General features: G+C 38.3%; 1 protein-coding gene across 4 annotated transcripts; it reads right to left on the minus strand.

Moving 5' to 3' along the window:
• Window positions 1-8,846: 8,846 nt before the first annotated feature.
• Window positions 8,847-86,862, minus strand: CCSER2 (coiled-coil serine rich protein 2). 4 transcript variants are annotated; one of them, XM_082310998.1, is made up of 11 exons: window positions 86,777-86,862; window positions 71,266-72,739; window positions 70,115-70,317; window positions 48,750-48,840; window positions 45,325-45,487; window positions 44,491-44,686; window positions 35,032-35,115; window positions 33,118-33,204; window positions 31,436-31,534; window positions 22,530-22,614; window positions 13,841-14,058 (listed from the first exon to the last, which is right to left on the minus strand). In XM_082310998.1, exons 2-11 carry the CDS (start codon window positions 72,698-72,700, stop codon window positions 13,964-13,966), a joined length of 2,538 nt encoding a protein of 845 aa, XP_082167124.1. In that variant the 5' UTR covers window positions 72,701-72,739; window positions 86,777-86,862; the 3' UTR covers window positions 13,841-13,963. The 4 variants fall into 4 exon arrangements, with proteins under 4 accessions (XP_082167122.1, XP_082167121.1, XP_082167123.1 ...); XM_082310996.1 differs by lacking the exon at window positions 22,530-22,614 and having other exon boundaries at window positions 8,847-14,058; window positions 70,115-70,314; XM_082310995.1 differs by lacking the exon at window positions 22,530-22,614 and having other exon boundaries at window positions 8,847-14,058.
• Window positions 86,863-144,179: the final 57,317 nt, after the last annotated feature.

Genomic DNA, 144,179 nt, shown 5'->3' on the forward strand with positions numbered 1-144,179 from the left:
CGGATGGCGCACACCCAAAATGGCCACGGAGGTGGTGGCCATTCCCCACCTTTACGCTGCCATGGGGGCACGTGAGGGGCCCAGCCGGCTCCCCCGGTCCTGCCCCACCCTGTGGTGGAGCCTGGCTCTCCCAGCTGCCAGCCGCACGGCCTGGCCCGGCCCAGCACAAGCTGGGAAGGTAAAACCGAAGCACAAGCTTCATTTACCCCTGCCAGCCTCCCCACAGGCAGCCGGGAAGGTAAAACCGAAGCACAAGCTCCTTTTACCCCTGCCAGCCTCCCCACAGGCAGCCGGGAAGGTAAAACCCCTGGTTGGAGCACGTCTGGCTCCGTGCCAAGAGGGAGGTGGTTGGGGCCCAGCCTACCGATGACAATTCCCCTTCCAGAAATCTCCAGAGATGTGGAAATTTGCACCAGAACGGTGCTGCCTTGACCTCACTCTGATGAGCAGTTCCCTCTTCGTCTAACAAGGCCTAACGTGCTCCTAGGGATCACAGAAGTCTCAGGATTGCCTTAGGCAAAGCCACAGCCTCTGCAAAAGGCCCACAGACCACAACAAAGCATCACAGAAGCATAAAATTAAGAGAGGCCCCTGGGCTGTGGCAGTGAGTTTCCTTAATGCCTGGCACTGCTGGTCGCATTCAGCATCACAAGATTCATCAGGTGGATCGTGACAGGTGGTCATTGCAACCAACAGAACGCCAAAGCACGAGCGTGCATCCAACCTAAACGTAACAACTGCTGAACAGGCAAATAAGAAAGTCTGCAGGACATTCAACACCTGGGCAAACGGCCAGAGATTTCCATGTACCATTCGTCATGGTAGGAAGGCACCTTCACTTTGTGCAGAAAAAAAAAAAAAAAAAAACCAAACCCAAACAAAACAAGGAACCCCAAACCAATGAAACAAAACATGTCTGAATAAATGGTCCATTCTGGGAAATGGTCTGTTTGACCCATGGTCATTACCTTCCAAAAAAAGAAAAAAAAAAAAAAAAAAAAAGCCACAGCTCTGCACATAGCTTCAGCAGCTGGGCCAGCTGCTCTTGCCTTCAGGGCTGTGCGTTTCCAGCAGAGCTCGCTCAGGTTCCCCACCATGGCAGCAGGCTCAGCTGCAGCTAGTCAGAACACAGGCAGGTGCCAAAGGTGTGATGAGAGATCATGCATGTTTTAATGGAGCAAATTAAAGGAAGAAAACAGAGGCGGAATCCTTATCAAAGCTGCAGCTTTGAAGAAACTTATAAATAGCTGACTTAAAATGAATTCAGACAGTGTTTGTTTAATTTCTCCACAACACAACCCAAACCTGAGGAGAATTAATTATTCCCATACCTTTGATGGCACAGAGGCTGAAAATATGGCTTTAGACAGCAAGGAAACATCTCTGAGGAGCAGACTCAGGACTGAAAAGTGATTTCCTTGGTTCCACTAGTAAGAGGTTAATTCAATGTCAGTCTGCACTCTGCTGTTGAAAGGCTTGTGTCCTCTGTTACACGACGAAAAGACAAACTCAGTAATGCCCGAGGGTCATTATGGAAGAGAGGAACAAGGAAGTAGTTACCAATAATCAAATAAATATGTGCCAAGACCAAACATAATCTAGGACTGACAGAAAAAGCAGATAAAATGATGTGGAGATCAAAAGTTGGGCTAAGTAAATTGTCTGTAGACAGCTTTAAATAAGAGAGGAAGGGAAAAGATTCAGAGCGCTTTAAGTTACAGGGCTGGTACACATATATAATTACAAATAAAAGGGATCCACAAATGCAAACAGCTAGGGGGACTGTGCAGGCAAGAGTCTGTGTACATGTCTGAAAACATCCTAGGGGAAAAAAGACAAAGGATAAAACTGGTATGGTCATATCTGCAGCACTACAGAATCCCAGCTGTTTCACTCCTTTGTTATCCCAACTGGGACAGGGCAGATCAGGGCCGTAGTGGAACTGGACATGTCAAAGGAGAAGCGACAGCCTTCTGGAAAAGGGGTCAAAATACTTCAGTAGATAGAACTGAAACTTTTCTTCCAGACTCTGCACCAGCATGACTGAGTATGATACAGCTGGTAAGGCAGAAAATATTAAAATGAATCTTCCACCGGCCCATTTTCTTTTTTGTTAGAAAATACATACACATACATGCAGCGACATTCCAGCTTGGTTACGCACAGTCTGCATCCATGTGCTTCCTTTAGAAGTTCAGAAAGAATCACTCTTGCGAGCTCTGCCCTGTTGTCTGTGACTCGTTTTGCAAGGGCAGAAAAGGGAAAATAGAGAGAAACGTTTATTTGCAAGAGGCCCGTATATGCCAGAGCATGATATGGTTAGCAGGTGCCTAAATTACCACCAACCTGAGCTGATTTATTTTTTTAGCTACCATGCATTGTCATTTAGATGGGACAGGCATAGTTATTAACATAGTTGTTCTGCTTCTGGTCTTGAAGTTACTGCAGTCTCAGGCAAGTCTGCACCGTATTCTGCTGCACAGAAAACATGCTGATTGCATGGCCAGTCCTTCCTCCAAGAGATTTTACAAGATTTGATGTTACAGCTTTCTCATACAGCTTCAGTAATGCAGCTTCCTTCTGGTCTGCAACAGCTACTTGCAAACCTTTTATCATAGCATAAGTTGGCACTACCTTCCTGTTCTTCATGCTTAAGTGGTATGTACCAACAATAACTCATGTTATGTCATCTATGGACATAGGAGAAAAAGCCATTGTTACTTTTAAAAAAAGACCAAAAAACTTCCTCTGCTGGATTCAGTCTGCAAAAATGAATTATTCTTCATAATGGTGCAAAGCACTACTATCCTGAGAAGATATCATAGATTTAGCAATAGAAACCATGTTTGCGAATATCATGTTGTATTTCTACAGAGCTTACACCCAAGGCATAAAGCATACCGTTAAAATTAACACACATTCTCATTTAAGAGTGATTTGTTTGCTATCAGGCAAAATAAGAATACCAGTTTTTCAGAGAAGAGAGGCCAGAAAAAAATTCTGGATAACCACTAAAACGCAAAAGTTGTAGGAAAATGTGGTGACAGGCTAACATGAAAGTTTACTTGAGGGTTCAAAGAGGAATTTTCAAACAAGTTGCATTTTAGGAGTTAAGAATCTTTTCCTTGTGTACTGGAACATAACTGCTAGAAAAAAAAATAAAAATGGTTGAGTCCAAGGTTTCCCTGAGCTACAAATCAAACAAACAAGCAAGTCACAATGTAAAGTCCCAGGTCTAATACATCACTAATTTAATTCCCTGAAAAATTGCTTGCTTGTGTCAATCCTAATTCAGGGCAGTAACATGTAATTCATAAATTCTTCTAACCTTAATTCATACTTGCACTACTTGTAGAAATCTTTAAATTAATATGATCACAACAGGCCTCATGCTTCATAAAAATAAAATCCACATAATTAAGTTTCATCCACAAGTTTGTTCCACATTTAATATTCTCACGATTTCAGCGCATTCTCAGTGGTAAGCAAAGTAAACCAAGTTCTCAGACATGTTCGTACGTAAAAAACTCCTCTGCAGCATGGAAGCCTTACTGCAGCGGGGCTGTTCACTGCTATAACCCCCACATATCAAAGTGCAAATCCTAACAAATCAGCAGACAACTGAGACTGCTGGGAAATGAAACATGGTAGTATAAGCATGCAAGACAAGTGATAGCTTCCATTGCTGAACGTCTGATGAGGAAGCATTACCTACTGGATACTAAATTCAAGGAACCTTAGGAGTGAGTAATTTTTTTTTTTTTTTTTTTTAAGAAGTAACAAAAGTATGCTCAAGAAATCAGACTCATTTAAAGAGCACTGAAAACTGAGGACCCAATAGCAATAGTGATTTCTGATTATTTAATGTGCACTATATACACTAAAGTTTATGCACAATTAGGGAAGAAAACACATATCTGCTCTCCATGAGTAATTTTCCAAAAGTGACCACCAGCACAGCAGATTGAAGAGAATACCTCTTCTCAGGCAGGCAGGACTTTCTCTGCAGGCTGTGTTTGTACACTGAAAGAGCAGCTAAAGATTTCTACAGGGACTTGGAGTTGCAAACACATTTGCACGTTCCGTCTTTATCTCCCATATCCCTTGTGGATTTCCAACCTGAGCAGTCAGTGAGCCGAATGATAAATACAGCTGGCTGAAACAAGACAAGCCTGTCACAGAGACTGAGAAGGCAAAACAACTAAATTATTCCAACTCAAGTTATGCAGATGCTTCAGTTGAGGTTATCAATGTCTGTTGTGCTTCCTCCACCTCCAAACAGATGATTGCTCCTTTCAACTGAGCAATGTTGCTCCTGCTCACTGAAAATAATAAATCAGTATTGCTTAGTTTGGGGCTGGCCCATCAAAGCAAACGGGACAGGGTGAGGAGACGAATGGTCTGTAGGCTGGTCAAAAAGACATAGGAAGGTGTTTTGACACAGAGAGAAATTACATACACCGAAACGACACGGATATAAACGTGCCGTCTGTCGGCTGCTTACATTGCACTGCCCTCTGCTGTTTACAGGAGCAAAAGTCCAGCCTTCCGTCTGCACTACAACGGGGTGGAGGAAGGGCAAGAACAGTTTTTGCTATCGAAACAGATGAAAATACGAGTTCTCTTTTAAGCTGATCTGAAGAGGGAAAGGGGGTAGATGGAAGTATTTTTCCATGGGGTTTTTTCCCAGACAAAGCATGTCATCCTGCTTGCTCTTATCCACCTGCTTTCTATGCATTTACAATTGAAATAACGCTTAATTCTTGTCCTTTTCTGTCAGTAGAGCTCCAAGTGCTTTACCAAGAAAGCGCATACTATTCGACCTCGTTATTTACGCTGCAGACACTGACTAAACCACGTTTGCTAAGGCCTATGCAACTGGTACTCAGTTTAGAGCGGTTAGCACGACGTGGAGACCCATGCTCTTCCTTACAGTAACAGCTGAAACGTCCTTCTATAACATTTATCCTGTGACCATTATTACTGTATTTCTAGCACCCCTCCTCAAATTTCTTTGTTTAGTTTGTACCTACATGAGTTGCGTTCCAGGATAAGGCTCTAGAAAACATACAAAACACAGGTGATGCAGTATTCTATGTCAGCAGCGTAAGAGAGGTAGTACTGCAGTGTGAAAATAACCTCCATGGCCCTTTTTCTCCTTTAAAAGAAATGCATTGGTATGAAATCAGACAATATTACATAACAGAATAATAACTGTCAAAGATAATCCCTTGAGAAAATTAACACCCTCAAATCAGCTCAAAAATAAATGTCATTAGAAGCATATTTTAAAGGAAATACTTACTTTGCATGTATAAACACAAACTACAAATACACAGAATTTTTTTGGTACCCTGCATGTCCCAGAAATGCCACACACAGAGCTTTCGACAGTTGTCAATGTAATGCACACACGTAGACCTTAACTAACTCTTTTGAAGTAAGAAATTGAATGCTAGCAGAAAGTGCACGGGAGTATTACTAGCAGAGAGCTGGTGTATCATTAAGCTTCCCTACATGGTAATACCAAATCTGCAACAGCTTATAAGCATATGGTTTGAACATCATAGACTTTCTAGAAACATAAGTTCGGATCCTGGCAGGATCAACTCAGCTTGACAACCTTCTGCTGTGTATCTTGCAGCAATAACTGCTTCGCCACTACTGTTTGATACATCATTTCACACAAAGGGCTCTCACCTGTGATTGGGGGTTCGAGGTTGCTACCGTAGTACAAAAAAATAACAGAGAAACAACCCACAGAAATTACAGAGCAGAACTTGAGAGGGTTTATAAACCAGGACTGAACTCAGTGTTGCCTGGAGTAGTCTGAATAAGCTAGAAGCTGGTTGCTCAAATCACTTTGCCAAAGGTAAGTGGAATTAAAAAAAAAAAAAAAAAAAAAAGCCTACAAACTCACAACTTTTTGTATAAACATAACGTACATCTTTGGGATCCTCCAGGAAGATGGGAACACAGGTTCCTACTACCCCACGATGCTTCAGTGTACTGTTTGGGATACATATTCCCATGAGAACTTCCTTACAGGGCTTCAGAGAACTTGTCCCCTGCGCTGCAGGTAACTCACATAGAGAAACTATTCCCTCTCATTTATGCTTAAGGAATTCCTGCAAATAACTGCTGTGAAAACCTAATCAAATGGAAATTCATGGGATCTGGTAGTGATAAAATAGTTCCAATAAGGTCTACAAAACTTGCTTTGCAGGAATTATTTTAAGAATTTTTTTTCATTTATTTTGAAGCTGACATTTGTATATAGGTCAGGCTTTTGAAGACTCCTAACCAAGCAAATGCAGGGAGATTAATATAATGTTCAAGAAAATAAGGGAGGATTTGTTTCCTCATGGAATTTTTATTATGCTGTCAGAATCTTGCTAGTCTTGACTTTGCTAACACCGGTATTACTCTCATTTTATATATGAGGAAACTAAGGCACAGAGATTAAAGGTAGCATGGGATACTTAGTATGGTTTGTTAAACAGAATAGCAATTAAAATGGAGTAAAGAACTGTAGGAATCACTGGACTTTTATATTACTAAGCACTGAAATTATCAGACTAAGTGATCCAAGTCTTTTAATGCTCATAGGTGTTATACGCACACACTTCTGATACAGCTAAATTAGTGGTATCAACCATCCCTAGACTTACCACTGTTCGTGCACAAAAGCTATTCTATACTGATGGTCATAGGGAAATGAGGGAAGTTTACACAGGCTGATTTTTAAGGGTTCCTCTCTTTCTAACTGTAGCACCCAAAATAATGACGTATCGTGTCTCTTCAGAATAAAATCTAAAAAATTGTTTTGATTGGAGAGGTATTAAGAGAACCACATTCTGTCAGAATGTGAAGCTCCACTGAAAGCTAAATGTTTCTTCCAAATTGCTGCATTTCTATGGAATTTTCTGAGAAAAGAAAAAAAGCAAGTAAAATAACTGTTGGAGTGTCCCATCTCCACAACTGTTTTTAAATGCCTGCCAGTTTGGGCTATTTCAGAGGCTTGCATTCTAATAGGCTTTAAAAGCCAACCCCTGTCATGAAATGCTTTCAGAAATTGAAGTGATTTTTAGAGGCTGTGATGGAGGGAAGCATTTTATTTAAACATCTTTGAAGTTTTCAGATTTTGCTCTGCTTTGGAATAACCAAAGTCAAAATCATTCTTAAAACAGAGTTTCTGGTCTGTTATGTAAGGCAATTACTTCTGCCTTTAGCTTCATACTAAGACTCCCACTATATTCAGCGAGGACTTCGAGCAAGCACACCATGTATTGTACTAGACCTGGGGACTCTTACTGCCTGTGGTTTCACAGAAAACAACTAGAACTCCTAACAGAAAATCCCTCTCTTACCTTTCAGACTGACGGATTAGCATTAAATACTTGAATAACTCATTTTTAGAGCTCTGGCATTTACGTTCAATGCCCTCTGCTAAAAGCTAATTCTCACTTGAAACAGCAGCTAATATTCATAACCTAGGGAAAGCAGCAACCACATGAATCTAGTTGATGTTATGCGTGCTTCAGTATTAACTGGTCTAATTCAGCTGCATCCAGTTAAGGACATAAAAAATAAACCATTCCTGTACAAGGAAAGGTGCCAAGGCTGTCGATTCTGGGTTGCAAAAGAAGGGAAACGTCAGAAATTTCTCATCATCTAACACTTTCTCCTCATGCGATATTCTGCCCCGTGACAGTAAATCGCATCTCTTCCAGTGTCAGGAGACCATTGCTGTCAGTCCAGTAAGCAGAACATCACTCACCACTGCCACAAGGCCTTTGCCTCTGGATGGGAGAGGGCAGAAAAGACAGGGAAGGTGTGCATTACAGCTTTTAGGAACACTATTTACATGTCATTACATCAGCTGTTTAACATCTGACGATCACACCGACAGGATTAGACATGACTGTATCACAGTCTTGTCCACCAAGTAACAGAGCACACTTACCCAGCAGAACTACAAGGCAGGAGGATCCACGATATGTAACTACCTTTTTGGGCCGCAGTTGAGGAAGGTACCTAAAACATGTGTTTGAACTTGGAAACCCTACGCAGGAGTTCCCCCCACCCCCAAAACCTGTGAAAGTTTTCAAAGATCACCTTGAAGCTCAAAACAAAACCTTAGGTTAAGGATTACAAGCGTCTGCCTGCAGCATTTTTTAAAATGTTCTTTCTTCAAACTACAGGATTCCCCCTTTACAAATCCCCAAATTTTGATGGAAATTTCAAACTTGACCTTCCATCTACTGAAATAGGTCAGATGAAATTAGAGGAGCAGATTTCCTTTTCTCTCAAGAATAATAAAACATTTAAACCATGGGCAAAATACTGATGCACAATTAGGAGCTTGTTATGAATGTTTACATGTATGCATACATTGCATTGATTTGGACTCCTGTGGGGAAATAACTTTCTCAAAGTAATCTCTTATGATAATAATTTTGACTAGTTAATTACATAAGAAAACTCCATGAAATACTCTTCTCTCCTCAACTGTGCATTAGAGGTGAAATAACATACCTTTAAAAACTAGCCAGATCAGTCCTTGTTCATCTGGAAACAATACATTAAAATGTTTAACTTCTCTATGCGTCTTTTTTGTTTTTTCCTTTTTTTTTTCTTTAGTAAAAAAGTCTCATGCTAAAAGCCTGCAAGTCTGTTGGAGAAAGACATTTTCATGAGAAAACATTGTAAGCATAATCTCCCCCTCCCCCCAAATCTCCTGTCTAGAGTCCTATAATTCTACACAGTTAATGACTTAGAATAACCCATACATGAAGTGAACAGTCAGGAGAAATAGATACTTATTAGAATTATGACTTTTATTTTTATTCACTAGAGCAACATTGAGGAAAGAATTTTTACATAACAGGTCTTTAAATCAACTTTACAAGCAAATTCCAATATACAGTATTTACTCTGGCCTGGGTTAAAAAAAAACAAAAACAACAAAGCAGATAGTAAGGGTACCTCTTGTTTTAGCTAGTATTGAATTTAAGATTTCACTGACACTGGAATTATATTGTTTTTATTGTGGTGCTTTTACAATTAAGTAGGCAGTGAGCAGCTTTACCACAACAGTGACTGAATTTCCTTGATAGCATAGTTGTAAGATTACTATACTGAGTCCTACCACCAGGGTCATGTATTAAATCCACTCTGCTCAGGAAAAAGCCACTATAACGAGATAAGGAATAGCTACGGAAGCCCAATTCAAGAATGGATTTCCATTTGTATGGCAAGAAAAATGTCCACATTAAGAGGATCATGTCTTGTGCAAGAACAGAAATACTTCCCCCCCAACATGCAACCTACCCAAGTATGACACTTTAGAATGTGCATATGGTTGTGACATGCAAACAAAGTAAATCACGCAAATGGTATTCAGTTTTCTAGCATCGTTACAACAAATCAGCATTTAGATCAAGGATGAAATGAATTTTACTGACCTGTGATGCAGTCTAGTTGCTATGTCTAGTCTCACTGCTATGAGATATAAGTTGAGGAACCCACTTTTTTTGGAACTATATGAAGAATTCGGGGCCATTTTGGATTTTCAGGGCCTCCGATTATTTCAAGACAGCCTAAGAGATACTATTGCACTTCTTTTCTCAAAAACATACGCTGGGAACATTATTCTTCAAGGGCTATGCTAGTCCTAGGGAAGTTTTGCCATCGGCCTTGATTGGCAGTAGGTAGTGCCAGCTTCAGGGAAGGGGAAGGTAATAATCTGGCTGCATCATCAGAGTTAAAATTCCACAGTTAAATTAAAGTCATTGCACAACAAAAACTCAGTACACTATATGAATATTTTTAAACATGCTAGAGTGCATATCGATTCTGTGAAAGTGATGTGAAGATACCTTGGAAACGGCAACACTAGCAGGGAAATTAGTTTCAAACAAAAGCCACACACAGCAGGAGGCATCTAGATTATTTTAGGCACAACTCCAAGCAATAAAGCTCATTTAAAGTGCAATTCTGTTTTTGTCTTTTCTGTTTATTCACTTGTTAAAATGCGTAATTGCCTCTGTACACACATACTGAACAGTAGTTTAATACTTTTGTGAATATTGCACAAAAGAATGAGAAATCAGAAACAAAAAAATGGCAATAAACCAGTTTTAGAAACCTAAAAAAACCCTGAAGGTATCAAATCCTTTAATTTATGCATTTAGGATGATCTGCACCAGTACTGATCACATATCTGCACCTTCCATAAGGCAGATAACGTTACCTGAAAATACTTAATCCCATTTGACAAGCTCTACACAGCGCTTTCTTATCCGTCTCCCCCCAACCCCCGTCCTTCACTGAAGTGAAGCTTCAAACTTCACTTCACTACTTCTCTTTCAGTTGCCCATCTACTGACAGGCTTTGCTCGTACTCTGGACTTAACTATACATGCAACAGAGCCTTCCCTGGTAAAGTCTGAAGAGCCAAAATATGTAGTTTTCTTTAGAGGGATGCGAGGTTAGCAGCTGAATACAAATTCAGGCTAGCATCTGTCTCATCTGCGATCAAATCCTGCTGTCTCCAGCTCAATGTCTCACTAATCTGTCAGAACAAAATGAGGAAATGCTATAACAAAGAATATAATCTACTTATCCTCCTTTAACACAGAAAAAAATAACCCCACATAATAAATATATTTTTGTCCTTCCGGGGGAAAAAAAAATTAAGAACTATCTTTTTTTATGAAAACCCTGATCATCTCTTTGCTACGTTCCTTAATTTTCAGTAAAGGTGCAGATAGATAGATATCTATACTTTTAAATGTAAACACAAAAATTTTAACATCACTAAATCAGGTTGATGACACCTCCAGAATAAGAAGCAAAAGAACTCATGGTGAAATATCTCTGTCAATAGCGTTAAGTGAAAATCATCTTTTTATACAAAATCATATACAACTAAAAATAAAATCAGCTTCTCTTCAAGGAAAGTAAACTTAAAAAAACCCCACCTTCCATAGAAATCTATATGGACCGGAAAACGAACCAGGAATCTGATCATTCCCTCAGCAGTTTTTAAACTCCTGAGAAACACAGTTAGCTGCCAGGAGCTAGTTTTGGGGAATATAAAAATTCAGTTTTATTTTCTTAACAAAAGTAAATGCTTACACTGAAGGCCATCTAATTCAATACTTTTCAAGGAAAGAATGACTTTTTCCTGGAGAATAACTGTTACAGCAATCTTGAATTGTAGTTATTTTGATCCTATATCAAGTGTAACAATTAATGTTACTCTTGTTACTTCGTGCGTACATTGTCTTTGCCCCAGTTAACAGAAGTCCTGCAGGTCTCTAACTTCAGCCTGGTATAAGCAGTTCTGAAATAGAGCCACCCCCCTAGCCATTTTTCCCCCCTAGCTTTTCATTTTTCCACCTCATTGTCAGTTAAAAGAATTTACAGCGTGACAAATCCAAAAACTTTCTTGGATATTAATTATGTACTGAGAAATTCAGGTGAGATGATTATATTTTTTTCCTTCTCCCATCCAACTCAGGTATCCATCAGGATACTCCTAGTTAAATGGCTTATATTACAGAAGATGATTATTGAACTTATCTATGAAATGTTTATACCTATTCACTTTAATTCTCTCAAAGAAAATACTGTAATATGTCAATGTCCTATAGCCAAAGCCTAGAACAAACTATTACTACGTTTCATTTTACTGACACTATACGTTGTTCAGTGACAGATTTTGAGCAAAGCTATTCTAACAGCCTTCTGCTGATGATTTTAAAACCAATTCAAGAACAGAAAAAAAACCCCAATTGGTAACATCCAAGAGACAGTGATAGGAAAGAAGGGAAGAACTAGAGCTGTAACATAACACTGCATTTCTGGAAAGCTTCACTGGATATGCATATCTTCAACTCACAGCACATATGTCATGGTCCCATAGTAGCACCATGATGGGCATATATTTCTAGACCACTTTCAGAAAAAATACTTCTCCTAGAGAGCAGAAATTTTTTTTTTTTCTTTATTTCCCCAAAAAGCTCCTTCCCACTTACCATGCACTACTTTAGAAATTACAAAAAAAATTTACAGAAACCCCAAAAACAAAATACACATCTCTGAAAAACTCTTAAGAGTACCAGCTCTGGATTAGGACATAATAAGATTGCTCAAAGCAAGTAAGTGGGGTTAATTAATTATTTTTAAATAGTTGCTTTTTTTAATACAAGTTTTATTCTGTAAAATAGTTTCAAATCCTTACATATACGGTAAAGTTTGTGCAAAATTTCAAGTCAGGTACTTTAGAGTCTTTCAATATTAAACAGAAATCAATAAATACAAGTAGTACAATAAAAGTTAAAAAATATTAATTAAAATGGATGTTGTGCAACCTCGACATAGGTGTTATGGACCCCTTATTCCCAGAGGCTCCCTACTTACCAATTCATAAGAGCCTGTATTGGAAGGTTTTGCACAAGTATCCTTAGCACTGCGTTTCAAGAATCTACCCGGTAATGTGTCTATTCAACACAATAAAAACATACCACAATCTTTTAACAAATGATGATGTTTAAGAGAGAAGATTCGTTTCACCCTGTGAAATCTGCTTATTGTCTGTGAACAGTGAAAATGGGATAAATAAAGAACAGAGCAATTTCAGATTACAGCAAAACAAAACAACACAACCCACCCAACCCATCAGATTAAATAACATTAAATATGTCAGTCTTGAGATAACGATAAATACAAGGATTTTTGCATAGGCCTCTGGAATACAGAGTCAGAATTATGGCCAATAAAACATCTGCTACTAAGTCTGATTTTCCACCACTCTAACCCAATGAGTACTCAGAACCAAGAAGTTAAACTTAATAGTAATTTCATTGTCTAATAACTCAAATCAACAGAGGTAAGAAATTATTTTTGCCATCCTGAAACACATTGTGCAGCATTCTAGTATTTGTGGTCACCACAGACTTCAGTATTTGCTTAGTTACCAAGATCACCGGGCAATACAATCTTTAATACAGACCTACGATATAATAAAACACTCTCTCAAGAGAAGCTGCACAGCTCATAACATGAGCCTCAGAACATAACAGGATGGAGTATGCAAACACTAAAGAAAGATGCTATTTTTAATATCAACTCAGGATTTGCAGGCTGTAGATAAAGCAGCCTCAAAGGCAGTCAATACATAGGAAATAGTTTAATGTATGGCATCATTCAATGAGTTGTAGGTATGTTCTCAATGTGTCTTTGGTTTAGGGAGGCGGGAATGCCGATTAGCGGGCGAACTATCCCCAGCATGCAAACTGGTATTCTGTGTTTGCGCATTTTCCTTTCTCTGTACCGGTGGCTTTGGGATGTTAGTCTTCAAACAGGTGTTTTGAGGCTCTGCAGATACTGGTGTGGATTTCTGACTGCTCATTTGCTTAGATTTAACAAAGGACATAGTTGGTGGGCGAAGTTTAGACACTTTCTGACTCTGTTTACCCTTTAGGTTATCCTGACCAGATGTTGGCTGTAGCTGAGTCGAACTACTTGACGGTAGAAGCTCAGGTTCCCTGGAAGCAGCGGAATGGTTTGCAGATCGTGCGAGAACGGCCATTGAAGGAGGCACTAAAGCATTTGGGGGCTTTGCGATTCTTAAAGTCTTTGGCCGAGAAGCCTCGTTTGTGAATGAGGGTTGACCTTTCACAGCTAATTCAGTCTGCACCTCTCTAGCATCAGCTCGTGTAGAGGTCTGAAAACAGGAACGAGATGGTAATGCACCGTCTTTATTACTAGCAACCTCTCCAGGGTCTTCAGTATTTTTATTTTTCAAATTTTCCAAATATGATATATTCTCATCTTTTATGTTTAACTGTATGCTCATTAAAGTGTTTACATCTTTCAGGCTATTTGTGAGAGAGACATTTGCAGCATTTTGATTCTGATGATTGCTATTTTCATGCAGACCATGTTTAGGATATTCACTGTGGGCCTCGATATGTGGCATTTTTATTAGTTTTCCCTGGGCGAGGTCTGTGGAACTGGGAAGGCTGCTGGAAGGCTGTAGTACTTGAGGCTGTTAAAGAGAAAAGAATACAATAATATATTAGGCAAAGATAACACCAGATAACATTCTGAATCCAACGTGCGCTGACGGGATGCTTGATAAGGGCTGTATATCTGGGTTTTTTTTAAAATCAAAACTTTGACTGTGGCAAAACAGGATGGTTCATGGGACACGTACAAATGTGACTTGTAACTTAAGTAGAAAAAAATATACTAGCACTGAAATACCCAACAACATAAAGATAAAAAAAGAAACTGATTAGCTTAAAAAAGAAACATGAAAAAGGCATGGTTGATGGTTTTGCCTAAATCTGCAGGACCGCGTAAAAATGGCACACGAGTACTGATCAATTCTGATTCAAGTGCTTAATAAACAAATTCAATGGCTATCAGACTGTATCCATCTTAATTTCTGTTCACTGCATACTCAAGTTAACTATCCCAAACCTTTTATCAATGTTCCATACTGTACAGGCAGGAAAGGAGTTTAATGGACCACATGAACTTACAGTGCATTTTCCTTGCCTTACTGAGGTCAGAAAAATTTGATATGGTTATGTTGTAATTAGGCCACTGACTGGACCTAGGTAACTATTTTATCTTGAATGGATTTCAAATGGGCTGATAAAGAAACCATCAACAAAGGAGTACAGCAAAGTACCTGTGAAGCTAGAGATCATATACTACTACACTGATAACAAACAGATAAAGATAACTTCATTTTACATTTTATCAGAAGATACAATCTGATCAGACATGTATCAGACAAGGGAACTGCCGGTACCTCTTCTGGGTCATTTCTATTTTCTCTTTGCTCTTCCCTGTAAAAAGACTTTAAAGATTAATATGTACGCTAGCTTCACAAACACATCCTAGACCTGCAACTTTTATAAAGAAGTTGGAAGAATTATTAAAAATTCTGCAATTCATGGCAAAACCCAAAACCTATAGTTTTAGCAAGTTTCACGTTTGGATCATTTTCTCATTTTCTTTATAAAGGAGGGGAAGTGAACTACTACAAGCTAGTCTTATCCCTAAACTCCTTGAATTCTTACCAATTGACAGATTGCCTGTACATAGTAAACAGGCTTATAATATTTGTTTACTAGTGTAATATAGTCAGTAAAAAAGAAGCGGTGTTTGTCTTTAAGAGATTTGACTAAAAATGTCACTTCAGTCACTCTCTTGAATTCTTCGCAACTCCTAAATGAGAAAGCCAATTATTTGTCTGGTCTTATTAGCTCTTCTTAGAGTCAGCAGGAAGAATGTAATGATAGCTGTGCACACCAGTCTTGTTACATTTTTAGGACGATAGCACGTCTTGGGATTCTTCAAGCTTTTCATCTTTTCCCTGGCAGGATTACTACTGAAAACTGAATCCTCAAAATTCCTCATCAAGAAAAAAATTTAATGGTAATGAGAGAAACATCAAGGTTTCTCAATAGAATTTTGGTTTACTAGTAGTTTTTCCCCCTTTAGAATATACCGGTTCTACCTGTAAGCAAAGGCAACACCTAAGCTGGACCAGTGACACCAGCAAGTGATAGACAGGTAAGTGCAAATATGTTGAGCAGTCTGAATACAATTGTTTTGGAAAGAGGGAGGAGGAGAATAAGGAAAAAAGCACCTTCAAAATAGTGTCAAAATGAGTATCAAAACATTATTCCTAATGTGACCAAAACTAGCTTAACTTTGTGAATCCTTCTTAACCAAGCAATCCTACAGGAAAGAAGTACTAAACACAATTAATAATTCAATACATAAAAGAGAGTTACAGCTTAAAAAAAATTAATCCTCCAGATATTTTTGTCATTTTTCAGTGTTTATGTAATGGGTTACAGAAGTCATTATCCTTCCAGCTTACGAACTGACAGACAGATGTTAGCCAAAACAATTTATTGATTTGAGACCTCACCTGCAAAAACAAAACCGCTAAAAGTGAGTGCAGAAACCAAAGCACTATATACCTGATTCCCATACAAATACTTGAACAAGTAATTCAAATTTTCTAATCCTACGTGAAGTAAAAAATTAGTACATTTATAGCAAAGAGTATTGTGTCAAATTCTAATATGTAAAAATAATTGTCAGAAAACTTTTTCCTCTCACCTAGAAAGGGTTTCTAAATGCCAATTTTCAAAAATGCAGATAAATATCTAACGTGAGCATTACAAATCTAACTTTATATCAGATAATCCTAGTTATCAGCAAAATGAAAAATTTCTAAGTTACAGAAGAAACTAAATCTGTATGGAAAGTTGAGTTAAACACAAAACCATCTGAAATACAGCAAAGCAGCAAGCTTTTGATAATGCTATTTCAAGTTCTTTTGACAAAAACTAGGTATTATTTGGCTTTTCTATTGGCACAATTTTGCATTTTTAAATACAAAAATAGCCAAATAACTATTTTCCTCATTATGCTTCATAACCTAGAAAGGTCTAAGCAGCTTAATATCCAGAAAGTTAGCAATTCAAAGCTAGAAAACAGCTACATGCTCAGAATTACGAGGACACTAAAGCTATGGTATCGTCTTTGCTAAGTTGTTTTAAATACTGTACTGTTTTCTGATTTTGTGTTTCTACTTAGTCAAAGTCTGTCCAATTCCTCTTCAAAACCACTTCAAATTGCTACATGCATTAACATTCAAGATGATGCTGAAAGCAGAAAAACACCACTTCCAAAATATGCAAGTAACAGTTCACAAGGTATCTAACACTGAAAAGTGCATTATCTTCATCCACAGCTTACATCTTTGCCTTATACACAGGTTTTTCTTTTATTAGGGAAGTCTTAATAAATTATGACCATGTTATTAGTCAAAAAAACAGCCAGCAGAAGGACTAGTACTTGGTGAATTCAATCACAAGAAGGAGGGGGAATAGAAAGATAAAGAAGCATTCCACCTTCTAGGCATAGCATTTTATTTCATGGAAGTCTTAAAAAAAAGTTTGTCATCTGCATTGCTTTAAGTGCACTTTCAGTAATATTTCGGGGTGGGATAGACCATGACTTGGTGTAGACTATTATGCTAACCAGACTTCTGTTTTTGTGCCATGAAGAAAATACTCAGGTGGACAAACACCTGCATTCCTATGGGATGCTCCTAAAATGTAAAGTTGGACTCTAAAACATTTCAAGTACAACACAACTGAAGAAAATTAGTTCTCCCCAAATTGAGAGTACATTAGACAAAACATTTTGTGCACATGCTTTTTTTTTTGCACAACAAAGAATTAGAATTTTCTGTACCAGCAAAAACTTGAGACTTGTATGTATTGATGCACCAATCAAAATTACTACATTGCAGTCCCTACCACATTAACTTAAGAGATTTTTCTCTTATTTCTCTCAGGTAGAACTGGCTGTTACATCATCCAGAGAAAAATGACAATATATCCACAAAGAGGATTACCATTACTACACAGTTATTGAACCACTGAGATAGTACTGGCTTTGTGTTGGAAAACTGAGACAAGTATGTTATACTGATAAAGAAGTTAAATCAATGTGGTCATGACAGTGATATTCATTGCAATATCACTACTTTAAAATTCCCTTCAGTTTTGTTTTGGTTATTCTGTATCTCTAACCTCAATCCCCATCTCGATTCTCTATATAATACCTCTGTGGAATGAAATAAAGGCATTTTGTTCCTGCAGTATTTTGAGGAACGAGGGAAGTGAAGCAATGAGAAATTTGAGAACTGCATGCACATCTCCGATAGACATGCATCATGCATAGGGCAAAAAAACCAACAGTGAAAATGCGTGAGGAGGAGATGGGAAGAAATCTGAAGTTGTACTGTACCACGCTTTATCACAGAAGTAATGGACTAACTTCTCAACTCCTTGCCAATGGCATAATGGGAAAGCAGAGACAAGAAAAAGACAAGGACAATGATGTCAGAGGACCAAGACAAAACAATGAGCAATTGCCATGACAGAACTGCAACTTTTCACCATTTAAATTGCAATTACCATGTCCCCCATTGTTTTTTAATCCACCTTCCAGAAACAAAGGCAGCAATAGTGTTTAAGTAATGCAGTACAAACAATATTTATAGCAAGACCTGCACGGAATACCTTTGCTCTTATAACTTGAAATCTTTTAACACAGTTAATCTCTTACACTTCAAATATGTTTAGAGCTGTAACTAGAATTTGTGTGTATGATTACAACTGTATACATGAAAAATATTTGCATCCACGCACGTACATATTAGATATCTAACAATGAACAACAATGTTGTAAGATACACTGTATTACATATTTTGACCATGTTGCCCATACTGTTTAATAACCCATCTTCCTAGCAACTCACTCACGAGCTTGAAGAGACTCCAAACTACCAAGTTTTTTGGGGTTTTTTTTGGCTTGTTTTTGTTTGCTTGTTTGTTTGTTTTTGGGGGGGTGGCAAGGGGACACAAACTCAGCTGCATAAGTTTTTCATTTTCTGATCAGTTCTGACATCCCTTATCTCACTGCCTTGGCACAGGATAAGCTGTCACTTCACAGGCCTTCATTTGAAGACACAGCCTTACCAAAAGCCTACACTAGGAAACTCTCATCTTCTACCTCTGGAAAACATCAAGATTTCACACCTTAAATCTGTAGCATTTGTCAATACCTTCATTTTAGATTTTTTTTTTTTTTCTCCCTTTTAGCTAGCCATATTAAACCCATATTTCAACATTGTAAAATAAGATTCCACACTATGGAATATGACTTCAAATAATGATACAAAACAACCTTAATTTTTTTTTTTAAACCACCACTGATGGGGGGGTAGTAAAATAATTGGTAATATGGCATAGCGTTATTCTTTTTCTGGATAGCCCGTATAAAAACCCTAACTTAAAGAAAAATACTGTCTTTCTCAAAGAGAAATTACTGAAAGTAATATATAACTACATCAAGGCAGGCATTTAATCCATAAATACAGATATACGTGCAACAAACAGACAAATATGACCACACATAAAATTAAGTTTTGTTTGCAAATACATACTTAGTTAGGTACAAGAGACATTTCTCTTGTAGTCCAATCTACAACTACCCAACTTGGGAGAAGGGAGCTTTTAAAAGACATTTCTTCATGTAGCTGAACACTCATCTCTCAGAGCAAAAATAGATATAAAGGACAGTAATGTAATGATTCCAGGACATTTTTAATAATTTGTCACTTTCTTAACATGAGTCATAGAACTTCTAAGATAATATTCTGAAGCAACTTTGTTCTGCTCACAGCAACACTTTGTACATCCTACAGAGAACCTGAATCAGTCAATACAGGTTTGGAAACATTTCATAGTGTTAAGCAATGCACTATTGTTTAAAATAAAATGCATGAAAAAGCAAAGCCTGGACCAGATTCATAGTCAATGCGCATACAACAGCTTTCTTGCTGGTGATAAAAAGCTACGTATCACCTGCTAGAATTGCCGACATTACCTTTATTTGCAATGCTTACACACAAAAAGTCTAAGTACTTTTTCCCTGAAGTGCATAGTAAGCAGAGATGTGAACAACTCCAATGCTTGAGTAACAAAACAGTTTTCACCTGCGTTTCTGTTTGGAGAAGTACTTGGGGCCAGAGGCCTAGAGAAAGTGGTATACTATTCTTGTATTACAACAAGAGTTCGTACTTGGTTCATTGACAATGTGTATTCTAAATACCGTGTTTCTAGAGCTGCATCATTACAGCTCCAGAATAAAAATGCAAAAGTTTTCAATTGTATTGAAGAAAGTTTGCTATGTCATCAAATTTTATCCTATAACCAAGAGAAAAATAAAGGACCATTACGTAAGAGTTGAGTTCAAGACACATATGGGAGTTATAGGAATAAAAACATACAATTTTGTTCATAAAATGACAAAAACCCATGTACTATTATGAAAGTGTTTATGAAATACAAAGTGCTGAATTGTTTCCAAGGCTGTTGAAACAACATGAAGTTAATAAATGTTAAAGTATTAAAAATTAATTCTCATTAAAAGTGCAAAACATACATCCAATTCTAAAGCATGTTAACGAAGTGCAGTGATACGGTAAGTGCATAGGGCAAGTTAAGCAGTAGGTATGCTAACATTGTAACTGGTGCTAATAGAGAAGAACTGTGAGCATATGATTGTATTGTGATATTACGTAGCAGCAGTAATTGTCATATTACTGTACAGCAGCAGTAAAATTATGTTACAGTATATAAACAACTAAATATGAACAGTTTCCAGATTTATACTCTCATAATCTGCAGTGCTTGTAAGTGATCTATTTATCCATCAGCTATCAACAACAGTGAAGAAACCTGAAGTATTCACAAGCGCAGATGATATTTTAGGTCTGGGATCCAGAAGTTAGAGAAGAAATGCTTGAATTCCAAGGTCTCCAGACAGAAAACACAGCCAAACAAAAACTGAGACTACTTCATGTTCCCATAGCCTTCTCTATACTATTTGCAAGAGAACACTAACATTGATTTTAAGGCTGTTTTCCTATTCTCGGTGGTGATACCCAGCTCACCGCTTGCCTCGGAACCCCACATTTGGCATTCCGTACTAGCTCAAAAACCAGCAGACCTAAAACCGCTGAACCAAGGGAAGAGGTAATGTGGGGAAAGAAGGATGCTAGTGATAATTCCAGTAATGTTCTACCTTATGGGACTCTTCACACAGCAATAAATCATTGATTTTGCAAGAGTGTCAGTAAAAATGTCCAAGAAACCTCCTAATTTATACTGTATTTTTATTCCCAGTATTTATCTTTTGATCAAACCTAAGGCCTTAAAGAAAAAGGCTAGGAACACTCACTTATAGGAAACATTTATTTTCCTAAGCAATAGGTTAATTATAGTTTAGGTTAATTAGTCAATGGCCAGTTTTCATCTACTTTATTTCCTTTACTAGTAATTCATAGAATTTAATGTATAAGATGTATACTAAAAAAAAAATCCAACCTGCTTTAGTAATGGAAATTCACTATGGGATCCCTGAATAAGAAGCTGCTGCCATTAGTGCAGGAACGAGGTGGGGGCTCAGAGAACTGCTACAAGATTAGCAAAGTTTTCTTCTTCAGTTAAGCAGTCAATATGAATGATGCGACACCAGAGGCACACATCTGGCAGCACAGACACCATCCTCCCATTCTGACTCTCCAATCAGTAAGCCCCAAAACCATGACATTTATATCTTCCTCAGGTCTAAACTGAACTTTTTAAACTCAGACTCTCTGCTGACAGGACATCAAAATAGCCAGGCTGTGCTACTGCTGGCCCTCTACCCAGAAACAGAAGATGTGATGATCAGCTTTGGCGGTTCTGCGTTCGTTACACACACACAAACACCACAGGAAAATGAGGCACATCCCTCCATTGCATAGAGAAAAGCCTATGAAACAGGCTGTGCATTCCTGATGAGTTGTTTAAATGAACATTGTCACAGAAATGACAAGAGCGTATCTGAAACACAATTTACAAAATGCTTTACAAGATTTTTTTTTTTCTTGTAATCAAAATAAGTTAGGATTATTGCAATCGGAAATATATTTAAGCTTAATTTTCCAAGATGCAACTTACACTTCAGATCTCCATTGGCCCTGGAAATTTTCCTTTGTTTCCATAATTTTACTTTTTCCTTTATTTCTTGTCCAAATACACTCTTGTAAACACACTGTAATTCTCAAATTACAGTACATTTTAAAAAATATAACTTTAGCTTTATGAACTAGTTATATTTCTTCGAACAATTATCTGTTTATAATGCAATACCAAAGCACAAAATAAGACTTACCATTTCTCTATGTCTACGTAAGCATACAGTTTTAAAATCAGCAATTGTCTTTTGTTTTGCAGATCCAAGCCAAGAGAACAAACGCATCTTATATCAGCCCACATTGTAGCTAGCACATAAGGAATGTTAATAAATCATGCAACTTTTGCAACAGCCACTTCAATGTATTAGAAGCCTTTTTACAACAAATAGTGAGAGGAAAAAAAAATTAGTTTCAAGGAAGCCGTTCTGAAAAGTTAAAACTTCTCACGAGAGGCAATGAAAACGACACTTTCTCACCAACATTTTTATGTACATCCACAATGTATTTATGTAAATACATCCACATATGGGCACGTGCAGACTTACGAGCAAACAGAACACATACACAAACAGGATAGTATATCACAGCCATGAAAAAGAAAGGGAAAATGCAGCAAGCAAGATTTATGTTAAGACAAGACTGGAAACAAGGGCCTACTCAAGTTTGCCTGAAGAACTGCTGAAGTAAATCAGCATTTAATAACTGTTATAAAGCTATAAGTTGTAGCTGCTTATACACTGGCTGAAGGAAGCATTTTGGTTAGCCACAGACTATTGTGTATGCCTGTAAATCTGCCTGAGAAAGGAGGATACTACGAGATGAACAGTGCGTGCAAAGGGAAGCTTCTACTGGAACACGGTGAGGGAGATGAGTGAGAGGTACAGACTCACTCTGTCTGCGGTGCGGTGGAACAGTCCGAGGGATGCCCTGGAATGAGCCCTGCCAGGGAGAGAAGGAGGGAGCAGAATACCCACCCTGTGCAGAAAGAGAGAGGGGGAGAAGTATAATAAAAAAAGAGAACAGGGAAAAACAAGACACCAAAAAGCCACACCATTCTTTTTCCCCCAGACAGGTATCATTATATTTCCCAGTAGTTCTACTTTGTAAAAGCAAACGCTACATGCTACTAAAGCCCAAAGGAAAAATGACATTATGATGCCCTAAACTAGTCAGAAATCTTACAAAATACCTCCATTTTTATTCAATATATACACACACATTTCTCTTACAGGTGTTTTTAAGGGAAAAGTATAGGAGCCGAGCTTTTCGTGCTAAAAATATATGCTAAAAATTGTATTTTTACAGCTTTCAAAAATGTTTTAAAAATGCCTCACCAAGCAGTAAGATGCTTAATACTAATCTACTGGAAAACCAGTCAGCTTTAGTTTACAACAAAAAATTTCTAACGCATAGAAACAGATCTTGTAGCAATTCCTGGTGCTGTAGAGTCCACTTCGCTCGTATTTTGATGGTATTATTAAATGTGAAAGAGGAGAGGTGACATATAACTGTTTTCCTTGCACTCTGCTCTTGGAGCTTGAGCCTTCCATTTCAGGATCAGAAAACTGCACGTGTCAATGCCACGCAGGGCTTGCCTGTCAGATGGTTCAGATCACCACAGAACTGACACATTGTGGTTGCTGCATTCTCAAAACAAGAAAGTAATTTTATGCAGTCTATCTTTTTCTCTATACCCTTACCCTTAAAAGAAATCTATCCAAGCTGGAACTGCCATCTTATATCTTGATTTTCTATTTCAGCAAGACAAGTTTAATTCTTTACAACCCCTTCACCATTCAGCAGCTGAACTACTTTTATGAGTTCTGGGATGTTAGTGCTAAACAGTAACGATTGCCATTGCCTCCTGGCTACCAGTAACCAGCAGGTATCAACAGCAACCAGTTGTAGCTACTCTTTCAGACAGCAGACTAAGATACCTGAACAAACATCTATATCAAAGAAAACAGGAACACAGTTTGCCCCTCCTCTCTAGTTTCTCTGCTGGCATATCTGCTGCAGATCATACTGCCAGGGCTGGACAAACAATAAAGTAGTATTTTATTTCCATGCTTCTTTTAAAAGAATGTTAAGCATCACATTATTTCTATAAAGAAATATTCCGCTTTTATTTACCCTAGCAGAATTTTAAACCTTTCTCTGACCTTCCAGTTATCCTGATCGAGTTAGATTTTATCCACCACTATTCCAAGTTTCAGTACCGCTAAGATGTAACTTAACAACGCACGCATTTAGTCAAGTCTTAGAATTTGCTAGCCAGAAGATTTTTAACCTAGAACAGGAAATAAAGAAAAAAAAAATCTGACATGACTTCTTTCTTCTTCTTCAGAAGCTGAGATAAAACAATTATTGAAGCAAAATCCAAGGAAAAAATGGAAGAAGTTCTTTAATCTGATTATTTCTAGATAGAGATATTGACTACCTAACATGTTCTTACAGTCCTCCATCCGTAACCATTAACGTCAACACTATTTGTAGGCTGCTGCATGAAAGAACAACAGTACTAGCTTCAGTCAAGCAACATGACAAAATAATATAGTATGTTGCATCAGCTGAATAGGTATTAAATACAGAAATATTCCTGGGAACAAGATTAATCAATCAATGATTGATGAGACATTAACAAAAACTCTGGATTTTCACAACACTGTACAAAAGAATACTTAATTTTTCAGGCTTGTTCACATTTAATCCTAAATTGTGTCAGCGTAGTGGAACAACAACAACAACAACAAATTCTTTCCGTTTTCTAAACATAACTGATAGTAAAAAGTGTAGTATCATCAGGCATAGGTCTCATCTTGTAGAGGTTTGAGTTGGCAATGGGCTTTTTCCAGACTTCCTTGAAATTTTTATATGCATTAAATTAATAAGAGAGGCGAAAATTTTATATCTCTCTAAAAAGAGAGATTAAGACAAGTACAAGCCACCTGAGCAACCTAACAGTTATGATACTATTGTAAAAGCAAAGAAATATTTAGATGTCTTGATACATTCCAGTAATTTTTAAGCACCCATATTAGCACTTCAAAGCACAAAGTGCAGTCTTCTCAATAGCTCTTCATGGTATTTAATCATTGACTGGAGAAGTAAACGAAAAAAGTGCAAGTAACCTCCTTCAGTGTTTTGCCTGCTAAACCGAACAGGTCTCCAGGCATGGTTCAGCCCTCTTTTCCCAAATGCTAGAGAACATTCTATAATCTGAGAAGCAAAAGACCTAGCTCTTCCTCTGACAGCAGTCTTGAGAGTTTACACTGCTCCACACAGGCAAATGTCAAATAAGTGTTGGATTTCTTATTTATAAAACAAGCATTTCTTAATTGTACATCAAATAAGGTAATTAAAATTAACATCAATTGAACCAAGTAAGGACCAGGAAATAGAGCACTGGGAATTTATTAAGAAGTATATTATGAATTACACTGATTTTACAAATAATAAAGGCTGTACCGATCCCATAGATATAGCATATTAAGAGATAATTATCTGCAAATAAGCCTGGCTTATGAAAAGATGACTTTTCTTTTAGTAGTATTTTACAAAACTCCAGCAGATTTACAAAGCTTTCTCCTTTAAACAACAATGCACATCCATCCCCTTCTATTAGTCAAATGTGCGCTGATGTTCCCAAGAAATCCAAAGAACAGGAAAAAGGAAACACACACTAATAAGCATGTCTCCTCAGATTATGCTACATATTCAAAATACACAGAAAACGTGGCAGTTTCCCACTAAACACAGGGAAGAAGAAAAACCTGAATCACAGCTTATTTTATGCTTGATTATTAAAAAAATCTATAAAATTCACAAGCAAGCAATGTTAGAATTTAAGGATGAGAACATGACTTACCTCAGCTTCTATTTAAAAAAAAAAAAAAAAAAAACAAACAAACAGCAAAAACACAGAACATTGGATGGGATTCTTCTGGGTTCTGAAGCCTAGTCTGATGCAAGTCTTTCCACTTGCACTTTAACGTTAGACAACAGTCAGAACAGTTCTTCCCCCGAGCTGTTATGTGCATCCAGCTACTAAACTTAAGTCCCATTCCTCTCATTTCCCAGACACTGGAATTGTGAAATAGCAAAAGCATGCCAAAAGAGAAGTGATTCAGAATTTTAAACACCAGGCAAACCAGAAGACTCAGGAGTGGAAAAATAGGAGCAGCTGAAATAAAGCAGCCTACAAACCAGAACAAAACGATAAATGTTCTTCAGAGATCCTGATGAATTGTACAATTGCTGCTAAACACTTTATGAAGTTCTGACCCTAACTGCACTGGAAAACCTGTGGGTTTTGTTTGTTTGTTTGTTTTTAAAAAAAGGCTACTATGAGGATATTAAGGCCAGAGTTTTCCATTGTCACGAAGAGACCTCAACCTTAGAATAAGCAATCACATGAACAAAAGCAATTGCTTCTGCCAGAAAAGGACAAGAGAAGTATTTCTGACCTATTGCTGCATAGTAATTTTAGGCCAACAGCCAAATATTCCAGCTCTTTTCCCAAGGATACACCAACATGCAAAACTGCTACTACTTTTAAAAGTGTTTTCTGCAGAAACACAAATACAGGAAAGATCCATTTTTATTCATACAGCTGGAGCCTTTGAGCACTTCCAAGAACAGATAATTTTTGCTGCGCCTCACCTAGCATTGCCAGTTGTCTCATACAAACTCAGAGCTCCACATCATGAACAAACCTAGAATGACATACTTCAAGTATCAATTCAAACAAAATGTCTTTGCAGCAGTCTCCTCTTGCTAGCCTAGCACCCAGAAAGAGATTATGAATGAGCAGGTCTGACATGCAATAGTCTTTCTGAAAGTATTCAGGTCAGAAAAAAAACCAAACCAAAACCAAAAACAGTCTTATGCACTGGTTTACACTAAACCAAGAAGAATTGCCTGTGAAAGGTTTAAAGGACCTCTCTTCTGTGCATGCACCTACATGTTATGCACTGCTACTGTAACAGAGCAAGAAACATGCAAAACACAACTATCTAGTCCAGCCATGGTCCGTTCTCACCACGAATGTACATTATAATAGATCAGCAAGTGAACAGCAGAGTACTGGACAACAAGAGAAACCTGGGCCAAATGTGAGGATAAACACTAGTATAGTGACTAGGCTTCGAAACCTGTAAGTTTAAATTCATAGTTGCAGAGTCAAAGCATAGAGAGATTTTAAGGCTAAGGTGGAAGGAGATACTCAAAGACAACAGTACACAGACAGCCCAAGTATTATGAAGGTTCATCAAAACAATTGACGTGAAAGGCTTTGGAATGACAAACAGGAACAATACTCAAACGGAAGGCAAAGAATATATCTCAGCACAGGAGAAGAGAAGAGATGTAGCAGAGATCAAGGATATGTATGCTCCCAGGCAAACTGAAGTTTTTGCTGTCATTTTACCAGAGACAAGAATGAATTTGTACACACATTTAAGAAGCAAAACACATTCTCATCACTGTGTACTATTCCAAGACCAAGGAGAAAAATCAGCTTTTCTTGTACACTATCAACTGTTGCAGGGCATGGAAGAGCACTAGGAGGAGTTGCACTATGCTAAGGAACTGGACCTCAGTGGCCAGAATCCTTTACAGACATCTTCATCGATATTCAGGCTTTGCAGTTTGCTTGCTTGTCTTTTACCGCTCAGCATCTGCAAACAACCTTTCCAGTTCAAGAAGCCAAATAATTTGTCAACATAAACTTGACATCTAATCCCTTTACCCTCAAAATCTTCAAAAAAAACGTCAGTATTTAGTATTACAGAAACAATGCTGAAAAGCCTGCAAGACAATTGTGGCAATGGATACTCGCATTTTTCTTCTTTGTAAGCTCTGTCCATCAGTGTTAATTGCTTCAGGTAATTTTATGTTCAATACCTTCTTCCAGGTTTTGCGTTTGATTCCCCCCCCGATAGTTAAATGATAGGCATAAATTAACTGGAAGTGAATTCAGTATAAGAGATCTATGAGAAATCCTCCTAGAAACGGCATGGTCTATCCTGTCAGTGAATACTTGTACAAGCCTTTATCCTGAGGATGGCTAACCCAAAATAATGTTTCCCTCCAAGTTATCATTGTCTATACAAACAGTCAGAAATTACATAATGTATTTTTGAGCATATTCTCAGGACACTGCTTACAAGAAACACCATGTAGCCGACACAGAGGCCAGGCAATAGGTTAATTCTTAATATGCCCAATTTTCAAAACATTTATTTTCAGCCACTAGATTTTACTACATGGAGTACTAAGTTCCAAGGATTAACCTAAAGTTACATAGCTTCCATTTCTCTACATATTTACCTTTAAATAGGAAAAAAATCCTAAAAGTACTTTCAAAAACTATGGTCTCTAAAGAGAACAACCCCAGACAAGTTTATAATCACATCAGGATGGGCCATTTTCTAGAAATATCTGGTAATAAAGAAAGAACAGATAAGAACATGACTTTCTAAAAATATGTCTAATGATATTCACCTGCCTATTTACTGGGAGAACAATGAAGTGATCAGAAATACTAGCTATTTCAAATGGACAGCAGAACTGCAATAAATTACTGTAATTCATATTGTCTTAAATTCCCAACTGAAATCTTTTAATAGCCAATTTCCATTCACTATTTCCTCGTTTATTCTAGCATCTATTCTTTATGAAACACTACATTAACAACGTTTGTTAAGCACGTTTCTAGAAGCATTTAAAGTATTTCTTGAAACAGTAAATTACAGTGTGTTCCTAGACTGTTATTTATGCTTCAGGAATCAGCACATAGTATCAGTTCTGCTAGAATTTGTAAACTGCCAGAATAATCTTGAAAGTTATGATAATCTAACTAAAGTAACTTCCTGATATTCACCATCATTTAAAGTGACTGACAGGTCAACACTTACAGGAGAAAATGAAATAGTTAAATATTCATCAACTTTGATAACTATTAACAAGCTTAAAGAAGCATAAACTTATATACCTCAAAGGAGTTGTACTCTCATTGCCAAGATTTCAATTATAATTTGGTTTTAAAAAAAACGTAGTTTATACAAAAACTTCACAATTTCATAAACATTAACTACATTTCATGATTCGTACCCTGTTTAGGACCAATAAATCTGATTTCTCACAGCCTGCGCTCTCAGTTCAAGACCACTACATTAAACTGAACAGGAATGTTAATAAAGCAAAACAATTATTTTCTTTAAGACTTCTTTTTAGTGAGAATACCTTTTACTCGGGTGTTTCCAGCTATTTCCATTTATCGTACTCCTGCCTCAAGAAATAGAGCCAATTGTCTACCCTTTCTATTGCAAGTGACATTTTATGTCATTGGGTTCCAGAACAACAAGGATTCATGCCAAGGCTTTTTCTACATTTATACTTCTATTAAGCCATGCAAGGAAGCATACAAATGCATGTTAGCAGAGGAACTATTAAACCAGAAAGTTGAGATCTGATCATTAGAACTGGAACTCGGCTACAAAAGCAAGACTATCATCCCCCTTTAAGAAATCCCACATTAAGGAGCTCATATCAATTTCTGTTTTCTTACAGAAAGCCTCCATATAACTTAAATACACAAAGGAGAAGATATTAAAAAAAAAAAAATCATTCTGCACAAAATTTTTCAGCTATCATTTACAAATAAAAGTTCCTGAAAAGCAGCGTATTTTGAAGATCTGTTGATACTTCATGAATTTTCCTAATTCGTTTATCAATTTTCATGAGAAACTTTACATGTAAAGACAAAAATACCCAGATGTTTATAATGCGCATCTAATGAGCATATGCCTACACACATATGTATGTGTATCATATACATATGTATACATATACCCACACACATACACGCACCCAACCATGAATACAGCAGAGGTACTTTTTTATTTTTTTAAATTATATTCTCCCTTAACTCAAATTTCCTCATGACAAAAAAAAGTGTCTTTTTGAACAAAACTACTGAATAACTTAGAAGAAATATACTTCTACCTGAGCAAAACAAACAATTGGGCTAAATGACTACTTTTACCTATCTACTCTCAGATTATCGCTCTCTACAACTACCTGAAAGGAGACTGTAGTGAGGTGGGGGTCAGTCACTTCTGCTGCGTAACAAGCAATAGGACAAGAGGAAATGGCCTCAAGTTGCGCCAGAGCAGGTTTAGATTGGATATTAGGAAAAATTGTTTTCACCAAAAGGGTAGTCAGGCACTGGAACAGGCTGCCCAGGGAAGTGGCGGAGTCCCCATCCCTGGAGGTATTTAGAAGACATGCAGATGTGGCGCTTAGGGACATGGTTTAGTGGTGGACTTGGCAGCACTAGGTTAACAGTTGGACTTGATGATCTTGAAGGCTTTTTCCAGCCTAAACGATTCTATGATATCAACTTACATTACTCATCTTCTCCAATATCTTTGTCTTATCAATTAATACCACAGGTTGCTCAAACTAAAGCTTCTGTAAGTAGCAACTAACTTTGAATAGTTATTAATCTGTTTCTGAATTTATGTGGAAAATGATAGGGAAAAAAAAGTAACATGGAAACAATAGCCACTAACCTAATAATCGTACCAATGAAGAAAAACATCAAATGAACATAGGAAATTAAAACTTGGGAAACTGAGACAATACAAGAGCTCAAAAGCTACAAAGTAACAGGAAAAGTGAAACAAATGGGATAAACATAAAAGATACTCCACATACTTTCTGGAACAGAGGTGTCAGAGCAAACTAAAAGCTGCATAAGGTTATGATCTCTTTATACTGGGTTCTTATCAGACAGAAGACAGTTGGAAAGCATGGTCTCAACAGGATAAAGCTGTTTGCTAGCAACTGATGAACACACAGTGTGGTGGTATTTCTATCATAGCACTATATATTTGAAAGAGTAATTTTAGAAGGATAGCAAGGGTGATTTATCTTTACTACAATCTTGCATCAAGTAACTCAAGGCAGGGTAAAAACAAAGAAACCAAAAATCTAACCCATTTTTAATCTTTTAAAGTAATCTCTTAGGATTCTCTAGCTAGAGCAGTAGCTTCAAGATCCAAAGACTATTTGCTGATGACTGACAACAGCCTTGTTCATCATTCAAAGATAATTCCTTATTATTATTATATAATATCAAATGTGTTCTCTCCACCATCTGAAGTATTCTATTAGTGTTCCATGAAGAATGTAAGTTTTATATAATGGAAGCAAATGTGATCCATGCAACAACATATGGGAATGAAGATGCCCTTTGTCAAAGTGATTTTCACCCAATCATTTTCTGAATGAGCTAAGTTCTTCAAATAAATGATTAATAAAAAAAAAAGCAACAAACTTTTGTTGTTACACTTATGGACTGAAACTTAGAATATACTGTTCTTTTTCCTCAACAAATGTCAGCATAGCAACAACGAAACTTTAACCAGGGGAAAAAAAAACAAAACAAACAAATACAGATACCTATGACTTTAAAGTCAGGATATAGGAAAATATCTTACATACGATTAGATATACAGCTTGGGCTGACTATAACTTAAATAGTGCAGAAGGCGACTATTTTAAGAAAAGACTTCTAAAGTTTAATTACTTATTTTAAAAGAAATGTTTGTAATAAATGTTTAAATAAGAAAGTTGCAAAAGAACGCAAGGGATGCACAGCAGGAAGGATACCGCTCTCACATACAGCACAGAATCTCTTAATGCCAACTTACATGACGGCAAATGTCATAGAATTGGGGAATGAAATGCAGAAAGTCATACCCAAGAAGGAAAGGCACGTTTTACTCACAGAACTCCTCCTCCAGGAGGTTTGCGTAAATTTATCAGCATACACACACGTTGCTCCTGTAGGTTTTTGACTGTCTTTCTGGCAGTTACATCTAGTGGCCTTAATCACCCCCAAAAAGAGAAAGAGAAAGGAAAATTTGTTAGAAAATAACTAAGACACTTGAAAAGCACAGTTAAGGCCCAGTGTTCAAACATCATGCATTACTTAGCAGTATAGCACAACATGATTAAAATGTAGAAACTAGTATTTACAGTGCTGCACAACTGCTTCTTTTCCCAAAGCATATTTAGAAATAATTCAGAATAAATGTTGACTTTTGGAAAGGGTTTTTGATTCACTGAAATTTCTGAAGCACCACATTCTTTAAGTCACCTTTCAACAATTACTAATTTAAGTTTTACCCATCTTTACAGCACAGTTCCTTAGCTGCAACAAAGTTTTCAGTCACTACAGTAATTAGGTATACGGCCTACCAAGAAAGAGAGATTTCCTTGAAAAAATCTTTGAAGGCTGATGAGTGAGACTAAGCATACTGAAAAATCAACACAATGCAAAATACTAACAGACAAGACAATTTGTTTTGGTACCCTGTGATCTGGAATTCTGTTGTTTAAGCAAAGCAGAAAGCCACATCTTAACCTTTCATTTTTGTTTTAAAAGGAATGATCACATGCTAGACACAGAGAGGATGAAGACCACAGGTCAGTTTCAGTGCACATATGCATAAAGGCACATGCTAAACATTTCATTAGAGATTACAGTCACACAAGACTGTCTCCAGCCATGATAAATAAATATGGCATGCACCCCTTGGCATCTCATCTACCCTACTTTTAAGATCTTGCTGTGGCTTGAAACGGCTTGAAAACATAGGGCTATTTTACAAGAATTGTCACAGCAGGTGAGTTTACCAGAACCAAATGCAGAGATACATGTTACAAAATCCAAAGTTAACTTAGAACAAGAGCAAAAAGCAAAAAGGCATATGTTACTTCTGCTTGAGGACTTACGTGTCTGCCTGAACCTGATTTATGACAAAAGTGCCCCCATAACTTTTATTTATTTGGCCAATTTAATCTTACTATTCAACACGCTTTGTTTTGCTTTGTTTTAAAAAAAAGAATCAACTTCGAATACTACCTTGCTCGGCTTTAAATTCTCTGGTGGAATTCTTTATTAAACTAATGGACAGTAGGGAAAAGGAGATGGAGAAAAGAACAACAACAAAAAAACTTCAAGCAGAATGATCGGCCTGATACTTTTTAATTTTTAAAATACTTTAAGTATAAAGTGCCTTATCTTTGCTCATTGTTATTTCTGAACAGCTTCTAGAATTTTATGTTCAAAGTGTTTGTTTTGGAAATGAAATATATTTAACAGTCATATAAACATCCTTGCTTAGTGCCACACATACAAACCATGACTGGCCTGCAGAACTAAAGAGCCAGGTGTACAGTTGCAAACACACTAGAACATGTAGAATCAGTCTGCTACCTGAACTGTTACAGACTCATGAGTCAGGTGGGTCTAAACAGAACCCAAATCTACCTTTGTTATAATGAAAGCATAGGAAAAAAATTAGATGTCTAGCCCTCTTAAAGCCTTCATAAGAATATACCTATTGAAGTTACACTCTGTAGTGCATACTTCAGATATTGCTAAACATTTAGCATTATACTTACAAGTTGATGCTCTAATTGGTTGATTGTTTCATCCTTTTTCTTCAGTTCATCTTTAAGCTGCCTGATCTCATTCAGCAGATCGTCCATCTGCAATAGAACAGTGGGCAATACAAGGTTTTCTATAAGGGCTACACAATCCACATGAACACCTCTACAGGACATATTGTATCAGATGTTCATGGAAGACTGGCAGTAACATTAGCACACACTTTCCTCCTCTTATTCGCATGGTGAGATGGGCTGTAGGCATAGAACCTAGAGAGCAAAGAAACTTGACTAGAAGTTTCTTTAAAAGACAAAGTTGAGCTGACCCACTAAGTTTTCAGGCTATGTAAGGAAACCAGCTGCATTTTTTATGCAGTAATTCACCTGTTGTACAAGCGACTGGCATCATGGAGATGAGCATCCCTAGACATCAAATACTACCTATACTCCTCCTTATACAACAGCAAAAAAATACTGAAGCTTAAAGGTTAAGTGAACTTATTAAAATAAAATGATAGAAACAAGAAAAAAATCATTTAGAAACATAAGCATAACTATGTTTAGTGAATGCAAAGAGCACAACTGATTTAAATACATCATACTAAAACCTGAAGACTTAATTATGCAAAGTTCAGAGACTAAAAGAATTGGTAAATATGCAAGAATGATTTTTTTTTTTTAATAATTTTTCATCACAAGGTAATTTTAATATATTTTATAACTGTACCATTATAGCTAGGCCATAAATTAAGAAGCATACTTCCAGTTAGTAGCATACATCCACTATTTGAGTTTCACTGAAGATGTTATTAGTTACCTCTTTAGGACAACACCCAGACTGATTTGTTGTGCAATTTTTCAAACCACATGACGGTACCAGGTAAAGAAGTGGCAATTCAACATTATAATTTTTTTTTTTGTTATGAAGTTAAAAAGCAAGACTTTTTTCTCTAGGAATTAAGACTAAGATTTTGAGGGAGGTGATTGTAGAAGGACAAGCACAACAAATACATCAGACGGCAATTAAAGAAAAAAGAAGGCCTATATGTTAACAATGTAGAAACCAGGGTTGCTAAAGAATGATGCATATGGATCTACAGCTTTGCCAAACCGCTTAAAACCTTAAACCAGGATTTGGACAGATGACCTTCAAACAGGAATAAGATTGCAAGTGTTCTTCCCTTTCAAGAAGTATTTCTAATTTCATTATATCTTCAGCAAGTATTGTTCCCCTACTCTAAGTGCAGGATTAGTGATCTTTCAGTACTGATTTTACAATAAGAGCCTCAAGCAATGCTATAAAACCTTAGCACTGTAGAAAGCACAACATTACAAATCTGTGACCATAAAAGATGATCCTTTTTGGAATATCCATTGTGATTGCTTCTTCCTTTAATATCCAATCTAAAACAATAAACACATCTTTGACTTTGTGGGGTTCACATTGTTTTTAAGTTATGTCTGCAATACCTGCATTATCTCAGGGAAAACTTAGTTTAGATGAAAGAATTTTAAACTGAGGTCAACAATAAATGTAATGAAAGAGGAAGTAACTGAGTAAGTATGGTAGGATTACACTTCAAAGCGAAAATTGTCTTTTCAAATTCTAACACTTATCAAGCAGGCAGCAAAATTTTGAAAGAAGTTACTCTACAGCTGTTACTTCCCACATGACTGCTACAAATACCAAAAGGCAAAGTTATTTCAATTATTTAAACTGTGCTAGCATTTGTAAGTATGTATTTTAAAAGGTCAAATAAAGCCCTCCATTTTAACAAAACTGAAAAGATGAAGTATATAAACATTTGCCAGGTTTGCATTTAAATAGATGAAAGAAGCAAGAAGCACTATTTCACAGTGATACGGCAATCTGAGTTTTTTAAAAACAAACAGGCTTGTATCTCTTTAGAGTAAATCAGTGTCATTTACCTTAAAAGTTGACACAGGTTCTTGTGGTTCTGGACTTGATGGAACTGAGAGTGGGATGTCCTGGAGTGACACGTTTTCATCATTCTATCAGAGAACAAAAACAAGAACTCAAACTACTTGCTGAAACAACTCCCTTGCGAACTTGCTTTCAAGGATGGAGACACATCATCTCTCTGTGGAACCTGTTACAATGTCTGACCTCTCACTGTGAATTTTCCTTTTTTCCCCTGATAGGAAAGCCTCCCTTGCTGCAGCATGTGTACAATACCCAAATAAGGGCCACGAACAGCCTCCCGCTCTTCACAAAGCTGAAGGAACAGCTGCAGCTATGTCAAAGTGTGTTGATTTTGCACAAAAATCTGGTAAAGACCAGGCATTGTGTTCAAATGTGTTATATCAGGAAGGAATGGTGATGTTATACGATTTTAAAAGCTTCATTTCCTTCAGTATCCATTCAAATATTATGTCTGAGCAATATCAGAATATACAGCCAAAATATTTCTGCTAGGAATTCTTAACTAAAAAAGCAACATTTGGTCCTGGGCAGACTAATACAAAACTATTTCACAGCCATCAGAACTAAATATCAATTATAAAAACTGGAACCACACAAAAGTATTCTTTCCCCTGCCACAACAGTCATGAATTCTGAAATTAAGCACAGCAAGTAGAAACAGAAATAACCATCAAAGATGACAAATGATGATTGCCTGGATATGTCCTGAAGCACTTATACTCTCGTGACAAAAACACACACAGCCATTATGTGCAGTACTCTCAACCTGTGGCGCTCAACCCTGAAAAGGTTCAGTTAGGTTACAGAGTCAAGTCACAGACTGAACAACTGATGGTGTATTCTCATGATATGTTCTCAGGTTTGTACCATGATGTTGTTTTCAATCTTAGTGTTACACAAAACTACAGTACAATTACAGTACAGTTATTTTATGGTCATGGAAGATGATAACCACCATTTCCTTGGTGTAGGATTTATTCCCCCCCTCCCCCCTTTCTGTCCATCTCCTCCATCTACTACTTTCTTAAAGAAAAAATAAATCAATCTTCTACCTTACAGTATTCTCCTTTATTTTTTAGGGTTCTTAGAGGGGAGTTTCTTTACGCAATGTCCTCAAACGCCCAAGATTGCATTTGTAGAACCTAAGATCAGCATGTCTCAAAACCTGTCTAAAACCACTCTGAGGCTGAGCCAGCAACTCCCCAAAACCACAAGAGTAAAACTGCAGCACAAATGCTAAAGATCAATTAAGGGGAAAAACCCACAATAGACCTATTTATGTTCTTTATGTCCGTGAAGTATCTTTTTTGCTTTTTAATTCATAAGAAATACTTTTATAAATTTTTGACTAAACAGCAAAGAAACACCAACGCGATTGTCCAGATGCAAAAGAGCAAAAAATGAAAATTTATGAACTTTTAACAATTAAATTTTTACTTTTTCCTATAGTCACTGATTACTTGCAGCCAAACTATGCACAACCATCACCAGACTTAAAAGATAAAAATACTAAGAGCTACCATACAATTCCAAATTGCTTTTACCATACTACAAACCATTAAATTTAATTTCCATCACATAGATGTAATTTTATATCTTGCAGTGTTTTGGTGTTGTTTTTCTGTATTTTTTCTTTTTTTTATTTAAACTTCTTGGCTTTTTTTTTTTTTTTAAAAGACCATTAATTGTGAGAGCAGCCAAATTTCAAGGCTTCTGACTCCTTAACATAACAAATATTTCAGCTTACACTGTCCAATACACAGTTGTATTCAATTCACAAATAGTTGCTTGTCCCTTCTAGGCAGATCGCCAGCAACTGACAGGCTGATGAAGCACCAGTTTACAGTCTATGTTATGAACAAGTTCTAATAGAGTGTTTTGAAATAATTTGCACAATAATATCAGAAAGAAACAAACATTATTTAATCCAAAACACTTCTAAAATGCTGGAGGAAATGAGCAGCAATTAGAATCATAGAATCATTTACAGATTAACAGATTATATTTTATATTCTATTTTATATTTATCTTATATTCTACAACTAACAGATTTCATCAACATTTGTTACGTTAAACAACTATTCAAACAAATACACAAACTGAGAAGAAAAGCTGCATCAGATGGTCACAGTTGTAACTGTGAAGGAGTAATCATGCGAATGGAAAACACACAAACCAAGACAAATTATTTCAAGCAAAAGTATCCTGCATGGCTTTTAAAAGCTCTATCAGTGATACCTCTGGTATATCTTTTATTCCCATTAAAATGCATACAAGTAGAGCAACAAAACATTCTACAACAGCAGATTAAGACCTAATTGCAAAGAAAGTTAGTATGTCAGATATTCTCTGGTGATTTAAATCAAGTACTCCAGCCCTATGCTTTACCTGACTAATATTCACTAGCAAAGCAAGAACTAAGTTCATTTGCATTAATTCCCTTACTACTGTCTTAATTATCTTAATACATATAGTGAACACAGGGCAACTGAAAAAAAATTCAGTTCTAACACTATTAGCAGGAACTTAAGCATCCCATTGTGAACACACGCTAGGATTAATCTATGAAACTTTTCTTGTTTTGCTTTTTCTTTCTTGCTCATCATATTGCTAAAATGAGATTGGGGAAGGGGAAATCAGTGGAATAAGGCTATCCATGTACAAAAAAAGAGATTAGAACTAGCAAAAAGACAACAGAATTAGCAAAACAAATGCAATTGGGTATATGCACGTTATTTCTGGTAGCCTAGCAATTATATGCTAAGATATCATCCAATTTCAGAAATTTGGAGAGAACATATACTTTTAACCTTTAGTTAAAATTACAATAAACTTTATAAAGGTATCATCACATTGCAATAGGCAATACAAAAAGCTGCTACCTCTTGGTTTTTACCTGACTAACATTTTTACAATAGCAGAATACATTACTTATTACAGTATAATCACATCTTCAGAACAGTTGCACTAGCCTCATTTGTGCCAAATGTAAAAGATGCTTGCAAAAACAAGAACTCAGGAGAGTTTGTTAGCTGTATCAAAAACAAATACTTATCAAATGCATTGAAAAATAAGTTCTACTTATAAACATAAGCAGCAAAAAAACATTTTAATCTCATTTCCTTAGCAGAAGATTGCTTTTGAAAAACAGCAGCATTAGAAGGAAAAAAAACAGTTGTTAATATTTGCAACTATCTCCTAAATTTAAAACATTGCAACAAACAACTCAAACCTCACACATTTTGGCAATCCTGGTACAGTTATTTAAACATTACTGGCAGTTTAGGCATGAAAATAACCTGCAGTATGTAAACTGACAGAGGACTAATGTTGCAGACATTCTCATTTGATTAGTTATGTAGGGACAATCTTCAATTATAGATTGATTATTTTAACTCAATATAAATTCATACATATATATTTGCATGCAATGTTTAATCAAGTATATGCTCATTTAAGAAACAATGAAGTAATACGACAGTGACTGATCATTTCACAGTCCGTTTCTTGTTGCTATGAGTATCAGCAACCCATTTGAATCACTACCTGTCTACAGTGATTTTTCAACTCAACCACATTTACTGGAAACTTTTTGCTGGACTTAAGTCAACAGCATACACTTCAGCTTTTGGCCAGTTTTGGGTGGTCCCTATGTAATAAACTGAGGTAATCATATGCCTCAATATACATTTTAAACTGGCTTATAAAATTACAGCAAACCTGGAGTCAGAAACCATTACAAAATACCCCAGCAAGACTTAGAAAATCATGCTAAATTTACTAATAGCTACATAAAGGGAACAGGTGGCTGTCGTGGAAAAAAGAATCCACACACAAATTCCCTTCAAACACTTTTAGAATGCTCAAAGACTAAAAGGTTGCTCTGGAAAAAAACTTTATGCTAACTTTTTTAAGACAAGTGCGAAGAGATGTAATTCACCACCTCTCTAACAACATTTTGGCATTTATCAGCATAGTGCCTATACAACAAATCCAGACGAATGTCTAAAGCTTTACAATCATGACTATCAAAGTAGCCTGATTTCATGCTGAATATTAGTTCTGCTTCATATTCCTTTGCAAAGGCTATCTGCTGAGAAAATTAATACCATCTTTCCTACAAACCAGTTGATTTTATTGTTTTAGGACAAGCTCAGTGAGAGTTAGCTACAATTTTAAGTGTACATGGAGGTAAAATAGGTAACAATCCTTTCTTCCCTGAATGTTAATGCCATCATGCACCTTATTTCTCTGGACAATTAATTTTCTACATGTCGAATGTTTTTACACACCCACTTCCACATGTTACAGTCTAACTGAAGCACTTCATTATATTCTCAAGTCTGCATCTGTAATTTTTAATCCATCTGAAGAACAGGAGCTAAAGGTTCTGGGAATAACCCTCCATCATGGCTGTCACAGGTAAACCACAATTCACCCAAATACAAAGAGCCACAAATGGAAACCTGTATTTTTGAGTGGCTGTACCTAACATGCTCTCATGCCAATATTCTATAAAAGTGTGAAATTTTTAGTACGAATGACACAAATCCCTGTGCTTGCTTCATGTTACAAATTCCCAAAAAGCTGACTTATTGCTTTTGGTAAACAGAATACTAAACAGTAATTTTTATTTAGTGACCAATTATTATTTATGAAGAAGTGTATCAGACACAAGTATTTAGTCAAGAATGGCCTAATAAAGGGCCTCACTACCTTTCTAACCTACTGTGTTGATTATACACAGCAGCAGTTTACCTACTACAGATTGTTGGGCTTTGAGCACTGCAGTATTTCTGCTGATAAACAGTTCAGCAGCTCAAAACTGCTACATTTGCTTATATTGTCTATCCTCTCAGCAGTTACATGTTCTCATTTTATGTGCATCTATTTCAAAAAGAAAAAAAATACAACCAAAAGAAAAGTCAAGCTCCGTGACTAAATACACCATAATAGTCCCCAGAACATATTTCAACATTATAAACATACGCCTTCTATACAGCATACAGACGGTGCAGCTGTTCTCACTGTCTATTCTTTCCATCTTCTCTTTTCCCCTTGCTTTCTTTGGGTGATATTACTTGCAGGCTTTAGTTAAAAGCACATGTAAAATAAAGGAAAATTGTAGAACTTCTAGAAGAATAGAAGAGACAAGATAAAGGATACTCTCTCAGAAGAAATCTCTCATATTGCCTCAGAGGAAGATACAAAGATCAAAGCTTAGAGACAATAGTTGTTTTCATTATACTAACGTATTTTAAATTCTTCTATTACAAAAAATCAAGCCATTAGAAGCAAATGCATTTTCAGCAATTATCTTGCGGTTCCCTAACAGCATATGCTGCCTTTTAACACACATGGTTTTAAAAGAATATATACTACTAATAGTATACTAACAATTTCATTTTGAGAATTCTGTCAAGATTGTAGCATCTACATTTCATTAAGAAGTTGAAAAATGCTAAACAAACATTTCTAAAGTTTATCAAAGTTTATTAAAGTTTTATCAAGCTCTAGCCTGTGATTCCCAATTCAAAGTTTTCTTCAGTACAAATTACTCATTTGAGTAGTCTCCTTTGCTAACAGTATTTTTACAAAGATGCAAACAGAAAATTCATTAAGTGTCCCTCAAGCAGAGGGTGCTATTCACCTGCTGACTACTTGGCATTTTGAGCATAGTTTCATTCAAATATCACTACAAATAAGTGTCATACAGTTTCCATTGCCCACTGTTAAACACTGTTATAATGACAGTCCAACAGCTAACCAACTGTTTAAACTTAAAATTTGCCAATTTTATTTGCTATTTTGTTGATTTCTTTGGTTCTGTTTCAAGCACAGTTAAGTCCCTGAGGTGAACTATTTTGTGGCTGAAAAAAAAAGTAAAAATTGTAGGTGCAATTTATACTACTTATAAATTGTATACAATTTATACAACAATACATGAAACAAAGAAACCTTTGTATTTCATTAATTAAATCTGTTTATTCCTTGTCTTCAGGCTTCTTATAACAAAGATAAATATCTCTGACAGATCTCACCAGATGCAAAAAGAATACAATGAATATGTACTTCAAAGGTACCCAAATGACTTACTAATCTAAAGCCTCAGCAAAAATATATTGGTGCATTTAACAATTCTGCACTACAGGCTTCATTTTTCCATTCATACCTCTCTTCATACAAATGGGCTAGTCATATCTGGTAAGTTACAATGAAGATTTGTGCTTGAAAAAAAAGAATTTCTTTTCCATTCATGAAAGGTAAGTTGAAAAGAAACATTTTTTATAAAACTTGCCTCCCCCAGAAAAAAGGGCTTCACAGATCTCAGTTCTGTGAGCTGCTTCATGTTTCAGTCCTCCTTAAAATATCAGTAAGTGCTTATCTGAGATAAGACAGGGTGGTTGCGAATCATTGCTGCCATTCTTGAGAGGAAATTACTGCAGAGGACGGTCAATTCTTCCCTTGATCAAAGGCTCCACGGAATCAGAAATAGTATAATTCTTATTTAAATAAGGATGTTCTAACACATTAGCTCTGTAGCTTTAACCTAGTGTAGCAAGTTTAAGAAATTAATTGAGGAGGAGGAGGAAGAAGGAAGACATTTTTAAGATCAGAAGAAAACTTCATTACTATTAACCATGCAAATGAAGTACCTTAGTCAATGTTTGAGGCATTAACATTTAATGTCAATTATTATTAGAGTTAGACTTCCAAAGCATTTTCTTCTTACAATACAAAGTTAGTGCTCTAGTTAAGCATTAAGTGAGAACATTCACCAGTAGTTCAGTATTTCCCTGTAAATAATTACAACTTCATTTACTGCAAGAACAATGTATGTTTTTCACTCCATAGAAGCAAGTACAACATTACTGCAAAGTCAGAGAAGGTTATACTTACTACAGTGAAAATTTTCAAAAAATCTGCATGAGGCAAGACTCCTATTCCTGATTTCACCATTTGAAGACACAGAAAGATGGCAGTATGTGAGGAATAAGCAGACAGCACGTGCACTGCTGGCATCGTTAACCTGGTCACACGGAGTTCAGCAAAGGCTAGACTACTCAAGTAACTACTTATTTTTCCAAGCAGAACTGGGAACACAACACCAAACCCGTGCTGTTGCAGCTATGTTGCTAGTAATATTCAAGATAATTTATATATAGTTATGTGAGCTACAGTCACAGCAACGAATCCAGTATAGCACATTAAGTTTTCCTAGGAATCTGCTAGGTATACTGTAGAGCATAGCATGCAAGGGATGCAAGTCACACTACAGTTGATTAGATAATTGTATAAAATTGAATTTAATTACTATATCTTACTATCTTACTACAACTGTTCCTGTGAGACCTCATGCCTAAGACCTGGCTACAGCTCTATTTCTACCTATCTAAATTAAATAATATTGCTAAAAGTCATAACTAGAAAAGAGTAACACTTATGCATTTAAATGTGTAATATAGGTGAAGTAACGATATAAGAACTTCTGCTTTCTTTACTAAAGCTAGTGTTTGAAAGAAGCTGACTGTATCTTGCTTTTTTACATTTTGTAAGAAGAGGCCTGTCATACGACCCGGACCGAGATCATGTCCTAGTTCAGTGTTCAGACTGCTGAAGTTCATGTAATTGTTTTCAAAATTATATTTCTGTTCTTTACAATAAGGAAAAAAAGAATTGTTATATTTTTACTCATTTCTGTTAGTATAAAGCTCTGTATTTTCAGGAAAGGTTTAACACTTAGAAATAAGGAAAAAATATTTCATACAAGTTTTACTCTAATTGTTTAGTAAATACAGGTAGTACAGGCCTAAAGTTTCCCCTTCTGTAGCAGGTTAATTTACTTTACTATTCATATTGTTTGATTAAAAGGCTGGATAATACACAATAGAATAGAATAAACATTCAGAACTCCAATGATGAGTTTGGAAGCAGTGAGTTAAAACAGGGGGCGGTTAGGTCAGGAAAATACAAAGAAGGTGGCTTGACAAAGTTTGAAGAGAAGAATAATACTTGTTATTACAAAACTCGCTCTTACAGGGAGGGAGAGGGAGAAGATCAAGCTTTTGGCAAAAGAAACAGCAAATTTTGATAAATGTACATATTAGGAGTAACTGTTTCTTCTGAGAGTTTAAGTTTTTAAAAAAACTTAATCCAAGCTTCTTGAGGCAAGGTTTGTGTTCTGTAACCCTTTAGAAAAGTCTAGCTGTTATAAACTAGATCAAGATTTAAAATACAGTATTCTGCAGGGCCACACACTTTGGCTATAACATGCACGCCTTTACACAATGAACTACACATACACAGATCATCTGTCTAGTTGTTTAATTGTCCTTGTGTTAAAGGCATTAAAAGCTTTGGATAGAGTTCCCTGCTATCTCATGTACAAATTGCATACTTGAGACTGTTAGGAAGCACAGTTTCTGCAGCCCACTGCCCAGACATTAGGCCTCTAAGAACACATCTTCCCTTTCTGACACTACATTATTTTTGTTACAATTGTATTTCTGATTTTGTCAGTGGAAAAACATCTCCAATATTCTTGGTCACCATCAGAAGCAAATGGTCACATTTCTAAAAGGCACAGTCATACCCTTGAATTAGCCTCAAGGTTGATTTGCTTTTTGTTTTGCTGTGTTTTGTTTTAGTGCCTTACTTTTAGGGCACAAACTTATTTCCATTACATTACCCTGTTAGAAAAGAACAGCAGTAAATCTAGTATTAAAGAGAACATCATACAGCTACTTTTCAATGCTAATCTATATATGCCTCCAAAGAAGTCTCATGGACTTTTCTTTTTTTAAGGTAGCAAAGGAATTTTTGTAGCCGAAATGCCATGCTTCTGCTGAGTCATCCAGCAATTTACCAACTCTCACAATTTGCAAAGTTTTGATCTGAAATGAAAAACCTCCTAAAGGCTTATGACAATTCAGTGATTTCATACACTAGAAAGGTTAAATTTCAGCACTTCCAATAGAGATGACCCAGTAAGATTTGCTAAGCTTCTTGTCAAAACACACAAAAAAGATGAAAAGATGAGGAAAACAAAGCCTTAAGAAAAAGCTATTACCACTGCCTTGCTGAATGCAAGTTTGATCAATGGGATCGATTTTCATATTTTTCATTTTTTTTTTTACTCCCACCTTTTTAGGATCTTATTAAATAAAAGCTTGTCTTCACATCCACTGATATTTTTTTAATTTAGCATTATTTCCTCAGAGAAGCAGTATAACAATATTAAATATTTTTTGCAGTCAGTAAAGCGCTGAAAAAGCAGAAAAAGTATATTTTAAATAGCAATAAAAAGTGCACGCTTTCTTGAACACTGTAAGTCAATGTATAAAGGAAATGACAATAGCCTAATAAGGCCAAACAGAACATTAGCCCATCTAGGCTCACTCTCCAATATACTTTACTGCTTTTGTTCCATTTAAACAGCTCACCTGGTGCAGTAATCTCTTCAGTTTCAATAACTGAGTTTTTACAGCTGTGCAGTCTTGGACCATGTGCCGAAGTGTCATTTCATCAAGCATCACAGTATTCTCCGGTAAGCCCACCAGCTGTCTAGGAGCCTGGTAAAAATTTGGTGCTCCATAGCTTTCAAAGTGACCAACAGGAGATTCTAGGTAGTTTGATCCCCTAAAAAAATTTAAAAAATAAAAAACCTCACAGTGATGACAAACTAGAGCTAAAGAGCATTTAGTAAAAAAGTGTTATGCAATGTGGGCTATATTCACATACTGTGGCATACAGCAGAAAATAAATAAAGCAGAAAATGTCAATCCTATTTCACTTAAATGCTGGGCTTTCCTTCCCACTTGCATAAATCTCTTGCAGACTAACAACTACAGTACCCTAAACCCAGTTTGCTCATCAAGATTTCTATAAACTGTCATTCAAGCTAGCCTATAAGAACTACAGGATTACATTTAATTTAAAAACAAATAAGTAAAAAGCTGTCCAAGCTTACAAAATGCAAGTAATAAGAGAGTGTAATGTTTTTCCATGGAACACATATGGTAATTTAATCAAGCATTTATAGTATCATATAAATACAAGTAACACATTTTTGGATTAAAAACCGTGACAGAAACAAAAGTTTTGAAAAGAAATCGTTACAAATCTCAGAGATGCTCCCACTTAGACATGCTATTTATAGACATACAACTATTCTGAAAATTTCTTGTACTCAGTATCACTTGAGACCCTTTAGTGCCAAAAGAGATTTCTTATCACAGTATTTTAACTGTTTGGGAGAAAAGAGACAAGTCCTTTACCTGTTCAAATCATTTTTACCATGGATATAGTGATCGGTATGGCCAAGATGATAGTGATCCTGTGTATTCCATCGCTGTTGTGGTGCTCTTTTCCAGAACCCTTCCTGATGTTGCCTAGCATTTCTGTCTTGTCTATCATAACGGCTCATATTTTCACATTCCTCTACAGAGAGCAGAAAGTAAAAAAAAAAAAAAAAAAAAAAAAAAATTATAAAATTTGTTCCTAAGACCTTGTAAATAAAATATTCAGTATGTGCTGGTAATAGATACAGTGTATAATCTGTGGGCTTTTATTTTTTTTAAACCGATCCAAAAAAAGCACGCATTTTAGGACTGTCAAGCAGACTTCTGTAATGATGTCACATTTTTACTAGCATATAAAAAAGAGTAACCTGTAGCAGAAACTACAGAATTCAGTCTTAAGAGTATTTCAGGTTTAAGCAGAAAATCATTTGGAGGAGGTAGGGTTATGGGTAAGGAAAAAAAAAATTCAGAAGTAACATTTTCCTGTCTTTCTTACTGACAGGATCTTCAGGCCTTTAAAAAGTTCAAACAACACACGAACACAGAAAGACGACATTTTAGAAAAAGGCCAGTACTTCATTCCAAAAGAGAACAGTTTCATTACTTAAAATACATATATATCTCATCCTATTCATCTCGTTTGTTTTTCAACTTGAGAGACATTTAATCTTTATTTACCAGGATGACAGCATGATTTAAAACAAGCAAACAAAACAATCTCTTTAAAACACTAACTTCTGCAAAGCAAAGCAGATTCCACAGACTTCTTAAGGGAACAAAAACTATATTTGGCAACAGCTTGTAAACCACTAGAAACAAAGCCAAAACAACTGCTATCCGTGCAGTCAGACGCAGCAAAAAAAGTCATAAACTGCTATTCTGCCATCACACTTTCTCCTGCACTTACCCAAGGAGTTTTTCCTCACATTGTCAGTCTTTTGCTAGGAGAATAACTCTACACAAGAGAACATTGTTTTATTCGGCTGCCTACTCAGACATAGTTGCGCATAAGACGCTCATAAACAGGCCTTCCTTCCTGCTTAGTTCCCAGCCTGCGTGTTGTTGGGAAGTGAGCCCAGTTTTACCCTGTGATTTAAAACTGCCATCCTCACTCACTGCATACTTGTTGAGTTAGAACTGTTTCTATAAATAGGGTCTAAGAGGCATCCCAGGCTCCCAAGTGAAACAAGGAGAGTTTCTGTAGACCTGGAAAGTCTTAAGAGGCTGACGTCAGTGCAGTCACACATAATTATGAAAAAAGTGTTGGCAAAAAGTGCTGTTAAATATTACTATAACAAATACACATATCGACATTTCAGTTTTTATCACCTAGTTCAATAACCAAAAAATTAGGTAAGAAAATAAAGTTGTTCACCTAAAGTAACAGAAAATTTATTTCCCTTTAGAAGCATCCTTCTACAGCTCATAAAACATGAAAATTCAAGTGGGTCTATTCAAAATAAGCCCTCAATAAGTTTATAAGTAATTTTATTATGATGACTTTCAGCTTTGGAAAATGAAATTGAGACATTGAATAAAGACACAAGGATATTAACAAAAAACAAATTTTGCTTTTTCAGGGGGTCATGTTTACCTAAGGGAAAGCCTAGAGGTGGATTTTGAATTTTTCTTTTCAGATCCTCTTCACTAAAAATTCAGTGATTTCACAATAAGAAGCAATTATAGCAGAGAGACAGTTTATGCCGCATTAATTTTATATGGAAACCCAACTTTTTAAAAAAATGCCAAAAATAATAGTAATTAGCCAATATTGACCTGAAACAGTAAGTTTCTTCTCCTGAATCAGCAGCTTACACAGCAGATTGTCATAGTCACAAAACATATTCCAGCTACACAAACATTATTGATACTTAGCTGTAGAAATGGGAGTAGATTTAAGCTTATTATATTGATGCAATTAAGAAAGCAGTGAATTAAAAATTGTATTTCATTTTTGTCTAGATTAAATGGCAAACATTAACTTTTTACGTTTTTGTGGCAAACATTGACCTTTAAAATGAATGTATTTTTAACAGTTTTTAAATTAATAATTTGAAATGGAATTACTGATGCCAATGCAGTGCGTGTTTTATAAACAAGGAAACTTATGAGAAATTGATCGACCCTTTAAAATTGCTTCTTAGTTTTTCCCAACAGAATTAGAATTACCCTTATTGAAAGAACAGCCCCTAGGCTTGGATTGTTATCCATTCTGGTAAATTAAAAAATAAAAAAATAAAAATTGTACACCTGTCTGGGCTGAAAAAAGTTGAATACTAGCACTATTTTCAATAAGCACCTTTCACACAAGTACTTTGGAAAACTTATTCTGAGATTTAAAAGATTAAGTACTGCATTTCATATGTATACACGGTTAAAACATGACATGCCACCCTTGTGGTAGATGGAAGACTATGTATTTATTTACTGTTAATTTGGCTTCATATCTAATATACATGCAGGAGTCTTCACCCAAAGAACTCAAAGATACTCTCAAAAAAACCTGAGTTTCCCCAAACTTCAGTAGGCGGCTGAACAGCACACAAAATAAGGAAAGCGTTTTTTCTTTCAGTGTTTGTTTGTACAGGGTAGGGCATTACAGTGCTCCACATTCAATGTTTTTGTTCATTTGAAGATATATTTGCCTCCACTGAACTTGGAGGTAAAGTTAATACCCATATTCACATGACAGTGACAATTCTTATAAGTAGGTCAGGAATGACCAAAAGCATATGCCTCAAACTTTTCCAGGCCAGGATTTGAGAAAGTGTGGCAATCAGTTGCCTTATCCAGTTCATTCTAGTCTAGATTTGTATTATTTTAGTGGCATCTAGGTACCACTAACCTCCTTGTGAAAAGTTTGCCAGCATCCTCACTGACAATAAGAGTGCATAAAAGACATCTTGAAAAGAACACATCTTAAATCTGAAGGCTTTTGTTATCCTGAATTGTATAAAATATATTAAAACATATTGTCATTTTGTAGAAGAAAACAAATAGTTATCTCAAAAAGAAGTACATTGTCATTCACCAAAGCTGAAAAAAATGCTTTTCCAACATTTTCAAATATAGCTGAAGCATGAGATTGAAGGACTAACTTAAAAGTTTGAAATTTATTCTACTAAAATAATTTAAAGAAACAAACGGTGTGCAACAAGGTTGCATTTTTATAAAAGGCAGTAAATGTCTAATTTTAGAATTCTTCAAAGGCAAGAGTTGTATTTGGGGGAACAGAAACATCACACTTCCTGTATTTCAGAAAAGAAAAAAGTTGTTACTTAAAGAAAAAACAATTTGAAGAGTGCGTTGGCTTATTAGAGCACAAGTCAGAACAATGTAACTCAACTCTCTTAAGCCTATAATGCAGTTTCACAATAAGATTGCTTGGCTAATTTACTAACCTTTGTCATGAGGTGGGTCCTCAGGCAGGTCCACATCAAGCATGAGATCATCATCTTCAAGATCACATGAATCAAGATTATTCAAGATATCCTGCAAGAAAGAAAATGTGAGATACAGCTGCTGTCATGATATTTCATTTACCCTACTGTCATAAAAAGTTTATTTCAAAGCTTTGTCACATTTGTATTGTACACATATCCAATGTTTTCAGCAGCCTCCTCTCTTCAGAGGCCAAGATCAACCTTACTTGAGACCTTCTATGCAAACAATCAATCATCACACTTCTCGTAATATGATACAATAACAGTGTCAGATGAAACAAAGACGGATTAAAACATTTTTCTGCCTGATGCCTATGGAATACTCCAAAGATTTTTCTGTTCATTAATATCCTGCCTTCTTCCCAATTGGAAGCATTTTAAAACCAAATTAATTTGCTCACTTAGAATTCAAAAACAGGTTTGTGAAGAGAAGATGTTAAATCACCTTATTTTAGCTCTCATATACTATCATAATCTCATTAAAAGGAAGAGAGGGAAATCTGTGTTATCTTGACTTTTTAGGCCAACAAAACTTAAAATATGTTATTATCAACACTAAGCTCTGTTGCCTTTTGTCTTTAAGATTGTGGTTCATATAAAGCTGTTTCTAAAGGGACTAACAAACTGCCATGTTGCATGGGTGTGCTAATAGAAGAAAAATGCAATAAAGTGTTAGTACTAAATGGAATCATACATATTATATACAGTCAGTCAGGTATATTAAAGAAAAAGGATTGTAATGCAGGCAAGTCAAGTCAGTGTTAAAAAGACAGAAACTGACCCCTCTTTCTTTAAGAATACCAACAGTACAAAAAACTCACGAGGTCAAGGCTGTAGAATATTCAGCTTATTGAGCAGGCAGATGCTGCTAGCACCATGCTCCTGAAAAGCTGTCTCAGGCAACGAAGTGCAGTACGTGATCTGAGAACCCAGACTCCGTTTTACTTTGTTATTCAAAGAAAGCTAAACTTATTAGTATCAAGTGATTATAATACAAAGTAGGTCTAAGGAAACTGTTAATGGTTATACAGCTCTAACTCTTGAGCTCTATTTTTCCATATCCCACAAATAAAAGCTGTAGCTTTAAGGCCCAAGATCAGACTCGGGCACTTCACATCTACCTCTTTTCTAAGAGCAGAAATACGGATTTTTCTTAGGTTTAACAGCTACACCTAAAGATGATTCATGGGACCAATATTGAAAAATGTACCAAATATTAAGTAAGTAAGTGTTTTACTAATTATTTCTCACTGGATAATAAAGTGATCATTAAATACTTAAGCGAATACTTGCAGGCAGACTACCAATACACTGCAAAACAATATTCACATAGAAAGCTATCCCTTTGCTGCCTACCATTTATTAGATTCGCTTTGTCAGAGATGCATAGGTGAAAAGGAAACCATTAATAGGTATTTGTCTAAACTGTTGCTCCAACTGTTCTTCAGCAGTCTTCCTATAGTGTTTACAAAGGACTACTGTATTTTATTACAAATGGTGGAAAGAGCTAAGTATATTTTAAGATTTTTTTTTTTTGACACAGAACATTAAACATTCTACATTTCTGCAGGGGAAGTTATTTATTGACTTAGGAAGGAGAGTATGAGACAAAAATAGTTAATATTCACTTTGTAAAACATGAGCAACATAAAGGAAAGATGAAATACTTGAGACACAACCACCTGGGGTTTTTTATATTTCAAAATCCTACCTGAATTATTTTGCTTACATATAGTATTCTAAGTATTTACAGGAAAAAACAGAAAAACCTACATATCAGGGCATTGTGAATGATAATAAAACCAACTATGGAAAAGCTTCACAGGGAAATGGAAGCCATTTAAAGGAAATGTGGATTTAACATTTGGGAGAACAAACTGCCTGTATGTATTTACTTCTTTTTGTTTCCATTAATTTACATTTTTCTAAGAACTAGAAGATTTTTAACTAACATGTATTTTTTTTAAACAATTCTACAAAATGTAGGTGTGTTTGAGAGGCAGCTTTGGTTTGTTGATAAATTGTTTCTATGCCATGCTTTGATCTTCCAAATTAGTATGAACAAGCCTTATTTTCTTCTACTGCAGGAACCTTAATGAGCATGACAAATGAATTACAAACAGTTGCCACAAACATATAAGAAAGTTGAAAACATTTGCCATTGCTGTGCAAAAGCATTAAAAAAAAGCACAATATAAAAACGTAGTATGTCAGTGTTAACTAATAAACCTAGATAAGCCACTTTACTATCTTTATATCAAAACTTCAGAAGTCTAATGATGTCAGAGGTCAGCATTTGAGATGCCAAACATACTTTTCTGTCAACAGCACATTTCATTATGCTTCCCTAATTATACATTCCTGCACCACATTGAGGCAACTCCATACTAGAAAACACAACTGTGAATATGAAGTCTTTGTAATAGCTGGGCCATGCATGAATTCACTTTGAGTATTTCCCAATGCTATCTACTTGGGAAACATAATATAAAAGTAGATGTCAGCAACGTCATCTTGAAATAGCTATAAGATAAAGTGCAGGTTTCATCAACACATTAGTACATATAAAACCTATATTTACAGACTTCCATTGTTATTCTTACTACTGTATAATGAATTGAAGTTAGCTACATGGCAATAACGTTGTTAATAATGTGTGCTTAACAGAGATTATCATCATGAAGTGGTTCTGGGCAACGAGCTCAAACAAAACAGGAAATAAAAAATTCTTTTTTTGTGCATCAGCTCCAACCCTACAGAATATTACATGTTTCAGCAATTATTAAAAGTTATAGTAAGAGAAGAGTCCTCTTTTATTTGTATAGTTGAAAAGAACAGTGCATATTAAAAGCAGCATGTAACTTCACAAGGCTGATTTAGCACTAGATTTTCAAGATGGTACAACCTAGAAAGAGATTAAGTTTGGGACTGCGAAATCCCAAGCCCAACTACAATGCCGTCCTCAAGCTCTCCCTCCAGAAAGGTTTTCAACTGAACACAGGCAGTAGTGCTTTGTTCTCTTACTGCAATAGAACATGAAAAGCGTTAGGTGAGAAACAGATCATCTATGACTACTGGTATAAGCACTGAGTAAGCTGAGAACCCCAACAGCAGAGAACACTCACATTGCATAAGGAGATGAGAAAAGACTAAATAGAGAGGCAAGGGTAAGGCTGGTGAACAATTACACCACATTTAGCAAGTTTACTTCAATATTCTTTCTGTAGTGATTGCCCTTAGGTGCTATGTCTTACCAAAGGTTAATCAAGCACACACCAACAGCTCACCTGCAACAGCTTGGGGTCTTTTTGCCTAATTTGTTGGATACATAGAGTTCAGACTCTTTCTCAAGAGGCATAACAATATTAAGTTCTTAAGGCCAATGCTTTGAAGATTGGGCTACTGTAGAGCAGCTACTTTTGCTGAAGCTGAACAAGTTTAAAGTTCAATATAAATTCATGTCTGTCATAATGAACTGGAGAAGCAAAATATTCTTTTTAAGAAGTTCAGTTTCTAAAAACTCCTCAGGTTACATAAGCTCTCTTCCACTGAAGAGCAGTATTTTTCAGTCCACCAACTTAAGTTCAATTTAGCTCAACAGTTAGACCTAGGCAAGAGGCCTGATTCTCATCCTTCCCATTTCTTGAGCTAAGTATATAATGCAACTAAAAATAAATTACAGTGTGTCCAAATTAGAAGGATAGATATCTGCATTTCCTCCCTATTAAAAGATGTGGACCAGTGAAAGCTTATGATATGATGTATATTACACTGGAATTAAAAAAAAAAAAAAAAAGGAACAAAAAGGAAGAAGTCGGGCATTGGGGTTAATACAGAAATACAAAGCAATTCCAGATAAGCAACCCTCAAACAAATAATTTCAGAGAGTGTTCACAGAACTGAAAAGAGCCCGAGCTTGAAATACCAATTCAGTACCCTTCTTTTCATGCCAAGGTATGCTATCTTACTTGAAAAGCAATTGCACTGAGGTAGTCATGAACTGTTGGTGACTATTAGGAACAATGTTTTACCTTTTTCCACCATTCAAGATCTCAGATCTCATTCATTTGTTCTACCTTTAGAAAGTAGGCTGCTAAAGGAAAATAACTAATTATTTTTGTTACTGATTTAGTAAGTTAGGTCTTGGTTCCAGTAATAATCATACACTTCTAAAGTTTGTGGAAAACGGAAGTAAAAGCTCACATGCAATTCAAGTACTCCATAGTGATTACTTAAATTGAACACACATACCAATTTCTTCAGTTTGATTTGCTCTACATCCTGATTTTTTTAAGCCTATATGGACAAGTTCTTTTATCTTTTACTTTCTCACTCAAAAAAGACCATATGAGCAATGCACATAGATCATTTAATACAAAAGAATCAAACAACAAAAATATTAAAGGATAGCTATGACACTTTGGGGAGAAAAATTAAACTATAGAAAGCATGTCTACAAGCTCAAAATTCGGCAGCAAAAGATCATGTGTCATCTACAGCATCAGTATATAAATACCTTTCTGGCATGCCTACTTTTGATGGTAGTATTCACATAATACTTTCCCAGGTTACTGACAATGCATTTATAGAAGCTTTATCTGACATGAACGTAATCTAATTTAGTAAAAACTTTGCTGTTAAATCTGGTTGGATGTTATGAAAGGTAAACATGCTAGGCTATTTCCAGTATGTATTTTCAAAGCTGTTTACTTAAAGAACGCAGTGGTGATTACAGGTCACTTTGTTGAATGACAACACGTAATAGCACGTTCCATTTATTTAGTTATACTTTAATCTCTTTGTACAAACAAATCATCAGTAGGTTAGAATCAGACTTCAAACTCGTAGTTAGTTATTCCTACAATACCATCCTTTTGATGAAAACGTATTATAGCAAGTATCAGTAATAACCACTATGAAATCAAGGTTATTTTATGACTTCCATTAGCTAAAGGTGCTTTACTTATTTTGAATGTTGTTAGTCTTTATGGCCAAATTTTAGGCTTAATTTTTCTATGTCTACCTCAAGCTGACTTCCAGTTTTCAGTAAGAGAGTAAACAGTCTCTCAGAAACTGATGAAAGATGAAGCAAAGTCATTTGTCCACATAAAATTTTTTCTTCAGTTCTTATGTTAAAAAGATCTCATAGACACATACCAGAAGAAAGCCTGACATTTAAATTTCTCTGACAGTTCTCTGAAATTGAGATCGCTGTTTGGGACAAATTTGGGCATGGATAACAAACTTAGAAGCTTCTGAAAAACTAATTAACATATCAGAGCAATTTAAGCAATGGCTTAAAGAATTACATTTAAATCATCCTAAAAATAATAATAAAAAAAAATGCATAAATAAGAAGCCCTCTGAATAGAATTCTATCAGAATCTCCAAAATACCATAATTACTTTTATAGGTTTTTTGGATAATTACTACAAGAAAAACATTTTAAAAACAGAATTTTACATAAAAAACCAAGCCTTAGAAGAACTAGCATCTCTGTATTACTTCTCTGTAAACTTAGAAAAGCAGTTGTCAAAGTCACTAAATCATTTAAAGCAGACACATGTCCTTGTGACATTCCATCAAAAAAAAAAAAAGTCAAACATCCTGCTCAGATGTCACCTTCATTCTTTTTCTACTACCGAAGAGACCTTATTTAAATAAAACATTTGGTGTCTATGTTAGCATGACAATGAAGCCACAACACTGTGTTTAACATGAGTCTGATGCTATGGCAATGAATATATTACTAGAAGTTTAGCAATACTGATTTCACTTGATCCCACACAGGAGAAGATAGTAATCATAAAGTAAGTCCTCCAAAGGAGAAAAAAAAAAAAAAAAAAAGCCTCTTGAAACAACAGAGGATGTAGGGGTTGACACTGGGATAGAAAGTCCAATTTCTAGTCCAATGGTTAAGGCTCTAAGAAGCACTCGATAGTTTCAAGCCAGTTATTCAGTTGATTCACCCAGCAGTGGGAGTCTTCACGCCTGCAGCATCAAAAGGACACAACAATCCCTGTATGGAGGGACAATTCAACACACCCTTCTAATGCACAAGAGGACCCTTTAGAACAGGACTATGGTAGTGCATTGTACCACTAGTTGTATTTTTTATTGCAACAAACTCAGTTTCAGAAATTCCCCATCCTATTACTTAACAACAAAAAGGCAAGGCGCTTTTTGAGATCACGTTATTCACAAAAATGTTGATAACTGAACAGACATTGTGCCTTTTGCCAAAAATTTCCTCCAGTCCAACAGTCTTAAGAATTACAGAGTAAGCAAAGCTTCTACTTTATTTCTGAAGTTAAGAAAAACATCACGATACAACCTTGATACACACCTTAGCAGCCCAACTGCATAGTAAAGTCCTGTCACTATGAAGCAGCAAAGAGGAAGCTGAATAGGAGGCCAGCTACAAGATACCTAGCTTCCAGGATTTACTGGGAAAAAGTATTAAAGAGAGCATGAAGATCACAAAAACATCAAATAGAAATTGATTCATAGGATACTAGTTCTGGACAACAGAACACCACCACAAAATAACAGACAGCTTTCAAATCAGTTTTGTGAAGAAAAACCTGGGTATGTCTCCTTAGAACATCAAAAAATACCTACTCTCAAACCGAACCTGCCTTATATGCTTTTGTTTTGTATAAACTGGAGGGTTTAGCTGTGATGCATCAGAAGGGCAAGTACTCCAAAAATCTGAGGAGAACTAAAGCCTTTGCAACCATTCCTCCACAATTTGAACTCTTGTTTACAAAAAGCATCACTGGAAAATGTGAAAAGTTCTCTTTTCCTCATACATAAAAATATACACTAGAGTTCTTTTCTTTTAGTTATAATACAACAGCTTTTCTTACATCACATTTTCATTACATACAACAGTGTATCTAAGTATTTTTATTAAAATAAAAAAATCCATCAATAATCCTGCCAGTATGGCAGAAATACCCACAAAGAAATCTTACATTAATGTCAAGAACACTATTTAAAACCTTTATATTATTCATACTGATTCTCATCGTATGATCTGTCGGTAACATGAAAAAAGTATTAAGGCATCAGAGTATCCCAGATGAAGCAGACTACTATTTTTTCATTAGTGATCATGTCTCTGCAGTTGTTAAGATCTCCCAGCTGGATGTTTCTGGTGTGACATTTGAACATTACAATCAACACGTGGTTGTACGTTCAAAACAGAATGCCTTTTATTGTCTGCAAGAGTTCACTCACCTGACTGAAAGTAGGGATCATTGCAGTGAGTTGGCACAATTTCGGAAGAACAACAAAAATATACCGTGTTTATGATTCTCTGTGCTTTAATATTTGAAATGAGAAGAAATTGTACTATTTTGCATCTGAAAGTGATTCATGTCTCCTTAGTGTCAAAGTGTTACAAGTCTTACGCTATACTAAGAGAAGGGCACCGTTTCTTATTTCAAACATTCTTTTGCAAATAAAAGGTAGGTGTGCTTTATGCTCAGAAAAACTAGCAGCTTTAGATGCATGAAATTCCACAGACATTTTCACGCTCGTTTTCTATGCAGCTGCACATGCCACATCTCTTCTGGCAAGATGCTAAAAATAAAAGATTTTGGATTTTCCATTAAAAAAAGATATTGAGGAGGAAAAAAAAAAAGGATGAAAAAACACCACAGAAAAAAGTTCAACAAGCAGAAGATAAGCATGAGTAAAGGGAAAGAACTGCGGAAGAATCTGTCCAAAAAACTCAAGGGAAGTGAAGAGTTTGAGAGTAGTACAGAAATTAACAAAGTATCACTTCAAGTACTTGAAGAATGAAAAAAGGAAGTAGCTTTTAAAAAACAAACACTAAACAGACTGGGTAAATGAGTTATCTGGAGGGCAACTAAAGGATAACCACAAAAGTCAAACAGGATTCAAGGCTGACAGCAGAGGGAGACTTCCAAGGTCTTTTTCAATGCTATTTTCAGCATTTGACAACACCCCAGACAGATATAGAGAAGAGATAAAGAAATAGAAATCCAATACAAGTCTCCAAAAAGGCAACATTAAATAAGAACTCAACAGAACTGTTATAGTGAAGGTAGAAAACAGAGATGGAAGATAAAGACACAGGAGGGCACATACCATACTACAGGGCTGAAGAGAAAAACCCACTGTAAACAAAGTCCTAAGAACAGAGGAAACCACACAGGGCAGAGAAAGGATAGGACTCTGCAGGATACCAAAAATAGGATAGGAAGGGAGTTATTTTAAACGCTGTACATTGCAAGTCACATTAAAGACAATTAAGCCCAACAACCAAACAACTATTTCAACATTTTGTTCGTGCTCTGCAACGGAAGGTTGCCATAACAACAAATGCAACAAGAACTTCGTTCTGAAAATCCAACACATTTTATGTTTAACTATCAGATATAATAGTCTTAAATAAAGATTTACTATTCTTGAAAACATTTTTAGAGTGGCATTGTATGTTCTACCTAGGTTTACTGTAAGTATATAAGAAGTAATCATTAGGTTAAGTTATTACCCACTATATCTCAAGAAGCACCTATGCTTGCTGCTTTATTTTTTCTTTCTTTTTTTTTTTTTAACTATAAAATCAGATGTCAGACCGTGTAAGAAATCTGAAATTCAGTAGTATGATGAAGGGAGAGAAAGAAGAAAACCAGAAATGTCAACCATTCTGTTGAGACTTCATCAGCTCATAAGCAACAGCACTTTTCAAACACGCAGCACAAGTTAAATCCCACAGCCACAAAAAGCATTCCTCGACTGCCATCTAGCCTCCGGTAATGAACCTACAAAAAAGAAACTGAACAGGGGGGAAGCATTTTGACCATCTTTCTGCAGAATTCCAGCAAAACTTAAGGACGTTTTCTATTTTTTTTTTTTTTAAATAGGCAGATGCTTTTAAGTAGAAAGTTTCCGTTTTACTATCAAGCACAATGATAGAAAGCCATCAGCAGTAAGCATAGATAGTAACACAGAAGTAGCAGAGGCTGAGGAAAAGCAGTCCTTTCTACTCATTGCTTCCAGTCTGTTTTCAGAAACAGTCTACCAATATCAGAAGTTCAATATTACTTTTACAGTTTACCTACAAATAATGGAGCATTTTACACTATAAAGCAATATGTAATTGCTACAGATGGTCTTAACTGGCAAACATAATTGTGAATGGTTCTCACTCCACTGACTTGCATTTGTATTAACAGTGTGAGGTTCAGCTTAAAGGAAAATAGGGAGGCTTCAAATAACTCCCAGCTGAGAAAGGTGCCAACCCATAACCTCAAAATTCAGAGGAACACCATGGGCAGGGCTGCTACCAGGCGATCAATTAAGTTTCCTCGGTGTAGTAAGTTTTAATTATACCCTAGCTAGATTTTCGGGGTAATCTGAATACGACTTGTTACACAGCATTAATGTGTTCTATTATTATACAGTCAGCTTAATATACTTGTGTCTAATTAAAAACAAAACAATCCTCAAATACCTCCTAACTATTTTCGAGTAATTCTACTTTGACCAATCTCTAAATGCACTGCTAACGACACAGGATGCTTTTCGTCACTTACTTGCACTGTTGCAAAAGTATCTTCTCACTACATTATAATGATACGATTCATCACTGTGAACCAAGAACACAAAAACTGAAGTGCTGTTTACTCAGAACCACCTCATATGTGGAAAAATGGCGCTTTGTTAAATTTCCAGTCTTCAATGAGGATGACAACTAGAGTTATAAGGTGACATCAGATTGCAGTTGGTATCAATATGGCCTGAATACAATGTTAAGTGTTCTTGAAAAGAAAAGATGTTAAAGCGCATCCCATATTTAGAACTGTGGGGACAGTAAGACTGAAATTGGGCGTACACATTTCATCCAGAAGTACCAAAACGCTGTGTGTACTACAAGAACAACTGACCCCAACACGTATAAGACACTGCCCCTCCCCTAAATTTCTGATGCTTTGCATCAGAAAATAATTCGGAAAAGGATTCAATACCAATGTTCCTATAACTTATTAGGACACAATTTTAAGTAAAAAGGAAAAGAAAACTGTGCCTATCTAGGTGTTTTTAAGCAAGCTACCTGTAAAATGTTCAGAAACTCAGTTAGATGGATTAGATGTATGTTTTAATTTGTTTTAATTTTTTTTTTTTTTTAAATGCTTTTCTTATTGTCGTGGTTTAACCCCAGCCAGCAACTATGCACCACACATCCACTCGCCCACTCCGCCCCAGTGGAATGGGGGAGGGAATTAGAAGAGAAAAAGTGAGAAAACTCATGGGTTGAGATACAGACAGTTTAATAGGTGAAGCAAAAGCCGCACAGGCAAGCAAAGCAACACAAGGAATTCATTCACTCCTTCCCATCGGCAGGCAGGTGTTCAGCCATCCTCAGGAAAGCAGGGCTCCATCACGTGTAATGGTTACTTGGGAAGACAAATGCCATCACTCCGAATGTCCCCCCTCTTTCCTTCTTCTTCCCCCAGTTTATATACTGAGCATGATGTCATATGGTGTGGAATAGCCCTTTGGCCAGTCTGGGTCAGCTGTCCTAGCTATGCTCCCTCCCAGCTTCTTATGCACCTGGCAGAACGCGAGAAGCTGAAAAGTCCTTGGCTAGTGTAAACTCTAGTCAGCAAGAACCAAAACATCAGTCTGTTATCAACATTATTCTCATCCTAAATCCCAAATACAGCACTATACCAGCTACTAAGAAGAAAATTTAACTCTATCCCAGCCGAAACCAGGACAGTATCCACCCCTTATTCCATACCATTTACGTCATGCTCAGGTCCCACATTATCCAGTACATCCTTATTAGCCACCACCTGTACTCACTATGGTTTGAAGATTTCCTAGGAGTAAGGAAAACAATGTGAGAGACCTAAAAATTCAGCAATACAGTTAGAGGAAATACACTAGAGTAATTCTGAAATCCTTCTGTTATTGAAAAGTGATGCTACTTGGTAGAATAAAGAAAAAAATGGAAAAGGAATAGCTATAAACTCCCATTAAAATGTAACACTAGGTATGCAGTTACCAACTCATACAGGAAATATCACTTACGAGCTTATGAAATAAAAGAAGTGCTAATTTCTACCAGTATTTATTCTCATATTTCACACAACAACATATCAGCTGCTGCTCTCTCTCTCTCTCTCTCCCCCCCCCCATACAAATTCAAAGCTGTCATTAGTGGCTACCACAAATGAAACACAGGAGTACAAGTGAAGTTGCCTTACTTGATTTTGCCAGCCAAAGCAGCATGAGATGATTTACTGTGTCAGTTCTGAATGAAGCAGCTCTCAAAGGCATACATGCTTTCCCATCCCAAAGGAAAAAAGGTAATTTGCCATAAAAGCTTGTTCACAAAATGTCATGCATCTCAAACCACCATCACAAGAGGTTTGTGCACTGTAATATAGTCATATAACCTCTTAATAATATTTGACAGCAGGCACACGTACATCACACAAGACACAGACAGAAATGCCACCTCATTAAGTAATTCAGTTTCTCACTACCTCCCGTTGCTGTAACAGTTAAGCTCTGAAGTTGAAGACTAGAGCAGTGGTGGGAGGGTAGATGGTGGCTATTTTCACTCTCAAGGCAGTACCTCTGAAATCACAGCCTCTACTTTCATGACATTTCCTTTCTCAGCCATGAGCAGAAAACTGTCTGCCAGCAAACTCTGCCGAAAGAATGGCTGAGGAACCCTGCTAACAGAACATACTGAAACAAGTTTGTACTCTTAGTTCTGTATTAGGACAAGTAATAATACAGACTGAGTTTTACATAGCAGTTGCACAGTTTTCTACTAAAAGCTTAACTGCGGACATGTTAATCAAGGATATTCTCCTACTAATTTAATATGCCCACAAATATTATCTGTTCATAACGAAGACTAAATGCAAAAAGGTGACACTGACTTTTGAGGTTTTGAAATCAGAAACAAGCAGTCTAATGGTTTTCCAAATATAATTTTTTAGGCATAACTCAAAGTTTTTTTAGAAACTGAGGATATAAAAAACAAATGCCAGAGGTTTCTATACTTGTAATATTGGAAAAATGAAAGCAATTATATCGACCTAATGAAAACTATGAAGTTAGAACAGTACAATTCAAGTGAGTCAGCGTCATTTTTGTCAGATTCTGGAACACAGCATGAAGATGGCAGGACAAAAGAGTGTGGAACTTGGACATGAGCTTATGAGCTTAAACAGAGGTTAGCAGCAACACCAGCTTCAGATAAGTGGCACACAGATGCATGCCAATGAAAAAACACCTTTCAAGGCTGACATCTATATTAGATTCCAATCCCAGAATCACTATTTCTGAGCAGGGAGTTGGAACCACTTTATAAATTTTAGAAAACAGTAAGACAAAGCTCTTTCACACAGACATCCTAAGCAGAAATGGCAGTTTAGCAAGATAATGTATTTCTAAGAAATCTTTTTATAATCGCAAGTAAAATTCAGACATAGTGCTTGGCATTTTCTAGAATGCATCAGTAACAGCTAAAGACTTCCTGGGCTACTCTGATGTCTCTTGCCAAAAAAAAATATTGGCCTACAAACCCAGAAGTCAGGCTTTCAGGTAAAGGCATGTGAAGCACCAATGAATTATGCAATCTGTCCTGCAGGACAGGATTTCTTTGGTGATGAATGCAACAAATGAAAATTCTCTGAACAGAAGCAGAAAATACAGAAATCCACACTGCCATTCCACATTAGTGATGCTATGTGCTATTACAGCTCTGTTCATAAAATCAGTCTCCAGTATGCTGAGCACAGAGGGAAATGTAGAAGGAGATACAACACAAATTGCAAAGTATCTGACGCCCTCTGGGTTTGGTCTTAGTCACTTTCCAGGAGATTCACAGATACTTTTTTGTTTTCTACAGTGTGTCCACACCCAATTAGACAGATATGCCACTGACAATTTTAATTATTGCCCATACAGATCTACACATCTGCATCAGATGATTTCTGAAGTGCTTTTATCATTGGTTTGTTTGAATACTTTCTAGGTAACAGGTAGATAAAATTATCTCCCCCTACACTGGTACTACATTCTCACAGTCTTATTAGTCTGACATACTAATGAATTCTAATATTGATTCACATACCTATAGGGAGAGATTACCCAGTTTCCTCCTCTGTGGTCCAGTTATGTCACAACAGTAGCCAGATAAACTTGGCAGCAGCAAGAAAGACTAAAATGTCTGGGGTCTCACAGGCTTGTTAGGCAGCATCTTCAGGTGCCAAAAAAGGACCAGCTACTTCAAAATCCAAATTACTCTAACATATATATGACAAGATTCCCCAAGACTAGAGCCATGATACTTAATTAAATATTGTTATATCACAAGAATAATGCCTTCTCCTTCCTTTCAACCTGACTCCCTCCCTAAAGTACTGGGCATCTAGTCATGTAATTAGTTGTCACTGTACCAAATTCTCTAGCAAAGAACATATTAAAAAAAAAAATCTAATCACAAACGAAATTAGAAGTGTGTATTTATTAATGTCATAATGAATTCAAGTCAGAATGGCACTGACTGAGGTAAAACCATCTTTTGGTTTCAGGCACAGAAGAAATTCAGACCCTTCTTAAGCAAGTGCCCAATTGAAGTACACAAACTACTTTAAGGAAGCATCATAGAAGCATACAATGCAATTAATTCTCTGTATTAACTTAACCTTTTGTTAGCCAAGAGACATGTATTCTAACAAAGGAGGAAATGCAATTAGTCAACACTGTTCATCCGAGTACAGACTGTCAAAAATACACAAGTGTCGTTTTTTTAATGCTGTCTTCTGCTTCTGATCTTTGTTGTTCTTTGCTGAACCACAAATTTATCAATAATGTAATACATACTGATGATAACACCAAGTATTATGATTCATTTTTAACTCATCCATCATTCTAAAAATAGATAAGACAGACTCCGTAAGACTCAGTCAAGGTCACAAAGCATGCGAGATCAGTAGTTGAGGTATCTTTACTCATAGATCATTGAACTATTTTCCATACTAACAGCAAGTACACTCAATCTACTGGTGAATAAAAATTATTTGGTTGATTCTGTCTCTTACTGGGAAAAAAAGAAGGAGCTGAATGGCATGCAAGTCTCTCCTGACTGTAACGTCTTTGCTAATGGAAGATTTTAATATCAACTTGCAGACAAAAAAACAAATACAAGAATGGGGAGAAAAAAGCTGTTGGAAATCTAGGAGTTTCAGTAATGGCTTATGTAAGGACACCATGAAAATCTAAATAAATTTAAGTCTTTGTTTCAATAATAAAATTATGTGTATATATATTCTTTCGTATGAAAATGCAGGTTTTACATCAAAGCAGTTATCTTTTTAACTTTTCTCTTATATTTACCTTCAGCATCTTAAAATCTTAAGACACTTCACTTGCAACATGAAAAGCAGAAAAAAAGAATCAAATTTCAACTAGCTCATTAGATGGAAAATGCTTTTTACATGTGCTTCCTGTAACTAGCTTGCACCTGAAGGGCTCCTTCTGGCAGCCAAGAGGGCCAACCGTGTCCTGGGGTGCCTCAAGCACTGTATCGCTAGCCGGTCGAGGGAGGTGATTGTCCTGCTCTACTCTGCACTGCTGCGGCCTCATCTTGGGTACTGTGTGCAGTTTTGGGCGCCACAGTATAAAAAGGATACGAAGCTACTAGAGAGTGTTCAGAGGAGAGCCACGAAGATGATGAAGGGTTTAGAGGGGAAGCCGTACAAGGAGCAGCTGAAGTCACTTGGTCTATTCAGCCTGGAGAAGAGGAGACTGAGGGGAGACCTCACCGCAGTCTACAGCTTCCTCATAAGGGGAAAAGGAGGGGCAGGCGTTGATCTCTTCTCCCTGACGACCAATGATAGGACCCGAGGGAACGGCAGGAAGATATGCCAGGGGAGGTTTAGGTTGGACGTTAGGAAAAGGTTCTTCACCCAGAGGGTGGTGGAGCACTGGAACAGGATCCCCAGGAGGTAGTCACAGTGCCAAGCCTGACGATATTCAAAAAGCGTTTGGAGAACGCTCTCAGACATATAGTGTGAATTTTGAGGTTGTCCTATGCAGGGACAGGAGTTGGACTCAATGATCCTTGTGGGTCCCTTCCAATTCAGGACATTCTATGATTCTCATTTCAAGGCTGCTCTTTTTAGAAAGTTATAGCAAAAAAAGAAATGTCTGTGTTGAGAAAAGATAAATACTTAGTTTCACTACACCCTGTTAAATGGATGAAAATGCAGCACAAGACCTTCTGAATACCCTGTACTGAATGCCTCAATAAATCAAACACTGCTTCTTATGAAAACCTGCACAAGAATGGAACTCATTTTCAGTATACTGCTTAAATTGTAGTCTGTAAACTAAAAGTCTGTAACATTGCTTTTAATTCAGAAAGCTTTTGTGCTGAAAATGCTTCCAATGGCTGTTATACAGTGCTGCTAGCACAGTATGGAGACTCAATATTTACCTGTTTGGAATTAGCATTGGACTGTTTCCAAAATAATTTCAGCACTTCTATCATAGTATTACATAGTTCCATCAAAAAAACCACACTGGGCAAGAGATATCGTATCTCAAATGGTAACCTCTAAGAGATTCACACTTCATAAAAGTCTCCTAAATACTACTTTAAAAACAATCCTTGTATATCTGAATAGCTGTTTTATTCCATACTTTTGCATTATCTTAAGCTTACTTGCACTTACAAGAACTATGGCTTTGACATTAACCTCCTGAAGAATGTACAAGTAAAGAAAGGAAGATGGGTAGAAGACAACACCTAGAACACTTCATTCTACAGAAGTAAATGTATTAGAAATACATACATTACAAGTTTGAATTCAGACTTGTTACTCGTTTGAGAAATCAAGCTGGCAATTTAAAGTTTACTATAGAGTCATTTTGAGAAGTGAATTATTTAAAAAATTAAGGTCATTTACACTAAATTTCTTGTAAATAACTAAATTACTGTAAGAAATTAGTGATTGAACTAAACAATCCTATTTTAGCAAACTTATTTTCTAAGAAGTAGAGCATATTTCAGCATATTTCACTGTAAGTACCGATGCCTCTCAAACAAGAAAATATTCTGCCCAGTCTCGACAACTAATTCAGAATTGCCCTTTCCCAAGTTTCAATCACAAAGGGAAAATTAAATATAACGAAACAAAAAAGAAATCTTATGAGATGTCAAAAATTACCTAGGAAGAAGAGAAAAATGTAACTATTTCACACTCTGGCTAAAATTCTGGCCACTTGTCAATAAATAACAAAACAGATTCATTCCAATGAGATCCAGATTTCATCCCAAGAGCAATTAAATTCTCAGCAAAGCAGCTAAAACCCATCTGTCTCTTCAAGCCAGATTTCAATTATTATTCCATAATCCTGCAGCCTTATAATTACATTGATGCTCACTCTGTATATACCCTAAATACTGGCTTTATTTATTTCAGTAAAAGTTAACATAGCACAAACGTATTGTTACTAGAGCCTACAGTAAAAAGGGGTCAGAGGACTCAATCCCTTTTTTCTTTTCCTAAGGTAAGTTTTGATAATAAGAGAACACTCATAGAATTTTTTAAAGCATGAAATTGCTTTAAAAGAAAAAAAAAAAAAAACAACCTACCACCCAAACCACACCACAACAACTTGTTCTCTAGAGAATATTAAAGAAGGAAGCCAAAGCTAGTGGAGTATTTTCAGTTTGAAATTCTACTTCTTGCAGACTATTATGCACTAGAATATCACAGTGTCTTTAAAAAAAGCACATACCTCAGAACAATACACAAAACACCTGTATTATCTAGCCTATTCTTAATGTAAATAAGAACTTTGACTTTCCAAAAATATTCAAAGCTTCACTCTGAACAAACACATATTAAAGCCTATGTTTCTCATGTGTCTACTTAATACAATGGACAGGAGAAAACAGAACAGCTCAAACCTTGCTACAGCAAGAGAGCGCTTCATTATCGGTTAAGCAAAGGAGCAATGAGCCCCCAGTTAAGATACATGTTTTAGGCTACATTGCTTACATGTATGTTGAACACTATCTCCAGACAAAAATTAATGAAAGCAAAAGTATAGCAAGGTTGATATGCTATAGTCCAAGTTCTCATTCCAAGAAATACGAAGAAGAAAAAAAAAAAAAAATAATCTGTATTTCCTGCACTCTGAAGTAAAATTACTTCAGTCCTAAGCACCTATTTCAAAGATCCTTGTAGAAATCAGACATTCAGTCCTTCAGATGTGTAACTACCAGACTTCTACTGAGGGAATGCTAACTCTCTCAGCTGCTAACTGAACAGGCACAAACAAGCAAAATACTAATACAATCTCCCCCTCCAAAGAAACAGAATTCATCTATAGGAACTAAGAACTCTCAAAAATCTTGGTTTCAGCTTGGCTCTGTAAATTGGGAATTTTTTTTGTTTAATGAAGACAGTTACAATCATAAGCACAATTCAAACCTAGAGACATAGCATATGTGTAGATGCACATTAAGGTTTGTTGGGGGTTTTTTTGTTTGTTTTGGTTGGTTGGTTGGTTTGGGTTTTTTTTTGTTTTTTCCCTTTCTTTTTGTAATCTATTTTGTTTGCAAGGCTTGCTTGTTTTTAAATAATTGCAATCTAAGATTCGTTTATAACTACTCAGTGGCAATGAAATGAAGAGATATTTTAATTATAACCCTTAACTTGGTCCCTGACCTAAAGCTAGCTAGCAACAGAATTGATGAAAGCCTGTATTTAAAAAACAAACAAACAAAAAACCCAAACAAAAAACCACAATCAAAACACTGCACAAGTTGTACCTCACATTGTTGAGCAGCTTTCTGCCATGAAACAGTAAAGCACCTAGGTGTTGAAGTAGGTAGCTGAAACACATGATATGAGCAAACAGTACAGCTGAACCTTAAATGAGAATACATATAGACAAATATTGTCCATGTTGCTAGTTTACAGAGCCATCACAACTGCTCTGCTAAGCATCAGTCTTCTCACACAGCATTGAGCAGAAATAGCATCAGTGATTTTGTGCTTAGCAGCAAAGACCAATTGTTGAAAGGAGTATAAGGAATACCAATGAAATGAATGCTTAAAAACTTGAAGGAAGTTCAACTCTTAGAATGTTAACCAATTGATTTGTTGCCTTCAAAACTGGAAATGAAACAAAAGTAGGGATAGTGATAGGATAAATTATTTTCTGTTACACAGTTAGAGAATAAAAACATTTTCATCCTGACAAGGTCTCAAAAAAACACACGTCCTACTTAGGTGTAAGTCCCAATGGCATCATCTTATGAGAGGTTATTAAGATTTGTGTAACTTTTAAACCTCCAACACTGGATTGCACATTTTCCTCCATAGCTGTTGGCTCAGTTAGTGAAGAACAGACATGCTGTCCTAAAAGAGGCCAAATTTTTTTTTTTTCCCCTTATGTCCTGAAAACCAAGCTCTACTGAGACTAGCACAGATATCTGCTTTTGTTCTCCCATAATAGGAGCAAGAATATTGAGTAGCCACCAAGCTCCTTCCATTGTCTTCCTATTCCGGTTGCCATTCCAGAAGCCTAGTTAAAATCCCTTCTGCAAAAGCTGCCTTTTCAAAGATGGTCAAAATACTTCTAATCTAAGATTACCCAATAAGAGCTGCACTGCCATCTCTAGAAAAGTTTAGGAAAAGCACATCATACTTGTCGATACTAAGGATGATAAGGCTTAAAACACTAACAATACAACAGCAGGATGGAAATAAAAAAAAAAAAAAAGGTGAATTTTGCACTAAACACTATCAATTACTCACCATCTAATTACCTGAATTGTTATTCAGCTACATTGCTTCTACTCACCACAGCCTGATGCCACAGAAACTCCAGAACCAACTATCTGCTTTGGACATTTCCCTGGAAATATTAATTCCAAGGGGCAGTCAGGCTGACATCAGCTCAAGCACTCAAAATTCTTAAATCTGACTCTTATAAATTGGACTTTGACACACAGATATTAACTACTTTTACCCTCACCACACTAGAGGATTGAAACAGCTTAATTTGATGTGATATCTCACAGCAATCAAAACATCTGATGTGCTGACTAATCACAATAATTATTCTCAGCGTCTTCAGTTCTATTTTTTTTCTAACCTGTCTTTATACTCATTGCCTACAGAGAAAAGGGAAAACATGGAACAAAAGCTTACATTAACCTACCCAAGAACATAATTCTTCAGAAATAATGAAATACTGTATCAGAAATTCTTCTGCATCTTCAGATTAAAAATGATCAGTGTTTACTCTTTAGGCTAAAGAAATCAAATATATCATGCTTTCTACCAAAAACAAAAAGCACAGGGAAAAAAACACAAAAAAACACCACTAAAAGGCAATTCAACAAACATTTCAGAGCTACTATTTCACCTCAAAACCCAAGCTGATTGAAAATACATTTCTGCCTTGTAAAAATAAAAGATGTATTATTGATGTTTCTCTCATTTAAGATAAAAATTCACAGTACAGTTAAGCACTGTAATTCTGGAACAGCACTAACAGGATAAAAATCAAAATGGTGAAAAACACATGAGTTTTTACAGTAAGTCTTACTTACAACCTCCTCCTTTCTCCACTTCCTCAAAACCTAGTAATTTCATTCTTCCATTAAGTCCTCTCTAAAAGCTATTTACTTTCAATAAAGGAAGAAATAAACCAAAGTAGTGAACAAAGATATCAAAAGCTTCTAATGAACCTCTGGTGCGCAGGGCTTACAACGCTTCTGTCAATCAGAACACTGATTGAATATCAATTCATACACATTTGCAAATTAATGCGTAGAGGTCACATGTATCAAAAACCTAGATACATAGTCTAAAAGCATGAGAAAGTAGTGTCTGTCATATGTTTGATAAATTACACTGTATGTATCAAAAATATCTATATTTAAAATTTATGAAGGACAAAGTTCAAAAACTTCCTTTTTTTCCCTGGCATGTGCATGCATGTGCCTGGGCAAAACAGTGTTTGTTTTTGCAGTGGCCTACATTAAACTTTTTTGTCCCCTATAAACATCAATAAAGCTACAAAGCTTATACTAGAAAAGTCTCAAACTGCTTTTCCAAGCTGGCCACAATTACCACGAAAAGTTAATAACCATTTCTAAACTCTTAAGCACTACATCCTAACACCATAATTTAAGACAGAAAGCAAACAATACCACAAGCAGCTGAAAATATATCAGGAACTTGTACGTAGTTACACATAAAAATATAATTACATAGCTACGCCCAATTTTCAGGAGAGGTCTCTGCTGTTCTGCTCTTGGCCTAGAGCAGACAATCCTAATAAAATTACAAATCCAAGTCTGAGTAGGTGCCACAAACCCTGTTCAAGTCCAAAACTGGTATCTACATTACTAAATTGGTAGTGGTGACACAGTATCTAACACGCCTGAAATACATGAAGCGTGACACACTGATTATAACAAATTCTTTTTGTTAGAAGTTCTGATTGTTAGTATCATGTTAATAAAATCTGAGTTGCTTAATTCAAAGGACTGTTCAATAAATGAACATGAAATGAAAAGGGATGAAGGGCAGACAGACAATATTTTCCTCAAGCCCACCAAAATCCCAAGGTTGGCTCCCTGACCTCAACTGAAGGGTCACAGCACTGCAACAACTCTCCATCCATTCTTTAGATTGAATGATGTTTCTTGCAGATCGGTTATAAGTTTAGCAATAAGAAAAAAGTTGTTATGCATCTTGTGTATCGCATGCGAGACATACAAAAAGTCCTGCTACAGTGAGCTACAGTCAGGTATCTACCTTAAAGATTCTATGCTTGAACAAACTGAGAAATCAAAATAAACTTCGATTCGAAAGGTTCCTATACATATACAATACAGAAACAAGACAATGGAAGAAGTCAGATAGGTGATAGCTATTTTCTTGCTTTTTTTACTCCTAGGTTTAGAGATCGGTAGGGGATATTTAACCTATCATTTGCAGAAATTAATTCCTTTATTCTTTGTGAGTGCTACCATGAAACTGCATAAGGACCGACCTGTTCTGTCCTGACTTGAGAATAAGGAAAAAAAGAAGTATGGAAACAGCCTAATCAAGGTCACCTGTCCAGAAACAGGAGTTCCTAAACAAAAAGTTTCAAAACGCTATCATGTACAGAGGAAAGAGGAAGCAATTATCAAGTAAAAAATACATTAATTCTGTTTTTAAAATAGACTTAATAAGCAATAAACTCAAAACACTATCATTATGCAAGTTATGTATATAAATACATACTATGCTGTTCATTTCTGAAGATTCATAACTTCCACATGGATGGACACTTCCAATAGGTTCCAACCCTTCTTCATCCCACATATACGTGCCATCAGAGCTGTCAGATGGAGAAAGCTCAAAAGAGGACCCAGCTCTGTAATTCATCTCTGGAGAAATCACATTCTCGCCAGTATGCTTTGTGCTTTCACTGTTGTCATCCACTGCTTAAAGAAAACAGGAATAGTCAAGATTCCAAAAACAATCCAATATGCCAGATATAAAAATTAAGATGTGTATTATTGGCGCATTAACTTTTCCGAAACTGTACTGTAACAGAAATATCTGAAAGCATTCTACAGCATTGTTCACTCATCTTAGATGGGAAAAAAGCTCAAGCTGGTTTAGTAGCTATAACTAAGTATCTTTCCAACCTACACCTTTGCTAGCCTTTTACACTGCACTAACTCACTCATCATGAAAGCTACTTCCTAGAATTTTATATCTTTTTAACATATTAGAAGGTGGGTCCAAGATTAGATCCTTTGGATCCAATCTGTCAACTGTAACTTTTCTCAAAACAAGCATGTACTATGAGAAGCCCATCAGAGACTTGAAAACATGGCTTTTAAAAAGATCTTCTGTCTCTTCCACTAATTTTTAAAGAATTAATATAGCATGTCTCCGGAAAACCAAAAAAACCCAGTGACATTCATATTTATAATTTAACTGATTTAATTAGGCACCCTACACTTATTCCCACTACTTAGGAGTGGTTACAGCTGTTCTCTACCTACAGAGGTGGGGTACCTACAGAGGTGGGGTGAAGGGGGGGTGTGGGGCATGCAGGGAAATAAATTTTCTTAAAAGATCACCAGTCCAGAGAAATGAATGGCAAAGCAAGGGTATGAGGAATCACACAACCCTACCACAAGCATGGTTAAAGGAGGTATCATTCATTCCTATCCCAAAGAAAAAGAGCTCTTCAAAGTCATGCCTAGGGAAGATAACTATCATGCAGAAAAAGCACTGTAAGAAAATAAATGGGCCAGCATAGAGCCAAGTTTCATTCTGCAATAATTCACAAGCAATGGGAAATTATATAAAACAACTTACAGTTACAGAATCCTGATTTAGTACCTAAAATTTCAAATAGAACATAACAAAGTATTTACCAGACACATTTATATCAAGCCAGTCATCAGCATTACAGCAAGATCCTCCACTTCCCTTGAGAGAAGTGAACGGCTCAATGGATGTTATGCTCCCGTGCTTTAATTCTTGAAGGCAGCTCTCCTTTTGCTGTATTTGTATAGTTCTGTTTGGGTCTTCTATGTCTATGAAATCATCACTGAAGTCTTCACTCAAATCATTTTTTTCAGAGGATGACAAAGAAGATATAGATATTTCATCTCCATCATCACTCATACACATGACTTTTGACCCTTGTTTTCCCATACTTTCATGGAGGCCCTCATCAGATTCTGTTCTTTGAGCATTGCTCTCTATAATACTGTTTTTCTCAATTGCTCTATTAATATTTGTTGAAATTTCAGAGTTCTCCACGATGCATGTATCAGGAGTTGTACCTGTGCTGCCATCCACAATATTTCCAGCAAATCGCTGCCTGGTAGGCTTCAGCAGAGAAGGCCGACTTAATCTGTATCCAAAAGAAGGTGCTGACCCAGATCCATTTGACAGTGGGGGCTTCTTTGAACAAGGAGCTGACATACCAGAGTAGGGCCTGGTAAATCCATACTTCATAGGTTCATTTCCATTCGGTACATCCAACTGATGTGCATTTCTTGACAACAAAGTCGACCTCTGAGATGTCCTGGCAGCTAGATTTTGACTATGATAAGGCCTTGTAAGATCCACAGCTTTATTAAAGGAATGTGACCTGGTTAAAGATGCAGTGGGAAGGAAAGAATTCTGAATGGAATGTGAAAAACTTTGTGATCTTACCATTTTTTCACAGGAAAAAGCCTTGCTACTGTCTGTAGATTGTGCCAGGCTTTCTCCTGAACTTGTCCTTGTGGCACTGGAATTAGCTCTAGGTCTCTGCAAACCTCCCACCGGCCTATTTCCATAAAATCCATTTAAATGTGATTTTGGAGCACTGAGTCCAGAATAAGAGGTCCTTCCTGATAGGGTACCTTTGGCGAATTTTGCTGAACTAGAAAGTCCAGGCAAAGACTTTGGGTTTAATTCGTCAGTAGAAGATACAAACATATTTGTTTGCTTTGCTGCTTTTGATGCAACCGAAGCAGTACTGTTCAAACCCACCCTGAGCACATCATTACCCAATGCTCCTTGAGATTGAGAATACTTCTCAGAACTGATTAATTTTTCGTTACAGTTATGTTTAGAGTTGGTCTCTCTCCCATTTTGATCATTAAGTTGATATTTATTTGATTTTTTCCAGTTGAAAGAAAAGGAAGACATGCGAACAGTGCCATTGTGCTTGCCAAAATTTTTGCCACCATTATTCCCTGCTAAACTAACAGCCGTCCCATTTGGCATAGGTTGCAAGACACTTCCTAAAGCTTTCGTTCCATATTTGGGTAGCCTGGAAACCAAGGATGTCCTGATTTGACTTTTTTCTTCCATGAGCTATTGGGTGCATTGGTCCTTATAGGGTGCTTGAACCTAAGGAAAAGAAAGAATACATTAGATCTGAATTCAACAACACGTTAATCAACATAATTTTATATACATTTGTGTCTATGTTTACTACATTCCTGTGCCTAATTATAAGATGATGCTACAAAGTAACTCACACAAATTTTGTGAGCTCCAGAGAAATACCCGTCATCAGCAGTTATTTGGCAGCAATATGTTATTCAGGTCACACCTCCACCCCTCAACTTTCATTCTCTAGATAAACTGCCTTTTTTTTTTTGTCCCTTCCTTTTGAAATCTATAAAATAAGCTTTGAAAAGAGTTGGGCTTTTTATTTTTCCATTTACGTATTTTGAGCAGCAAACTCAATTTTTCAATTGTGTTACAATTATTAAGCTACATACTTAAGACTTTACATTTAAAAAAATCCCACAAATTGAACATAGCACAAACCTGTGGTCACCAATGTAAAACTGCAAAAACTATAATGTAAAATCTGACGAAAAGCTAATTTTTTGAAATTTTTTTCAGTGTCCCCAATGTCTATGTTATGAGATACAAAATAAACACTCATCATCCACCTTCATCACAGCATTTTTTTCCCAGATCTTATTGATATCCCCAATTCAAGATGAAAATTCCTAGCCATTTTTTTCCCCTCTTTGTATGGAAACCGTAGTCTATTTTTGGTCATCAGCTTATTCATGTACAAGACTTAAGGTACAGGGCAACAGTTGCCTAAGGTCAGTGTTAGTAAGTGAATTCAAGAGTTTTACTTCTGCGCAGTGATACGTGAACATGGTAACCCTAGCTACAAAATTATGAGATAAACAGACATATCTTTGCCTCAAAATTTTTTGCCTTGAGAATTCCAACCTCCTTGCTTTGATACGCTGCTTTTTGTTTCTTCCACACTCATCCACATATCCATCCTACTATTTGGACAACTAATTATGACAACTAATTATGTCTGTATCACCATTTTGCACAGCATTTAGTCTGTTGTTTTGCCTGGCTATACAATACGGACAACTTGCTTCAATGCTATTATTAAAGACTTGCAGTTCAGACAATAAGACCTTGAGAAGTCTCCAAGTTTCAATATTTCATCTTAAGACAAGGTTTAGTCCAGTGTTAAAATTCGGTATTTGCAAGACCAGGTTTCTGTTTTTTCAAGACAGTTTTAAAGATATCTTCCTTTTGCTAGCCTGGATTTTATGTTTTCATCAGTTCCCCCCGCTGGTCTTACAATGGTGTCAGGGCACAGAATTTCACTTGTTCATATGTTATTCCCTGAAACTATCATCCACGTTTCTCTTTTCACAGACCTACACCCATTGGGCAGGACTGAAAAAACCCATGAAAATTTTTAAACCATGGCGATCATGATGAGAATCAACACAGCAAGTAACATTATACTTATTCAAGGTACAGGAAATATCTTGTGTAACCACAGCAAGCATTAGCTTAAAGTGAGTCACTCCCCAAATTGCAAGACCTCACCAAGAAACACCGAGATAAAATCAAAGTGGCATTGAATTAATGCAAACTGAAGTACCCTTAGGATTTTGTAAATGAATAGGATGCCCCAGAGCTGTACTTCTGGAAGTAGATTTACATTAAAAAGATACAAAGAGAACCAAACTGAGACACATGGCTTTTTAGGGGCTCCTAACCTAGTGAAAATATCAGAATCCACATCCTACAACTGGTAGAGCGCATTTCTATTTAGAAACACACAAATCCAGAGTTTTTAAATACTAAGTGAATTCTTGTGCACCAGAGACTAACCCTCACCTAGGCATACAAGCAAGCACACAAGTACCTCTCCCTGGCAACAGCAAAACATTTAACTCCTTATGCATAACACGTGCCCATATGTGGATTTAGGTGTCTAATGTTAGACTTATCTCAAAAACACTGTATGACCAACATCACCTACCAAGAAAAGCATTCAAAGCATCTCATTCATGTACCTGTACCGATAAAAAAAGAAACGTGCCTACAGAGTACCTGTAAACCTTGCAAATGAAAAAATCATTATGCTTTAAGATCAAATGTCAACCTCAAAGATACTTACTTAATGTCAAATATATACAGTAAAGGCAATAAAGTACACTTTTTTTAAAAAAACTCCATGCATAAAAAATGCCCTTTAACATCACGATGCATTCATTAACAGCAAGCATCATACTGCAGACCATCAAAAGATAGCCCAACTCTAACAAAAAGACTCAAGTCTTGTAAAGAAATCTTCCAAATTAAAAAAGTTGAATTAGAAAGCTGCTAATTTAGCTTTCATGCTTTATGGACAATTCCCTTTTCACATCTGTCTACCATCTCTTAGGTGACTGCAAAATTTAAATGAGTCCATTTAATGAGATTACTTTAATCCTCCACCAAGTGCTGCAAATTAAACTTGAAAAGAAGACCTTTCAGTTCTCTAGGAAGGCTGCTTGCTCATTTATCCTTAATTAGGGAAAGACAAAACATTATCTTTAAGAAAACTGTACTGATTGTTTAAAACACTTCAGATAATTCAATTAAAAGACTGCCTATAAGCAACACTTTCCTGTGTTTTGTTAGCTACGTAACAGTAACTACTGTGTTACCTCTTCAATTTTCGGTTGCATTTGGTTGAAATACAAAGCTGTCAAAAAAAACCCAAACAACTTAACAGTATCATGTTTGGCAGATGTTACTTTTCCCAGAAAATGGAAAATTTTCTCATGAAGTTCTCTTAAACATCCTGAATCTTGACATATATTTACTACTAGAAATTATATTACCCTAAAAATGAAATTCCCCTATCAAGAAGCATAGTACCTCCAAGTTACAGTACGATTTCTGCATCCCATGAAACTCAGATTCAATACAATTTAAGTCATATTCTGCTGTATTATAAAGCAATTCAAAGTATTTTTAGACTTCTTCAATCTATGGATTTTTTAAAACAGACATTTGGGCAAACTAGCCTTATATGCTTTGCCTTGGGAAATACATTATCTAGTGCACACAAGCCTAATCGGGGATTAAACTAATTATAAAGAGCCTAGTCTTACATAATGATCCAGGGAAAAGGAATTAAAACTTACAAACCCTCTCTGAAGTATAATCTGAATTAACTGAAAAGCTGCTACATCCTTACCTTCAAGGATATTCAAGATCCTGGTGATAAGCAAAAGGATATTCATTCTCACTCTCCTTTGTGCTTTCTGTATAGGATTACTTACACCTCAATCAGATCCTCCGATGTTACTTTCAACTAGCAAACACAACATTCGCTTTTACTTCATTCACAGTCTGTTTCAGTAACACCAGGAAGACAGTTGCCTATATATTTGCTTCTCAGCAAAGTTTGGTTTTGCATCTGAGACTCCGCCCTACATGTTGTGGAATGATTATTACAGCAGAAGACAGCTTAAGGTTCATACATTTCAATGTTTGGGCACCTTTAAAATATCGCAATCCCTACGATCTGTGCCGTCAGAGAGCTAACAGCATTTTCAAGTTCCAAACAGATTACTACGAGTGGGACCAAATTCCCCTCCTACTGTCATAGCAGTGTAGAATAAACAGCTGCCAGATGAAACATATCTGACAGACTGGTGACAGATGAGAGCAATTCTACAGAACTATTGCTATGCCAACAGTTTCAGATGTATGTTCCATTCTTCTCAATTTTAAGACCACCTAAATAAGAAACAGAAATACTGAGTAGCTAACTTAAGATTCTTTTCTTAGAGCAATTTCCTTCCCAACATAAAGAATTTTTTTCTTGAGGCAGAGATAAACACAAGTTTGTGTAACAGGATTGTGCTGGAAAACCAAGATAGTCAACACCTCCTTGCTGCTTCTGGATAACAGAAATGGTACTTTCCTGTAGGTCTGTAAGAAGCTGGCAGCTACAGAGGTACACAAGCTTCCTTACCTACCTGGAAATATTATGTCCATCAGTGTTCGTATATCAGCAAACACCGATTATTAATCGGTCCATTTTTTTTGCTATTTGGTGTGGGCAGACTGACAGAACAACTGCTATGAAGCTCTGTGAATAAATTGATTATTCATATTTCTGCCATCATGTGCTCAATGTTACTGAAGCCAATGAAGTTTAATGACCATGTTTGCCAAGCCAGACCTTATACGCCTATTATTTGCCTTCTGCAGAATTAAGATACTATCTAATTCTACTTGTTTGGCTCAGTGACAGGTGATCTGAAGCAGCAGTTCACCAATATTCATGCATATTTATCTTGCCAACTCCACAGTGCTAAAATTTCCACGGACCTTCATTCTTTCTCCTAGAAAACAAAAGCACATTTCCAGTATACAAAAAGCATGGACGGGAAGGTGAGAACGTTCCTCCTATGGTAACCTAAATTATCTCCTCTAGTGAAAAGCTTTCTTGGCCACAGCATTACATTAGGGCAGAGAAAAGAACTGTTAACTACTGCCCAGGCAGTGCAGAAAATGAGTGAAGCATGCCCTTGGGAACTGAAGAGCAAATGGCAGGCAATGAATGGATGGCTTGAGGCAGGCACAATCTACTACCTTAAGTAACAATTATATCCTGGTTTCTGCACCACACTTCTAACAGGAGAGCCCTGCTGAAATCTGCGACACAAGACCAGCTCTTCAAGGTGCTATGGACATGCTTCAGGATAGCGGCTCCTAACTTCCCACTGACTTTCACGATAACTAAGATGCCCTCCACACACACAAAAAAAGATACAAACTTGCCAATTTGAAAAAGATTGTAGTTTACTTCTAATTATCACCTGCTGAATCTAGATATACCACATGGCCTTTGTGAATTTAAGTGCACGTGTATTTCAACTCTGTTCACTGCGCGTGGCTTATAAAAACAACCTCTGCACACCTCTGAGCTTTAACATCAGTGTAGGGAGGTACTGAAAGACATAAGCAAAAAGTCAGGGAGGCCCCTGCAACAGATGCAGCAAAAGGCTTCTTTAGCAAGTACTTAGGAACACTGCAGGATGGGTAGCATGGTTCAAGTCACTTTTTAGCTTTTAGAGGACCACGGGAGCTTAACAGAATGAAAGAAATTGGCAGGAGATCTAGCTAGCAAACACCTGCTCTGAGCAGGACAAGGCCTGAGGAATTAAAGATGATGAATGCTGAAGAAATTGTGCATGTTGTATGAATCAAATTAAATCAGAATACAACTAGAAATTCTGATGGCTCTGAGACTGAACTTCTTAGTATTTACAACTGTCTTATATTCTTTTGTGTTATTTATCCTGCACAGACTCGCTCCAGCTCAATCAAAAAAGCCTTCTCTCAACTCCAAGATTCAGTAAGATTTATCAGCTCAGCAGTAAAATCCTTCAAGCCTTCCTTCCTTCTCCTGTCTTCAGTGTCTCCAAAACACCTCTGTTCTTGAATCAATTCCCAATGCTTCATGGAGGCATCAATGAATTATAGTATCTCTCCCTTTACTATGTCCGAACTGCACAGTGATTAATACTAGCACTCCTGACAGTCTACCTTTTGAAGGTACCACACTCTTAAAGTACGGTAAGAAATTCCAAGACACTTAATGCTTATTGTTCTGCTCCTCTGAAATCATTTTATTGTTCTGTGTTGGAAGTTGTGAGACTCTGTTCCCAGATCTCAGAGAGCTTAGAGGTAAGTTCTTTTCCATTCTTCCTCCCTCACACTGAGGTATGCTGATCTATCCACTTGTGAAGTTTGATCTATCAAACACCAAGCAAACGAGTTATCCAAGCTGCTGTTATGCTGAATTTTATTTACTGTCTGTCAGAATGCACTAGGTCAAGGAATACAAGCAGAGCATGATAATGAAAAGAGAGAAAGGGAGGAGAGAACAAGAAACACATCCTGAAGAGATCAGGGCTTCTGTATTTCTAACATCGAACAGTATCTTCAGTCAATACAGCAAAAAGATATGACATTCCTTGCAGTCTTTAAAAGCTCTGAAATTATCCATCTGAATACAGTTTCTTAATGCTTTGTAAGGCTAGAGGACACAAGCACTTAGTGGAGAAAAAGAAATAGGGAAATGCAGCTCTATTTTGTAGAAGAAAGCTATCAGAATACTTTTAGAACCAAAAACTCCATTCACATCCCTTAGGGCCACACTCTCGATTCACTCTGCCATTAATGCTATTTACATTGAATATCAGGCACCTCAAGGAATTAAAAAAGGACTAAGCGCTATCTGCCCAGAAATGGATGCTTTGTAATAGGTTGCCCACTTGTACTTTGAATATTAGTAAAATAGAGACCACGCATTTTAAACCCCAAATTTTTACATCAAACCTTACCAAAAGGTTGAAACAAAACAGGATTTGAGTTATCACAAAACCCTTAAGATTTGATTGAAAAAAAAGTCATGCAAATTTTAACTAAAAGAAAGACCTTTGCTAAGGTTTCTCAAATAGGTAAATTTGCCCTGATTTTTGGCATTCTTACAACATAGCTAATAAGGCAGAGGGCAGCCAAAGTCCAGGTGTTTAGCCAGCTGCAGCAAGGGAGCAGCTTCAGGACAAAGAAAAGAAGATGGAAGGAGATACTTAAGAGTAGGGATATATTACTCCCAATAAAAGAGAATATCAGAGCCGGCAAAAAGGAAGAAACAGACTTGAAATAGTGCACTTTCACATTCCTCTTAAATGTTAATACGGGTTATCATAGTTCTTTCATAAATGAGACGTAAAATGCAGTGACACTTCTCTTTTCTGCATTAGTGCTGATAGCCTAACTGTTCTCAGGGACAGCAGTCAGTGAGCAAGTGGAATAAAGCATTGCAGAGGCACAACTCCTCTCTGAAGCTGCCAATCATCTCATGCATCCTCTTAGAGGAAGTCATCAATTCCTTTCTTCAAAAGATCTACTCTTCTTGCCACAGCAGAGATAAAACATAGGTCTATTCTGACCTTGTCAAAATTCTGGAAAATGCCTTTAGTAAGAACTAAAGGTGGTTCAGACACTGACAGACATTGGGTTTTTCCTTAAGTTTGCTTCTGTGCACTCTTCCAATCACTCATCCAAACGTAGCAGTCGTACCTTGTTAAATCTGAACTAGCGGTCAACTCTGTACCTGAAGATAGAAACACCATGCACTTCCTGCATAACCAACTCTTTAAAACACAAGATCCAGAACATCGTAAGGCTTTCACTGGAAATCCAGACAACACAAGGGGCAGCTGATAAAAACACTACATTAAGTGTGCTGACCCCAAGAACAGCTGTCAAAGCATCGTAAGAGGCGGATAGGATATGCTGTAATAAATCAGAAGCAGAAACAATTGACATAATCATGACTGATACGCCTAGCTCCAATGCAGAAACACTCCTGCTAGAAGGAATTAAATTATGTGGATTACTTCATTTGTTATGTTACATGAGAAACAGCCTTCTGTGAACAGAACAAATTCAATAGATTCAACCTTAGTGAGCAAGTCAGGTAGACCAAGCTTCTTCATCAGGGTAGCTTAACAGCTCTTAAACTGCAAAAGATGTATCGTTCTCAGAAACTTTGGTGGTGAAGAGACACAAAGAGTCTTTGCTTCAATTCTTTGATGACATTATTCAGTTTAAATTGTTATCAAATTTGCAAAGATAATAAACAGAAAGGGGAAAACCACACTCGGAAGAGACATACACTATCTGTTTGCCTTACAGATCTAATACTCTGCAACATAAAGACAAAGTTGTACGGCTACAGAGAACAGAACTAAACTATTATATTACTCAAGCATTATTTCACACACATACACAAAAGTACCACAACTATACAGCACATCTGTATCTAGGTTACTCTCTTGTGCTGTCTTAACACTTGCTTGCATTTGGCAAGATTTCTACCCTGGAAGATAATCCATAATTGTGTATAGGTATATGTGCATGTACATACATATTTGAAAAACTCTGATCTTTCCCATTTGATACAGATAGCTGTCTTTCAGAAAAGTTTTAAAGCTGACATCACTGTTTATATCCTAAAGGCAAATTAAATTTTATGCTGTAGTTAAGATTGACTGAATAATCCCAAACATCAATCGCAGTCTAGAATCCAAGCTTTCTAGAAGTGAAATGGCGGATCGCTATCTCTCCTTTCAAAAATTTTATGATTATGTCGGCATCAAAGCAACTGACAGTGCTGCTTTTGCTGATGGTATTATTCCTTCAGCAACTGCATTTCATGTTGATAATTTCAATTTTTCTGAATTTATTCTTACAAAACAGATGAATCTGTCTCCAAGTTCAGACATAAAAGTAATGTCATTCTGCAAACAAGTAGGAATTACCTGCTATTGTCCAGCAAACATTTCACCTAAAAATAGAGGAGCCTCCCTTTTCCCTCAGAACTATCCACTGTCAGCAAATGATTCAAAAATGCCACTCCTGTCTCTAAGTCCAGTAGGAGAGACTTACTTCACCATTGCTTTAGTAACAAACTAAAGAGTCAGCTTCCAGTTACTGTTTTCTGCTACTTTAGTAATGCATGCTACCTGGGAGCAGGATTTTCTTGCTGATGAGAACAGGCAGGCTAGAAGTCAAGGGAAACTTTGAATATAACTGATTATAAATGGAAACATCCCTTTTTAGACTGCTACCTCGTTCATCCTAGCCCTCTAGTTTGTTTATTCATCTGATGCATCTTCTCCGTATAAGAATAGTGAGTTGTCTGGAGCTAAAACCCCCTTATGGTGGTACAAACAGATATCGTTCAATATATCTTAAGATTAATCTTAACATCTCCCATTAATTTAAATCTGCAACAAGGCTGGGCTTGCCACTAATACACAAGATACCCCCCACTCCCCCGCCGCCAGTCATCCTCATTCTTTCTACTGCTGCCTGAATAAGAATTCTAGTTATAGGTTAAGCTGAATGACAAGCAGAGATAATTGAAGGAGACTGCATGTAATTCATAGACTCACCAGTACCAAGATATCCTCAATAAGCCTGAAGAGGTTCACAGGTGATAACTGAGCAAGACTAGACAAGATGAAGCAGTAGGAAGACAGAAGAAAATAGTTCTGGGAATTTCTTTTCTACGTATTGTCAATGCTATTTTAACACAGTTTAGTTTTTGTCAGAAGATCATGACCTTCAGACAAGAACATGTCAAACCATTGCTATTGATTTTTTAAAAAAATCATATTGTTACGTCAGCCACTGCTGGATTTAAAAAAAGAAAAAAAGATTAGAAAAAGGACTGACGAAGAAAATCTTTAAAACTTTTCTCATGAAAGAGAGCAAGTGAACCCTAGATAAATTCGAAATATTATATAAATCATAATATTCCTCTGGGTTTGGATCATGGCAATTCAGCTGTCCAGATTCAATTCTCCAGCTCAGCCATACAGTTCCAGCAGTCAATCTTATTTTAAAGGCAATGAATAAAGAGTCATATTGTCTCCTGTGACAGCCTTAAAAATCACACTGGGAAGAGGATGAACAGGGCAAGCACAGAATGTGACTTTCTCAACCTTCAGCTACTTTTAATTCATAGGATTTCATGAATTCGATGTAGTTTGTTTAGGAAACCTTCACAGATCTCTCCTCCACTATCCTGTCCAACCTGTCCTTGAGCCCCCAAACTTTTTCCATCCACAACTGCCTTAAGCAAGGAGTTCCAGAGCCCTCCTAATAATTCTTTTAAAGATTATTTCATTGCCTCGCACAGATTCCTGAGGAAAACTACTTGTAAACTCCCTACATTGGGAGTACTGGACACTGATTTCTGCTCTCCTTGCTATCAAACATACCAGTTAGATATGAAACAAACTGATCGATATATGTGCTTTGAAGAAGATACCGGATTACTTGTATTCTTTGAAGTGAAGTTTGACTTCTCTTCAACATCCACCCTTAACCAAAAATACTGCAGCCATATATTGGCATACTATAGCTTTCAGTTGAAACTTGCTTATTTTTGAACTACATCTTCAAAGCGCCACTTTTCTTGCTATTGAATTTCATTTCACTAGTGCTGGACACTTACAGCTTCTGTCTGTCTATGATTTGATGGCTATAAATCAGTTTCCAATCTCAAAACCAAACTCTCTAAAAACATTCCAGTACCAAACAACTTTGCAAGTTTGCCACAGCATAACAAGTATCAACATGTTTTTAACCACAGACTGGCAGCCTTCTCTAAGTATTTTAAAGTGTGTTTTATATTTTCTTACTGATTTTCTGATACATGAACATAAACAGTTATATCTGAACGTACCTATCAAGATGAGTTTTCTACAATGTAGAAGACAGACAGTTGTTACATCCTCATGCATTTGCAATGAAAAAAAGAAGTATTCTCAAAGAAACTGACACGTGTAACTTCAGTTACAAGTGCCAGTTCGTCCACAGGATGAGTTTCTCCCACATTAGCTTACAGAATTACACAGAGACAGTCATCTATCCTCACATTTTACTTGAATTTAAAGGAAGCTGATACTTCTAATTTGTTTTGTTTTGTGGGTTTTGTTTTTTTTTTTAATCAAGATCTCCAATTTAGTCATGGTGAAGTGTTATTTTTATAAATTACCATTTCAGAGAGCTTTCATAACTGAAAGATTTACACAGAGAGGGATTAGGATGTTTTTTGGTTTGAACTCTGTTTACTGATGGACAAGGCTATGCAGGATGAAAGATTTCAAGTCTCCTGCTACTAACAGCAGTAGCTTTGGCCTTGCCAAGTTTCTACCTATGCAAGTTTGCCTTACTGCAATGAAGGTCAGTTAAAAGCCATAGCTTCCTCCAAATTATCAAAAGTACTGATCAACAAGTCTATGTAATAATTTCATTGTATAAGACCAGAAAAAAAATGCACTTTAAATGCACCAGAAAAAAAAAATGCATTTAAGCATTTAAGTAAAACCTATCTTTAATATGATTCACAAAAAGAAAAGGAGTTGAAGTATCATACAAATTCACACTGTAGTGAGGATCCCTGTATCTATCTAGAAGAGACGAATCTCATCTCAAAGTACACAATATGATTGAGTCAACAGAACCCAGGATATTCAGTTCTCCCATGATGCGCCGCTTAACTTGTGCTGCGTGTGTCACAAGCCATCTGGGCTAATTAGGCTAAAAGCATAGGAGTTCTTTTGCTTCAGGGAACAAATTCAGAAATTGTTTGCAATTTAAGGGTTATTCCAGATCTATAACTTGTTCAACCACCACATAAAAGTAAAACCTTATCAGCTATTTTCCTCTGGCTAAGAAGCCAAACTCCTTGCAGTGAGAACCTTGCCAACATTAACCATCCTTCTGCTTCAATCAAAGCCATTAAAATGCACTCTGCAGAAGACTACCTCAACTCATCACGGACTAAGTGCTCATGAAAATCCCAACAATCTGTAGTGAAAAAGGCATTTTACTGAGAACTTGTGACACCAGTTCCCCATGTGACCAGGGATAAGCATCCCCCACCCTGAGACGACTTTCTTGCTTCACTTACTGTAGGATATTATCAGCAGAACTGCTCCAGCTGAATCCTCCCTTTAGAATAGATAGAGAACAGCTAGCGAGCAAAGTCCAGATCTCTGCAAATTAAGCTACCTTTGATCAAGGAGGACACAATCTTCTCAGAATGTCTTCCAAAATGCACCTATTTGATAGGAGTTTAAGAGTGAGCTGGAGTATGTGTCCCAGAGGTACAAAGAAATGCAAAGACCTACACTGACTAGCTAAACTTCATCTTCGGAATAATTATTTTAATGCTGTTGGGATTTTATTGTAACATACATGTGTTCACGTATCCAGAGATCTACGTAAGCTTTTTTTATTGCTCCAATTGAAACACAATACAGGATTTTAAACCTAATTATCGAAAGCACCATTAGTATTTTGATCTTCTTAGTATCCCTGTTGGCAAGGAATTTAACTGTGCCTGAAAGCTTCTAATTAAGATGATGGTGCTGCTGTTTACACTTCCAAATAGTGGCTAAAAGACAACACCACAACCACTGCTGCAACTGGCTACCTTTTACTCCTTCATCTCTCTTCCATTTTCAGAGATACGCACTTTCTAACAACTTTAGGCAAGCAATGTTCATCTGAAGACTGACGGCATGATGGCTTTCTATCTAGAGAGCCGGTGCCAACATGTCTTCGTAACTGGTTTATTCCAAATAACCAATCCCTCTTAAAGGATGATCAGGTCCAAAAGTAATAGGTTTTACTCCAGTGAGCTTTTACATGAACAGTTCCATTAAACAGGATTACTCATTAGTATAACAATACATTAAATGAGATCATTTGTTAATTGAGATCATTACTGTTCATTTTTTTCCATATTCATATATATTACTACTTCAGTTCAAAAACACAAGGTGTTATAGTGGTCAAAAATATCAAATACAGAAATCTTCTAAGCCTGAAACATTGCTACTGCTTAAATAGCTTTACAATTAGAAGACAATACTCAGCAGTTTTTAGAGACCAAACATTGAGATATCTATAATGAAAAGTACTAACTGTGAGCAAAGATTAAACTATGACTTTAAAAACATTTTTTCTACTGCAAGTCGTATATTCATGTAGATCCTTGGTTAACGTTTAGGCAGCTGGTTATTACTAATGTTCCATTTGTTAGGCATTCAATTCAAAATGGGCCCACAGAATTTAGACTTATGTGATCATTATATATGTGAAAAAATATCCACCAAATTTCATTCAGTATCACCAAAAAACATAAACATTTACTGTCTCATACTACTATGATGAAGAGGTTTGTATTTTCAACTACTCCAGAAGAGATATTTTTGAAGTTTCAGAGAACATTTAAAGTGGTTCTCAGTTACAAGACTATAATAAAATGAGACCTTAGATCCAACTTCATTTAGTTTTTAATACCTTCGTTACAAAAAATTCTATTCTGCATCAAATCGAGGCTCAAAGCCCACAAACACCAGAAAAAAACCTGCTATGAATATGAAGCACCAATCGTACAAGTTGAACCAATTCCCCTGAAAACTGGTAAACATCTTTATATGACGTACCAGGTGGAGTACCAGATCTACAGTCGTTACCTTAATTTGTTGTCTGGCCTGGACACTAATGCTCTGCTACCACATAAAGTTCCCATTGACTTTTGCTTTCTTTAACTGAAGATAAACAGCTCGACTTCCTCCAACTCCAAGTTAAAGGCTGAAGTTGCCTACGTTTCATTGTGTGTCAAAGTACATTTGACAGAACACGATGTTACAGCGGGCTCTGGATGATGAAAGCAAAATCTTAGTGTCATTAAAGCAAAATCATCGTAACGTACCTAACATTCCCTTGTTGTTATAAGCAAAATCTGAACAGATTATAGCTATAGTAGGTATTCCACCTTTTTTTTTTTTCTTTTTAAACTGTTGTCTTTGAACAACGACATACTGGATGCTTTTCCTTCTTCCCCTTTTTGGAGCTACAAAGCCCTTTGCGACCAGGGCCTTCAGCAGCTGTTTCCTAATATACCTGCAGGTACGTCTCAACAAACAGAGAATTAAAAGACGCATAAACCACTGCAAAGCAGGAACCGAGGGAGGGACACAGCGACAGGCCTGCCACGCCAGACTGCCTTTCACCCCCCGGAGCAGCGCAGCTGACTCAGGCGAGGCAAGCCCCGGACACCGCCAGCCAAGCTGGCACCGCTGCAAGCGCCCTGCCAGCCGGGGGAGGCCACACCTGTGGCACGGCTCGCAGCCAGCGGCGCTGCGGGAGCCCCAGCTGACATTCAGGCCGCCCCAAAGGTGAAGGCTGCACCCGGCAGGGACGCGCAGGAGGCTGCTGCTGCCCCACCCGCCCGGCCCGGCCCGGCCCGGCCCGCCCCTCCGCCGCCCTTCCCCAGCCTCCCGCGGCCTGCCTGGCCGCTGATGCCGCAGCATCCCCCGGCCGAGGCGGCGACCCCGGCCCCGGCGGGAGGGCGGCGCGGCGCAGGGAAGGGGCAACGGCCGCTCCCCCCTCGCCGCCGGCAAGGAGACCCCCGGGAGCGCGGCCCACGGCGAGGGGAAGGGGGAGAGCGAGGGGCTGGCGGCACCGCCCCCCCGCCGCCGCCGCGGCGGCGGCCGCACTCACCGCCGGGCCGGGCGCAGGCCGGCGCTGTCCCCTCCTCGGGCAGGGCCGCGCCGCTCTGCGCCCTCAGGTGCCGGCCGCCAGCCGCCCCGCCCGGCCCGGCCCGCGGTGGGAGGGCCGGCGCGCGCAGCCCCGCCGCGCATGCCCCGGGCACGGCGCCGGCCGCCTCCCCACGCCCCTCCGCGCCCCTCGGCTCACCCTGACGTCACGCGGCCGCCGCGCGCCCGAGCCGTGGGCCCCGCCCTGCCTGCCGCCCGTTAGGCGCCGTGCGCGCGCGTTCTCCTGCCAACGGCTCCTCTCGGGCGGCGGCGGGTTGGGAGGGGGCGGGCGGGAGCGCGCACGGCGGCGGCCCGGCCGATTTCCCCCTCCGCCCCTTCGCCCGCTCCTCGTTCGTGACGCGGCACAGGCCGGCGCTGTGCTCCGCTAACGACATGGCGCCTGAGCCGCGCCCGTCGGCCTGGCTGGCTGCAGGGCTGCCTTGGCACCGTGTCATGCCAGGCTCTCAAGGCCGTGAGGCCTGCAGGCCCGCTGGCCACATCTTCCAGTCTGCCCTAACGATTAGTGAGCCCGATGACCGATGCAAATAGAAATTTAGTTGTTAAAAGTGTGACGGAAATAGGCCTGCGAGTGTCATGGCTCAGGGACATAGTTATCACAGGGGAAAAGCGGCCTCCCAAACATCCCAGCTGCATGAAAGGCCTGGAAGGGCTCTTGCAGTCAACAGTGAGATGCGAATCCGCAGGAGACCAGGCTTTCCCCATGCTGGTGCTCGCAGAAGGACTTGCGAGTTTCCTCAGATTTTCTGCCTGTGCCAGGAATCCGAAGGCACTGACAGAATGCCAAAAACCTCTGCAGGGTGCAGGAAGTTACTGCTGTGGCTACGTGAGGTGGTTCGGGGTCATTTCACAGACGCAGTATTTATACCCCGATGCTCTTCCTAGTCGCCTGTGCGCTTGTTTGGGGCCTGTGTTTCTGCACCTCCTGTGCTCTGGGATCTTCATGCGTGTGTTGTCATCTCAGCATCTGTATTGCTGTGCTTCAACTTCAGAACTTTCAAAAGTTTTGACCACCAATATTTCTAAATTTTTGCCTGCCTGTTTCACCAGGCCTCCCAGCAGAAGAAAGCTGTGCAGTAGCTTCAAGCTATGTTCATGTAGAAAAAAACCTGCCCTGTAATTGATAAGCATCATTTGCCGCAGCCTCTTGACTAGAAGTTGGGCGCGCTGCCAGGGTGTAAGACCTGCTTACAGATGTCAGCCCAGGCACTGCAAGTGCCTCCTCACCTTTCTAGACGCAGGGCGTGAAGACTCCAGGACATATGCCCCATAGATAGCAGAAAGGCCTTTTTTTAAAAATAAAGAACAACAACTGAAGCTTCTGTAGGTCTTTTGGCCTGAACTTAAATGTACCGGCTACATTAATGCATTTATTCTTAGAACAATCTGAAGCGTAATTACGCCCCTGTGGTACAGGAAGGTAAAAAAAAAAAAAAAAATAGCAAGCAGAGGGAGATTAAATCTCTTGCACAAAGCTAAAGAGATAGGAAAGCCAGGAAATGAACTCAGATTTCCTGAGTCAGGCGTCATTGCTTTAACCACAGTCACCCTTTCTTTCAGTCATTCTCAGCTTCTGAGCATTGATGCAAACATCAACTGCATTAGCATAGATTTGATTCTTCCCTGCTTTGTTCATCAGAACGACTTCACTGTTCCCAATGAAATTTCCTCCAACTAACTTTCTTCTCCATTTCCTTCCCAAAAATAAAAAAGATTCTATTACAGACTCACTGGGAGGGTGAAATGATATTACAGACTTGCTGGGAGAGTCCTACATTTCCCACTGCCTTTCTGCAGGCACTGGCAGGTATGTCTTCAACCCCAACACAAAGCAACCGTGGAGCTTCCGTGATGGATCCCTTAGGCAGGTACCCGAATGCACAGTGAACGAGATGAAGGAACAAATGGTTCCATCGTCCTACTTTTCAGCTGGATCAGAGGACTAGGAACAGTTGTAACCAATACAAAGGAGGCACATAAGCTATGTGTACTGACCTGGAAGTGGTGGTATAACCACCTTTTTAACTCCAGCTCATACTTTTATTATCTGAAAATGATTATGAAACAAAAATCTAAAAGAAAACTATGTATATAAAAGAAAACAACCTAGAGATATTTCAGGACAGATTTGAGAGCCTCCACTATCTGTTTAGGCATTTAACAGATTTCCACAATGCTTATATAGCCTCAAGATTCAGATCCAGTCTTTAAGCAGAATTCATAGTTTTTGAAAAATAACTTCAAAAAAGGGAAGCATTACATACACAACTCCAGCTTCTGACTACTTAAAAGATGGTCTTAACAATCCTACTGACAGACTGCAGGCTAAGATTTAGCTATGATCAAGTGCAGTATCTTTTCTTATCAGTTTAATATTTGATATGTCTTCAGCTTGAGGACTTTACATTCCATTGATTTTATACTAAATTGATTTAAATGGACTTCATATTACACTGGGAGATGGACTAGAAGCTTATTTTATCCACTTCACTCTCTGACCTGGCATTGTGCTGCCTCCAAACACCAGAGCCACAGCAATGGGTAACACCGACCACCCAGAGAAGAGGGTAAGAGCTGGAGGAGCAGGTGCTGATACTCACACAAATATTCTCCCAGCCCCCAGCAGTTTGCAGACCAGGGACTTCGTGAGCCGAGGACACCCTTTCCCCCAATTTTGGTGAAGTATGAGCAGCTTCAGTGCAGGGAGCGTTAGGGAGGCCTAGTTTTCCTAGTAAAAGTTGAACAGGTATTTTGAGAGTATCCAGCTGTAACCTTGCTGGCTTCCTTAGTTTAAACTGACTTGCTGATAGTTGATGATAATGAGATAGGTGTAAACAACCGGCCATACAGTATAAACCTTGTCAGTTATTGTAAATAAGAATATTTTCCAGTCAGTATCTGCATCATAGATCAGCTTGAGGGGAAACTCTGTTCCTTCTTTTAACTTTGGATTGGTTTCCATTTCATGTATTTTTGCAAACTGGAAGTGCATGTGTTTCCCTAGCTCTAGCAGCAAATGAAAGAAGGATTGTTCCAATTTGTCCATGTAACAGTTCCACTCTCTCTACAAAATCTGAACGTGATGTTTCCCATCCCCTGAATTACAACGAAGCTGAGTTAGTCGGCTTGAGTTAAAGCCATCCTCAGAGGAAGGACAATCTCGTTCCTCACATCACTTCATAAAAATCATCTTTGCCATGATGTCAACAAAAAAAAAATTCTTGCTAGGTAGCTCATGTGCTGTGATGGCTGCTAACTGTTCTGTCCACAATAATTGCATTTTTACCTTGTGTATCCACATTCTGTTACTGTATTCAAATACTTTCTACTTATACTCTGATTTTATATTATCTGATACATGAACCGTATTTCATCTGTTTGCATTGTTTCTAGTTCAAAAGGGCTAAGCAGTTAGGTGCCACTATTTTTTTCCACATACAAGTAATTATTTATTGCGGGCATTTTACTTTTACAAAAAACTGTAGCATGGGCTCTCACTGTCTCACAAACCTTCAAAAAAAGGAAAACAGAGGTTGGAATTAGAGAGTGTATGCTTCTTGGGGTATAGCTGGACTTTTGATGAAAATTATGACAGAGTACATGCAGTGGGATGGTTAGGGGTTGAAATTCTTTGTTTCAAATGTCTCATTCTGTAAAATCTATTCATTGACAGGTATCAAAAAATGAACTGTCATCTGTTTTCTTAATCTGGGTCTCTACAAATAGTTCTTTCATTAAGGAATACATCCTTTATATTTTCCAAGTTTTAATTTGACACTAGAGATCCACTGTCTCCAGAATTACCTATTTAATTTTCAACTTCTTGTACTTTTTATACTATACAAGTAACTTCATTTTTGTACTACCTTAAAAATATGTATTAAAACAAGTATTACAAGTTGACAAACTTGTTTGCTGAGGTAGCAAAGAAGAAAAACAATGGGCTAATGTCACATACAAAAATACTTACATGACTGTGCTCATATGTGTGTATATTTATTATTTCCATGCATGGTGTCCACAGGTAACTAAACTTTGTACCATTCTGCAATAAATAATTGTGTAAGAATAAAATAATTGATAGGAAATTCTGCTTGATGCAAGCTGAGGTCTTTACAATGGTTCACCGTCACTGCATCATCTTTTCTGTACGTATGGGAAAACACAGAGATGAGGTCAAACTCATTCTGCTGAAATACATGATAACCTAGTCACATTTAAGACTAAGGCCTGTGTTTTTCTTAATTGCTTGAAAAAGAATCCAAATTAAGTACTTGAGCATTTGATATCTTTTCAGGCATTAGCGATATCTACCACTTTCTAAATAATATTTAGATAATATTTAAAGAGAATAATATTTAAATGAAGAACTGTTCATTAATATTTGGTGGCTGCTTTGTTATTTAAATAATTGGCTCAGATGTCTACCTTGGATGTGCAAAGTCAATGTTGCTATAGTTATGGTTTTAGCAAGTGAATGATGAACTGGCCCTTCTTGCTCTTCTCCTTTCAGAAAAGGTTTTTTTTTGGTCTTAAGTAAAGCTCTTCTTCTGAACATTGCTTAAAGAATAATTAAATATCAGTCCAGGAGGTCTGTTTTTAAAACTCCATAATGTGTTACGCTGTGGCTAGCACTGCCGACGTTCTGAGATGCTCAGAACGCAGAACGCTGTCTATTCATGCTGTGAAAAACAGTGAAGTTACACAGGCCTAAACGACTCTCTTATTTTCAGTATTTTTCACATAAATGAAAGCAGAAAGCTTTCCGCTCTGTCCCTCTCTCAAGGCAGGCGTACCAAATGTAAGTTAAACTCACGTAGATGGAGATCGCGTGCTTGGCGTTATCCTTCCTTTACCCTGGCAGTGCTGTGGTGGAAGTAGCCTGGACCAGTTCAGTCAAATCTGGCATTGAAACCTGCCTCGGGCAATCTCTACACCTTGCTGCTGCTGTTGCCCTTTCTTCTAAGGGCTTACCACGCGTGATGCTTCAAAACACTATATTAGTCTAAATTATTTAGACCTACTTAGGTCTAAATTATTTAAACAGACTAGTTAAAGTATTTAAGCAGTCTAGTTAAAGCTACTTCGTAAAATACTGCCGGTTTTTTTTCTGCATCTTTAGTGGCCATATACCTACAATACATATCACCTTCACAATACAGAAAAGCATTTGTAGACAGTAATTAAAATCATATTGCACATTTCTAAAATCCAATTGCACTTTCATTGCTTTTTAAACACTTGCTCCTCAGTATCTGACTTTAAACAAATTAGTGTATAACATATTTCATTTAAGTCCGATACAGTTTTTTCTTTACTTTTCATTGCCACTTAATTTGTATTCACATAGGCTGGATGCCCAAAGGAATAAAAATGCCTTACATTTCCATTAAGTCAGTGGGATTTTTGAGGATTCTGAAACATAAATAAAAACTCTTATTTCAGCTTGATTTACAGGTATGGAAATTATTTTCTTTTGTATAATTAAAAATTATTCTAAATCAGGCCAGGTAAACATCTTTACTGTATTTTATAACTGAAAGGTTGACTAATAACCTCAGAACTCAAAAAATAGTCTTCTACTAGTGACACTGTTATGGAAATTTATCTAATGTGTTTGGGATTTTTTTTTTAATCTAGTCATCATTCAGTTACACAACAGAAAAAAATAGCAGACTTATGTTTCTAATAATGGCCTCCAAATTTAACAGAATGAGAAAAGTTGACTGGAATTCAATGAAATCTCAGTAGAATTCAGTGAAAACATTAAACTATATTTAGGACCATATGGCTTATCTTTATATAAACATTGTTACGAAGGATCCTGTTTTAAATTAACGCTAATCCTAAACTGATTGATGTGGATAATTTGTATTTTTGCTAATTTTGTTATTTAATAACATTTCAAATACTACAATCCTTAAAATGTTTAACAAAGATGAAATGAAACCTTTTTGTTTGTGTAGCTAGTGTCCTCCATTTTGCAATATCATTATAGCTTTTAACCCTGAGATTTGCAGAAGTAATAATGTACTTATAATCAGCACGCAATGCAGCGGATAATGTAGCAAATAGAGCTATACATATAAAGAAATAAAATGTAAAAGGAAAGAAAGCATATAGGAAAAGAATAAATACAGTAAGAGCATCACATTTGTGTGTTTGTTTTCATTTGACTGCTCAAAGTCCAGCATTCATATTAACCTTCATCCACAGGGAAGACAGTCAGCATCACTCAGCAGCTGGAACAAAAGAACTAAACATGATCCTTTTGAGTCTTGTTCAAAAAATAATTAGAAATGACAAAAGGCACCTGGACGGTGTGGTGACCAAAGATTCCTACATGCCGTTAGCACGCAAATAAATGCAATGTACAGAATGCAGCTCTATGCCCCCACTGATGAGTCTGTCCCTTGTACTGACAGAACAGCTGAGGCACACCAGTTTGGTTCTAGGCAAGCTCAGTTTTACCCTCTCTGCTAGGATTGCCAATAATTTTACCAGTCCTAACAATCGTTTGACTGTATGATGTTCCATCAAAACTCTTTTAAAATGAAAGTCCTGTATTGCCTCCTCAGCTGTTTACTTGTAACACTTGTTATTTTGCTTTAGAGGGTTTAAGTGTACAAAGTTACCTTTTTCAACTAATAATTTTGTTGCTTTAGATACTGGTTTTACCAATGACAGATACTTTGTTTTGTCGTGAGAGACTATATAAGAAACCTAAGATAGACAGAATCTAGATTAATCCTGCCTTCTTTCTTGGAAAATTCGCATTAACTAGAGAATTCTATGAAAAAGTATGTAATAACTGAAAGTAGTAAACGAGATGCTTATGCATACTATAAGGAGGCATTAATGATTAAAATATGTCCTCTGATCAATTTAGTTATCTACTTAGCAGTGCAGATAGATAACAGAGATCACAGAAAAGAAAACAAAGAGATTCTGCGCTGTAGCTGAACTTCACAGAGATTTTGGCCACAGCAACCTGAAAGGTTAAGGCTACAAATGCTCCTGGAGAGCTGAAAGAGCAGCTCAGACTCTCTCCTGATAGATGCAGACCACGTTCTGCCTCCCTGAGCTTGGTTCATCTCTCAGCCCCCTCAGACGTCCCTGCTGGCTGTGCACCCCAGGACAGTCCTTGGCTGAACAGCTGCACGTTGTGCAGGATTCCAGTTTACCAGCAGCCAGCACGGGGGATATTTCCCACTTGCTCAGGCGAAATGTTCATTCATTCTCATTTATCTCATCCCAGAGAGGATCCTTTTAAGAGGAATCATACATTTTCTGAGTCTTGATTCATAGCTGAAGCAGACTGCAGAAAGAAATTAACTCAAATAAAGTGATATTGTTTCCATGAATACTACTTCAATCATATCATTTTTTTATATGCAAATAATTAGTTTCAATTCACTTAGAGGCTTAAAGAAAAGTACAAGCAGACTGCTCCAGTAGCAAACAGCACTTTCAAAATACAGTTCAGGACTTTAAAAATAATTTTACTTCATGTATATTTTTGACCCTAATCTTTCTTGTCTGAACATCTGAAAGCATCAGAAGATAAAAAATGAAAGCTGAAATTCCATTTTTCGGTGATTAGATTACATTTTCAGTATTAAATGGCAATGAAAAACAAAGAGCTCAAAGATGGAGATTAAAAGATGCAATTGCTTCTCCTCTTTTTTTGCACATGGCAGTAACATGTGCACTGAGAAAAGAGTTGACCTTATCCAAAATTATGTGTGTGACCAGTGTAACCAGTATAGCTCAATAATTAACTGAATGTTTCCGAGCTGCACAGGAACATCAAGGACAGTAACACCGTATGCTCAAAATCATAGCTACTTGGAAAAATCATGAAATATTATATCAGGAAATGTTTTGTGTCATATAAGGCACTGGTGGGGCCGCACCTTGAGTTCTGTGTTCAGTTTTGGGCCCCTCACTCCAAGAAGGACATGGAGGTGCTGGAGCGTGTCCAGAGAAGGGCAACGAAGCTGGTGAAGGGTCTGGAGCACAAGTCTTATGAGGAGCGGCTGAGGGAGCTGGGGTTGTTTAGCCTGGAGAAGTGGAGGCTGAGGGGCGACCTTATTGCTCTCTACACCTACCTGAAAGGAGGTTGTAGTGAGGTGGGGGTTGGTCTCTTCTCCCTAGTAACAAGCCATAGGACGAGAGGAAATGGGCTCAAGGTGCGCCAGGGCAGATTTAGATTAGGTATTAGGAAAAATTTCTTCACAGAGAGGGTGGTTAGACATTGGAACAGATTGCCCAGGGAAGTGGTGCAATCAGTCCCTGGAAGTGTTCAGAAAATGTGTGGATGTGGTGCTTAGGGACAAGGTTTAGAGGTAGACCAGGCAGTTAGGTTAACAGGTTGGACTCGATTATCTTAAGGGTCCTTTCCAACCTTAACGATTCTATGATTCTATGATTTCTCTGTTATACTTACTCCCTCCCTCCTTTTATTAGCTCTAGTTACTCAAGAAAGCTATGCTTATATATGCACATATGTATAAATAAAAACACATTTATATAAAATGTAACTTTTACATATACCCTGATATACATGTATGTGTGTGTATATATATGTGTGTGTGTGTGTATAAACAAAGTTGTTCTAGGCATTGGAAATCATCTAGAGAATGTAAGTGGATAATTAGATGATTCCTAAATAGCAATCCTGGGCTGTTGGAGATGAAATTTGTACAGGTCGCTAGCAATTGCTCCTCCAAGCGGGGCTGGTTAGTCCATCTCAACTTAGGCTGGAGGATAAGCTGTCACTGTGTCTCCAGGGTCCTTCCTCAACACTTAGTCTTGCTGGAAACTGTTTTCCAAGTCAAACATAGTTCAGTTGCAATGAGCGGTAAGTACTTGCTTTCCTGTCAAGTAAGAAAGCTGAATTCTCACGAAGACAAGATAGAAATTTTATTCTTGTAAGCTGGTGCCTACCCCTGATTCATGGACTTCTGAAGACATTATCCCAAGAGATTCTGACACTTTCCTGAAATACTGGCACCAAAGATTCAATCACTGCTCTTTCTAGTAAGACACTTAGCAAGGTTCTGCTGTACTTTTAAACCAGGAGATGTTGAAGGTGTTTTTCTCTGAGTTAATGATTACTACCTGTAGATAGCAGCAAGTTCAACAGAGACTGAACTGTTTTAGAAATGCATGCAATAAATAATATTGGGTATGCTTTATACGGTTGTCACAAGGCTCAAGGACAAATTCTAAACAGCATGACTGGCATTTTAATGGCTAAAAATATGTCTTCAGTCTACATTGTGAAACAGAAAATGCTGGCAGACAAAAAGTTACATGCAAAATTATAAGTGAGTAAAACTGCTGCTCTTTCAATCTCGCTGTAAAGATAGGTGTGCAAAATATTTTGCACTCTAGATCCTTTGAAATCAAGGAACTCCTGGTGCTCTGCAAACATGGATGTATCCTCAGAATATGTTTTAATAGAGTTAGGGCTACTTCTAATCCATTTTAAATAAACCGAGGTACAGAAAGGTGACAGGATCAAAGTGGCAAGCGAGTGGCAGAGACAAATCTGGAATCCATAGTTCCTCACTGTCAGATCGGTATGTTTAGGGCTGAACCATGCAATTGCCCTGTATGAAACTCTATCCCGTACCAAACTGGGGTAGAGAAAGAACATAAAATTCAGTACGCTGAGTGTAAGAAAGCTTTAACAGTAATAACTGTGAGTAAATTAAGAAATATTTGTGGATATTTGCCTAAACCACAGTGGTTAAAAACAGAGGTTCTGAATGTCTCAGAGGTGCAGAAAAAGAGGACAACACAAACAAGCTGAAGGATCTCTCTTTAGTGAGAATGCAGTTAAAGTGCAGAACTAACTCAAACTGAAATGATGGACATAATGAAAGTATTATTAGATAAGCACTTAGAAAATGGTAAACCTACAAAGAATGCACAGATAGGTGATAAGCTTTTAGGGAATGTCTGGCTTTCTTCCATCTTTATGATGTTAAACTGTTTATTTGATTGCAAATATTTTTTAGATGTCTGTTGGGGCTTTTAATGCTACATTTGTATAATCCACTGCAATCCTTTTTCAAGAACAGTATGATACTCTGGCAACATGACTCTCTAAGCTGCAAGAAAAAGTGAGGACAAATATTTTAGAGAATTCAATCAGTAATATAATGACAGCTTCTGGGTTTGAATACGGTATCTATGGGTAAAGGAGGATCTTGATGAAAGGGGAATGTTCTTCTGAATAATTCACTTACTAAAGTGAGAATGGTACTACCTGAACTATGGCTTTTCCAGTGCATGGAGTGACATGTGTTGTTGTATGTTTATAGTATTTAATTCTTACTAAGACTCCAGATTCCCCTGCTATGTAAGTGACATACAATGTTACACACCTTTGCATGGAATATAATTTTCTGTGTGTTCATCAGAAAGCACTCAAGGAAAAAAAGTTCTCCTTTTGTAGTCAGAATTTCTAATCATAATTAGCTCCAGACACACTGTGGTATCCAGAGGGAAAAGGGGTTTGGAGGCATTTTCATTATAAAAGAGATACCTTATTAGTCCCATGAAAATCTTCAAAGATGACAACCCTTATTAATGTGAAAATTCAGCAACTTAAATTCTCTTACTGATTCCAAACTACTTCACAAGAGAGAAATTAGATGGAAAAGAGTTTTTATGTTAATTTTTTTTTAGGACAGCATTCTTTATAGGTATAATCACCCATGTAAATAACTGTACCCTTCATGCTGGCAGAGGTAGTGTGCATTTAAAGTGACGTATTTCAATATTCAGAAAATAGTAGCTTGTGCTGCTGATGCGTCTAAATCATGAGGAGCATTGCACACTCTAGCTAAGAGAAACAAGCCTTAGTTTTCCCTGGAGTTGTGCTTCTCTTACAGTCCCGGTGTCCTGGGAGTCTTTTGCTTGTGGAAAGCATAGAAGCAGCTGCAGATAAAAATATTAAGCATTATTTCTCTAGATGCAGATGACCTGGAGTGGTCCAAAGATGGGCAAAACCAGAGGGGAATAAGAGATTAGAAAGAAGAGGAAAGAAAAATACAAAATGAGACAGAAAAAGGTTTTCCAAATCAGAAAGAGAAGGCAACCCTGTTAGTAAGAGAAGATCAGGTCTCATGAAATATTGAAAGGAGAAGTAAAAAAAATAGGCCCAGCCGTTTTCCCCTGGAGTGGTGGAAGCCCCTACTTTATACTCACTTCATGCTGCTTTGAATTCCTGATGCTAATACAGGGGCATCCCCTAGCTAGGTAGATACACAAGAGTATCACTGGGGAGACACAATTATGGTCTCTAAAACTTTACACCTGAGGCAAATTTTAAGTACTTAGCTAAATACATAGTTTGCATATTCAGTGAATGAATTAAAATGTATGTATCAGATAGAAACATAATGGTCCTTAGATCTGTTTTCTATATCAGTATTCACAGGTACATGTGAATCTCTCTTAGTTTGTTAGTCACTGAATGAATAGGTGTCATTTCATGAGTCATGAAAGTGTTGTCATTTTAAATGCAGAAATGCTTACCTGGCAATTTTAATACATTAGTACCCAAGGTTGCTGGCTTTTTTAAAAAAGCTTAAGCAAGGATTTGCAGTCCTGTGACACTTATAGTTCTATCCTGCTCCTCCAGGTGCACATTGTAGATTCAATATCAGCTTGGGCAATATTTCAAATACAATTCAAATGAACGTATTCTATACACTTATTTTCTGTAGGTTCATGATGGATATGCAAACGTTTACCATCCTCATAAGCTTTTGGCTTAAGCACAGTGAATCTACAGAATTGTTGTTTAAATAAACGTGGTCCCATAAATAAATTTTAAACATTAGAATTTTGGTTAAGGGCACATTGGAAGACATTATCATTTCTCCTGCAGCCCCAACAGGTCTTTATTAAGAAAAATGCACCTAATCTCTTACTACTGTTAAAGATCATAAAAATCACTCAGCTGCCTGCTTTCTTCACCAAGCTGTTGCACAAAAGTATGTTGAGACCAGTTTACAAAGGGGTCCACAGCTGATGGCAAACATCAACTCTAACAATAAAAGTTAATTTGGAAGAAAAACAATGCACAAATATATCGATGGATCTTTTCAGATTTTTCCATGATTAATAATTCAGCAGAGGATGATTTGGGCCTCTTACAAATTTAGAAAGCTATGATGACAAAAGGTACCATATTAAGAAACCTGAAAACCAAAATCCTATATTTATACATGACTTAGAAGCAGCTTTAAGGAGTATATTGCACTGCCAGCATATCTCCCCTCTAAGCTAAGAAATCCTCTTCAGAGGAAAAGACAGTTCAAGATCCACGTCTAATTAGTCTACGGCCTTTTTGCCAAAGCTACTAACATAACATCCACTATAGAATAAAGAGCGCACGGTCACAAGACAGAAAGATTGATTACTACTGAGAATACCAGTTTTTACTGGAAGTTTGATCACTAAGGACTAGACTAGGACTATCAAACTTACTCTATTGCTCTTTTAATAGCCATCAGACCATATTGTCTGTCAGAAATAATACATCATCTTCACTGGGATGTGACCTAGTTGGTGACTGTGAATTGAATCTCACTATATTCCCTTTACTACTCCTTTGAGATGAAGACCCTATTATCCATTACCTCTCTTTGTAGAGCATGTAATTTCTTATGAAATTTACTCATTCAAAAGCTAATAATATGTTTAAAGCTCTATATTAGATGGTCTTCAGTCACTGCCAAGAGAGAATGAAGTTAACACTAAAAGTTCATCAATGTGTATAGTAAACAGAAAGGATAAAAACAGATCAGTGAGAGTGGATTTTACATTTGTTCTGCAACACTGAGTTCTGTAAAAGAATATATACAAGTCAGAATAAATTTCCATATCAAAATGCAGTCAACAGCAGGAGACTATATTTTGATTAGCATAGTAAATTCTGTATTGGCCAGCTTACAAATAATGTAGGGGGAAGAATGAGAAGAAGGAATATACTGGAGATGATCTGTCCACAAAGATGTTTCCTTTCTTACTGAGGGGAAAAAATTATCATTATTACAGGCTTGGTCCTTGGTTGTTTGCATTTAACTTTAAGATTATAAACGAGATCCATATTTTGGTTTTATGCTTATTTTTATCATTCATTCTGCTGCTTTTTTTTTTTACAACTATTTATATATAAATAAATATATATATTTATATATATAAATAAATATTAAAATATATTTATTTATAAAATATATATATTTTATATATATTATATATAAAAATAAATATTTTTATATATAAGATATATAAAAATATTTATATTTTTTATATATATATTTTATATATATATATAAAAAATACCTTGCCAGCCTGTTCTTAGAGGAATGAATTCAAGCACTCAGTCCCATTGGCTACTCGGAGACTTGGCAAATACACACCATCACTGAGCCATTTCAGTCACTGCTTTCAAGTGCTTTACAGGCCATCAGCTTATGGAAATATTGAGACAGAGTAAGTCATGTCTTGCTAATGCCAATTTTTTAAATGTAAGAGATGAGAGAAGAAAAATAAGGCAAAGAAGGAAAAAGAGGTCTTCCCAGCTTTTGTTTGCTGGTGGAGATGAGTCCACAATCTCAATATTCCTTATCTCTGGCTTATCTAATCAATATATATGCCTGGATCAGGCCCAGTAATGATGCAGTTTTGAGAAGGGTGTGGAGGGAAGCAGGTGGACTTCTCCAAATCCCAGGAATACTAAAGATGGCAAAGATGACAGTAAAATTCCTTCCATCTTCCCAGCCTTTCTCCACAGCCACTTCCCACACTTTTTAATGACTTCAAAAAACATAAAGAGCAGAGTCATCCCCCCATTTCCCTGCCTGCTAGTTAGTTCTAATTGCCAGCACATCAATTATGAGCCATTAATTTCTGGTTCCATTCTTCCCTTGTTTACCAGACATGATGTCAACCCAGTCCTTAGGTTGTATCAGTAGATGTTTTTGTTTTCATTAGTTCAGTAAGCCATCCTCACCACCATCTCTCTCAACAACCATTGTTATAGGCAAATAGGACATTTTATGAAACGTCTCTCCCTTAAAAATCCAGCTTACAGTTTGGTTCGGCCCGATAAGACCTCAGCAATTACAAGAGGAAATCTAGTATGCAAGTGTCCCCTAAGAATGGATCATCTTTGCTCTATTTAAATGTTAAAGCTAATGCCATTACAAATTCAAATTATCCTGCCCTCTAGACCTGTAATAACATTTAAGTAGGAAAAGTATTATGTGCTCTGTTCACTTTGACAACTGTGTCACTCCCGAATGCTCCTGGTACTGAGAGTATTTCCACAAAGGCAGTATTGGTTTTATTCACCTACTATGTGCAGCATGTCAAGTCATTCTTTCCACGTTATGCGCTAATTAAGAAATAAACATGTAGTATGACAACTTAGGTTCAAAAATCTCTGAAGGACAGATCTGCATACAGCAAATCAGCTGATACTTTGTGCCCTCAACTATGACTTATTCCTATTCTCTTAAATTACATTCTACCGGCTGATCAGTTCATAAAGTAAATGGACAGCTGCAGTAGAGAGCAGACATTTTAATAGTAGAGTGCTGTAGACATGGCTGACTGCCAAAGAACACATTGTTAAAGCAAGCAGCATAAAATGAAAAATTAAGATATTGGCACCAAGACCTACTGGTAAGAGCAGAGGGGCAGTAAGGGACACAGCAATAATCTAGAAGATTTTTTCCACTAGATTAAATTTAGGACAGGCAAAACATTCTTGCTTTGGAGAAGTGTTCTGCAGTGCTGGGAACTGTGGCGAGTCTCAAAACAAACATAAAAGACCCTGTTGGCTGTCCTGGCTGCCACAGCTTCTCTTCTTGGCCAATTAGCAATTTGGTACAATCCTTCTTTATAGCACAGCTGTCACAGCTGGACACACCACCACTCGGGTCAGTTCTGAAATGTACTTTGTCAGTAATCAATGCATATTTTAATGTATGCGGTTTATTTGATACTCTGTTTTGTTTATTTGGAAAACATCAACAATTTCTTGAAATTGCCTTTTGCCTGAAACAGATGCAGAATAACAGCAGCAAGGCAAAAGAATATATTTAGATGCTCCTTCCTCAGTAGCTGCCACTGTTATCACCAGTTAACATACATTGCATATGAAAATGGGTTTGAGAAATTCTCAAGTTAAATGGCTGAGTATTCATTATTCAGGAAACTCCAAACATATGATTGCACATCCCTTCCTCTGGGTCATACATTGTGCCCCAGTCTTCACTTACTTATCATCATGTACTGTTACTCAAATAGTATCATGATTTTTTTATTGCTGTCCTATACATTGACTACAATATAGCCTGTGATGTGTCTTTATTCCCCCCTCAGTAATTCTATTGTCCCTGAGACCCACTGCCTCTTTATTGACTCTTGACTTCTTTACATAAGGTGTATTTTAATCCACAGATACATTTAAATAATTTGGCAGCATCTGTATACCATCTCATTTATTTCTGTGCCTGAGAGTACTCCTTCCTTCGGAGAAATTTGGAGCTGAAGCAATTAAGCAAACAGCTACAAATTGAGATGGTGAGACTGTTCAATAATGTCTTACAGGACCTGTGACTTAATATTATGGTATAATCCTAAACATTTTTTTTTGCTTGTTTGTTTATATGGAGTCTGTCTAGGAGTATTCCCAGTGGTCTCTGGAGAGCACAGCTAAGAATTAGGAGAAGTCTTCTCAATCTGTGGCTGTTCACAAGCAACAGGCAATCGGAGCTACAGATTTCATTATTGGGAATCATTTAGCCAAAACCAAAGGTATGAAACACAGCCTGTGTGTATGCCAGGAAATCTCGTCAGCTCAATGCAGCGAGATTTTCTCTCTCAAAGCAGAACAGCTGTGAAATTTCTAAGGCGAACCATAAAGAATGTCCTTTTGTGAATTTTTATTATAAAGCAGGAGCATTACTAACTCTTTCAATGATTACAAAGTTTACAGGGATTGAGCCTGAACACCTTCAGCACAGTATTCATTATTCATACATGTTAGTCAAGCATAGCTCAGCCTTCCCTACGTTGCATTGGGCAAGAAAACAATGCGTCTGTGATTATCAGCAAAGACAGAGCCAACCGTGCCACACGAGGTGATGAGAAGAGGGAGAGAGAAGGGGAGAGGTGCTCGACCATGTGATGGTAAACACGTCACAGGACGTGGGAGGTTTTGTGCCACATCCAACCATGCTCATATGGGAGAGGGGAGGTGTGTGCCTCCCTTGTGGTTTGTTTTGGGTATTTTTTGTTTGTTTGTTTTCTTCACGCCACCTAAATCCAGGATATTTACCTGTCGGTTCAGACTATAATTGCTATCTCATTGGAGAGATTGTGATTCTTACATTTTAAGGTTAGGACTTTAATGTAAGCTATTTGTCTGACCTTGCTCCAGATTATTTTTAGACACCAGGAATGAATTACCATTATGAATAATGCTGCTTTCAGACATTTTGGATTAGCAAACTATACAGAAGATCTTGGGAAACATTACTGACTTCTTTTCTGCAGCTTAATACAAGCAGATGAAACCAATGGAAAAAAATTTAGCCTTTTTCACGTTACACGTTTTAACAGGAAAGTGTGTGACGTTTGTACCATCATCTAATGTCTCTTATGCAAATCATCTCAACAGGGTATGAAATGAAAAGTCATAAATTCATTCTCCTAAACTTCCTTCATGAAAGTTTCAGCTTGGATAACCCTGTGTCTGACGCCCTAATCAAAAGGTGTTTAAAAATACAAGCCTCTAAGATACATAACCAGATAGAACTACATCCATATGGATTTTTTGGGCTTATCCATACTAGCCATAATTGATTGCAACTGTCCACTCACTTTATTTCAGAGCAGTCAGAGAGCCTGGGTCAATTTCTCATTAGAAAATTGAATTGCATTTGCATTATGTTAATACAGGATGAAGACGCAGGCTGAATATAAGAAAAGGTTAAAATCTGGCACAGAAAAATCAATCTGACTCTGCTTATGCACGCCTTCCTTGTCTCAGGCTGTACCAATCAGGGCTGATACAAATACAGATATTAAGCTTCCTTCCATTTTAAGCAGCATTATTAAAAAGACCTGAAAAGTGGGACGACTTAGCAGCTTAATATCACTCTAACACAGTGTGGAGACTAATCTCTAATACCTTTATTCAGGACGCTTCTTCTCTGGGTTCTCTGCCAACACCCTTTCCCTCAGCCCTGTCTCAGCAAGGGAAGATCTAGGTCCCAGAGTGATTCAGGTCACTGGGGCAGCCAGCCCCCGTGATATAATCACAAGACTGCAAACCACAGGCGTTTGAGCCTACCATAGCTGACAAAATCACAGCCACTGGCTGACCCACATTGGGGGAGGGAGGAGACCCAGACAGACTTGTAGCTGAGCCAGCCGTCAATACGGATGCCCCAAGGCCTGCAAACAAGCAGCATTTCTCACTGATCCTCAGTCTCTTTGAGAGCATTTTAAGCATTGTTTGTTACTAGGATCTCTGAAAAGAAAAACACCACTACTGGTAGTTAAGTGAATATATATATCAAAAAGGCTACAGCAACAGATTCTTTTCTGAGGGTTGTATGGAATAGGCTGTCTAATCAGGGGCTGAAGATTGAAGGCTAATATGAATAATCTTTATCCTAATTCCTCCTACACGTATTATTGCTGATAAAGATGAGCTATCAATAAGAAAGGTAATTTTAAGGAAAAAAATTGAAACACAGGCATAAATTAGTGAAGCTGGAGTCAAATATAACAGTTACAACAATAATGAGTGCAATAAAGAATATCAGTTTGTTGCATCTTTTAGAGATGAGGCTCTCAGAGTAATACAAGTAATGTACCTACTACGTATGTTCAAGGTTAAAGTAACACCAAGGTTCACTTATTCCAGTTCCTCTGCCTTCTGAAATCCTCTCCTAAATTTTAAGGCTTCAGTGACATCTGCTGTCGAAGACCTATTTAATTAATTAGTTGTAATTTAACAGTTATTCCCTCTAAGTGAACACATCTTCCACAGAGTTTCTGATATTCGATTCTATTTGTAAAGTTCCCTACCACCACGGAAACCCTTTAATCTGATCAGAAAACCTCTGAGACAGAGCTCTTGTTCTGTTCATCCAACAAGCTGTTAAATCACTCTTGTTTTTTTAAAGCACCAGAAATTCTCTCTCTGCCTTGATCCTGCCCTCCTTTCTGACTTTAATACGTGGAAATTGCATAAGCACATGTGTAACTGCCAATAAAGCTATTCTGTATGCATTCAAACCCATCAGTAGAATACCAAGATAGAGTTTATGATCAAAAATCAACCATGACAAAAGACTCTGTGTAAAATGATCCAAAACCTTAGTAAATTAATGCTTCTGTGCTCTGACAATAGCCTTTAAGGAAGACTAGCAGAAAAGAGTATATTAAAGATTACCCTCATTAATTAATTGTGGTTCCCTTTCACGTGCGAGCTTAATGCTCCCGGGAGCCGAACAGAAAGGCCAACAGGCTCCTGTCAAGCCCCTGATCCAAGCAGTTCAAGAAAGGCTCAAAGTAAGGCTAAAAGTCCGATTCTTCAGCTGAGAGCAGAGACAGAACTCAGAATTAAGTGCACTGCACTGCTCCGTTGACACCACCAGTTACGTGCTATGGTGATTACCATCCTGGATAAAAGGTGGTGTATCAACATAATACTCCGTCAACATGGTGTGGTCATGCAGTACACAGAATACTGCTGTTTAGTTGCACTTCTTTCTTCTCAGTCTGGAAAACAATTATTTTCACATTAAAATTAATGGCCTACACTTCTGTGGTGCATTAGACTTAATGCTGCAGAGTTGGGGTACAGAATTTTGCATCCTGGTTCTGCTGTAAAATTGCTGTATGAACTTGAGTAAGCCACAAAGTCAAATCTTCAGAAGCATTCTACATTTCTGGGTAATCAACTTCAGACACCAGATTTTTCTTCCAGAAGCACCCGGTACTCCCATAGCAATAATGGAAGTGACTGGAACATGCAAGTGTTTTGCACCCAAGAAGCCCTAGACCAAGGTCTACCAAGCTGCTAGCCCAGAAATGGAAGCATTTAGCATTGAAGTGTCTCTTGGAAATACAGATCTTGTGTCCCATTTCTCAGAGGTTTTGTGGTTTATAGATTAATTCTGCAGTGTTTAATCCCTGTTTATTAGTATTACTGAGGTGTCAATGAATAAAAAGTAATATGTGATGTAAAACCTAAATTACCAAAATCCTGGCTCCTATCTTCTGTTACTGCATATTAGACACATATTAATAGCGCATTGTCTGAGTTGCCTGCAGTCAAGGCAAAAAACCACAGAACCGTGACATTTTTTATTTTAACATTTGAAGCCCATAGCAAGCAGTGACTTTTTAATTTTAGTTCATTAATACACTCAACACGTTAGAAGTCAGCGGTGAAGGAGTGAAGTAAAGAAGCCAAGGAGAAACCTGCTATCGCCCCTGCTATCAAACTTTCAGTCCTCCACATCATTGTAAGCCAATGGAATTTAAACAGTTACCAAACATAAGATTGTATTATTTATTTCTAATATTTTTTACACTGTGGCTGTGACTGAAACATCCCTTCTCTTGAGCATTTTGACCTTGGGTACAGCTGTAGTGAAGAGAACCGGTTCAATTTAATATTTTTTCCTTGCTGGAAAAGATCCAGATCCAACTTTAGCAACTGTTTGTAGATTCTTAAGAGTTTCTGTATAGCTGTGTAGGCAAGGGAGGGTCTAAGGGTGTGAAAAATACTTGGCTGAGGAAGAGAGACCTCTCTACCAAAAAAGAGGTAAGCATCAGCAAGCCATAAATTTGAAGAACTAAACTAAGTGGTAAGGAATCTAAACTCCATTTTAGCTAATCTTTTTAGGAGTAAATTGTTGCACAGTATAGAATTAAATAAGAAAAAACTAAGAAAAGAGAATTCTGTGTTCTTCTAAAATGTGTTTACAATATACTTTGAAGTTGGATACATTATACATTGTTATATATTATTAAATTTTAAAGCTGTGGTTGTCATAAGACTTTTTTTTGCCAATATTTATCAATTAAAGAAAGCTGCTTTAATATGGAAAAATTATTCCAAGGTTATTTCCCTATTATTGGAATCAAAGGCACACAAGTGTTGTACCAGTGAGAGGTTTCTCTTGCACAGAATAAGCAAATATTGTTCAGTTTGCATTTTGGACCTTGTCACTTCTTTAATGGAGTATTGCTTGTATTTTTACTTACTTGTATTTCTGTTAGGTTTCTTGAACTATAAAAAAGCAAAAATTACAAAGTTATCACATTTAACAAATTTAAATATGATATTCTGATATTTTTTTACTAACATATAAAGTCTAATTAGTAACATTCTATTAGTAATATTAGTAAGTCTATTAGTAATATTTAATATTCTGGTAAGTCATATGATATATTACCTGAGAAATTCTCTTCCGCATTTAGACTTTATGACAAAGTCTTTCTTATCTGATTTATTTTTTCCATTCCAACACAAGTGGAATATGGATAATAATATATACCTATTTTAAAATTAGCTTCCAGGAGGGAGATAAGTAGAAATTTTAAGTTTATTTGGAATACAGGACTTATATTTTGCATAAGCCCTTACTGCACAATTGCAATGCAAACACGATAGCCAGAAATCCAAAGCTATACTGAAAGCAAGAAGATCTGAATTTATAAATTAAAAGTTACAGAGTTCAACCACCGTAAGAAGCTAAGAATCGCACGCTGCTAGAGCTCTGTTTCAAAGCAGCACTCATGTTCTGGCAAACCGCCCGCACCAAGGCGGCTTTCCTTAGGTGTGTCTCGCTTCCTCTGTGGGTCAAGTCACATGGGGAAAGATATGTTTATGCAAAAGGCTTGCTGCTGTGAATAAAGTTCCTGCAGTCTGTCGCAGGGGATTTGTCTTCTGCTGCTTGGAATACCAAGACTCTGAAGAATGACAAGAACTAAAATAATTAGTGGGGTTTTTTTCAGGATAGATGGTAATTGGCTGCTATATTTACTCAGGCAAAATTGTTTTTACTAATTGAATTAACATCATTTTTTGAGCTAAGTAGGTGCAGGATTGATCTTTTTTTGAGCTTCCCGATACTCCAAACTAGGATATAAATTCCTAAAAAAACATATTTCAGCTTATATGAAAATTTCTTTATCAAATCATTCACAGTAAGTTTAAGTCAGATGTTTGTATATATATTCTTCCTGAAATAACTTCCATTAGAAAAGAAAGACTTCATCCCTAAGTGAAATATTTTAAACACAAAGGCTATGATTATCTCTAAGACCTTGACTGCTAATTGCACATTTTAATAAAAGAAAGTTAAATACTCTAAGCTCGACTTGCAAAAGCTACTGCAAGACTGTAATGCACTTTAATACTTGCTTTCATTTTTTCAGAACCCTATGGGACTCAAGCCATGAATACCTAGTGACAGTTCACCACCATGTACCTGATCTTATGTCCTCTCACACCTAGGCAAAAAAATCCCCAGGCTGCTTTATTCCTTGCTAAAAGATTAGTAGAACCAGAGTGCCAATAGTACACTTATCTCCTGAACGCTCTGAAGGGACTAAATACGGAGATGAGTAAAACTTTAAATACCCTGTTTTCTCTGGTCTGATGTGAACCCTTTCCCTTATTTATCCAGCTGCTTTAGACATGCCTTCCCCCTTTCTGTACCTCCCGTAGTTGATGTGAAAAGCCTCCACTCGCTTTTCCATTGCCTTGAAATTATGGTCCAGAGCATAATCATCTCTTTTTAAATGGCTTAAACACACTTTTCTAGTCCTTAGACTTGCAAAAGTGACCAGAAATATGAGATCAAAGGGGAAGCTAATATGTCGATACCTGTTCAAGTCCGAGACCACCCAAAACAATCAATTACTTTGAGAAATGAAAACTGCTGCATTCATCTGAATGAGCTGTTAGTTCTATTACTTACAAATGAATATAAAATAATGCTTCGCCAAAGTTTCCGGCTAACACATCTATGACAGTTCTGAGCTTCTTGCCCCACATTTGCAGATATCCAAAATGCTGTGTCCTACTCCGATAATTCCACTATATTTGAGTGGTTTTAGTATAAAAATATATAGCTCATAGGTAGCAATTGCTAGATAGCAACCTGAATTCTATCATAGTGCTGGGAAATATGCTTGGATACCTTTTGTTATTAATGTTTCATTCAATGAGATAAATTCAATTTTAGTTTCATTTGAGCTATGTAAGAATCTTAGAAACAGTAAAAACAACAGCCAGTAGCCCAATTGGTTTGTTAGCTCTTTGTACTATGATTTGCAAAGCCATAGATGTCCCTAAAGTAAGGCTGACCAGGAGATGGAATTCATATTTTAATGTATAGTCTACAACTCTCAGGCCAGACACAGGCAGTAGGTAGGCATCATCTTGACACCAATTCTGCCAGCATGCTAAAGTTTTCCCAAACATTACAATGACTTAAATAAGAATTAAAGCGATTGCCCTCAAGAAGCCCAACTCACTCCCATTTGCATGAAAAGACCAAAGTTTGAAACACAACAGTCCTAGAAACACCCTTGAGCACATTTCTTTTAAAGGCTGGAAGGAACAGATGGCTTTTGAACCCTGATGCTATTGGTGCTGTCCGCGTGATGAAGCACTGTAGCCTCATTTGTACTGATCGGGGTTAAATCAGCTCTAGCCTTTAATTCACCCTAACCACTGAGTATTTTTTCTAATTAGAATATATGTCATTACCTATTCCTACAGTAATGATAACCTACTGAACTCTAATGAATCAATCCCATCTGCCTTGCTGTGCATATACGCAGCCATTTCGCCACTCAGAATGAAAAGAATTCACCGTGGCACGCAAGCTAGGAATCAGAAGTGCTGCTCCATGTATTGCAATGTAAATTGAGCAGTTATTCTGGGCTGCACTGTGATTTTCTGCAGAATTTTATTGCTGAAGAGTTTGTAAGGTCATTCCCATGAGAACCTTTGACAGCCCGCGCAGAGCCAAACACAAAATACAAAAGCACGGACACTGTTCTTCAGCTGAGAATTGATGATCTTTTGTGAAGGACAGAGATAAAGGGCACTGAACAGATGCATTCCATCTAAACACCAAATTTTAAGCTCCAGTAGGAGTTCATACATTATAGATTGAATTCTGCTAATTTTGACACCTGGTTTAGATCAGAGGCATTTGAGCATCACCCCAACAGGTAACAGATGTGATCCTGGCAGCTATTACAAAGCGATATTCGGAGCCCTCGCAGATCTGTTGATGTCCTGGAACGCCAGTGCAATAGTTCGTTTTATCCTACCAAAGATGCCTTCCGGGCAGGAGAGCCACAGAAGGCCCGCGTGCCATGTGTTAAGCTCAAAAACAATTTAGAAACTGCTGCTTCTTTAAATAGGATTTAACTACTGATTCCAGCTCATTCTGCCATAGACAGGAATGTTTCACAGGAAAAAGAGGACAACAGCAGTTAGATTACTAACATTGCATCAGGTTTAAAAACAGTTTTCAGAGGTCTACAGTTCAGGGGAGAATAGATTTGCTATTTTTTCCCCCCATAATTGTGTACATTCAATATACTTTTCTGCCTTACATTTTTTCTCTTCATGCTTTTCTTCTTGCTTTCATGCCCAACTGACTGTTACTTTAGTAAGATAAGGTGTGGAAAAAAGCTCAAGAACTAACCAAATTGATTCAAAATTGCTAGAAACAATTGTATGGGGTACATGAACTGACTACAATGCAAGAGGCTGAATTCACCTGGGAGGTCAGACTCCCTGTGCAGAGGAGGTCTGCTTGCCCCCATTATTTGGAACTAGAACATTATCAGCAGCCAGCAATGACAGAGTTTTAGGAAATATGGAGACCATGGCCGTATTTCTTCAACCCAAGCCACTGGCCCCGCGTTTGCCTGCCTAAAGGATGGCAAAGGAAGCATACACATCCTTCAAACAGATGCTTTTGAATTTATGCCCATAAGTAGTATTCTACTGTTAAACCGTGCAGCAGCCATAGTTCAGCAGAGAAGCAATTTGAGCTGAGAAAAGGATTCGTAGACTGGGAAAATTTAGGCTGGTAAATACTAATCCTTACCCGTTATCTCACAACAGATCCCAGGCACCTGGGTGAATTATAACAGAGTGGCAGAGCCGCACAGAAGTTGCTTAGTTGTGCATATCAGCAGTGGCAGGGGAAAAAAAAAAAAAAAAAAAAAAAAAATCTGCTTTGATCAGTCCCATGAGACCTTTGTGGGAATATTCTTTTTCCTTGCGAGGGTGTTCTTTGACACTCAGCCTAGTTATGCTGGCAGAAAGGTTTGATCTCTCAAGACTGGCTGCTCTGAGTTGGCCTGCAATTATACCAGCGGCTGAGAGGGAGGACTGATTGAGTTGTTACATTCTTCTGGCTAAAATGCATTTGTGCATATTATGTACAGCTCAAAAGTGGAAGGAGATGTTTCTAGTTTCCAGCTTTTCAAGTCCAGCATGATCCACCCTACGTATCTCTATCATTTCCCAAAGGAAAGGCTTAGGAAAATCTGGCCCGACATGCGAGACATCTTCTGATCAAATTTTTATTGCTAGGTTTTGGCAAGAAACTCAAATTTAATTTCCAGATTCAGACATTTGATTCTGAAGCATGAAGAACAAAAGCCTTGCTTCTGGATTTCTCCACTGCCAGTGATCTGCCAATAAAATACATATGCAGCAACAAACCCCAGAGATTTCATCAGCATAAAACTGATGCAGAACAATTGGAAATCCGTAATGACAGATTCCACACCAAGTTCTCACAGAAGGGATGCACCAGGGATAAATTTCTGTAGGGAGGGATGTTAGATCAGTATTGTCCAGCTACCCACTGTCAGCTGGCCTGGAGGGTCTCCTGGGTCCCCCAAGCCAAATGGCACCAGGAACACCAGAGTGTCTCATTAGTATTAATTATCAAAATAACAGGTTACTTTCTAACAACTTGGTATACTATTTTCTTTCTAGTCTGGAATTAGCACAAAGAAGAGAAGACAACTGCCAGCTTGGACAGAAAAACAAGATTACGTGCTGTGTATCTGTGGAGCTTTATCGGTTCAGGGTAAGGATTATATGCCATGATTGCCTGCAGTACCAAGGAAGGAGACAGAATGGCCGAAAAGATCGGTTCTACCCTCATGGTCCTGTATCACAGGCTAGCCTGATTTTGGCCTGAAATATCATACTCTGTTAGCAAGTTTTTGATAGATCAAAGAAAGGATTAAATGGGCCTAACAGTCCATTAATGCAAGTATTCCATTATAGCATCTGCATGTAGGAGGCATAAGAGTGGAGACCTTATGAAAGAGCGTAAGCAGTCTTCAGCAAGCAACGTAAGCACAAATCTATAGCTTCACAGAAAACTGGTCTAGAAAGGATTTTAGAGGTCATTTAGCAGTTTTTGGGGGGTTAGCAGGAAAGACTATCTAAAGTACTCCTGTCAGGACCCGTGTCTGCGGAATTTGGATCAGGCCCAGAGCAGCTGTATTAGGATACAAAAGATGATATCTGGGACAACGTTACTCCATCATCTGAACCGATTGATCCCTGGAGCCAGTGCTCATCTACAGGATGAGCCTGTTAAATGGACAAGTGCGACGTGACACCTAATTATGACATTACATCCCACGATGCAACTTCAGACCAGGGCTTGGTGATGTCTGTTCACTTCTTGCATGACTGAAAAGCAAGCTTAGCCTGGGACATAAATATTATGTTACTTTTTTGCTTTTCTTGGCTTCTCTGAGATTTTAAAAGTGAGAATCTGTGCTTAACTATTAACTACATTAAAAAGCAGTTCTATTAAGTCTGCCTTAAGGAAGTACATTCTGTTCGTAGAATAATTATCATATGATTTAAAATAAAATTTGACCTATACTCAATCATATAATGGAAATCTCATTGTACTTGTACATCCATGTATTTATACTTCTCGTATTTCTACATAAAATTTACCCTTTGTGTAGGGCAGAAATCTTTTTCATATTGACTGCTTGGTATCATAATTAGGACAAATTCAAGCAGAGAATTGCCACATGGTATCAATACCATCTAAAAAAAAACCTCAAGATCTGAGCTTCATATTGACAGCTACAGTAACAGAAATAATATTAGAAAAGAAAATGTGCTTAAGTAGACTATTTTTCTAGAATGTCTAGATTTTCTTCCCCTTTTTTATTTTTTTCCTTTTCCCTAGGACTAAGCAAAATATGTAAAGTCTTGAGTAATTTTTCATTAACAAGAATTATAATAAATGCTTTGCCTCAATGTGTGGTTTCTCTAGATTTTAGTTTGGAAAAATATTAATGAGTTATTTCACATTAATTGTTGTAGTAATTATTACACGTTATTTACTCTTGTTTATCAATGGTAATGCACCTATGCTTATGTTATAATTTTGCTTCATTTCGACAGACATGTAGATGTAATAATTTAATTAAATTCTTTGCATTCCTTTACTGACTTGGAGCTTATAATCACTGAACACTTTTCAGTCAATGGGATGCTTGACAGCAATGCCATATAGCATGAAGTAAATCCAATTAAGTTAGTCACTCTTGAGAAAAAGCTTCAGGTTGCTTTTGACAAATATTCTGGCACCAGTAACTGAACAGGCTGATTACAATTCAGTCTTGAGGTAGGGATTTGCATGATATACTGTTTCAAGCTGCCAAAGCAGAACGGAAATAGCTTTCAGGGTATGTCCGCATGGCGTTACAACAGCAATAAGAGGAGTTGCTCTAATGTTCTACCTCAAATGTAGCCACTGAGCTACAGTTTTCAAAGGAGCCTATGAAACTAAAACATAGTAGAACAGGCCTATGAACACTTGCTGAAATTCCTTGCAAAACCAAAGCTTTAGATAACAAATGAGATCAGGAAAAGCTTCCTGTGAAAGTAAGAAATCCTGTCCCGCTTCCTCTCCCACTAATTTCCAGAGAGTTTGATATATAGCCTTAAAAAGGAAGCACTATTATTACATTATGGAGCTGCAAGCGTTAGCAATTCTAGTATAAGCATGGACAAACATTTTGCAAGCAAACCCAGGAGCACACTTCTACTGCAAAGGCTTTTCCTTCCCATCAGCTTCAGGAATATTTCTGACCTTTCCCACAATGTCAACTCCAGTAAGATTCTTTCTTTTCACACTTTTCAATTAACACAGCTGCATATTAAAGTGCAAACAGAGCACACGCTTTTCTTTCTAGGCCACAGCAATGAATGTTTACTGAAGGTCTAAACTATTATTTACAGTCGTATTTGCTTATGCATGTGAAAACACAGTTTAAGTATACAAGGCCAAATTCTCAACTGGTATGAAACCTAGCTCTCTCCTGTGTAAACACACCTCTGATGGGCAGATACTTTCTTTGCAGAAAGCCCGAGTTCAGAAGCGTTCTCCCACCCTCAGAGGCAGGTAAGTGTGGGTGAAAAGATGACAAACAGTGAAAAATATACACTAAGTGCTCACCAAGAGATATTGGGCTAGGACCTGATCTCTCTCATCCTAGTTATTAGAGTCCTCCCATTAGAGTTATGTTATTAGAGTACGTTACTCAACTAGCAGTGGGGTTACATGGTGTCAACATGAGTGATGCAGCAGCCAGCCTCTCATCGGTCCCATTTCTGGAGTGACATACTTTTTCCTTATGAGACAACAGTATTTACATACGTGCTAGTGGAAAGATCGATCCCATGTGCCAAGTCCCACCATCCAACTCTGCAGTGTTGCCTGCTTGTTCTTCAGCATTATTACATCTTTTCCCTAGCAGAAGACTCCTCTTGTACCTTCATGGAGGGGAAAAAATTTTCCACATGCTAAAGAAGAGCTAGGTTTCAGAGCCACATGGGTTAACTGAATGGGCCAGGGAATTGATTTGTCTGCAGTGATATAGCAGAATGATGCATTGCACGATGACACTGCAAAGTGAGGAGTCGTACCTTGAGGGATCTAAGAGAAATTTTCCTGATATCTGAGCACCATAGACAGGTGTCCAAAATAAATTTTAATGTGCTCATGAGACTGAAATGGACCTGTGTAAGGGCATCCAGAAAATTCTGCAGCAATAAACAAAATGTTTACCACACAAATGAGATAAAAGTTTGACTTGCAAACTCTACAGAATTTTCCTTATGTTTAATGCAAGGGACAACAGTCATAAGACCTTGTTGGAAAATTAAGCAAACCTTTCCCCCCAACCCTTCAGTCTGTGACAGCTTTCCCAGATGCAGGCTGGAATGTATTCAGCTCAACTCCTGCCTGATCAGATTCATAAACCAGCCTCTCTTTTTCTCTCTGACTTTTGCCTCTTGTATATAAATAGCTTGAAAATTCGAGAAGCTACCTAAACTTATATCAATGAGTTAATCTTTCAGGCTTTCAGCTCTTACCGTCATCCTAATTATGACAGTAATAAGAACAATCAGAACAGTAATAACAGTCATTTCTTCAAAGCCTTTATCCTGTGGCATTTAGAAGTCTCCTTGACCTCAAATGAGAGTACTCACAAGGCAGGCTGTGGCAAGGCAAGGACACAGCCATCCTCCAGGGACCTGGCCAGCTGCACTGAATGTGCACATCACAGCCAAACAGCAAGGGTCATTTATTTTTTTGTCTTAGTCATTTGTTATAAGTCAGGCAGCTTCCAAGCCAGCATAGAAACAGGCTTCTTGTGCTAGAAGCCTAATCCTAAGCACTTCAGCATATTATATGTATTACTTTCTTCATCACACTGTGGAGGGCATTCTTTCTGAGGTACTATGTTCAGGGAGAGCACAGGGTTGATGCCGAAATTTCCTCCTGGCCATGTAAAGAAAGAGCCAGGAGGGCAGTTGCTGCCTAGTAGCCCCGAGAGCTGGGTGCATATTGAATATACTGTTACCCTGTGAAGGTACTCAGCCTCTCAAGCATCGCTTCCCAAGGGCGCTGTCTAACTCTCGAGGGCTACTGGAGCCCAGAGCATTAGCATTGCTTCAACCTAGGCTACAAAGTAGATTAATCCTGCAGCTAACCTATTTCTTCATAGCACTGTTTATTAGTTTAAGCCTGGCTAAACACGGTATGGTGAATATATTTCAGGGTTAATTCTGCCCAGATATGCGCAGTTTATGGGATTTGCTTGTAAATACCCAAAACCCAAATTCAGCCTATATAAAAGGGGAGAAAAAATTCCAGGAGAAAAGGAAAAACAAGTTTCAGCAGTTAGCATGTTGAACTGAGTACGCTGTGCATCTCCTCTTCAGTTACCGCAATGATATTTGTAGCTAAATGGCCATATCTAAATGGTGATGCTGTAATTATAGTTTAGGAGCTTTTTCTATTCAGAATAGCCATTTTCTTCCTTTTATACCTGTCTCAAGCTGTATAATAGCCTGAAGTAGATCACGTAAGTTCTAGACCAGATATACTAGATGAACAGCATAACCATTTTTAATTAGGTGATTAAAAAAGTTTTATTTTAAAGTACCCTGTGCCACAGATTGCTGTTGGTATGTGCACCTACCTAACCCAGCTCTGCTTCTTCCCAGCTCATAAGCCTATTCATGGCAGTACCTACAGATGTGAGAGTAACACTTCCCATTGCATCCAAGCCCTTTCCCCTTGCACACAGGCAGTCTTTAGTGCAGTCTTAAATGATCATGGGGATCTCAAACAGCAGGAGCCAATGTAGGGCATTTTTATGGACTACCTTACAAACATGGGAATACTGTTGAAGTATTCCAAACCAAACTCCTGTTGGTTTTCTAGTGTATTTGCTGGGGTACTGATGGGATGTGTCAGGTTTTGGAGATTTCTCAATGACTCACTACTTTTTAGTCCAGTTGCAAGCAGCTCAGTGACAGGGATTTTTGCCTTGAGTAACAATAGATAAGTTGCATCAATAAACTGGCACTGTCATGGGCTTCACCTGCAGAGGATGCTAGGATGTGTAAATCCTTGGCACACAGGTGACATTAGAGTGCCAAAGCAGTCTCATAATCTGCATATCCTGAGGCAGAGATTGCACCCGCAACAGCAGGGGCAGAACCTGGGCTACATTTCATAGACACTTTACACTATGGGCACACAGGACTCACTGCTGGTGTGTGGACAGTTTTGCTCTTCAGGAGCTGGGGAAGCCTTAGGGTCAGGCCAAGGTGGCCCAATAACAGCATAGCACTTGCCAGGTCCCTGGTTATTCTGACATTACCCTGACATTATTAAGGCCTGTAATTTAGAAGAGCTCTACCTGCTGGTGTACAAACTTCCAGTCAATCTTCTTTTCACGAAGCTGCTGTGAGGCCCAGTGGAGAGTCAAACACATCAGCCTCACGTAGCCCTTGTGCTGGGAAACTTGTAAAGGTGGCTGTGCAGCCACTGCACAAAGAGAAAGACATCGGCACCCCATTCCCACATTACTTTCAGGAAACCTACTCATTGAGACGTACACACTGATGTACTCTCTTATTGCTTGTCTTTTTTTCAGTCATTTCTTACAGCTCTGCCATAATTACAAGCCCTACCCATGCCTCCTGAAGTCAGCGGAAGATTCCCATTGGAATAGTTCCTTTGAAGTTTTTTTTTTCCCATAGTCAATTTAGATTTGAATTAACATTACAAATTTTCTACTGTATTAATTTCATCATAAGTCTTTTTATGCAGTTGGGTAATTAATTTCAATTCTCAATAAGGGCTTTCATTAAAGTATTGCTATTGTTGAAACCCTATTTTCACAAAAGAATAGGGTGTTCTTCTCTGGAAAGATATTTAAACGGTTCCTCAATTTTAGATAAAGTTACAGTGTGATTTAAATTACTCATTATATACTATTCAATTTAAGTTTTATAATGTTTCCAGGCCCATATCTAAAATTAAAATGAAGGCTAACTTTTTTCACAAGCTCATACAGGAACTGCATTGTTTCTGGCTCCTTAGTAACCAGTTGTTTTGATTTGAATTCACATTGTACATAGATATCTATAATAAAATAATTTAACAAACTGATATGCTCTACTTAATAATTTCACATTTGAAAATAAATGTAAAGTACAGGTGACAGCTTACATTTTTTATTTATACATTGCCTCAGCAGCATGAGATTTAATTATTCTATTGAGTTTCATATAGAATTGAAATCTCTTTTGTTCCTTTTTTTCTTATATGCCTACAAGGCACTAACCAGCACTACAGCATTTTATGTACATGTATCAAAGACTGTAGGAAAACAGCATGTGAGATCCCAGTTCTCCAGGCTCCACATGGGGAAAGGAGCAGGGAGAAGAAGTTGCCATGTAAAACCTTTGTACTTTGAAGTTGTTTTTACAAACCTGACTGTAATCCAGATTCTGCACAGCCAGTACAAACTGGAACCAGCTTGGGGCATCTCAGCATCTACTCTGCTCCATATATCCACTGAGGGGGTGAAGAACAGCAGTGGTTCAATGTACTGACCTCCACTCTCCCTCTGCTATCTTCCACCCTGCCTTGCCAAGGCCAGGCTCAAAGATGCCCAGTGCCTTAGTTGCAGCTCCAGGGTGCCTCCCCCATAGGATGGTTTCTGTGCTATTTTTCTGCTGCTAGATCAAGAGGGAGCTATTAAAAACAAAACAAAACAAAAAAACCAAACAAAAAAAAACAAACAACAAAACAAAAAAACCCACACACAACCAACCCTACCATAATGTACGGAGTGGTTGACAGCCATGAAGTTAATTATCCCTGAGGGGAAAAACAGGACCTATTCCTAATGGGTACTGCTGGGTGCTGTGAAGGTTGACCTCAGCTGCAGCACCATCTCAGTCAGTCTGCTCTCGGTGCCAGCTCTTACTGGGGGCCCTCAGAGCCCAGGGTTCTTCTGTGAGGGGTTCTGGCTGGTGTTGGGGAAAAAATAGTGTGATACGGGGTGCTGTATAAAACGATATGGTGTCTGAGTATTAACTCCCTACCCTGAAGGCTGAGAATAGGGCTTGACCTCTCCCTGCACACATGGTGCTTGCTTTGTCCAGGCTCTGGAAAACTGGGATAAGTCTACATGCTTATTATTTGACTTCCCGCATTGCTTTTCAGAAGCAAGCAAATTTTTTCCTAGAGAAAGAGTGGAACAGGTATTTATTCTGTGAGAACAAACATGATTTTTCTGTCTGTGTTTTGAGAAGGAATAAAAGGGCAGCAGTAAACAGTAAAGCTTCAGATTCAATAAGCTACTTAAAGCAGCTGTGCTGATGCCTCCAGCCAGCAATGTGCTCATTTCAACAGCTGCATGGCATAAATAGAAGCTGCTCACTCTTATCTCCCAGCTAAATACAGGCCTATGTGTTTTAACCCCTGTAAAAACCCTGTACTGTTCCTTCAGGGGAAAGCAATTATTTCCTAATTGAAATGCCTCTAACCACATAAACAAGTTAAATCGCCAGGAGACCTGCTATAGCTTCTTCTTGTGCACATATTGAGAGCCCCTGAGGTCTCTGCTGGGGTCTGAACTAAGGGAATCTGACCTGCTTACTTATCCCAGAATGGATGTTGCCCAGACTCTGAAAATTTTTTTAAAAAATTACAGTTATTTAACTGAACACTTAGCACATTTCCTAAGCATCCACAAAATTATTTCAACAAGTTACTGTTACAGCCAAGACTTTCCCATATTTACACTTTCTTGTTGTTTTAAGAGCATATCCAAGTCTCCCATAGACTGAGGCAGACTTCTGGTCCATTAGCCACTTGTACACCACAGCGGTCTGGCATGTTTCTGCAGTTTGTGAAACTTCCAACTTTGGTGAAATAACCAATTCTAATGTCTGTCAATGCAACGAGGCCACCATAACAGCCTCACAGCAATGTGGCTCACTATAAGGGAAGCACAGCCAGCTCCCTCCCACCCCTAAGTTTATACTATAATAGCACAGAGGGCACAGCCTTCCCTAGCACAGAGCCCTGTTATACCAAGCACGAAACAAAAACTGGTTTATGTTGCTAACCATCAACGAAGGCAGTACATCGAAAGGTCTGCATCACAAAAATCACAACGCAGGTCAGCAACCCACTGCCTGCCTCTTGCTAAACACAGTATTTGATGTACATTTAAGCAGTGTGTGATCCCTAGGCAGGGAACTGTGGATCACAGGTTGAAGAATCAGTGCAAGAGAGAGTGGTGCTTTCTCTACAGAAGCCAAGTTCCCCCCCAGCTGCTGCCTCATATAAACAGTTAGTGCCAGATTTAGGGTTTGACGGAAAGGGACCTTGACTTGATATTTCAGAAGCAACTAAAACTCCAGCATCGATTGTTTTAGAGAGTCTTTAGCATTACACTAACAAAGTAAAAAGCAAAACATTACTTCTAACACTTGCTTATTAAAAGTAATAAGCAAAATATTCCAGGTGCAAAACAAATAGATATTGCCTAGAATTTTTAGCCTTCCCTTAATTTATGTTAAATAAAATCTTTTAGACATAAGAAAAATATTTTTGAAATATAATTTACACTGTCATCTCCTATGTCTCTCATAAACTGCTCTTCAGTTTTTGTTAAATAAGACTCATAGTTTATTGGATACCCAAATTTGTATGAATTGTTTCTGAGACTTTCCTAGTGAGGTGTACAGAAAAGAATAGATGTAAAATGTAGAAGTGATTATAGTGGAGTAACTGCCCGTTCTTCCTAACGAAGGGAGCTGTTCAGCAGCATGCACTGTAATAGAACTTCATTGCATATATGAACAGAGGTGTTAAGTAGTACTTTAAGAAGACAGAGTCTGCAGTGCACCTGACACCACATCTTCAATACAGGAACAAGTTACCCTAATTATACAAAAGGTATATTCCACAATGAGGAATTTTACATGAGAAAAATGAAAATATGGTTTGCGGGGGCTTTCTTTCCGCTATCTGCTGAATTAATGATATTTCAGAGCATTTAATAATGGCTTGCAATCAAAAGTTGAGGCATTAACTATGAAAGCTTCTTTTAATGGAAAAATCCCAAGGGGCTGTTCGTACATTCTCATGTCAGAGCTGAAAAATGATGATTTATCTATTGCTCTAACAACTGATTGTGTTTTTCAAATTGAAAAATCATAGCAAAAATAGATGTTACAAGTATTTCCAGATGCAGCCTTGTAATTAGCATCAACAGCTACTTAGTGCATTATGCTAATTATGTTACCCAAATACATGCAAATAATATGAAAAATGGAGGGGGGCATTCTTCCCTGCCTTTACAGTATTGGGCAATTATCCAATTAGACTAAAAGATGCCTCTAGGCTAATCCCTGCCTGGATGTTCAAGACAGCCAGGCAGTTTTAGAAACGTTACTGATTGTCTGGAAATGTAACTTATTTGTAAAACTGCATGAATTTTAAAGCCAGAGCTGTAAGACCTCCCCATCCAGACAGGATGCAAGAGGTAGCTGTTAAAGAGAAAGCTTTACCAGTAAGGAGAACTGGTGAAACAGAAGTTTCGGGGGATTTGTAACAGGATAGCAAGCTTTTTACCCTTATGTCACTAGTTCAAATCCTGTCCAGATGGGAAATGAACGTAACTAGAGGCCTTGGCAGCTGGCTAAATGGGTTTGTATTCTCAAACCAGTTTTAATGGGTGAAGTCTCTCCTTCAGACTCCAGGCATTACTGCTTAGAGCAGGCGTTCTTCCTTGACGCACTGCAGTTATGATCTCTAATTACCAGTGCAAAGCCTTTTAAGATACTGAAAAGTGTTTTGCAGTGCACGAAATAGATGCTCTATGGACCTCACCACGCTAAGCGGCTCCATTTGCTTTTTTCCACATTAGCTCAGGGTTTGAAATCACAGCTGAGGCAAAACTCACTAATTGCTCTCTTTGCCACCATTTTGATTGATTCTAATGGGAGCAGGACAGGACTGTTTCATGTTTCAGCTCCACCTCCTCAGACAGCAGACGAGCTGTAAAGTCTACTCCAAACTGAAAAAACAAGATTGGAGTAGCAGTATCAATTACAGGGCTGTCTGTGATTATGTGGCACTAGACTAGATGCCATTACTCCCTTCTCGCTCTGTGCTCCTGGCACATGAAAGCTTCTAGTGTTGCGAACTGAACTTTGCTGACATACCAGGCATACACCATGGCCCTCAGAGTGCTTTACAATGAATCTTTATTTTGTATGTAGCTGTATTATACTGCACATGAGAATAAATGGCACAGCTGTTAAGATTTATGGCAGACTGTATGCATGGGTTTATGTTGCTGTTTCCTGAATATACAGATACACACACAATTTCTGTCACAGTATAGAAAGGGGTCATTTTCACTAGCCTTATTAATCCTGAATAAATAATGATGATAATTACCTACTGCAAGCTCAGTTTATAGTTTAATTAACCTGCATCTGCTCCCATGAATCAAAGGCAGAAAAATATTTTTGAAGTGTTAAATGATAGCTACCGTTACGCTTTCAGGGCATTACACAGAATTGCAGTCATACAGCTCTTACTGGTTTTAGAGAGAATCATGTGGCTTAAATGCTATGTAAGGCTTTGAAAAATCTAGGAATTAGAAGAATCCATCTGACCTGCTCAGCATGCCGAGCATTCAAGAGCAGTAGTGAACACTTAGCACAAATAACTGAGGGAAAACAGGTTTAAAAATTATTGAAGCTCCTAATATGCACTTAAAGATTTGAGTTGTATAGAGATCTCCAGAGAAACCCCTGAAAGAAACAAATAAAACTGGGAAATTCAAGAATTATTCTAGAAAACAGTACAAGTCCTTAAGGAGGCATGTCACAACTTAATACATAATACAGCAGTACTATTAAGTAATATCTAAACATCACTCAGTGACTCAAGGCGCCAACTCTGCAAGTGGCTTTATACACAAGCTAAGCATCACTGTTTTCAGAGTCAGAACGTGGCATAATGGTGCTGTTTTCTAAAGCAAGCACTCCATTTTTACTTTTCACTTTCTTAACCCACCTTACAAACACAGGGCTGTTCTATCCCCGGCAGTGATGCAATGCAGTGTAGATAATCTTCCCAATCCATACCTTGATGTGGTATCTCCAGGGAGGTTATGCTGCAAACAAGCAGTTATGGCTATAGAGGTTTATATCATAAACTCCTCTATTCTTGTTTAGATGCTCATTTTATAAATAGTAGTGGGGTTCATTTTGTTCATTACTCTTGTGTTTTCTAGCTATCAGTTAGAAAGAAGTATAATGCAGCCAAAAAACATTAAGCTTTTCTGTCTGCCAGAGGCTTAAATCTAGTACAAAACAAGAGATAAGTGACAGAGGTAAGCATAGGAGTACAAAAGCAATAAAGCAGCATTGCTTATTGTGACAGGCAGCAATCTCAGCACACCAGCAGCGTTGTCTAACTCTTAAACTTCTTCATTTGTTGTTGACACAAAGGACAGTTTGGAAGAGATTCAGGTGGAGATTTACATGGACATTTTTAGTAAACATTTTACTAATACTTGTTATGGAAAGCCCAGAGGAATTTAAAGAAATCTGTTGTACTGGAATAAAACATAACAAGATCTTTTGCAGCCAAAGGGATGGTGAAAGTTGTTGTTGTGGGCCAATCAGAAGCAAGGTTTGACATCTCACTGCAAAGGGGTTAGAGGCACTAGACTGTGAAAGCAGTCGAAGGAGAGATCAATAACCTCTCATGTGCTAGAACAGAGAGGGGTGAAAGATGGGAAACTCAAAACAGACTTAAAACAAGACAAAGTCCTTGCCTCAGCATGCCATGAGGATGCAGGAAGGTTTACTAAGGATAGAGGGGAACACACTACAGTAACAGAGATGTGAAAGGGTTACGGTCTGAGCAGGAGGTTTAGAGCAGATGGAAAGGAAGGACTGTATCCTTCACAGCTTTCATTCAGGTCAGCTTGTGAAATATAGACCCCTTTTGGACATAAGGACATTTGCAGAGGTCTAGATGGTATCCACACAGTGGATATCACCCTGACTCACAGCAGGACAGCGGTGATGCCTGCAGTAGTCAGGAAGGAAAAGCTCAAAAGCTGTGCTAAGGTAGACACTGACATGGTGCCAGCAAGACTGGCCAAGGTTTTCATTTGGAGGGAGGGAATAACAGAAGGAGAAGGATGCTGAAGTGTGCACGTAAAGACAGTGGTTACAGGGGCTTTGCAGGCAAGATTTCCTGCAGCCAAGCTGCAGAGGAGGGACAAAATGGGATCAAATAAGGGATCGAAACTCCTATGATCTTTCCAGCAGCCTCTCAGACCATTAGAGAAAGATCTTCCAGCAGACATTGCTGAAGAGCAGACAAAGGCCTAGACAATGACAGCATCACAGAACGCAAAGGACAGGTTTGGGGAGAAAGAGCATAGGGAGGGATGTGGAAGGCAGCTGACTGGCCCAAAAGGATGAAGAGGGTGTGCTTCTCTGTGGGGTCTGAGAGGCTTTAGCAGCATGGAGAGAATTACTAGAGAAAAAACAGAGCCCCAGGGCCAGGCTAGGAGGAAAGGGACTCCAGACAGAAAGGACAGACAGCAGCCACATCACAGCAGTAAAGGGGAAAGCAGACAGAAATTGAAGAAGCAGGTGGAGATCATGGGTAGGTTTCTAAAGAACATTCTTTCACATTTTATGTTACCAGCTAGCAGACACACATTTCACATTGGCAAGGTTGAGTTCCAGCTTCCATTATAACACCTCTTTCACTCCCTCATCACTTTCTGAAACAAATTCCTTAGGGATTGTAATTTTCCACATTTGGTTGCAGCTTAGAGGGTGAAAGGTGCAGAGTACTGAGGCTCAGCAAGTGTGCACAATGCTTGTGCTGTTCCCCACCCCGTACTACATTTCTGCAGATGCATACACACATTCATAATTTACCACGCTCCATGCACTATTGATAGTATATTGTTTGACAAATAACATGCAATAGAGAGATGGTATTGCAAGTCATATGAGATGCGACGGGGTCCATCTGGGCTTTGAACTTCAATTCTGCATTTCTGCACATTTGATTTCAATCTTAAATTACATTTCCTAATAAATGCTTGATTATCAGTTTTACTATTCATATTAGCATTATATATACAAAACATGAAGACAAAGGATAAATACATTTATATATGAAATATATAAAATATACAAATATCATTCTAACACTAGATGGAAGAAAATATTTCCCAGATGTAACGTAAAAATGTTTTAAATCTGAAAAATGCCACCATTATTTCTTCCTAACCTGTTTTTTCTAACAATGTATTCTGAAAGTCCTGGTTTTTTCCTGGTAACAGTGGTATTTCACTTTTCCACATGTAGTTCCTCCCAGATGCGAGTACAAGGTTGGACTGGAGAAGTTAACAAAATAGCAATAACATATTTTCTTGAAAATATGAACGCAGGTCACAACTTTGTAGGGAAATATTAAAGTATTAACCTTGTTTTGCAGAGGGGAAAAAACTAAAATCCATGAAGATGTCACAGAATGAGCCAAAATGGGCAGATTTGTTGCCTGCAGCCTTGTGTTCAGCCCCCATTGTCACGGTGCTCCAGATGCCATCCAAGCTGCTTGCTGCAACAGCCATGCACAGCAAGGGCCCTCAGAGGGGACACAGTACCAGTGGCACAGAAGCACAGCAGCCCTTCTCAGGGGCAGCCTGTAGACTCTGATAACAACTCAGGAGCCGCACAAGTTCACTAATAACAACACTGTGCACACCCGCTGCAACAAATTTCATAAATATGACATCAACTGCCCAATACTTCTATCCTCGGATCTGGGACAGCAGAGCAGGGGGGGATTTCCCCTGCTACAAGAAGCTGGCAAGGACTGCAGCCTGCTCCAGCAAGTGGTCCAAACATGCGATATGCTTCACGTAACGTGAGCGGGGAGAGCCTCTCTGCAGCTAAAAGAGTTCAGCAGCAGTAGTCTGCGTATCCTCCCAGAGAGGGACTTCTGAAGCGTTTATGTGTTGAAACAGTGACTAATGCAGTGAGGCCGTGCCTAGGGCTTACAGAAATAAGCAGCAATAAGCTAGCAAATGCAGGGCGTGATCTTTATCCAAGCCTGTGCAAAAAAGCCTGTCTGAAAAGAGGTGGAGTAAGGGGGTCTAACACCTCTCCCAATGCAGGACAGACAACATCTGGCAGTGAGAGATGGATTACACTAGCTGTGACATAAGAGAAAGTGGAGTGGCAAGAGGATAAAAATAGTGGGTGAAAATTCCATGTTAATCTTAGAGGATAAACACTTTCTATTGATGCTTTCAAGCACTAGCTTTAGATATACATTCTTTAAAATCAATTCTTCTTTTTAATAATGAAATCACTTCATAACTGCTCTTATGAGTTTGTTTTTTACTAAAAGTCTAATTATTAGCATTTAGTCATTTCTACAAAAGATGCCATCAAGGATGTGAAGCAACATACATTGCTAACTGAAGACTGCATAAAAATGGCAGTCATTTACATGCCTGTCAAGTTTTAAATTCAAATGTTTTAATCATAAACCAAAGCAAATTTGCATAGAAAGGCAATTTAAGGATATAAGCTTCCCTAATTGTTTTTTGTCTGTTATAGGCCTCTCAATTATCAGAAGTGCAGCTCTTATCCTCGACTTTGAGCTCAGCCCGACAGCAAAAGGAAACTTTTTCCAGTATTAACCTTTCATTTAGTACCCTCTGCTGGCCAAAACAAGCACAGACAGGGAAGCCAAAACCCCAGCCTCCAGTAATGAAAAAGATGCTGAAAAACCATCAGTGACCTTCAGCAGAGATGACCTAATCTGTCACAGGGGAGAAAGCTAACAAGCACACTCAACCCGAAGTAGAAAAATCAATACAGTGCAATGCAATGCATCTCTCAAAGCCTAAGCAGATTTTTACAATGCAGGAAGTGACACAAGCGCTCTCAGATGTATCATCAGCTCTATTCACTTTCCCAGCATTAGCTCTTGTTAAAAATAAAATTGCTGCTTAGTCACCTGGAAGGAATGGTGAAAGCCTTAGGTATTTGTCTGCTTCTTTCTCCTCCTACTCAAGGAGCAATGTATGTGAATCACATCATATCCTGATCTTGCCTTCTTCTCCCTTTCTACAGTGAAACCTTTAAGCAGGAAATTTTTCAGTAGCTATTATGTATGAAGATTTCCTGCCATGAACTGCGCTGTCTACAGCTGGAGACACAGATAATCACTGAGCAGGCAGGCACGGAGCACCTCACCACTCCTGCAGGCTCTCCATGCAATCCATGAAGTGCTTTCCTTTGAGCGAGCTCTCTGGCACGGGCCACCTTTGAGCAGTGTCCTGCTTTGCACAGTGATTTGCAGCCCAGGCTGCTCTCTTGGAGGCACAGGGCTTTGCCTTTCCTGGTATGGGGGCTGCACCTTGTCTACACTCAGGTTCAGGACACACCTGGCTGGCACAGGGGGTGACTCAACAGGGTACACCTGCTCCAGGTTTTGCCATCAGATGACAGGAACAGTCACCTCTGCATAGCTGACTATGAGCGGACCAAATAGTTATCCCTAATCCAGCAGGCTTGAATGTATCACAAAAATATGATCAAGGTAAATTCTGAGCAATTGCTCTCAGCCTGCACTGTGATCAAAGTTCACTGCTGCTTTTCGAGCCCAGGAAAAAGCTTTCCTGCAGCTTGTATTAAGCTGTCTATCCTAGGCTTTACCTCTTCCTACAAAGCGCTAGGATGACTGGCTTAACTCATGAGAGAGTCACTGACCAAGCAGAGCAACACATTTATCAGGCTCAGCTCCTGATCCAGGCCTGCTGGCCCTGGCAGCCAATACTGCAAAAGTGTCTGCTTTCCTCTTGAAATTACCATCCCCAGCACAAACAGGTGAAGGTAAAGGCAGAGCTCTCCACTTGCATTTTTTTTTTTCCTGTTTCAGGAAAAAGCTCTGCAGGCTCACAAAAAGCAGCAAAGCTGTGGGACACTCGTGTCAAATAACAAAAGCCAAGCAGAAGCCTGAAGTGTATGTGTGCGTTCACAGGCCTGCCCCAGGTCAGGATGCAGCATGCAATCCAAACACCCCGGGGAAACCTGTCACTGTGCAACGACAGCAAAAACCTCTGCCTACTCAGTGATAAGACATGTAATCCCTTTTTGTCTACATCTTATAAAAGCAAAGCCAAAACACTTCACCAAGAGTTAACCATCAGTACAGAGATAGAGAAAGGAGAAAAGTGTCATAGGGAGATTTAGCACAAAAAAGACCAGCCTTGCTTACTACTTCTTCATAACCACATCAGGGAAGCACTTTACTGCCAAATATGTTACACCATGGTCTAGCCCTGTCAGACGGTGGTTTTTAACTATGTCCTCATGATTAGGGTAAAACCTCAAAGATCTGGCTTTGGTTCCATATATAATCTTGTGAACCATACTACAAACAGTCATGGGACTGGCATTTTGTAACAAAGTCATGACCTTAGCAATTGCTGAAGTCCAAAGCAACCACTGGCTGAACTGCACTCTTAGGTGGCACCTTGAGAAGGAGATGCCTTTACCAGGATCCACAGGGACCCCTGAGCTGCTCTGCCAGGCTGCCCAAGCCAGCAACATGCCTGAAACAAGTCTCTGTCAGCAGGGGAGAAGCTCCGGCAAGCAGAAGGGTGGAGGACTTGTCACAGCCTTTGCCAGTTACAGAGATTTATTCTTTTTTTAACCCTTTACCCCCAGACAATGGAAAGCTTCCTGACCACCACAGGTAACTTAGCTTTCCAGATCTCATGTGATCCTCCACCAGAAGGCTTTTGGTTTGCCCTCCTAGCATACCTTTGCCAGAATTTGGAAGGATAAGACTCCCTAAGTAAAAGTGCCTCATCTTTCACATTTCACATCTTTGAGGGTGGCCAGGAAAGAAGGAAAAACAGAAAGCAGGTACTGGGCATCACCTACCTAGAACTGCCTAGAAAAACTGCCAGCAAGAGTAAGGTTAAGGTAGCTCAAGAAGTGTCACCCTAGACAAGCTCACCTGGTTCCTGCTGGTCATAATGTAGTTCCCCATCTTTCTGCTACTGCTGTGTACACCAGGAGGTGAGCACCTCCTGACCAAGCCTGGCTCAGGAAAGGCAATGCACTCCACCAGCTCTCCTCATGCCTTCAGGGGCAGCACCAGGCAGGTAAAGCAGACCGGGGCAGGGGGACACCCAGGTCTGAATGAGCCCGGCCAAGATACGGCAGGGGCTCAGACAGGGAAGCTGTGCTCATCCTTCTCCAGGCCACTTGATCTCTAATAGCAACACAGCCACCTAAAGTTCCCAGGATGATTGCCAGCTCCAAGTCCCATCTGTGCTGTACTCCAGTGTATTCAGGCAAGAAACCAGATGATAATAAAGTAAAAACAGGAGAGAAGTAGAAAAAGATTCTTCCTAACTATATAGTTCATGTGCTTGAAAAAGCCTGTTTCAGTAACAGGTTCATTTTGAGAGCTTCTGGAGTTCCTTTCCAGCTTATTCAGTCCCAGCTTTCTAATGTACCTCCCAGGTTGTTGAGGACCAACCACGGCATCAGGTAAGAGCATTCACATGCTCTGGTACGTGTTCAGTCCTGTTGTCTGTCCTATATATGCTAGTCACCTGTCTTTTTTTTTTTTTTTTTTGACCTGTCACACAAAGTTTGCTGAGCAATGCACAGCAATATCCAAGCCTTTTCCCAAATCATTAGTTAATCAGTTAACAGCTCTTCAGTACACTTGCATGGTTTAAATTAATTCATTCTTCCCGTTGGCATTATATAGCGTTTATCAATTCTGTATTTAATTTGCCATTGGAAAGCACTGAAATCTGAAAACTCCTTGGAGTTCCCATCATCTCCATCTCACTTAACCTCAAAAACACTGTTCCTTGCATATTGTGTAATTTAACATGGGTCTTCACAAAATCTTGAGGTATGTCATAATTAACTCAGCTTTGTGCTGAAATTTAACTAAAAGGCTTTTCATCACTTTGTCTTTTAACCTGTGTGTAAACCAGGACATTGCTTTAATCCATAATAGCTTAGTATTATAATAAACTCCTAAGTGTGGTGTTGGCAACAGATCCCTTTGAAGAAGCCATTATCCAACCAAGTTTATAGAAGGACTTTTTAAAATCTGTTTAACTACTACTGCAGCCAAAATGCATGATGGTTGAAGTAAGACTCACAGTTCTGAACCTTTGCATCACTCTTGCTTTCTCACATTTTTAAAAACACATAGAATATAGCTGAACTTCCGGTATTACAAAAATGCTTTGATTGTCTAAGTTTATTCCTTCCTTCCCTTTTGGGAATATTGCAGCAAAGAGTCCGCATCTCAGATCATAACAAAAAACACAAGTGTGGCCAGCAAGAGCTGAAAAAGCTTCATTATCTACACCTTCCCCTGGCATAGTGTGCTGAAGCATTTTTCCACTGAATCTTAAAGTGAAAATCCCCTCCTGTTAAATAACAGCATATCATTTCTATAAATTGGGCAGACAGAAAGTTCTGCTTCCTTTTCCAGATGTGCTTCTCTGTTTTCATTCCTCTTAAATGCAATGCATTTCATTTCCAGGTGCATTACCTGAGGCCCAGGGGATGGGAAGGTACCTCCTGAAGGTTGCATCTCTGGAGAACTCCCCTATCCTTCTCTAAGTATGGTTGAAGCCTGGTAAAGAGCTGACGTGCCCAGTGCTCAGCAGGCAGCAGTAACTCCTGGAGCTCCAAGTTTAACTAAAAATACAACAGCAGGGACCCTTCAGCTACATTTCATACTTCCTAGAGGCTTTTACACAGCCATCCAGTTAGGTGCATAATACTGGTGAACTAGACTCCAGTTAGCCATCCTGCCAGCACAGTATAGCAACTTAAAGTTTATGGATTGAATTCTCATCTCACTGAGCCGATTTTTATGGTAGCTTTGGGGCAATGTAAGCTATAGTATGAGATATGAAGAACAAGCTGGTGAGTTGCTTGTTAGGGTGGTAACATGCAGGTGCTCTACAGAAGAGCCTGCTAAAAAAACCTCACTAGTACTAGCATGGATAACGTTACTGGCAAACATTTGACACAGCCTAATTTAGGCTCACAGCTCATATTACTGTTGCTTTATATGAAAACTAAGCAGACTTTAGCCATGCTCATTTAAAGCAATTCACAAGTTACTAGCTATCATACACTAAATAAGGATGGTATTTCCAACTTACAGCTCTAGAAGTTTCCCCTATCTCTGCAGGTATTTGTATGCTCCTTGTTTCTCTGAAAGGCTCAGACACTGTAAACATTAATGACTTACCTCTCCCACTCCTGGGAGGGGCGTACCGTTTCTCTTGAACAGATGCACTGAGATCAGATTTGCCCAAGGTCATTCAGAGGGACAGTGGAGAACTAAAATATTTTGCAAGTCTTAGTTCAGCCTTAACTGGGGAGCTTTTTAGGCTACACCAGAGAGGACAAAATGAAAGATTAAACCTTGAGAACTATTCCAATCGAACAATAAGACAAAGTATCATGTTTAGCACAGATGACCTCCCGTTTGGCCCTGTTGAGCCAGATTCATGAACTTTAAGATGAACTTTTCTCTAACAGCAGAAGAGCCAATATTATATTCTTGGCCAAACCTGTGTATTGTTAATCTGTTTCAGTCACACAAAATCCAGCGTAGAACTGAGGTCCCTTAAACTCTCATCTCTTCTACACATTTCTGCAGATAAAAAAGCAGGACAAATCTTTTCTAGCACTATGTATTCTTTGAACCTAAGCAGGTGAGAAGCAGCAAAGGAGAGCAGAGGAAGGAGCGGGAAAGGAATCAAGGAAACGTATGAAAAAGAAATACCAATTGAAAAATATGAATAAGAATTCTGTGCTTTTTCCTCCTCCCGTCTATTTCTCCTCCATCACTTAGTTGCCTTTCAAACACCAGTTCTGTTACTTTCTACTTCATTCCTGGCACTAGCAAGCCTAAGCATTCCTAAATCGAAAGTCAGGCCCTCAAAATTACTTGATTGACTTACAGATCACACAGCTCTTGAAAATAGCACCCCTGCAGTATGCCTGCAGAGTTCAATTCTTCACACAGAGCATATGCCCACAACGAGCTTAGAGTAATAGCTCATACGCTAAATACTATTAGAGAAGAGAAAGAGATTCTTACCAGCTCTCTTCGGCTCTGACAGACCAGGCCAAGGCCAGCTATCTAAGCCACAATGTTCTACAGAGTTTTGCATTTAAACTCAGACCTTAAAAGGACAGGCATGCTTACCTATACTAAGCCCTTTACTCTGCTTTCTGATTTTCAAGTTATTAGGATTTGCTCAGATCATGTTTTGCTGCCATCATATGGACGTTTTTTCTTTTTTACACAGAAGCTGTAAATAAAACTCATGAGAATTAAGAAGAAAGCCAGAGTTAGCAATACTCTGGCTTTCTTTCAAAAGGAAGCTTACTGTAATTGATATTTTGCTCAGAGGCATGTTGCAAACACTTGGGGCATTGCAGTGTTCCCACAATTCTTCAAAGAGAGCAAGTCTATTATTTGCAATCCACTTTCCATCCTCCGAGTCCTGTGACACAGATGGAAACAAGAAGGTTAACCTGGATGAGTGGATCAGCTGTTTGGTAGATGGCTCAGAAACCTGGCACGGGGATTTCACATAAGTAGCAAATCCCTAAAACATTCTGTTAGCATGGGAATCAAATAAATAACCGCTCCTGGGACCCCTAGGTCACTCAAGCACCCACTTGGAGTTTCAGTCTACAGGGTAGATTGGTCATACATATAATTAATTATCTCATAGCCAGAAGGCTATAAAATTACCTGGTTGATAAGCTACAGTTAAAACACTTAGCAGTCCATGGGGTCCCAGAAACCAGCCATTTTAAGTGCCAGCAACACAAAGCAAAGAAAAACCACATGGAACAAAAGAGTTATTTAGTAGCCAGGAAACAAGCAGGTTATTAAAATTGTGAAGGAGACCTTTAATTACTTGCAGCCATTTTGGGAAACATTACCAGTTACATCTCTATAATAGATTTGAATTTACAAGTCATCACTGGAAGGCTGTAAGCAATCCTGAATTTGTTTTGCAAGCCAGTTCAAAGAAAAGTTTAAATATGGAAACAAATACTGTATCTTTTCTGTGGAAAGAGGAGAGTATTTTTTATTTCTACAAGCTTCAGATTCCCAGCAGATTATCTTAAAAAAAGCTTTTAAAATACAGCTGCAATCAGCAGGCTTGAGAGGTATTACAGAACCTGGAACCACGCAAAGGGATTAACTCCTAATATCATCCAGCTGAACAGCATGAACTCGTCTGGGCTTAACCTTCTGAATCCATTCCATTTGTAGGACCCAAGCAAAAACAATAAATCACAGCTCACAAGCAGGCAATTTTTATATTAAACATTAAGAAGGATGGATGACTTCCCTTGCATCTCCATTAAGGAACCAAATTTTTCCTGGAGAGGGCATATTTATCCATTCATGGCTGCTATGTTCCCATTAGTGCCAGGCAAATAATTCATAAGGGATCATCTGACACAGCACATCCCTTTGAGCTCACAGATTGGCCACGAGCATACTGTATTTCTCTCCGATTAGTTTGTGAACACAGAACAAGGAGCACAGGGCTGGCAGGTAGAGTGCAACTGCCAGTTAGCCCGTGGACTTGGGGACACAGCATCACACAGGGCACAGATCCTTGTCTGACTCAAACGAGAGAGAAGTTCAGCAAATTGTTTGCAGTGTATGCTGGAGAAGGAAACCCATCTCCCATCTCCCACTTGTACGTTGGCTTGTTGTCCTGGTTTCAGCTGGGATAGAGTTAATTTTCTTCTTAGTAGCTGGTAGAGTGCTGTGTTTTGGATTTAGGATGAGAATAATGTTGATAAGACACTGATGTTTTGGTTCTTGCTGAGTAGAGTTTACACTAGTCAAGGACTTTTTAGCTTCTTGTGCTCTGCCAGGTGCATAAGAAGCTGGGAGGGAGCATAGCTAGGACAGCTGACCCAGACTGGCCAAAGGGCTATTCCATACCATGTGACATCATGCTCAGTATATAAGCTGGGGGAAGAAGAAGGAAGGGGGGGACGTTCGGAGTGATGGCGTTTGTCTTCCCAAGTAACCGTTACGCGTGATGGAGCCCTGCTTTCCTGGGGATGGCTGAACACCTGCCTGCCGCTGGGAAGTAGTGAATGAATTCCTTGCTTTGCTTTGCTTGTTCGCGCGGCTTTTGCTTTACCTATTAAACTGTCTTTATCTCAACCCATGAGTTTTCTCACTTTTACTCTTCTAATTCTCTCCCCCATCCCACCGGGGGGGAGTGAGCAAGCGGCTGTGTGGTGCTTAGTTGCTGGCTAGGGTTAAACCACGACACTTGTCTATTCATAAATGTATTGGTGAAGCCGAAACCACCCTGGAGACCTGCTCAGAGCAGATAGATGAGAACAGCCCTTGGGCTGCAATGAGCCCCAAACAGTGAAAAAGGGGCCACACAGGAATCAGGCTGTGTGGTAAGTTGCCAGTGAAGGGAGGGTGGAATAGCAGGTAAAAGGCAATTCCAGTGGCTCAGGGCACAAATTTCTTCAGTGAATCTCTAACTAGAAAGACTAAGGAATTCAAAAAGGTCCAAACTGCTCCCTCTTTATGCTGCCTGCAACAAAGCTGATAAAATGAAAGAGAAAAATTGGGACAACAGGGCTTAGGAAAGATTTGTGTTTGGTAGAGAAACAGGACATTACCAGTGGAACATCTAAGGAAGTTCTTTGCTGTTTTCCTGTGACCATTGACCGTAACCTCTGCCCATTATCCGTGCCTGCAATGTCTCAGTCCTCATCATCCAACTAGAGTTAAGTGGGAGCTTCACAGAAGTGGGACTCAAGACTCCAGTGAAGCAGAACATGCAATACTCATTTCTGTGCACTGTTGGGCAGACTTTGAGTATCCCAAAAGATACCTGCCACCCTGGGAGGGCACAGAGGGAGGCGCTTTGAAATGCTTTGCTGTCCATCATACAGGAAGGGGTAACACAGGACTGACACAGTAAAATGGATCTCTCCCTGCCCCCTCCCAAAATCCCCATCTCCATGTCTGAAAGCGGCCTTCCCAGTCTGAACTGCCCTCCAGCAATCCCTGCCCATAGAGCCTCAGTAATAAAAGCAAGCCCAGACTGGTTCCCTGTATCAGTACCACACTGCTGTTTAACCACCTGGCGTTAGCCCCGGCTCTGTAACTGCCTGCATAAGGCCTGGGAGAGCTGGCAGAGAGCAGGCACCCTTCAGGGCCCTCTGGTACCTCTTGGCCCTAAGAAGATTTTAGTAAATGAGCGTAATGATGTCAGTGGGGAAAGGCAATTGGTGCTCAGCGCTAAGAACCAACTTAGTGCACAATGTCATTGCATTCACTAGCATTGAGCTATGTGGCTGCCAGGCTCTGAGGGAAGAAAACTACGAGTCTTTCCCTTTATTCCACTTTACCCTTTCAAAAGGCTGGTTCTAGAAAAAGTAGTGGCCAGTGCAGTCAAACACTGAGTGAAGGGAAGGTTGTCAGAAGGACAAGATGTACTAGAAGAGACACAGAAGCACCAAAACAGATAGCGAACAAGGTGTTGTGGATAGGATTATACAAACTGAACTGCTCTGGCAGCCTCTCTGCTCACCCTTAGCTGAGAAGAGGACTCACTGCTTTAAAAAAAAAAAAAAAAAAAAAAAAAAAAAAAAAAAAAAAAGGAAAAGAAAGCTAAGAGCCTTTTTCAACTTCAATTTCTAAGCTTCCCCAGCATGTTTCTGAAGAGGCTGAAGGGGAAGGGCTGCTGTCAAGGCAGCCTGACTGCATCTCCACATTTCAAACTCATCTGTGTTGGAAGGCTGCAGCATGGCTGGTTTTTGGCGTAATTGCCTAAAAACCACCTGATTATTTTTCTTATTCCATCCTGAGTTATACTTCTTTTGGCACCTTTATGCATCCTGCCCATACTTTGTTTTGAAATGAAAGCTCCCTCAGGAAGCGCCATGGCATAGCTGTACATACAGATCCAGCCTGAGCTATCCTGGATAAACCCAGTCCAAGTGATAACAGTTGAAGCTAATTAATCATTTACAGCATGTGTGACTTATTGCATAAGGCAATTAAAAAGAAGCAGAATTCCAAGTCTGATGCACACCACAGCACAGTAAATAAAACATTTCTGATTTTGGGGGCATGCTCCCACCTCCGCAGAGTGGCTCAGGCTGCACCGAGGAGACTGTGTTCTCCACTCAGGAGAGGAGACCCAGCACATCCACCATGTATTGCCCTTCCTCTGCAACACTCCTCGCCACAGGCTTCGTGGGAGCTTCTTTCAAACATTTATCCTTTAATTATAAACCACAATGAATAATTATGCAATTTTTACTGATTAAGCCAATTTGATTGTTTCAGATGATTCAAATAAGCCACGTGATGTTAGTTCTCATGAGGGATGAATGCACAAACACTTTTGATATGAATACCCATCCCATGGCATTTGAACTGCAAATATTTATGTGTGACTATGACATCCACATATTCAAAAGGCTTTTCTAGAAAGAACAGCTACAAGTTTATAGGAGAAATCCTGGAGCAGTCTGAACAAGCCCGAAATGAAAAAGAGAGGAGAAATTAAGAGTTCAGTCCCTATTCAGAGGTGTTATTATGCTCACAGCTGATACGTGGCAGTATTTTCCTCCCTTCCAAACAACACTGAATAGCTCCAAGCAGAAGCACTATCCCACTTCAAGAAAATTTCAAAGGCAACAACCAAAAGGGGCATCTGCCTTCAGTTAAGAGCCAGGACTCTGGCCCTTCACTCCCCATTACAAAGTACACAACCAAAATAAGAAGCATACAACGAACAGAGTAAGGCAATTTAGGAATAAGATTCCAAAAAAAATAAAAAACAGATAGAGACTTGTTGAGCACTTATCAAGTAATTCAAATTCACCTGCAGGACCACTGCTTGCTGAGTTTGTGTACAGTTGCTGCAAAATTACTTTCAGCTGAGGTAATCTGGCAAATTGAATATCAAATTTAACTGCTATTTTGCTCTGACCAAGGCAGTGCATCTGCTATGTGGTACTCTTCCTTACTGTTAGTTTTCACTGTTGATCCCACTGAAAACGGTGAGTGCCTGAGAGCAGAGGCTGGCTCTGGTCCTTTTGGGAAAGCAGCCTGCCAAGGTCATTGCCCTCATCTGCATCCCTTCTGCCTGTTATTTATGTCCCCTGCCACCCCGACAAGAAACACTAACACACAAAGGCCAAGCAGCAGACTCCAGATTAGTTCTCACTGTGCTGCTCACTGTGCGTGTGTGCCAAGTTGTAGGTGACAGAGGAAACAAGCAGCATTCACACACCTGCTGGGCTGGCTTACGAAGCATATGCAGGGATGCTGCTGAACAGAAAGGGTTTCAGGAATTAGCTATAAAGGCAGATTCAAAATGGGTGCCTCTAGCTACTTCCACACACTCGCAGGTGGACACCTTTTCCATGCGTGAGCTGGAAGAGAGCGCAGCACAGCTGTAGTCGTGATGGTTGAGCTACATATATGATTTTTGTTTTCTTACTTTACCTAAAGAATTATTAAATTCCTCTATTTTTCCTCAGCTGTCAAACCAGGATCCATCAGTCTGCCAGATAACAGGCAGCCAGCAATGAAAAACTGTGAATCCACAGAAGCACAATCCATTTCCTCTTTACCATTAAGAGGAGTCAAACCAAAAGTTGACCACAACTGCCAAGACACATGGGTCACACCTCCTAGCCACAGAATACATTACAGAGCCTCGTCTTTCCCTGCTCCACATCAACAGCTCTCCAAAGTCACGTGCAGTGCTCCTGGACAGCGCCTGGTTGATTGCAAGTGCAAAGGATGCTGCAGTTGTAAACCTGGTTCCGCTCTACAAGTCTTCCTGGAGGCAGTGCAATAAGTCAGCACATAATCCACCTTGTGGAGTGCAGAAACCCAAACAGCATATGCCAGCCTTAGAATCCAGATGGGATATGGGGATCTCAACTCCAGGCAGCCTCCTGGGGGAAGGAGCACCCACAAGCCACCTCTTCAAACACAAGCACCTCTTCCACCAATGCACGAGGCATTTATACTAGTTAATAGATCAGAAAGCAGTTAGTGCTTGAGTGACAGAAACCACATTGCCCCAACAGCTACATGCATCCTCAGCTTGCAATGGTTTGGGAGCAGGGGGAAGTCATCTGAATATTTAATGCCACCCTCGCATTTATACTTCATTAATAAAGAGGAATTTCTTTCCAGAGCTTTCATTTGTAAAAATGTAACTCTCAGCACTAAAGATTGCCCCAGACAGCCCTTTAGCACTTCTGCTAGGATCAGGAAGCAGCAAGGGCCAGCTGCTCCCTAAGGGACAGGGAGGGAGGCAGGCAGAGTAACAGGGCTGGCAGGACAGGTGCCTTACCAGCCAGGGCCCCATCCCACAGTACCTGAGGAGGGAAGCTGGAGATAGCAGCCTAAATCAGACAACTTCACTGTGATGAGGAAGATCCTCAGTTAAGCGAGCCCACAGGTCTGGACCAGTAGCATCCACAGCCAGACACAAGCATGGCTGAGCTGGAGACCAGCACTTCTACATCACAGCTCTGACCAGGGCTGAAGGCCCAGGGCTGAGCTTAAATAGAGCTCCTGGGCAGGTGGGCAAGGGCTATGGGTGGAGCCCCAGGTGATGCTGCTCAGGGCCATTAAGGCCTATTAGTGGGACAAATCAGGACTAATTTCTCTACAAAAGGTGGCAGTTTGGTATCCAGCAGAAAAAGTGAACTATCCAGAGATGTTGTGTGTCTTTCTATGATATAGATGGTACTAGCTTGAGCTCTTTGGAGTGCCTCAGAACACCACTGATAGAGAGATAACAGCAAAACACACCAAGCTGTCTAACACACTGACTTGTCCTTATCTCCTGGTGCAGGGTGATTGTTCTCTACTCTAAAAATTAAGTTAATATTGATGAAAGTTATTGATTGGCAGCTCTGCAGATAGATACCCTGTGTCCATCCACAGAGCGGCCACTGCAAATAAAGACATGACCAATACAATGTCAATAGATGCAGCAAGACAGTGACAATTCTTCTCTGGTGCTGTCAGGAAGAAACTGCTCTGTAGAGTGGTTTCATCTCCACACAGAGCATAAGCAGTGTGCTTGCTTAGGTTTTAGTCACTCAATGCAATGAGACTGCATAGCCTCAGTATTTAAAAGGCACTTTCAAAACTGCTTAAAGTGTTTATACAAGGTGATCCTTTCAGATCTCTCAGGATAAGAAAATTTCCATCCAGTTTGCATAACCTCCTTGTGCCCTTTCCCATTCCTGGTGTGGCAGCAGGTTCTGCACAGCCTCTGACTGTGCTGGTGAGGCATTTGTATACTCTCCTGATCAAAAGTACCCAAACCTGATTATAATGAGAGGTATATTCGGGGAGGAAGGGAGAGACAGAGATCTTTCACCTGGAGAATAGGACTTACACAATCTCACAGGGGACAGTCATAACTCTCAATCACAGTAGTAGATCCCAAAGTTACCTAGAGTTGAAAAGCTCCATATTTCATTATCAGAGATCAGGAACGTGAGATGCCCTGTAATTTAACCCCTCACACAGTGGCATTTTGTCTCCTACTTGAATACTCCGAATGCTTTGGAAAGTGCTATTAACTCTTCGGAGTGATGCTAAACTACTGGCATTTTGCAGTTTCAAATGCATATTGATTTTTTAATGATACTGTAATTCACCTTGTAGATCAATGCTTCCACTTGTGGATTTATACTTTTATTAATTTGCATTCTTTTAGAGAAATTATTTTGTCATAGTTCTTCATGGTATTATAAAAAAATAAATGGAATGGTGTTTAAAAAAGAAACAGCCATTACTGTCAGCTATTACTATTGAGGAAAAGTACCCATCTGACTATCTGCATTTCCATCTGTTACTAAAACTGCCCAGAGGCCCATCAACTTGTCCTGAGTTAAATGAGCCTTTCACTTCCTCACCAGGAGCTCTGTGAACCCCAGGAAACACTCAACCATTCCTCTCTGGCTCACTACAGAATCAGAATGAAGAACGAAGTATTGGGAATCTAAGGCCCGAATTTAAGACTTACAATGCAATGTGCACTCAAGCATGCCCGAAACAGGGATCTTACTGGTGATGAGGTTGCTTATCTGAGGTCAGAAAAAAGACATAAGAGCTGAGGACCTGTTTGGAAACACACAGCAAAGAAATTTAGGACTTCAGTAGAGGTCAGAAAATTGAGGAATTTTTTTTTTTTTGGCACCATCTGAATTTTCAGTGTCAGCAGTGTGATGTAACAGTGAATCAATAAAGAGAATAAATGATGAAAACCTAAATGGACTCTCAACATCAAGCTGTGCTGTACAAATCTCCCCACCAGTCCACCTCAGGTAACACTGCATCTCAGATAACATTGATAAATGCCCTGAGACAAACCATAGGGAGGAGCAGATTAACTGATTATCATTCATTTCAGAATGCATCCATCTACTTGTAAATGTCAAAAGGAAACAGTCTTGCCTCCTACTTAATCTGCTCTCTTCTGAAAACCAGATCAGTGACTGAACTTTTCCCAGTGGTGACTCCCCACAAAAGCGCACCATTCACAGTACTCTGGGTCCCAGCCAGATCCTCACGCCACCTTGCTCCATTTAGCAATGCAAAAAGGACCAGAGGGTCATGATCTGCAAACAGAAAACAGTTGACTCAAATGTAGGAGGAGCTGCACACTCACATACTTGAATTCTCAAGACTAATTCATGAGGGAGACAGGCAACCTGTGCTCTCATTTACGTCCACTCTGTGAAACAAGTGGCGTCACTAAGTGTGCAAGTTCTCATTCCTGTCTAAAGACAGGAATTTTTTCCCTCAGTGGAGAAAAGAGCGTGCTTCCCAAAGGCTCCGGGGTTGGAGACACAAGTATGAGGAATTCCTCCCTGAACTTCTTAGTGCAGAATTATATGTTGCATACTGTGTATTTTCTCAGGGATCCCTGGATGGAGCTGATATGCCCGTTTAAACTGGAAGTATTATTATTTCATTCTACTAAATTTATTCTTGTTTCTAATTATGATAATGTATCTATCATCCCTAGCATGGCTTCTTTCCAGCATTATAAATACACCTGTTCTTCAATCTGCAAGAGTGCTGGATGGGTAAATCACATATTAGAAATTAAATTTCCATTAATAAAGGTTCCCTCTTTCCTCATACCTGTGACAGAGAGGGACAACAGGCATGCTGACTGATATTTTGTCCTTTGGTTAGTGGCAGCTCTGCAAAGAGGGAATCTCTTCTTCCTAAAATACAAAGACACAGTGGGTGAGGGAAGAATCTAGGCTAAAATCTTTTGAATGACAGGCTAGAGGAGCAAGTACCAAATTTGTCACCAAGTATACTGCTAGTGTCCAAAAAGCCTGTATGCTCTTCTTTTCTATTTTAGTTTAAAGAGCTGCTTGAGTTTACAGAGTTTAAAGAGATTTCCCACATAGAAAGGGTTTCCCTCTGGCCACCTCTCTGTGTCTCACAGGGACTTCTCCCCATGAGGAGACCTCCATGTCTGGTGCAATACTGGCTTGAGATAAGTCTCACATCTGACATTGCCCCCCACCACCCATGTTCCCATCACTACACTGTATGTCCCACTCTTCCCAACAGAAAATGCTTGTAGAGCTGTGCTTGGAGCTAAGAGAAGGGCCCAGCTGCAAATAGCCCCACTGGAAGGGTTCATACCACAGGGCTGGGAACGGGTCTGTCTATTGGCATGGGAGAAGCAAAAGGGTTGTCACTGAAGAAACATGCATGTTGCACAGTGATTTTGCTTCCAAAGTAAAAAAAGTCGTTCAAGCTGACATAGTGAATAGATCTGATCATAGCCTTTACTTACTGTCACAGTTCTTTAAATGCATGTAAAATACAAAGACAGTCCCCACAGTAAAATAGAGAGGATTGTATATATGGGCTCACCCTACAGAGCACTCAGAGCCACTGGAGCTTAGGCCTTCTCCCCAAAAAAACTTCTCCTTGCTTCAGGCCAGAGTGTTACATCCAAGGCTTGTCAGTCAAGCCCTCAGCATTGCCTGACTGTCTTAAAGTCCCATTAGGGGCTGATGTAAAGTGTTAAAGCCAAGTTTGATTGTATCACCTCCTGCCAAAAGTAGTAGGGACACATGCTGTTTCAGGACTCTGAGGGTCAAAGACAGCCTAATCTGTGCTGCAAGAAACTATATGCATCACAATACAATTAAGAAGGTGATATACCATCTCTCACAGATGCCTGCTGTCCATTACTGATGGACAGAAATAGAGGTAATGTCTCCACACAGGAGTCATCAATAGGCTTTTTAAGATATGTTTGATAGCAAAATTTTCAGGGGAAGAACAACCTGTCAAATTGCAGCCTAACTTCTGTACATATGGTTCAGAAATTTGTATTTTAATATAGGGAAAATATAAGCAGCTTCAGCCATGCTATGACTACTATAAGTTATGCTTCTATGTTGCTGTGAAACTATTGCTATTATTTCCAGGTGGTTATTTAGTTGTTTTCATTTCTGGCACCTAAGAACAGTTTATGTTTTCGCCAGGGTTTGCAAACATTTCTCAATCTCAATTTTCTTTAATCTTCCTGATGATGGTTTTAGTAAGAAGGCAAAAGTATTGTAGTTCCTACTGAACAGAAAGGACAGATCAAAGACACACACCTGCGCAGAATGATAGACTGAGTTAATGGTGGAGACAAAATTAGAAATAGGGAGAAAACAGGAAACCCCAGTACTGTACTAAATGTTCTTCGCGGGGAAGAGTCATCTTCACAAATGGCATTGCAGGGAATCATGGTCATGTTTCCTACCAGCTTCTACTCTTTTTCCTCCCTGTTTAGCTAGAAGGAGTGTGGACATGTCAGCAGAGTGTGCGCCTTTAGCTAGCAGGGGCAGTCAGAGAGGTGAGTTAAGACTACTGAGCCACTCTTTACCAGCAAAAACCTCTTTGCAGTATGGTTTACGGTGGGGGAGCTCAGAGGGAGCAGGTTTTTCACCAAGGTATCATAGCAATCTCTTTCTCCGAGCATTAATATAATCTGCACCTGTGCTCTCTCTGCATAGCTTCTAGGCACTTCTGGCCAAGAACAAAGCCGCTCCCCAGGGTCAAGCTCAGCCTCTGTGAAAACACTCAGCCTGCTCCTCTGGTGTGGGGCCACCCGGAGCAGCATGATGCTGTGAGCAGTTTGCTGGTGATGACCCAGCCTATGGGCCTGGCACCTCTCCACTACACCCTGGTACACAGTGTGGACTTATGTCCCACAGGCTTTCCAAATAATGAAGGTAGCTGCAGGCTCAGATCCTCCTGCAGGAGCTGCCAACATGGAAAAGGGTTTTTTGAGAAGTGGAAAATCTCAGGGAAATCTCTTATGTGGAAAGTTAATAGGTAGATACTCTCGAAGCAGCTTGCAGAAATGGTCACACACATTCCATTTTAATAAGTGGAAAATATGTGGTCAGACCGCCAGATTTGTCAGCCTCTTTTGTGCATTAAGCAGCTATATATAGATGACGAAATTGTGGGGGGTTTCTGTCTCAAAGATGAGGGGCCCACCTCTGGTTAAGCTGTGCTGTTTGTGGCATTAATCATTTTTTAATTGGCTTTTTTAACTGAGCAATTACAAGCACATTCTCAGCACCTTTCTAAACCAGAATGGGTTCTCTGGGCCAAAGGCTCAGCTTCGTAACTGCTTACCCCTGTGCATAACTTCACTGGCAAGAGAAGCCTTGTTAGTAATTCATGAGTAGCACTTGCAGATTGAGGCCCTCAAGCACTTTTACTGTTGTTGTGAAGAAAGGAAAAAAGGGTTCTGCCTATAAAGGTGTGACATTTATATTAAAAAAAACCCAACAAAACGTTGAAAAGACTTTGTTGGCTTGTTCATAAGAGCACAATGGAGCTAACTTAATCTGCTCTAAAGTTCAGAGAGCTCATGTGTGGGCTTCTGAAACCCAGGAATAAAGCCAACTTGGCCCAAACAATGTCTCATTTGTCTTGACCATTTAGACCGCTGACTTTCCTTAGCTGCCTAGATTTCATGTCTTCATATGAGTGCAATGTGCAGTCTCTAGTGTAGCTTCCTTCTATGGCTGGATCAGATTGGCATGTTGGAGTGTGAAGGTGAATTTCATTTCCTTGCGGTCTTGTAGTTGAAATATGATGGCAGAGAGACTTTATTCCTTTGAATGCATTTCTCTGACAACCTGCTTTGTATTTCTGAGT

This window comes from Platalea leucorodia, assembly GCF_965183815.1.
Source record: "Platalea leucorodia genome assembly, chromosome: 4".
NCBI classification, from domain to species: domain Eukaryota; kingdom Metazoa; phylum Chordata; class Aves; order Pelecaniformes; family Threskiornithidae; genus Platalea; species Platalea leucorodia.

What these genes read in the sequence shown, in the direction of transcription:
- CCSER2 (XM_082310995.1), bottom strand. Translation starts at nt 72,700, where the DNA reads ATGGAAGAAAAAAGTCAAATCAGGACATCCTTGGTTTCCAGGCTACCC. An exon ending in GGACCCACCTCATGACAAAG is followed by an intron (nt 45,488 to 48,749) that starts GTTAGTAAATTA and finishes TGCTCTCTGTAG; the next exon opens with AGGAATGTGAAAATATGAGC. An exon ending in AACCTGTGTCAACTTTTAAG is followed by an intron (nt 33,205 to 35,031) that starts GTAAATGACACT and finishes GTTCTATTGCAG; the next exon opens with ATGGACGATCTGCTGAATGA.